Source organism: Astyanax mexicanus, chromosome 16 (assembly GCF_023375975.1).
Source record: "Astyanax mexicanus isolate ESR-SI-001 chromosome 16, AstMex3_surface, whole genome shotgun sequence".
In the NCBI taxonomy this organism is placed as follows: Eukaryota; Metazoa; Chordata; class Actinopteri; order Characiformes; family Acestrorhamphidae; genus Astyanax; species Astyanax mexicanus.
The window spans coordinates 1,571,299-1,715,477 of record NC_064423.1 but is presented as its reverse complement, the minus strand read 5'-3'; the positions used below and the strand labels follow the sequence as shown (position 1 = coordinate 1,715,477).

The window sequence follows — 144,179 nt, the reverse complement described above, 5'->3', positions numbered from 1 at the left end:
ATAAATGTTGAAATAAATAAATAAATATATAAATAAATGCACATATAAATGAATGAATGAATGAATGAATATTTGCATAGGTAAATAAATAAATTAATACATTTCTTATTTATTTATATATTTATTTATATATTTACTTATATGTGCATTTATTTATTTATTCATTCATTTATTTATTTCAACATTTATTCATTTATTTATTTCAACACTTATTTATTCATTCATTTATTTATTTCAACATTTCTACATTTATTTATTTATTTCCACATTTCTTCATTTATTTATTTATCTCCACCGTCCTGTACTTCCGGTATCAGTGAGACAGAACAAAAGGGACGGCACAGCAACATCGCGGCTATAACCCCTACTGCAGTAACAACTGCTGAAAATGAATGAGGGTCAACAGCTTAAAAATGTCGCCGCTGCAGGCCAAGGCAGGAGCAGTGTCACTACCCGATCTGTACCCCCTGCCCGATTTGTTCCGCGCATGCGCACGCATTGCAAACTGAGCAGGGGCACAGATCAGGTAGCCACGGCTGTTACACCAGCCGTTGTGCGCATGCGTCAACAGTTTTCGGCTCTGTGAGGTCGCTGCTCAAGCTTAACTTCCGTTTTCTGAATTATAGATAGACTGATAGGTGTTTAAACGAAATATTTCGAAAATCAAACAAAATAATCTATTAAAATGTATGTATGTGGTGTTTTTTTTTTACATATGCCAAGTCTGTAAACTACTTCACATTTTATTAACTTAATTACACCTTTAGCGATAAGATTAACATCTACATGCTCAAGTATCAATTTATAATGCTTACCATGAATTAATGAATGAATAAATTCATAAATAAATAGAGCCAGAACACAATAATTCGCATAGGCTAACTAGCAGTTTATCTTTCTGTAATCTAGATAGACTGGGAGATATAAATAAGTAAAATACAAACATCAACTAGAAAATAATGTTCTTTGTTCTTGAGCAGTTGATATATAAACTGTGCATTTTATGCTTTGTCAAATTTAGTATTACAGGGTGTATGAGGCATTTAAAAAATTTAATTTGTTTACCATTATAACAAACCTGTTTGGGTTATATCCATTATATGGGGTGGTGGTGTGGTCTTTGACCATTTGTAGTATTCCTCAAGCTAACAAAGAGTTTATTAATAAAAAACATTTATTTTTGCTTAAAATACACAGCAGAATGTTTAGAAATGGGAACCAAATACCATGTCTCTAAATGTGGTCCTGTATCAATATGCTACTAACCATTAAAAATAAGGTACAACACATTTATCAAAATACCAGTTTATTTTCTTCTCAGAGAAAGCATGAGAGCAAAAAGCAAAACAAAAGAAAAACACCTCACCCCGCCCCACTCCCACCTCACCCCGCCCCACTCCCACCTCACCTCACCCCAACACACCCCACCCCACCTCAACACACCCCACCTCACCCACTCCCACCCCACCTCACCCCAACACACCCAACCCCCTCGACACAAACACCCACCACAACACAAAAACCCACCCTCCCCAACTCAAAGTACCCCGACACAAACACGCAACCACCCACCCAATTAAAATGGTAGTCACAATAAATAAACATTCATACAGATATTTCAAACACAGGTAACTGTTTTTACCTTCTGCTGTAGTTAGGACCTGAAAGAAACAACTCTTCAGCCTCTTGTATAGTTATTCCCTGTAGTGTAGACATGGCTTGGGTGATGCACTAACAAAAGGGTTAAAAAAATTAAATATAAATTATAAAACTGCATTATAAAGATTCAGCACTGCAGTGCAGTGATTAGAAGTGATTAGCAATGGTGGTGGTGTATGAGGTGTTAGTGCATGTTGTGCTGGTACAGTGAGTGGATCAGATATATCAGTGCTGCTGGAGTTTTTAAACACTGTGTCCATTTATTGTCTCTCATTCTATTAGACACTCCTACCTATCTGCACCACAGTGTATATGTAAAGTCAGATAGAAGCTCTGAGTCTGTTGCTGCATAGTTGGTGCTGTCAATACTCTAGTCCTTCATCAATGCTCACTGGATGTCCACCGCCGGTGGACTATTCAGGTCAAGCAAGTGAAACTGAGGTGTTTAAAAACTCCAGCATTAGCGTTAGTGTCACTGCTGAAAATGACCCAATAACTGTCTGAGAAAATGTATTGTGGTTATCATGGTCTCACAGTACTACTCTATTGGATTTTAAAAAAAGATACATTTGATTAAAATTTTTATGTAACTTAAGTCACAACAGGCTATTTAACATTGTTAATAGATATTTACTGCATACCTAGTAACCTTACCTCTGGGAACAAAACATCCAAAATGAACTGCACTTGATCCTCAATGTGGAATTCTACTGGTGCAGATTTCAGGACATCCTGAAGATAGAAAAATAGGGAGTCCTGTTCTTCCTCCGAGTCCAGGTACACTGGCACCCGTAGAGATGATCCCTTCTGGATTCTGCTGAGCCACTTCGAAGGCTCTTTTCCACAGAGTACACCCTTAGGTCAAAAGGCAAAGTGCCAAAAGCACTTCATCAAAACATGAGCAAACATTTAACATTTCTAGTTGAATGTCAAAAGTAGTTTATGTTAAAAGTTTTGGACTGTAAATCCACATTAAAAAAAAAAAAAAAGTCCCCCAACACATGGTGACAACAAGCATGAATTATAAGGCCTTTTGCTTATTTGCTTATAACACTGTAATGGTAAAACAATGTGCAAATTGTAAATAACAAACATTGTTAATGTGTGACAAACATACCAACAAATGTTGCCGGACTCCATGGTCTTGTACAGCAAAGTCTACCAGCTTCTTTTCTTGGGCTGTGCGGTTGACCATGGTTTGCACATGAGGTGGAATGTCTGAAGTGATTGACCTAGATACCCTAAAAAGTGGCTGAAGGGTCCCTTGCAATAGCCTGCTAGCCCTGTCAGTCCAGAAAGCAAACCTCTGGCCATGTCTGTTGAATCAAAAAACTTAATCAGCAGGTAATCAAATGAAATAAAATGCAGAAAAGGCATGAATACTTTAGCAGAGTGGCCTTACCCTTCAATCTGAAATCTTTCCATCAGTAGGATGCACCACCACTGGCGGATTAATGGCACATCATTCTAAAACATATATAACAATGATCAGACAATTGGGGTGGGGTTTGAAATATTTTTTCTATATTAATAGATGCAACTGACCTCTGTGAAGATAAATGGGGTATTGGTGCAGATACAGAGGGCATGCTGTAAAAAAAAAAATCTCTCTATTATACCCAATAACTCAAAATGCTGCTTATCACAACTTAAAAGGATGCTTACAATGAGTATAAGGATGCCACAGTAGTTCCCAGAAGTTTGTTGAGGGAAGTGCTGGAAACAAAATATTAAATATTACTGTTAAGTAAAGGTGTTGAACCAATAGAAACAGATGTAGACAAGTGCTTCACTAAAGTAAGCTTAGGTTCCCCCTTACTGAGTTACTGCCAAAAGCCATTAATACATGAAGTAGATGTGCTGAAGATAGAGATTGTTTCAAATTGTGTAAAATAGACAGAAAGTCCCTAGGTCTGGACAAGAAAGAATGTATGGTGGAAAGAAGACGAATGAATATAGCAAAAAGTATCAACTGGTGGGCTAGTCATGGCTCAGTTTCCCAAAATCACAGTAGAAAATTCTCTTCAAAAGAAAATATCGTCTTACATTACATTTAAGCCAACTGATGTCCAGAGTTTTATATAACCCAGTAAGAAAATAAAGAAAAGGCTTTACATCAAAACTTCTGCCGGTCTTCTCTGTCCAGGGTCTTGGGTCAATCTGGCCTGCAATATGTCTGCACATAAAATGGAAAAAAAATTAATTATGGACACACACTTACTGAAACCTATAGTCATACAATTGTTCTCCATGGTCTTGTTTCATAAAATGAGACCTAATCCTACAGCCATCGAACAAGGCTTCTGCGTAAACATAAAACAAAAGAACAAAGCTATAAATAAGCAGCCATAGAACAAGGCTTTTTGTAAATCATCAGCCATAGAACAAGGCTTTTTGTAAATCATTAGCCATAGAACAAGGCTTTTTGTTAATTCTCAGCCATAGAACAAGGCTTTTTGTAAATCATCAGCCATAGAACAAGGCTTTTTGTTAATTTTCAGCCATAGAACAAGGCTTTTTGTAAATCATCAGCCATAGAACAAGGCTTTTTGTTAATTTTCAGCCATAGAACAAGGCTTTTTGTAAATCATCAGCCATAGAACAAGGCTTTTTGTAAATCATCAGCCATAGAACAAGGCTTTTGTGTAAATCAGCAGCCACAGAACATGGCTCTTGCGTAAAATATTATTGGTAAAAGCCACTGAACAAGGGCAACTTTTTCCTCTCTCTTAACCTAAATATCGTTTTGTACGAGTCATCTCCAAAACCACCAGGGAGTACAAAATCTAAAAAAATGATCTCTCTCTCCACAACCAGTAAAACCTGCAATGGACATATTTCAAAATGATAAGCTAATCAACAAACTTCATTCTAAAAATCTGAATATCTATTTTTTGAAACTGTAACTCAACACATAGCAAATAGTGATCCAGTTGATTCTGTTGCATACTCCATGCAGGGAACAAAATCGCATCCTTGGAACACAGATTGTTCTGGTGTAGAGAAAGAAAATGCAACCATTCAACTACTGTGCATTGTACAGAAATCATTGCATTAATGTGCAACTGTCTGTCTGTGTGTGTGTTTAACTTCACTTTACCGGTAAACTTGAGAGTGGGTCCACATTCATCGTTTTCCATGTGGGAACCACATACATGTCAGCAATGTAAACATCTTTCCCCTATTTACAACACAACAAGATTAGCAAATGTATACAAGTACCCATGAAGAAGTATACAAAATAACAATGTTTGAGCTTCTGTAATTAATTACATGTTTTTGAGCAGCTTCTCTGATGATCTTAAAACATGCATTCCCAATCTAGACGTAATAAAACAAAATAAAGGCATAAATTACACACAAAAAAAAACTATTTCTGTGCCTTTGAGCAAGCATGCTGCAACATGAATATACTTACAGTAGACTCCATGCACTGATTTAACCCAAGACTCCACAAGTCCTCACGTGTAAGACAGATATTGTCATCTTTAACAATCAATTCTGCTGCTGGAAGGCTTTTGTCCAGGACATATTTCAACTGCAATTAAAAGAGTTAGCAAGGGAGGGGGGTGAGAATGGTGTGAGAGTGTAAGTATGTGAGAGATGGTCTGAATATACGATTGCAAAAAATTATTGGTAGTGTCTAACAGTGTGTGAAGGAGAGTGACATTTGGAATGGGCTAGGTGGAATCATCCCCTACCAGTTTTTCCTGGAGAGGACCCAAGTCTTTTTCCCATTTCTCTCCAGAAAAAGCATAAGGATGGTCTGTTGCTTCATCAGGTGTACCATACTCATGGTCCTGAAGTGACACACATGGAACTGCTCCATGATCTGAAGAGACAATAAAAAAAATTAAGTCTAATATTAATAAAATAAACTTTACAATATACACCTTACATGTCAACCATTACAAAAAAAACACTACTTAGCTCTTACTTTCCAACCTGTAGAAAGGCCTTAGCCGTGAGACATTGATGCAACATCGAGTCCCATTATCTTTCACCACTGATGCCACACCCTTTTTAGAGATACTATCCACAGTGAAAGGACCTTTGTGGCGGTCAGCAAGGGTGCCAGGACTGATTGTGCTCATAAGCTTTCTCTTACGGTTCCTGTAAGACTTTTGTTGTCTTTTCTGCGCATTTTCAATGTTGCTAAGCACCTGAAAAAAAAAAATTACACTTTACTACATGCCATTGAATTAAAAAAAACTTCTGTGGTCAGACTACATGAATTTGGACCTAACCTTCTCATTTAAAATTTTCATTTCATTTACTCGGGTGTCAAGATCATCTTCTGGGTCAGCAATTTTAAAGTCTTCTCCCATGGGACAGGCGTTCATAACCTCTGGCAAATGAGGGTGCCGATGGAAGAATAAGAAATACGGGGTGTGCCTGGTTGAAGACTGGTTAAAAACAAATTAAGTTATCAGAAATAAAACATTATATATCGATTACATTATATATCGACCATAATGAATGTATAATGAATACCCACTTGCTTAGCAGTGTTAATACCATACACAACTGCAGGTAAATGGATGTCCCAATCATTATGGCTTTCATTTACATACTTCCGCAATACACGTTTGACATTTTGATTTGTTCGCTCATCCTATATATATATAAAAAACAACAACAATTAAAACATTTCCTAATTTTTTTTAACATTACAGGGAAATGTCAAATAAAATTATGTTGAAAATTACCTGCCCATTTGTCTGAGGGTGGTAGGCACTTGAGACAGCATGTTTGATTTTCAGAGTTGCAAAGATGTTTTCATTCAGCTGTGTGCAAATCATCAAAAAGGAAATACAGTGTGCATAGCAGAATGTCAGAAAAACATGTGTGCTAATTAAGATAAATATCAATGTTAAGAATTCACATTATACTAGACTTTTACCTCATTAACGAACTCTCTCCCTTGGTCAGTAATAATTTTCTTGACCATGCCGAACAAGTAGAGTGTCTTTATGATGGCTGCTGACACTTCAGTTGCAGTCTTATTTTGCAGTGGCTCAGCAACAACCCACTTTGTATATAAATCAGTCATGGTCAACACATACTTGTTTTTTTGACCAGTTTCTCGCAGTGGGCCAATTAAATCCAGGCCAATCACCTCCCATGCAGCCTTCACCTAAACACATATTTTCCATTACCTTTCAAAACATTTATTTTCTCTATTAAACAAAACAGAATTTGGAATACCTTAATAGAATGTAACACTGGTGTCCCCGTCTTCATGGGGTCATTTAGTTGGCAGCGGCGACAACACTTCACCTAAAAAAAAACAAAAAAAAGAAGAATTAAGTTGGGACAGTGTCTAAACATGTACAAAAAGTAAAATAAAATGCATATCATAAATACATATTAGAACAAGGGGTTCATTAATATTTGTCGTTACATTACTTTGTTTTTGTTACACTATTTTTATACAAAATCAGAATCTTGGTAACTATCTATGAAAGATTTCTTTTGTTTCTACTGAATAAATAATATGAGGCTGAAGTTGGTTTGATATTCGCAGCTGCCGCTTCACTGAACCACCGTGAACTAAAGGGAGCGTTCACAAACTGTTCCGCATATTATATTTAACACCTCACATATCAACACTGAAGGAGCTATAATGAAGAAAAGCAGTACAGCTGTTTATTAACTATGTAAATATACATTATGTTATAAAATGCAATTTTATATACACGACCTTCCACTTATTTTCTGTTCTAGTGTAATTCATTCATTTCCTAAGTAGAAAACATCTTACATAGAGAATTAGCCTCCTACCTTAAGGGAAAACCTGGCATTAGCCTGGCCAGAGCTAACTGTTAACTGTAAAATATTTATTTTAATTACTGAATATTAAATTAATAAATTTTATATATAATTTAAAAAATACAATAATATTTTAAAAGCCGTTGCGCTCAAAAAAAAAATCCAGTGTGATTTTAAGAATTTTTTCATCTTGGGCCAGACCAAATACTGATACTGATAAATGATATGAAATTCTAGTCTCCTATTTTAAGGAAAACCTAGAATTAGCCTGGCCCGAGCTGATTTTATACTGTAAAATGAATTAGCAACATAGCATACACAGCCATAATGCAGCAAAAATTTAATATAAGCTGATGGTCCAGTACGATTTTGAAGGATATTTAATCTTGGGCCATGCCAAATACACATGATATAATGAGTTTTAGTCTTCTACTTTAAGAAGAACCTGAAATACTTTATACTTTAAAACGAACTGGCAACATGGCATACAAGCTATAATGCACAAAAATTAATGAATATAAAGCCAGTGATTCCAGTGCGATTTTGTGAATACTAGAACTCTTCATCTCATGTTTATTTGTTCTGGTCCAAAATGAAAAAGTCCTTCAAAATCATACTGGAACGTCAGCTTAATATTCAATTTTTGGTGCATTATGGCTCGTATGTCATGTTGCTAATTCATTTTACAGTATAAAATCAGCTCGGGCCAGGCTAATTCTAGGTTTTCCTTAACATAGGAGACTTCAATTTCATATCATGTGTATTTGGTCAGGCCCAAGATGAAAAAATTATTTGAAATCACATTGGAACATTAGCTTTTTATTCATTTTTTGTGCAGTATGGCTCACAAAGGTTTTTAAAATATAATTTTATTAAATATTTTTTTCATTATATATTAAATTGTTAATTATATATTCAATAATTAAAATAAATATTATACAGTATACAATTAGCTCTGGCCAGGCTAATGCCAGGTTTTCTCTTAAAGTATGAGGCTAATTCTCTAGTTTAGATATTTTCTACTTAGTAAATGAATGAATTACACTAGAACAGCACGTTAAAGTAAAACTGGAGAAAGTAAGTGATGGAAGGTAGTGTACATACAACCAAACGAATCAGGAGCTGCGAATATCAAACCAACTTCAGCCTTGTATGAATAATACTGTAATATTTATACTAAATAAAACATTTATATGTACTGTGTTGCAGTTTTACGCTCTGGAAATAAATAAGAAATTGTGTTATAACTTCACAACATACCCACTCAGTTACATCTTTCATTAGGGTAGGCCAGAAGTATCCAGCAATCACCCTGTCTCTCGTGCCTCGTACACCGTTGTGGTTGCCGGTGCCGGAGTTATGGCACTCCATCAAAACAGACCTTTTTTCCTCCTCAGTACAAACAACTAGTCTCATATACGTTTTATTTGGTCCAGTGTAAAACAATCGGTTGTCTGCCGAAAAAAAAACACGTTTCATATTTAATTACTTATTGATATAATAAAATACTCCGAGCTAAATTAGCTAGCATAGTTAACCTAGCTATACTAACTAGTTCACATAACGGGACACTTCGCTTCCTCAGCTAACGCAAACCTTTCTAAAATATGATATGATTTTAACTTACCTTTTGCTATGAAGTTTTCAGACACACGCCGCATTTCCTTGCGCATTTTTTTGTTGCATGGTGGAGTAAATGTTCCACTTAAAATGTACTCTTTCAGAGCTCTGTAAAAACGTAAGTCCTTCATTTTGAAACCGCGTTTTACAAGCTGTTTGCGACAGTGTGAGCGGAACCACAACTTGGCATTGCCTACCTGATCTGTGCCCCTGCTCAGTTTGCAATGCGCATGCGTGCGCATGCGCGGAACAAATCGGGCAGGGGGTACAGATCGGGTAGTGACAAGCAGTAGAACCAAAACTTTTGCAGCTCAAAAACCAATCCTGCTTTAGAGCGAGGATAGGACCGCCTACCTAACTATCATACAAATGCAGAAATACAGAAATAAATAAATTAATAAATGTGGCAATAAATCAATAAATAAATGTAGAAATGTTGAAATAAATGAATGAATAAATAAATGAAAAAATAAATAAATGCACATATAAATGAATAAATAAAAATAAATAAAAAAAATTAGAAATGTATTTATTAATTTATTTATTTACCTATACAATTATTCATGCGTGTATTTATTTTTTATATATTTATTTATTTATTCATTTCTATGTGTATTTATATATGTATTTATTTATTTCAACATTTATTTATTTATTCATTTATTTATTTCAACATTTATTTATTTCTACATTTATATGTGCATTTATTTATTTATTTATTTATACGTATGTCATTTTTGGTCCTCCATACTGTAATACTTAAATATATAAATACATCTACATTAATTATAAGGAAAATGTGTTGATTATAAAGATTAAAATAATAAAGACAATTAAAATAAAGATAATTTAATAATTCATTGATGTCTCCTCCTCAGTAAATTTATATCTTACTCCCTGAGAGCATTACACACCCACCAGTATAGTTTTTCTTATTTATATTTTCTGAGTAGGCTCTAAAAGCAAGTTATACCTTCTCTACACATATTTAATTGTACGCTTGTTTCTATAGATACAACTATCAACTAATAGAATCAAAGTACAGTAATAGTTTAATGTTAAATATGTTTATTGCAGTCATATTTACAAATATAATGCTGTTATGTTTTTTCTTTTGTATGACATGACCATTTTAAATTCAGCATCACATTCTTGAAATAAGTACTTGGAAAATTGGGCACCAGCAGAAGCGAAAGTAGGGGCAGCAACATTAAAACATATTAATTTACTGACAATAATAAAATGTATCTATGATTTTCCTATTTCCTTTTTTGCCAATATAAAACATGAATAATTTAATTGCTCTGAAAAGCTCCACTATTTTACTTAATGTTGTTAAATTCTCCTGTTGTGTCTAACAGGATAACTGTGTGTGTGTAATTTAATTTTAAACTTTTTCAAGTAAAACATTTTTGTCTCTAGTATACTAATATACTGCATACACAAACAACTTCTAGTGTGATTTTACAAATTAGAGAAATGTTGACTAAAGCTTATTTGGTAGTAGTGAGTGTGTTTATATAAAAATGTGCTAGCTAAGTTAATAACATACACTTTTAACGAAGTAGCAGAGTGTGCAGGAACGTATTACTGAACTCTGGAATAAACAATACAAATAAAGATTTTTTTATATTAACTCACAGACACAGCACCATTTTATTTAACTAAAAAGCTAGCTAAAACAAACATTACACAGTGACTTGTAGAGACACACAACCACTAAGTTAACCTAGCTGACTAGCTAGCTAATGTACAACATCTAAACAAAAGTTCTGTGGAAGCATTTAGGTTAGCTAGTAAAGACCAATTCGCTAGCTAACTACCAAATTGGTTAACTAGCAAGCCTAAATGTGTTTACAGTATGTATGTTTGTAAAAGCATTTAAGCTAACGCTAGCAAACTGGCTGGTTTCTATCCTAGCTAGCTAACTGTTTATAGCTTAGCTAACGTAAATACCGAAACAGTACTTCTGTTCTGGCCTTGTACACTAGTTAACAATTTGAATTTCAAGTAAAAACATACTTTTTGGTTGTCTGTTAGTAACTGTTATAGCAACATTAACATTTACATTAACATGAAATGTGTTTAATGCTACATTCTGAGATAATTTAGCCTCAGATAATATCACCTTGATATGCTGCTAAGTTAGCTAGCTTAGCTAACTGAAGAGGCAACACAGATAGGGTTATAAATCATATTTGACGGCCAAAATATTTATTTATATATTTATTAATATTTATTTATTTAGTCAAAATAAATTATATTTCAAAAAAGGTACGTAATACTTAGTTAGGTTTGCTACCTACCTACAAACTTCAAAGGTTTCAGGATAGCTGACAGTTGAGGAAAGTTGTAATGTTTGAGGAATCCGCGCGCCAAGTGCAACGAGAAACCGCACGGGTTGAACTGGGCTGATGCGCAGGGGCACCAAGGTAAATATCATCTAGATTCATTTACACTCTAAACGTGATCACACGTTTGGGGTGTGCGCGACGGTTGGTTTTGGGGTCTAGGGATGCTGATCGTGTGTGTGCGTGTAGCAGTACTATAACAGGCTCTGTGTGTGTGTGTGTGTGTGTGTGTGTACTATAACAGGCTCTGTGTGTGTGTGTGTACTATAACAGGCTGTGTGTGTGTGTGTGTGTGTGTGTTTGTGTGTGTACTATAACAGGCTCTGTGTGTGTGTGTGTGTGTGTGTGTGTGTGTGTGTGTGTGTGTGTGTGTGTACTATAACAGGCTGTGTGTGTGTGTGTGTTTGTGTGTGTACTATAACAGGCTCTGTGTGTGTGTGTGTGTGTACTATAACAGGCTCTGTGTGTGTGTGTGTGTGTGTGTGTGTGTGTGTGTGTGTGTGTGTACTATAACAGGCTGTGTGTGTGTGTTTGTGTGCGTGTGTAACCGGTTTACTTCTGCGTTGTGTTGTCATTAAAGAGTGCGGACACCTCAGCTCTGTTTCCAGCATTTATTTATCCAATTCCTGTATTAGAATGCACAGGACAGACAGGATTGAGTTATCAGGCATGCTCTTGCTCTCTTTCAGCTGCGCCTTCTCTAAGGATGGCCATTTTCAGAGAGAGCTTATCAATACAATTCAATTGTATAGAGTAATATACATATATGAATATAAAAAAAATAGTACATTATATTTAAAACAAAAACAATAATAAAAACAATATATATATTTATATATAATAAACAGTATGCTAACCAGTATGATAATTACATATATATGACAATACAGCTCCCTTTAGCTCAACATACCTGTATTAGAATGCACAGGACAGACAGGATTGAGTTATCAGGCATGCTCTTGCTCTCTTTCAGCTGCGCCTGTTAAGCATCGTGTATTGGTTACGAAGCTAGCACATTACACAAACTTGTGCAGAAAAGTTACACTACTACTCTAAAATACACATATACGCTGCACCATCGGGATATCTTGTCATATTAACCAAAATAAGGATATAAAAGAACAAAAAAACTTGCAGTGACTGGTTAGCATCTAAATTCTCATTTCTAATTAGCATTCCACCTTAAAAATTCCACCTTAACACAATTCGCGCCAAATCGGAGAATAAAACAGCCCAAAATACACATAAAACTGTGCTTTAACTTAAATTAAACAACAGGAACATGTTATTAAACAATTCATTGATTAAATTAGCCACTTGTATGTCGAATCTAGAACAGATAATGTAGTTTATGAGCACAAAATTACGGAGCTGCACCATAACATACCTTCTCTAAGGATGGCCATTTTCAGAGAGGACGAGATTTGGGAGAGCAGCTTACTTTTTCCCTTCGCCCATGCAGGAGCTGCAGAGACTCCGCCCACATGGACATATTTTTAGTCAATTAAACTATATTTATTGGTTATATTTATGTATATAAATATTTTCCTATAAATAATTCGACCAAGAAAATAAATAAATTCAAAGAAATTTATAATAAAAAAATATTATGTAAAAAAAAATAAATCCCATCTCTCAGTCCTCTGTGAAGTGCTCCAGCAACTGACAACTCAGAACAACTTTCAAAATAAAATCCCATCAAAGCAAAATAATCTAGTGGAACAACATCACACTGCCACATTCTCCCCCACTGTTTTACGCTAGATTATGAACAACTATTCTGTAATATTCTTAATAAAATAATTTCAACTATATACAATTATAGAAACTGCTTGTTTTTTCTTTCTCTTGTTCCATAAACAAACAAAATAAATAAATAAAAATACTTGCACAATTCAACAAACCTAGGATGTAGACCCATTAAATGAAACCAAAAATGGTCATTCAGTTTTGAAACTATCCCATGAAGGATTAAGACAACCTGGAGGTAGCTAGGCTCCAAACTGACTATAGAGAACAATGCCGTGTACACAGTTTTAAACATAGGCTACAACACTAGGTTTCATTACGTGCCTAATATGTTAGACACTACAGTCTGAAAAAGACTTTTCCTCCCCAAAGATCACTCTAAGTAGGTTTCAGTATAAACCAAAATAAAACACTTAAATATCCTATCAGTGAGAATGTACTATTTGCCTAATGCGTTGTGCAGACATAGTTTGAATAAGCCTATTCACTGGTCTGACAATTCTTCCTAGTCTTGTGCGAAACCTATCTGCTTGGGTAATCTCAAGAGAATCTGCAATGGACTCTGGAACGTCTAAAGGCAAAGTATCTGAAAGTGGCACTGTGGTCACCACATTTTTACTGGGCAAGGTGCTCTGCGAAGTTGTTTCAGAATGGGCAGTGACACCAGGGTCTGGAGGCTGATCCTGAGAAGTGCTTTTAGGCGAGGTGGAGACTGTGTCATCTAGACCTGCAGCTTGATCATCTTGAACACTCTCTCGCTGTGTTCTCGTTCCATCATCACAGTCAGAACTGTCTCTCTCTCTCTCCTCACACCAGGTCTCTGCATCATCACTCATTCCTACCTCAGAGGTGTCATTCAAATCAGCAACCCACTGGGTTGTTCTGTCATCACACTGATCAGTTTTCTCATCATCCATTGATATGTCTTCACTGATAGTGTCTGTAGTACAAGAGATTTGACTTTCAGACTCACCCCAAGAAGGTACAGGTAGAAAATTGACAGGCAACAATAAATTTCGATGGACAGTTTTTATCCTCCCTGTAGCAGGACTACGGATTCTGTAAATGTTCAATGAGTCATTCTTGCCCACCACCACATAAACTGTGCTCTCCCACCGATCAGCTAGTTTCTTTTTGCCTCTCTCGCCTTTATTCGCCAGGAGAACTCGATCTCCTATCTCCAAAACCTGACCTTTACAATGGCGATTGTAATTTTCAGCCTGTTTACTCTGTTGTTGTTCTGCATGATGCTGTGCCAGTGACATTGCTTCCCGGAGATCTTTCCCCAAAGACTGGACATACTTATCCACGTCAACTGTGATATCATCCACAATGACACTCTCAAACATGACATCAACTGGTAGGCGAGGAGTGCGACCAAACATCAGAAAGAAGGGAGGGAAGCCAGTGGTTTCATGCACAGTGCAATTATATGCAAAAGTGAGAGTATTCAGCAACTGTGGCCATTTGACCTTGGACCTGGGTGGGAGCGTCCGAATCATAGTGCCCAACGTTCTGTTAAAACGTTCTGCCTGGCCATTACCACTGGGGTGGTACGGGGTGGTGTGGGATTTGCTGACTCCTGCAAGCTGTAATAATTCTGCAATGAGAGAGCTTTCAAAGTTTGCACCCCTGTCAGAGTGTAGGCGTCTTGGGAAGCCATATACGCAGAAAAAATTATTCCACAGTATTCGAGCCACTGTCTTTGCAGACTGATTCGGACAGGGATATGCACAAGAGAGCCTCGTGAAATGATCAGTTATCACAAGTACATCAATAGATTTGTTATGCGCATCCTCCGCAGTCCAAAAGTCAATACACACTAACTCTAAGGGGGCAGTAGTTGTCACAGACACGAGTGGTGCCCTAGCTTCTGGTTCTGGTCTCTTGCCAAGAATGCACCTCTTGCAGTGTGAAACATACTCTTTGACGTCTTTCTCAATGGAAGCCCAGTAAAATCTTTGTCTCCCAAGCCACAGAGTGCGTTGTTGCCCTTGATGACCAGCCTCGTCATGTATCCCTTTCATTACATGATTTCTCAGAGCTGCTGGGACCACATACTGAAACATTTTCTTCTTAGATGATGGGTGTTTCGACAGACGATACAAAATACCCAGGCGCAATGTAAGTTTTCCCCACTGCCTCAGAGTACACATAGTTTCCCTGGACTCATGAACCCTCTCTCTCCTGGATGGTCGCCTCCCTCTCTCAACATAGAACTTCACCCTGCTAATGACAGGATCTTGACTTTGCTTCTCAAGTAATTCCTCATGTGAAAAGACAGGAAGTGGAGATGGTTCTGATGCAACCAGTTCGGCCAGATGCTGTACGTGACACATAGCTCTAAGGTTAGCGCCTTCCTTCCACTGACAGTGAGAAAGTAATACTGCAGACACTTCTTCTTGTGACAGTCTTCCAGCAGTGTTGCCATTCACTAGCTTAGACTCTGGATCGTCTGTAATGCCGCAGGCAGAAGCTCTAGAAATTCTTTCGACTTCAGGGAGCTCGCAGGACAACCGAAACATGTCTTGAACCTCATCCTCCTTTAAGCTTTCTGCTTCATGTAGCAGCACGTCATAGGGAGTTCTGGTCAATCTGCTCATGATTCGTGGTTTCACAAATGGCTCTCTGCTTAGAGCGTCTGCAACAACATTCTTAGCTCCAGAAATGTACTGAATATCAAAATCAAAGGGAGCTAGTTTTGCCACCCATCTTTGCTCACAAGCATCAAGTCTTGGTTTGGTTAGTATGTACTTGAGTGGATTATTGTCTGTCCACACAGTAAATCGGTGTCCACGCAACCAGTGACTGAATTTGTCATGTATGGCCCACTTCATAGCCAGAAACTCCAGCCTGTGTGCTGGATACTTTGACTGTGCGTGATTCAGAGACTTGCTGGCATAAGCTATAGGTCTTGCTGTGTCACAACCTTCCTGAAGCTGAGAAAGTACAGCTCCAAGGCCACGAGTGGAAGCATCAACTGAAAGCAGAAATGGCTTTGAAAAGTCTGGATGTGCCAGCATGGCTTGGTTGATCAGAGCTTCTTTCAAGTTTTGTAGAGCTTGCTTACATTCAATGGTCCAGTCGGCTGGAGTGAGTTTGCGAGTCTGGGTACATTTCTTTGCACCTTTGCCTCTGCGAGGCTTTTTCTGACCAGTCGTCAGCTGAAACAGTGGCTTGGCTAGTGTGGAACAGTGCTCGATATAGTGCTGATAGTAGATAGCCATGCCTAAAAATGATCTTATCTTCTCAGCTGACGGGGTAACACCATCATTCTCCATGAGTTGTTGTTCTGTTATATTAACAATCGCTTCCACCTTAGCCGGGTCAGTAGCCACACCTTCTTTAGAAACTATGTGACCTAAAAATTTGACTTTTCTTCTCAGAAATTGACATTTAGATGGGGACAATTTTAAATTGTGTTCTCTGAGGCGTTGAAACACCATCTCAAGTCTCTGCAGGCTTTCCTCTTCAGACCTAGCGAACACTAGCAGATCATCTAGATAGCAGAGAAGACTCAAAAAATTCTGGTCACCAAATATGGTCAACATCATTCTCATGAAGGTGGCTGGACTGTTACATAAACCTTGAGCTAAACGATTATACTCATGTAACCCTAGTGGTGATGAGAACGCTGTGTATTTCTTGTCTTCTTCGTGTAATGGGACATTGTAGTACCCAGCTGTCAGATCCATAGTGCTAAAGAATGCATTACCCCCCAAGGCAGCAAGAACATCAGCTTGGTGTGGAAGAGGGTGTGCGTCCTTCACAGTACGTGCGTTTAACCACCTGAAGTCCGTACAAATCCTCAAATCCCCATTCTTTTTCCACACTAATACTAGCGGCGACGCAAACTCACTACTGGACTTCCTAATGATGTCTCTTTCCTCCATTTCATCCAAGGTTTGTCGAAGTTTATGATAGTGAGCTGGGGACAGCCTCCGATATGGGAGTCGAAATGGTCTATCATCAGTCAGGCGTATTCTATGACAAAATCCACGCACTTCTCCACAATCAAGACTATGCCTGGAAAAGACATCATCATACTTGGCAATCAGGTCAACGAGTTCACGTTTCCAGCATGGAGACACTTCACAGTCTTCAACATTTATGTCCTGAAGTCCAAGGCTGGTCAACTTACTGTCGTGACTGGTTCTCACATCTCTAACTGAGCTTTTAGCTGTCAGGCTTCCCTCTGAACTCTGACATCTCACAACTCCCACATTCTGATGAGTAGAGCCCACTTTGATGCTTTCAAAATCCTCCAGAGTAATACAAGGAAAAACATCAGCCACTTTTGCATTTCTTCTTAAAGTGACCTCAGCTGTTGTTGGATTCACTATTTTTACTGGGAGCCACCCATCTCCCCAAAGTGGTGAAATGACTCTCCCCACTAGTATGTTACGATGCACACAACGGGATGTGGTAGGTTCTATTACAACAGTGCTGCCAATGGAGAGTGTGGAGCTAGGCGGTAAACGTGCCCATACAAGGTGTTCACTCATGGGCTTCAGAGTCACAGCACTTTTCAGTTTTACGGTCCCAATCTTGTCTGGAATAGTGTCTCCCCTCCATCTCTCAAGGTTGGATAACAGGCGTAGGAACTGGGTGTTGGCAGACTGAGAAGAAGAGTCAGGTTGACTCATGACTCTCCAGTAACCATCATTTGTCTTGAATTGTTTGATCAGAGGTTTTAGGACATTAGTGCCTAGGATTAACTGGTCAACTTGTCCATCTACGATGAGAACGGGGACAACAAAGCTAAATCCGTAAAGCTCAAGCTGTAAGTTACAGATACCCTCAGGTTTAGTCTGTTTCCCCCCACAACCCACTAGGACAACATCTGAGGCAGATAAATACTCTTCATCCAGTAAACCTGCACTCCTTAGCTGAGGGATGACATCTGCACGTATTGTAGTTGCCATTGACCCACTGTCTAACATGCCTTGCATTTCAAATTCCCCTTGGACTAACACTGAGGTATAGAACAAATCGTCACTCTGTGCTGTTTTTAATGAGTTTTGAAAAATTACTGTCTTGTCTTTTGATACGGTTTCACAACAGTAAGAGTAAACAGATTCCATGTCATCAGTGGAGGTGTTGTTGATGGGCCCCATATTTACCTCCTCTAACACAGGGCTCTCTAGTTTTCCTGGGTCTGTCCAGCATGTTTTGAAGTGGCAGGCTTGCCGGCATCTGCTACACAGTTATAGCTGACATGTTCTGGAGAAAAGCATTTGAAACAGAGCTTGTACATTCGGCAGTGAACATTGGTGGTGTGTTCTGAACTGCTACATACTCTGCACTGTCGAGGTCTTTTGGTAGGAGTAGGAGTGTGGCGAGCTGACTGAGAATTACTCACAAGAGCTTTTTCCAACATATTCAGAACTTTGTCGAGGGTGGTCGTTTCTGCAACACAGGACACTTGCTCTATCTCACAGCTGTGACTGTTGTGAGATGAATTAGTCTGAATGTGGTCTCTGCTCACTTTAGAATCTTCTGATACTCCCATAACATTTAGCTTTAGGTGACACTTTTTAGTCTTTCGCTCCCTCAGGAACTCATCCAAGTGCTCTTGTACTTCGCTGGCAGTCCAAGAACGCAGAGCTTTGCTTTTGAACACCAGAGACAGGTCTTTGTCTGGACAGTTTTGAATGAACATAACTGCTAGTTCCATGCTTCGATTAAACATAGCTCTCCCTTCACTTCTGAGACTTTGTTCAGCCACTTCTGCTGCTTTGTTCAACCTTACCCAATAATCTAACGGGTTTTCACTAGTGTATGGTGTAACAGCATAAAAATCAGCTAGAGGTAATCCAGAACTGACAGACTCACTGAAGTGCTGCCTCAAAATTGTAAAAACTGCATTTGCATCAACTACTCCTGAGTTATTGCTTATCCAGACCTTTGTTATGTCTCTTGCACGCCCCATGAGCCTATTCAGTATCTCTCCCACCAATTCTGAATTGGGGAGGTCTCTTTTGCTAAGGTAAGCTCTCATTAACTCCTCCCATTCATATATGGTGCACTTATCTGAGCTATCACCACGGAAGTATGGTGGTGTACTGACATCTGACTTAAGCACCAAATTAAGTTTAGATGCATCAATGACTGTGGTATTCAACTGATCAGAGTCAGAGGATGATGTGGTTGGTTCATGATGAGCCTGTGAGACTGGCTCCACATCTGAGCTACGTGACAGACTCGCTCTAATAGATTCACCAATCTCAGAACCTATTTGTTGAATTAAGTCAGTAATATGACTACCTGAAAAAGTCAGGTCAGATGTGTCTTTTACATGTGTACTATCAGGGCTAGTGGTGTATCTCCCACTTCTTGTGAACTCTGGGCTAGCAAACATTACATTTCTCCCAGTGTGTGGTGTTGAAAATAAAAACCCTCTGCCCCTCCCAACACTCAAATGGCTGAGATCCTCACTTTCCCCATAACCTCTGATGCCTTCCATGCTAATTAAAATGCAATTTATTCTAGTCTCAAAAAAAAAAAATTACCACTAAAGAAACCACTTTTCAGATAATTATAAAATAAGAAATATATATATATATATATATTCTGCTCAGAAAAAAAATTAGTAACCCAAAATGTCCTTTTGATATATTTCAAACCGGCACTTCACGAGGTTTCTTGTGGAGCAGGGGTCCTCATCTGTTCGGCTCGAGTCATCTGCAGCGCAGTCATCACTCCGCAGCGCACACGGTGGTCTGCAACCAGCGAACCAATCATCGGCCACGGGCACGGCACCACTTTTTGTAACCGGTTTACTTCTGCGTTGTGTTGTCATTAAAGAGTGCGGACACCTCAGCTCTGTTTCCAGCATTTATTTATCCAATTCCTGTATTAGAATGCACAGGACAGACAGGATTGAGTTATCAGGCATGCTCTTGCTCTCTTTCAGCTGCGCCTTCTCTAAGGATGGCCATTTTCAGAGAGAGCTTATCAATACAATTCAATTGTATAGAGTAATATACATATATGAATATAAAAAAAATAGTACATTATATTTAAAACAAAAACAATAATAAAAACAATATATATATTTATATATAATAAACAGTATGCTAACCAGTATGATAATTACATATATATGACAATACAGCTCCCTTTAGCTCAACATACCTGTATTAGAATGCACAGGACAGACAGGATTGAGTTATCAGGCATGCTCTTGCTCTCTTTCAGCTGCGCCTGTTAAGCATCGTGTATTGGTTACGAAGCTAGCACATTACACAAACTTGTGCAGAAAAGTTACACTACTACTCTAAAATACACATATACGCTGCACCATCGGGATATCTTGTCATATTAACCAAAATAAGGATATAAAAGAACAAAAAAACTTGCAGTGACTGGTTAGCATCTAAATTCTCATTTCTAATTAGCATTCCACCTTAAAAATTCCACCTTAACACAATTCGCGCCAAATCGGAGAATAAAACAGCCCAAAATACACATAAAACTGTGCTTTAACTTAAATTAAACAACAGGAACATGTTATTAAACAATTCATTGATTAAATTAGCCACTTGTATGTCGAATCTAGAACAGATAATGTAGTTTATGAGCACAAAATTACGGAGCTGCACCATAACATACCTTCTCTAAGGATGGCCATTTTCAGAGAGGACGAGATTTGGGAGAGCAGCTTACTTTTTCCCTTCGCCCATGCAGGAGCTGCAGAGACTCCGCCCACATGGACATATTTTTAGTCAATTAAACTATATTTATTGGTTATATTTATGTATATAAATATTTTCCTATAAATAATTCGACCAAGAAAATAAATAAATTCAAAGAAATTTATAATAAAAAAATATTATGTAAAAAAAAATAAATCCCATCTCTCAGTCCTCTGTGAAGTGCTCCAGCAACTGACAACTCAGAACAACTTTCAAAATAAAATCCCATCAAAGCAAAATAATCTAGTGGAACAACATCACACTGCCACACGTGCGTGTGTGTGTGAGGAGCAGCATAACAGCAGGAGTAAGTATTCTTACTGACAGGAGTCATCTATAACTAAAATAAAAGAAAATATACAAGTCAGCTTTGTTAGAAAAGTGCTAACAGTAGGGAACAGTCAGTTTTCCACTTTGTTAGTGCAGTGCTGGTACAGGGTCGTCTGCCGTATTTGAGCCAGTACACACCTGTGTTCAGAGAATCAGCAGGTTAGGTGCGACAGTCGTTCACCAGCACCAAAACGACTGCTCAGTGACACTGATGTAGAACAGTCAGAAAGTGACACTGGGCCAGCTGTGGGCCAGAAGTATTTTTCTGCTTGCGACTCTAAACCAGCAGTGCCGACTTAGAAACGACTCCGGGCCAAAGTCGCTGGCTATCTGGGTGAAATTCATGAAATTACTATATATATTTGAAGCAGACATAGAATTATTATATTTATTTACAATGTTGATTAAAAATATATAATATTTAAATACATTAAAATAAATCATAGTTAAATTAAATAAATATATTGATTAAATAAATGATAAATTAACATTTATAAAGACAGTTCATTAAAAAAATCACAACAAATATTTATAACTCGTTTTTTCAACATCGCCACCTTCAGTAAAAGTACACAAAGTGAATGTTTCAATGGCAAAAACATAAACAATCTGATTACAAACAGAAAGATCAAGCTTTCTTATCAGAGCGACTATATACTTTTAAAACTGTTTATTTCGTAACAAAAAGCATAATTAGTTCTGTTTAACTGGATGAACACTTGTACTTAAACATAAATAAACAGTGTAGACAATATGGAATAGTATTTAAAATAAAAAAGGATCGGTTACTACTGCTGCATTTTGAATATTAAATATATTTATTTTAATATTTTGATAGATTTTTTTAAGTATTGCCCAATGTTATTATGTATATATCAGTGTTTAATTATTATTATTGTCATTATTATTATTATTATTATTATTATTATTATTATATAGTAAATTAATGCCAGAGCTGGTTAATCTCCAGTAAATGAGTGCACACCGCTAGAGGAAGCCTCAATGAATGGGTGAATGAATAGAGATAAATGTCTAAAAACTCAAATTAAAAGAAGTACCTATCATTTTGGATAGTATATCAGGAAATTTCTTTAATGTAGGAAAGTAGGATGTTGTATTTTGACTTTTAACACTTTTATATTTCCATTTTTATAGATCAAACGGGTTTTTGGCTGTAAAGGTAATGCTGGATTTTTAAAACTTTAAAAATCATGTCTTCAATGCGGAAGCATTTAATATTGTTCTGTGCTAAGAAATGAGGAAAATGTTCTGTATACATTTATTAAACATTTATAAACTATGATTTTACTAAATTGCTCCAGATGAACCCAGTCATTTTGTACTGACTCGGGAGCGCCCTCTGCTGAACCGACAAACCCGGAAGAAGTGGGTATTCTCCTCTTGATTTACCATATAGTTAGTATTGTTATCTTGAACAATATGTGTTGTCATTTGTAAAAGTAATTTTATTATCCTGTCTGCTTTTCAAGATGCATATAACTAATTAGGTTATGTACCATCTTCAATATAAAAGCTGCATGTATCTATCTAATATTTTGGTAAAATAAACATTAAAAAGTGTAAGTAGACAGCTGAATTGGTAATATTTGGATGAAATAAGCCTTTAAATCTGTAAGTAGTTAGCTGAATTGCTAATATTTGGATGAAATAAGCCTTTAAATCTGTATGTAGTTAGCTAAAGTTGTGATATTATTTAAGGTGTAGTAAGTTGTTCATTTCACTAGGTGGCAGTGTCGCGAAAACATAGGGTCCTAGAACTGCGGTCCTGAAACTGCAGGGTCCTAAAACTGCAGTCTCCAAGGCTGAAGCTATATACAGTCATATGAAAAAGTTTGGGCACCGCCTGAGGCTTTTGCATAACTCAGGTGAGTCTGTTTGTGGCGTACTTGAGAAATGGCTTCTTTCGCATCACTCTCCCATACAGCTTCTCCTTGTGCAAAGTGCGCTGTATTGTTGACCGATGCACAGTGACACCGTCTGCAGATGATGCTGCAGCTCTTTGGAGGTGGTCTGTGGATTGTCCTTGACTGTTTTCACCATTCTTCTTCTCTGCCTTTCTGATATTTTTCTTGGCCTGCCACTTCTGGGCTTAACAAGAACTGTCCCTGTGGTCTTTCATTTCCTTACTATGTTCCTCACAGTGGAAACTGACAGGTTAAATCTCTGAGACAACTTTTTGTATCCTTCCTCTGAACAACTATGTTGAACAATCTTTGTTTTTAGATCATTTGAGAGTTGTTTTGATGAGCCCATGATGCCACTCTTCAGAGCAGATTCAAATAGGAGAACAACTTGCAATTGGCCGCCTTAAAAACTTTTTCTCATGATTGGATACACCTGGCTATGAAGTTCAAAGCTCAGTGAGGATACCAAACCAATTTTGTGCTTCAGTAAGTCAGTAAAAAGTAGTTAGGAGTATTCAAATCAATAAAATGATAAGGGTGCCCATACTTTTACACCGGTCAAATTTTGGTTTAATGCATATTGCACATTTTCTGTACAATAAACCTCATTTCAATCCTGAAATATTACTGTGTCCATCAGTTATTAGATATATCAAACTGAAATGCACCCAAATATTTACACCCAAATATTTAGAACTAAAAATGATTAAGATTAATAGGGGTGAACAAACTTTTTCATACTGTACTATTGGGGTCTCTGGTTCTGCAGGTGAGCTGTGAGGTGAAGGGATCTACATTAAATGATGCTGTCAATAAACTACACAACTTTGAAAAGACTTTTAACAGACAGAACTCTGACTCTCTCACCTCTAAGGACTCGTCACAGACTTTTTACTCATTACATTACATTACATTACATTACATTTGGCAGACGCTTTTGTCCAAAGCGACTTACAATAGTCAAGAACAATGTAAAATAAGTTTATAGGAAAAACATCTTTGGATAGGGATAAAAGGAGGACAAAGGGGAATAATAGGATAGAGGAGTGAAGGAGAGGAAGAAGGAATGAGGTTAGAAGTAGTTAGTGTGTTAGAGGTGTTAAGAGAGTAAGTGCTCGTTGAAGAGCTCTGTCTTCAGGAGTTTCTTAAAGATAGTGAGAGATTCTCCTGATCTGGTAGTAGAAGGTAGTTTGTTCCACCATTGGGGAACTCTGTATGAGAACAGTCTGGATTGCTTTGTGTGAGTGTTTGGCAAAGCGAGGCGACGTTCATTGGAGGAGCGCAGCGGCCGGGAGGTAGCGTAAGCCTTCAGGAGTGAGTGCAGGTAGGAAGGAGCTGTTCTGTCATCACCTTGTAGGCGATTGTAAGAGCTTTGAATTTGATGCGAGCATCAACTGGTAGCCAATGGAGCTCAATGAGCAGCGGGGTGACATGTGCCCGTTTTGGCTGGTTGAAGACCAGACGTGCTGCTGCGTTCTGGATCATCTGGAGTGGTTTTACTACACAGGCCGGGAGGCCAGTTAGCAGGGCATTGCAGTAGTCGAGGCGTGAGATGACGACCGCTTGCACCAGGAGTTGGGTGGCCTGTTGCGTCAGGAACGGTCTAATTTTTCGGATGTTATAGAGCGCAAAGCGGCAGGACCGAGCAACTGAGGCCACATGGTGCGTGAAGGAGAGCTGGTCATCAACCATAACACCCAGGTTCCTAGCAACCTTTGTCGGTGAGAGAGAGAGAGAGTCGATACTTATAGAGAATTTGTGTTGAAAAGATGGTTTTGCTGGTATAACCAGAAGTTCAGTCTTTGAGAGATTTAATTGAAGGTGATGCTCCCTCATCCATGAGGATATGTCAGAGAGACACTGCGATATCCGTGCAGAGATTGAGTGATCTTCAGGTGAGAACGACAGGTATAGCTGGGTGTCATCAGCAAAGCAATGGTAGGAAAATCCGTGTGAGCGGATAACCTGACCAAGAGAGGTGGTGTATATGGAGAAGAGAAGGGGTCTCAGTACCGAACCTTGGGGAACCCCAGTGGATAAGGAGCGGGCTGAGGACAGCTGTCCTTGCCACGACACCTTGAACGAGCGCCCAGTGAGGTATGATCTGAACCATGACAGCACATTATGTGCGATCCCCATGTTTGAGAGTATAGTTAGGAGGAAGTCATGGTTGACTGTGTCAAATGCGGCCGAGAGGTCCAGCAGAATGAGCACTGAGGACTGACCTGCAGCTCTGGCAGTTTTCAACGCTTCAGTCACAGACAACAGAGCCGTCTTGGTAGAGTGTCCTTTTTTGAACCCAGATTGGTTCTGGTCCAGAAGGTCATTCTGGGAGAGGAGACCTGATTTAAAACTGCTCTTTCTAGTGTTTTAGAGAGAAAGGGTAGCAGTGAGACCGGTCTGTAGTTGTCAACCTGGGCGGGGTTGAGAGAAGGCTTTTTAAGCAGTGGTGTCACATGTGCTTGTTTGAAAGCAGTCGGGAATACACCAGAAGTTAAAGAGGCATTGATGGTGTGAGTGATAGCCGGAATGATTGCAGGTGCGATAGTTTGCAGTAGGTTTGAAGGAATTGGGTCAAGCGGACACGTAGTAGGACGGCTACGTGTTAGGAGAGCCAGTGTCTCGTTCTCAGTGAGAGGAGTGAACGAGGAGAAAGCAACGCCTTCGGTGGAGGGACACCGGGCAGTAGAGGATGCAGTAGGACTGCTACATTGTGCATCAGTAAACTGGTTGCTGATGGCCTCCACTTTGCCAGTAAAGAATGAGGCAAGTGTTTCAGCCGTAAGGCATGTAGCCGGAGGAGGAGGCGGAGGGTTGAGTAGTGATTTAAATGTAGCAAATAGTTTCCGGGAGTCTGTGAGAGAGCAGAATTTATTGTGATAAAATTCAGCTTTAGCAGTAGTGAGGTTGGCTGAGAAAGAAGCCAGGAGCAGTTGGTAATTTTTTAGGTCTGCTTGTTTTTTGTTTTTTTGCCATTTTCTTTCGGCAGCTCGGAGTTTGGAGCGTAGTTCCCTGAGTGTGTCATTTTTAAGCTATGGCTGCGGTTTGTTTGAGCTAATGGCTCGAGATGAAAGAGGACAGAGGTTGTCCAAACAGGAGCTTAGTGTGGAGCAGAGAGTGTCAGTGGCATCATTTACATTGAGTGATGAAAATGAGCCTGGTGGAGGCATATTGTCAGTCACCAGCGAGGAGAACTGGTCTGCTGAGAGATCTCGAAGATTTCGGCGGAACGAGACCATAGTAGGAGTAGCTGTGGGTTTATTTGAAATATGAACATTGAGTTTCATAAAGTAGTGATCTGAGACGTGCAAAGGAGTGACAGTTAGAGAGTCGGTGTCACAGTTACGAGTGAAGATCAGGTCTAGTTGTTTGCCAGCTTTATGTGTTGGAGGGCTGGGGACCTGCTCCAGTTCGAAAGACTGCATGAGGGATAGGAAGTCTGTGAAGCTGGTACTGTCATGGTGGATGTTCATATCCCCTAGAATGAGCATGGGACAATCTTGCTCAGGGATAGAAGACAGTAGCATGTCAAGTTCATGCGTGAATTCGCCCATTTGTCCAGGAGGACGGTAGAGAACAATAATGGCAAGTTTTGCTGGAGTATTAACCAGTGTGGCATGATACTCAAATGTATTGAATGTGTTTGCCGGTAATAGTGGAGTATGTTTTAAGCCATTAGCGATTAATAGGCCCGTTCCACCTCCTCGTCCAGAGAGACGAGAAGTGTGGGAGAAGGAATAATAATTGGAAAGAGCCGCCGGAGTAGCAGTATTTTCAGGTTTGATCCAAGTTTCAGTCAGTGCCAGCAGTTGTAATGACTGACTCACATGCTACACTCTAAAAACAGAGGTACGATATGAGTACTTTTTTGTACTCAAAGGTAAATTGTTTCCTCAAAGGTACAATATTGCTCTTTACAGGGTCAGATGTGTTCCCTGTGAAATTCAAAGTAATTTCTAACAGGAATAAGTACAGATTTGTACCATTTAACCTGCAGCCAAAGGGTACATTCAGTATTCCGTATCACTGTACTGATAAACAGTATATATTTTAATTACATATTTTTCATTTGAAAACCAGACAATTTTGGATTATTAAGTTTTTGACACATTTTCAGTTGATGAAAATGTTTATAATCTTTATAATCTTTACTGGCACCAAAAACACGGGTACAAAAAAGGACTTTCACTGAAAGATACTTTTTGGTACCTCAGTTTAAGGTACAGCCCCAGCGACAAGCTTTATACTCTTAGTAAGTACAAATCTGTACTTACTTTTCTTAGTGTGTAAGATTTTATGAAGACTGTGGATCTTGCAGGATCACTAACTGCAAGACTGCAACCAGATTCTTTCTGAAATTATTTCCCATCATGCTTCTGGTGGAGTTTACATACAATACATATTACATATTAAGTTACAAATAACGTGTATATTTTTAATACTGTGATTTATATCAGAGACTCACAACTTTTGTCCCCATCAACAGTTTATTTTTTCTGCTTTACTGTTAGTTCTTGATATTTTTTAATATAATACATTCCGTGTATAAACTCTGTTTATTAGCTAATTTTCCCCCCTTTTTGCTAAAACCTAAAGCAAAGAATCAGAGTTTCACTGCTGCACATTTACCTTTGTTTTAGATAGAATTAAAAATGCAATAAAGAACATAATTCTTGCACAATAAGACTATTAAAATGAATAAAATACCTGTGTTTAAAATACTCTACATATTGAAGTAAAATCCATATTAAGGCATATTAACTGCAAAATGTGTTTCATTTTGAAATCACTATACAGTAAAGTTAGTTTTATTTTTTATATTAAACTTTTTCTGCGCTAATAACTTTTAAATGGAGGATTAATTAAATGTATAATTAATGTATAATTAAATAAATAAAAGATTTTATGGTATGTTTTTATGCGCCACTTTAAAAATAGTTCCACACTGGAGACTCCAAATAAACTCTGTCTTTTACCTTCTGAGAACTCTGCTCTGTGCTGCCGGCTGGCCAATAACACCTGTGCCTTGCATCTTGAGGACACCAGATAACGCTCTGAACACTCAGACCTGGATTGTAATTTAGGTTCAATTCACATAGAATCTGCTTAGATCAGATTTGTCTATCTTGTCGGTTCACATTCACTGTATATGTAAGTGATCTGTATATGTGTGTAATGTGAACACAGAATCTGTTCCTTAATCGTCTCACATGCTGCACATTGATACCTGTTTAAACATCTCCTTCTTCACCAACAACAAAACTCGTAGCTTTATAAAGGGCCCAGATAGCCACCGAGTGCTGGCCCAGTACTGGGCCTTAGCTGGTTTCTGACTGTCCTCAAAGGTGGCCCAGAACCGGCCACCGGACTCGGCCCAGTGTATTTTTGAACGCAGGACCAAGTCTGGGCCTTATTCGGTTTCTGACTCCTCGAAGCTGGCTGAGAGTCGGTCACCGGACTCGGCCCAGTGTCTTTTTGAATGTAGGACCAAGTCTGGGCCTTATTCGGTTTCTGACTCCTCAAAGCTGGCTGAGATTCGGTCACCGGACTCGGCCCAGTGTCTTTTTGAACGTAGGACCAGGACTGGGCCTACACTGGTTTCTGACTGTTCTTGAAGCTGGCTGAGATCCTGCCACCGAACTTGGTCCAGTGCCCAACACAAGTTAAGCAAAACTTTTGTAACTGAAGGTACTTTGTCTTTTACTGTTGGTGAATTTGTTTTCTAAGAACTAGGAGGTTCAGGAACCTACAATGTTATTCCTACTACTACAAGCTACAAGCTATTTGTACATAAAATTTATGTAAATAACCACTTCGTACATCAGTACATCAATATGATTATTATATATTATTATAGGAAACACTAATAAGGAATTTACCATTGGTTTAAATAGAGTATTCTGTTTACTCAATTAGTGTTAATGAGAGAAAAACTTTGTCTGGAAGCTCAAAGAAAGACATAAAACAAAGATTTATATTAAATTTACGTTTAATTCATAAAGTTTACATATTTAAAAAATAAAGGGAAAAAAAGAAAACAGAAACAGATTACAATTTGCAAATTCTTTTTAACTCATTCAATTGAATACACTACAAAGACAAGAAATTTAATGTTGCAAATATTCACTCATTTTGAATTTGATGCCTGTAACATGTTCCAAAAGTTAAGACAGGGGTAACAACATTATGCATGCATTATGAAGACCAAATACGAGAACGGAGACCCCGGACTGTTTCTTTAACTAGCTGAGCTCCGCGGTACAGTTAAAAAGCTCCCCACGACAGTGCTCTTACTGCCTCTCCCTATTAGGCTACAGAGGGGCATGTAGTGTTGTGTTACAGTGTTTGTTGTTGCGCCGCTAAAGTATGGAGGATGAAGAAAAAGAAATCCAACCGATTTGAAAGAATCAGGAAAAAATTGAATTGTGACCCCAAGAATCAATTTTGAATCGAATTTTGGGATTCCCAAAGATTCACAGCCCTACTTTGTACTATGAAAAACATTGGTTTAATAGGTTCGCCCAAACAAAGGTTTGGCACCTGTGGACTTCTTGTTACTTTTTACCGTATTTATTTTTATTTGTATCTGTTTTAATACGTGGTACCTTTGCCAAGTAAAACTCAATATTAACTCAACTTAATATTGAGATGATTGGTTTTAAGAAATTTGCATCGGCCTAAAACATTTTCACAGTACTGTACATATACACACATACTGTATAGGTTTTTGTGTGTGTGTGTTTGAGCTGTACTATGGAGGACCAAAAATGACATAAGTATAAATAAATAAATGCAAATATAAATGTAGAAATAATAAATATATACATGAATAAATGAATAAATAAATAAATGTTGAAATAAATAAATATATAAATAAATGCATATATAAATGAATGAATGAATGAATATTTGCATAGGTAAATAAATAAATTAATACATTTCTTATTTATTTATATATTTATTTATATATTTACTTATATGTGCATTTATTTATTTATTCATTCATTTATTTATTTCAACATTTATTCATTTATTTATTTCAACACTTATTTATTCATTCATTTATTTATTTCAACATTTCTACATTTATTTATTTCCACATTTCTTCATTTATTTATTTATCTCCACCGTCCTGTACTTCCGGTATCAGTGAGACAGAACAAAAGGGACGGCACAGCAACATCGCGGCTATAACCCCTACTGCAGTAACAACTGCTGAAAATGAATGAGGGTCAACAGCTTAAAAATGTCGCCGCTGCAGGCCAAGGCAGGAGCAGTGTCACTACCCGATCTGTACCCCCTGCCCGATTTGTTCCGCGCATGCGCACGCATTGCAAACTGAGCAGGGGCACAGATCAGGTAGCCACGGCTGTTACACCAGCCGTTGTGCGCATGCGTCAACAGTTTTCGGCTCTGTGAGGTCGCTGCTCAAGCTTAACTTCCGTTTTCTGAATTATAGATAGACTGATAGGTGTTTAAACTAAATATTTCGAAAATCAAACAAAATAATCTATTAAAATGTATGTATGTGGTGTTTTTTTTTACATATGCCAAGTCTGTAAACTACTTCACATTTTATTAACTTAATTACACCTTTAGCGATAAGATTAACATCTACATGCTCAAGTATCAATTTATAATGCTTACCATGAATTAATGAATGAATAAATTCATAAATAAATAGAGCCAGAACACAATAATTCGCATAGGCTAACTAGCAGTTTATCTTTCTGTAATCTAGATAGACTGGGAGATATAAATAAGTAAAATACAAACATCAACTAGAAAATAATGTTCTTTGTTCTTGAGCAGTTGATATATAAACTGTGCATTTTATGCTTTGTCAAATTTAGTATTACAGGGTGTATGAGGCATTTAAAAAATTTAATTTGTTTACCATTATAACAAACCTGTTTGGGTTATATCCATTATATGGGGTGGTGGTGTGGTCTTTGACCATTTGTAGTATTCCTCAAGCTAACAAAGAGTTTATTAATAAAAAACATTTATTTTTGCTTAAAATACACAGCAGAATGTTTAGAAATGGGAACCAAATACCATGTCTCTAAATGTGGTCCTGTATCAATATGCTACTAACCATTAAAAATAAGGTACAACACATTTATCAAAATACCAGTTTATTTTCTTCTCAGAGAAAGCATGAGAGCAAAAAGCAAAACAAAAGAAAAACATCCCTCTCAACACACAACCACCCAGCCACTCCCACCCTACCTCACCCCACCTCACCCCGCCCCACTCCCACCTCACCCCGTCCCACTCCCACCTCACCTCACCCCAACACACCCCACCCCACCTCAACACACCCCACCCCACCTCAACACACCCCACCTCACCCCACTCCCACCCCACCTCACCCCAACACACCCAACCCCCCCGACACAAACACCCACCACAACACAAAAACCCACCCTCCCCAACTCAAAGTACCCCGACACAAACACGCAACCACCCACCCAATTAAAATGGTAGTCACAATAAATAAACATTCATACAGATATTTCAAACACAGGTAACTGTTTTTACCTTCTGCTGTAGTTAGGACCTGAAAGAAACAACTCTTCAGCCTCTTGTATAGTTATTCCCTGTAGTGTAGACATGGCTTGGGTGATGCACTAACAAAAGGGTTAAAAAATTAAATATAAATTATAAAACTGCATTATAAAGATTCAGCACTGCAGTGCAGTGATTAGAAGTGATTAGCAATGGTGGTGGTGTATGAGGTGTTAGTGCATGTTGTGCTGGTACAGTGAGTGGATCAGATATATCAGTGCTGCTGGAGTTTTTAAACACTGTGTCCATTTATTGTCTCTCATTCTATTAGACACTCCTACCTATCTGCACCACAGTGTATATGTAAAGTCAGATAGAAGCTCTGAGTCTGTTGCTGCATAGTTGGTGCTGTCAATACTCTAGTCCTTCATCAATGCTCACTGGATGTCCACCGCCGGTGGACTATTCAGGTCAAGCAAGTGAAACTGAGGTGTTTAAAAACTCCAGCATTAGCGTTAGTGTCAATGCTGAAAATGACCCAATAACTGTCTGAGAAAATGTATTGTGGTTATCATGGTCTCACAGTACTACTCTATTGGATTTAAAAAAAAAGATACATTTGATTAAAATTTTTATGTAACTTAAGTCACAACAGGCTATTTAACATTGTTAATAGATATTTACTGCATACCTAGTAACCTTACCTCTGGGAACAAAACATCCAAAATGAACTGCACTTGATCCTCAATGTGGAATTCTACTGGTGCAGATTTCAGGACATCCTGAAGATAGAAAAATAGGGAGTCCTGTTCTTCCTCCGAGTCCAGGTACACTGGCACCCGTAGAGATGATCCCTTCTGGATTCTGCTGAGCCACTTCGAAGGCTCTTTTCCACAGAGTACACCCTTAGGTCAAAAGGCAAAGTGCCAAAAGCACTTCATCAAAACATGAGCAAACATTTAACATTTCTAGTTGAATGTCAAAAGTAGTTTATGTTAAAAGTTTTGGACTGTAAATCCACATTAAAATAAATAAATAAATAAAAAAGTCCCCCAACACATGGTGACAACAAGCATGAATTATAAGGCCTTTTGCTTATTTGCTTATAACACTGTAATGGTAAAACAATGTGCAAATTGTAAATAACAAACATTGTTAATGTGTGACAAACATACCAACAAATGTTGCCGGCCTCCATGGTCTTGTACAGCAAAGTCTACCAGCTTCTTTTCTTGGGCTGTGCGGTTGACCATGGTTTGCACATGAGGTGGAATGTCTGAAGTGATTGACCTAGATACCCTAAAGAGTGGCTGAAGGGTCCCTTGCAATAGCCTGCTAGCCTTGTCAGTCCAGAAAGCAAACCTCTGGCCATGTCTGTTGAATCAAAAAACTTAATCAGCAGGTAATCAAATGAAATAAAATGCAGAAAAGGCATGAATACTTTAGCAGAGTGGCCTTACCCTTCAATCTGAAATCTTTCCATCAGTAGGATGCACCACCACTGGCGGATTAATGGCACATCATTCTAAAACATATATAACAATGATCAGACAATTGGGGTGGGGTTTGAAATATTTTTTCTATATTAATAGATGCAACTGACCTCTGTGAAGATAAATGGGGTATTGGTGCAGATACAGAGGGCATACTGTAAAAAAATAAATCTCTCTATTATACCCAATAACTCAAAATGCTGCTTATCACAACTTAAAAGGATGCTTACAATGAGTATAAGGATGCCACAGTAGTTCCCAGAAGTTTGTTGAGGGAAGTGCTGGAAACAAAATATTAAATATTACTGTTAAGTAAAGGTGTTGAACCAATAGAAACAGATGTAGACAAGTGCTTCACTAAAGTAAGCTTAGGTTCCCCCTTACTGAGTTACTGCCAAAAGCCATTAATACATGAAGTAGATGTGCTGAAGATAGAGATTGTTTCAAATTGTGTAAAATAGACAGAAAGTCCCTAGGTCTGGACAAGAAAGAATGTATGGTGGAAAGAAGACGAATGAATATAGCAAAAAGTATCAACTGGTGGGCTAGTCATGGCTCAGTTTCCCAAAATCACAGTAGAAAATTCTCTTCAAAAGAAAATATCTATAGTCTTACATTACATTTAAGCCAACTGATGTCCAGAGTTTTATATAACCCAGTAAGAAAATAAAGAAAAGGCTTTACATCAAAACTTCTGCCGGTCTTCTCTGTCCAGGGTCTTGGGTCACTCTGGCCTGCAATATGTCTGCACATAAAATGGAAAAAAAAAATTAATTATGTACACACACTTACTGAAACCTATAGTCATACAATTGTTCTCCATGGTCTAGTTTCATAAAATGAGACCTAATCCCACAGCCATCGAACAAGGCTTCTGCGTAAACATAAAACAAAAGAACAAAGCTATAAATAAGCAGCCATAGAACAAGGCTTTTTGTAAATCATCAGCCATAGAACAAGGCTTTTTGTAAATCATTAGCCATAGAACAAGGCTTTTTGTTAATTTTCAGCCATAGAACAAGGCTTTTTGTAAATCATCAGCCATAGAACAAGGCTTTTTGTTAATTTTCAGCCATAGAACAAGGCTTTTTGTAAATCATCAGCCATAGAACAAGGCTTTTTGTTAATTTTCAGCCATAGAACAAGGCTTTTTGTAAATCATCAGCCATAGAACAAGGCTTTTTGTAAATCATCAGCCATAGAACAAGGCTTTTGTGTAAATCAGCAGCCACAGAACATGGCTCTTGCGTAAAATATTATTGGTAAAAGCCACTGAACAAGGGCAACTTTTTCCTCTCTCTTAACCTAAATATCGTTTTGTACGAGTCATCTCCAAAACCACCAGGGAGTACAGAATCTAGAAAAATGATCTCTCTCTCCACAACCAGTAAAACCTGCAATGGACATATTTCAAAATGATAAGCTAATCAACAAACTTCATTCTAAAAATCTGAATATCTATTTTTTGAAACTGTAACTCAACACATAGCAAATAGTGATCCAGTTGATTCTGTTGCATACTCCATGCAGGGAACAAAATCGCATCCTTGGAACACAGATTGTTCTGGTGTAGAGAAAGAAAATGCAACCATTCAACTACTGTGCATTGTACAGAAATCATTGCATTAATGTGCAACTGTCTGTCTGTGTGTGTGTTTAACTTCACTTTACCGGTAAACTTGAGAGTGGGTCCACATTCATCGTTTTCCATGTGGGAACCACATACATGTCAGCAATGTAAACATCTTTCCCCTATTTACAACACAACAAGATTAGCAAATGTATACAAGTACCCATGAAGAAGTATACAAAATAACAATGTTTGAGCTTCTGTAATTAATTACATGTTTTTGAGCAGCTTCTCTGATGATCTTAACATGCATTCCCAGTCTAGACGTAATAAAACAAAATAAAGGCATAAATTACACACAAAAAAAACTATTTCTGTGCCTTTGAGCAAGCATGCTGCAACATGAATATACTTACAGTAGACTAGGGCTGGGGCGACGCGTCGACATAATCGACGTCATCGATTACAAAAATACATCGATTTGCATAACGTGCGTCGGCGCGTCGTAAACATGGCGGCGCCTGTGGAGAGCATTAGAGGTTAGATCGGGCCCAAAACTGGCTGTTTTCGGGCTGTTTTAATGAGTGAAATATGATCAGAATTATGTTAATTAACACGGTAACATAGAAGCATAGAACTATTATTTAATTAAAATGATTTTTAAGAACAGCTAAACACAGTTCTGCAAGTCAAACGCGGAGGAGTTCACGTGCGAGAGACACAGAGAGAGAGAGAGACAGAGAGAGAGAGACAGAGAGAGAGAGACAGAGAGAGAGAGAGAGAGAGAGAGAGAGACACAGAGAGAGAGAGGGAGAGAGAGAGATTTGCTTGTTCTGATGAAGTTTCTCTTTGATCTCCTTGTGCTCATATTCTAGTCCCATTCATAATTCTGTAGCTCCCTCAGTGTTTTCTGCCGTATTTTGCGGCTAGCGCGAGCGCTTACAACTGACACCGCGGACCGCGAGGTGCCGCCGCGTTTGTGCCGAATCCGACTCTCTGCTGAATCTGACTCCCGCTTCGCGGACAGAATCGGCACAACACCCCCGCTGTAGAACTGCGGTAGTGAAAACAGCGCTTATAAATAAATTAGTTTAGTTTCACTTTCAGTTTTCGTTATTTTTTTTTTTTTAATAAAAATATAATTAAAAAACAGACGCCTACATCTCGGACTATTTTCTGGAGCCCGGGTCGGATTTACGGGCGGGCCTCGGGTCATGTCGGGTTCGGGCAGAGAATCTAAGCTCTAGAGAGCTTGGACTCCGGAGAGCAATCTCCAGCTACAAAAAAACGCCAGCGGGCATCTAAAGTTTGGGAGCATTTCACGCAAAAGGGCAACAATGTGGTCCTCTGCCATACGTGCAAAAGGAGCACTTGAAGCGCAAACATCCAGGAGCACTATGTCAACAGGGTCACACAGTAAGTTACCGTTTACATCAGGGTCTCCGCGGGTGTCCTTAAAAAGACTTAAGGCTGTCTACCAAAGGTTTTAAACCTGCCACAGGCAGAAATTATACATTTTTGGTTTATATTTGTGCATGGCATTTCGCAGTTTCCAGAAACAGTAGCATTATTCATAAGTTCAGGTGTTTAGCTAAGCTAGCTGCCTTAAGTTATTTTAGCTAGCGCCGTCGGCGCTGCGGTGTCACACCGTTTTCTGTCACCGTCGGAATTTTGTGACCAGTGCTCACGGTTATGAGCGTTCATTGGCAAAACGGAAGCTTTCTATACCTACACCTTACCCTCAGCCCTAAACTGAACCGTTTTGGCCAGTCGGGGTAAACATTAGAAACGAACACGTTTCGAATCGGCCAGTGCACCGGTCTGCTGAGAACTACTTGCCAGTGGTCACAAAATCTAGCGGTCACAGAAAACAGTGCAACACACGGTTGTGGTGTATGGGAGCTTATCCATTTTTAGCGTTATAGATCTAAACAACGTGCTGTACATGTAAGTGATTATAAGTGTGGGGTTTGGTTTAGTAGGCTTGTGTTGTTGTTGTTGTTGTTGTTATTATATATAAATATAGTAATTTATCGTTTGCTTTAAAACGTAAAATAATTATTTAAATATGTTTCTCAATGAATAGATTAGTCGACTAATCGAAAAAAATAATCGTTAGAATAATCGTTTAAAAAATAATCGTTAGGGACAGCCCTACAGTAGACTCCATGCACTGATTTAACCCAAGACTCCACAAGTCCTCACGTGTAAGACAGATATTGTCATCTTTAACAATCAATTCTGCTGCTGGAAGGCTTTTGTCCAGGACATATTTCAACTGCAATTAAAAGAGTTAGCAAGGGAGGGGGGGTGAGAATGGTGTGAGAGTGTAAGTATGTGAGAGATGGTCTGAATATACGATTGCAAAAAATTATTGGTAGTGTCTAACAGTGTGTGAAGGAGAGTGAAATTTGGAATGGGCTAGGTGGAATCATCCCCTACCAGTTTTTCCTGGAGAGGACCCAAGTCTTTTTCCCATTTCTCTCCAGAAAAAGCATAAGGATGGTCTGTTGCTTCATCAGGTGTACCATACTCATGGTCCTGAAGTGACACACATGGAACTGCTCCATGATCTGAAGAGACAATAAAAAAAATTAAGTCTAATATTAATAAAATAAACTTTACAATATACACCTTACATGTCAACCATTACAAAAAAAACACTACTTAGCTCTTACTTTCCAACCTGTAGAAAGGCCTTAGCCGTGAGACATTGATGCAACATCGAGTCCCATTATCTTTCACCACTGATGCCACACCCTTTTTAGAGATACTATCCACAGTGAAAGGACCTTTGTGGCGGTCAGCAAGGGTGTCTTTTCTCTGTTTTGAAATTATTGAAATCTTGAGAAATCAAGACCTCATCGCCAGGACTGATTGTGCTCATTAGCTTTCTCTTACGGTTCCTGTAAGACTTTTGTTGTCTTTTCTGCGCATTTTCAATGTTGCTAAGCACCTGAAAAAAAAAAAATTACACTTTACTACATGCCATTGAATTAAAAAAAACTTCTGTGGTCAGACTACATGAATTTGGACCTAACCTTCTCATTTAAAATTTTCATTTCATTTACTCGGGTGTCAAGATCATCTTCTGGGTCAGCAATTTTAAAGTCTTCTCCCATGGGACAGGCGTTCATAACCTCTGGCAAATGAGGGTGCCGATGGAAGAATAAGAAATACGGGGTGTGCCTGGTTGAAGACTGGTTAAAAACAAATTAAGTTATCAGAAATAAAACATTATATATCGATTACATTATATATCGACCATAATGAATGTATAATGAATACCCACTTGCTTAGCAGTGTTAATACCATACACAACTGCAGGTAAATGGATGTCCCAATCATTATGGCTTTCATTTACATACTTCCGCAATACACGTTTGACATTTTGATTTGTTCGCTCATCCTATATATATATAAAAAACAACAACAATTAAAACATTTCCTAATTTTTTTTAACATTACAGGGAAATGTCAAATAAAATTATGTTGAAAATTACCTGCCCATTTGTCTGAGGGTGGTAGGCACTTGAGACAGCATGTTTGATTTTCAGAGTTGCAAAGATGTTTTCATTCAGCTGTGTGCAAATCATCAAAAAGGAAATACAGTGTGCAAAGCAGAATGTCAGAAAAACATGTGTGCTAATTAAGATAAATATCAATGTTAAGAATTCACATTATACTAGACTTTTACCTCATTAACGAACTCTCTCCCTTGGTCAGTAATAATTTTCTTGACCATGCCGAACAAGTAGAGTGTCTTTATGATGGCTGCTGACACTTCAGTTGCAGTCTTATTTTGCAGTGGCTCAGCAACAACCCACTTTGTATATAAATCAGTCATGGTCAACACATACTTGTTTTTTTGACCAGTTTCTCGCAGTGGGCCAATTAAATCCAGGCCAATCACCTCCCATGCAGCCTTCACCTAAACACATATTTTCCATTACCTTTCAAAACATTTATTTTCTCTATTAAACAAAACAGAATTTGGAATACCTTAATAGAATGTAACACTGGTGTCCCCGTCTTCATGGGGTCATTTAGTTGGCAGCGGCGACAACACTTCACCTAAAAAAAAACAAAAAAAAGAAGAATTAAGCTTAGACAGTGTCTAAACATGTACAAAAAGTAAAATAAAATGCATATCATAAATACATATTAGAACAAGGGGTGTGCTATATAATTTCGTGCACAATAATATTTGTCGTTACATTACTTTGTTTTTGTTACACTATTTTTATACAAAATCAGAATCTTGGTAACTATCTATGAAAGATTTCTTTTGTTTCTACTGAATAAATAATATGAGGCTGAAGTTGGTTTGATATTCGCAGCTGCCGCTTCACTGAACCACCGTGAACTAAAGGGAGCGTTCACAAACTGTTCCGCATATTATATTTAACACCTCACATATCAACACTGAAGGAGCTATAATGAAGAAAAGCAGTACAGCTGTTTATTAACTATGTAAATATACATTATGTTATAAAATGCAATTTTATATACACGACCTTCCACTTATTTTCTGTTCTAGTGTAATTCATTCATTTCCTAAGTAGAAAACATCTTACATAGAGAATTAGCCTCCTACCTTAAGGGAAAACCTGGCATTAGCCTGGCCAGAGCTAACTGTTAACTGTAAAATATTTATTTTAATTACTGAATATTAAATTAATAAATTTTATATATAATTTAAAAAATACAATAATATTTTAAAAGCCGTTGCGCTCAAAAAAAAAATCCAGTGTGATTTTAAGAATTTTTTCATCTTGGGCCAGACCAAATACTGATACTGATAAATGATATGAAATTCTAGTCTCCTATTTTAAGGAAAACCTAGAATTAGCCTGGCCCGAGCTGATTTTATACTGTAAAATGAATTAGCAACATAGCATACACAGCCATAATGCAGCAAAAATTTAATATAAGCTGATGGTCCAGTACGATTTTGAAGAATATTTAATCTTGGGCCATGCCAAATACACATGATATAATGAGTTTTAGTCTTCTACTTTAAGAAGAACCTGAAATACTTTATACTTTAAAACGAACTGGCAACATGGCATACAAGCTATAATGCACAAAAATTAATGAATATAAAGCCAGTGATTCCAGTGCGAATTTGTGAATACTAGAACTCTTCATCTCATGTTTATTTGTTCTGGTCCAAAATGAAAAAGTCCTTCAAAATCATACTGGAACGTCAGCTTAATATTCAATTTTTGGTGCATTATGGCTCGTATGTCATGTTGCTAATTCATTTTACAGTATAAAATCAGCTCGGGCCAGGCTAATTCTAGGTTTTCCTTAACATAGGAGACTTCAATTTCATATCATGTGTATTTGGTCAGGCCCAAGATGAAAAAATTATTTGAAATCACATTGGAACATTAGCTTTTTATTCATTTTTTGTGCAGTATGGCTCACAAAGGTTTTTAAAATATAATTTTATTAAATATTTTTTTCATTATATATTAAATTGTTAATTATATATTCAATAATTAAAATAAATATTATACAGTATACAATTAGCTCTGGCCAGGCTAATGCCAGGTTTTCTCTTAAAGTGTGAGGCTAATTCTCTAGTTTAGATATTTTCTACTTAGTAAATGAATGAATTACACTAGAACAGCACGTTAAAGTAAAACTGGAGAAAGTAAGTGATGGAAGGTAGTGTACATACAACCAAACGAATCAGGAGCTGCGAATATCAGCCTTGTATGAATAATACTGTAATATTTATACTAAATAAAACATTTATATGTACTGTGTTGCAGTTTTACGCTCTGGAAATAAATAAGAAATTGTGTTATAACTTCACAACATACCCACTCAGTTACATCTTTCATTAGGGTAGGCCAGAAGTATCCAGCAATCACCCTGTCTCTCGTGCCTCGTACACCGTTGTGGTTGCCGGTGCCGGAGTTATGGCACTCCATCAAAACAGACCTTTTTTCCTCCTCAGTACAAACAACTAGTCTCATATACGTTTTATTTGGTCCAGTGTAAAACAATCGGTTGTCTGCCGAAAAAAAAACACGTTTCATATTTAATTACTTATTGATATAATAAAATACTCCGAGCTAAATTAGCTAGCATAGTTAACCTAGCTATACTAACTAGTTCACATAACGGGACACTTCGCTTCCTCAGCTAACGCAAACCTTTCTAAAATATGATATGATTTTAACTCACCTTTTGCTATGAAGTTTTCAGACACACGCCGCATTTCCTTGCGCATTTTTTTGTTGCATGGTGGGGTAAATGTTCCACTTAAATGTACTCTTTCAGAGCTCTGTAAAAACGTAAGTCCTTCATTTTGAAACCGTGTTTTACAAGCTGTTTGCGACAGTGTGAGCGGAACCACAACTTGGCATTGCCTACCTGATCTGTGCCCCTGCTCAGTTTGCAATGCGCATGCGTGCGCATGCGCGGAACAAATCGGGCAGGGGGTACAGATCGGGTAGTGACAAGCAGTAGAACCAAAACTTTTGCAGCTCAAAAACCAATCCTGCTTTAGAGCGAGGATAGGACTGCCTACCTAACTATCATACAAATGCAGAAATACAGAAATAAATAAATTAATAATTGTGGCAATAAATCAATAAATAAATGTAGAAATGTTGAAATAAATGAATGAATAAATAAATGAAAAAATAAATAAATGCACATATAAATGAATAAATAAAAATAAATATAAAAAATTAGAAATGTATTTATTAATTTATTTATTTACCTACACAATTATTCATGCGTGTATTTATTTTTTATATATTTATTTATTTATTCATTTCTATGTGTATTTATATATGTATTTATTTATTTCAACATTTATTTATTTATTCATTTATTTATTTCAACATTTATTTATTTCTACATTTATATGTGCATTTATTTATTTATTTATTTATACGTATGTCATTTTTGGTCCTCCATACTGTAATACTTAAATATATAAATACATCTACATTAATTATAAGGAAAATGTGTTGATTATAAAGATTAAAATAATATAAAGACAATTAAAATAAAGATAATTTAATAATTCATTGATGTCTCCTCCTCAGTAAATTTATATCTTACTCCCTGAGAGCATTACACACCCACCAGTATAGTTTTTCTTATTTATATTTTCTGAGTAGGCTCTAAAAGCAAGTTATACCTTCTCTACACATATTTAATTGTACGCTTGTTTCTATAGATACAACTATCAACTAATAGAATCAAAGTACAGTAATAGTTTAATGTTAAATATGTTTATTGCAGTCATATTTACAAATATAATGCTGTTATGTTTTTTCTTTTGTATGACATGACCATTTTAAATTCAGCATCACATTCTTGAAATAAGTACTTGGAAAATTGGGCACCAGCAGAAGCGAAAGTAGGGGCAGCAACATTAAAACATATTAATTTACTGACAATAATAAAATGTATCTATGATTTTCCTATTTCCTTTTTTTGCCAATATAAAACATGAATAATTTAATTGCTCTGAAAAGCTCCACTATTTTACTTAATGTTGTTAAATTCTCCTGTTGTGTCTAACAGGATAACTGTGTGTGTGTAATTTAATTTTAAACTTTTTCAAGTAAAACATTTTTGTCTCTAGTATACTAATATACTGCATACACAAACAACTTCTAGTGTGATTTTACAAATTAGAGAAATGTTGACTAAAGCTTATTTGGTAGTAGTGAGTGTGTTTATATAAAAATGTGCTAGCTAAGTTAATAACATACACTTTTAACGAAGTAGCAGAGTGTGCAGGAACGTATTACTGAACTCTGGAATAAACAATACAAATAAAGATTTTTTTATATTAACTCACAGACACAGCACCATTTTATTTAACTAAAAAGCTAGCTAAAACAAACATTACACAGTGACTTGTAGAGACACACAACCACTAAGTTAACCTAGCTGACTAGCTAGCTAATGTACAACATCTAAACAAAAGTTCTGTGGAAGCATTTAGGTTAGCTAGTAAAGACCAATTCGCTAGCTAACTACCAAATTGGTTAACTAGCAAGCCTAAATGCTTTTACAGTATGTATGTTTGTAAAAGCATTTAAGCTAACGCTAGCAAACTGGCTGGTTTCTATCCTAGCTAGCTAACTGTTTATAGCTTAGCTAACGTAAATACCGAAACAGTACTTCTGTTCTGGCCTTGTACACTAGTTAACAATTTGAATTTCAAGTAAAAACATACTTTTTGGTTGTCTGGTAGTAACTGTTATAGCAACATTAACATTTACATTAACATGAAATGTGTTTAATGCTACATTCTGAGATAATTTAGCTTCAGATAATATCACCTTGATATGCTGCTAAGTTAGCTAGCTTAGCTAACTGAAGAGGCAACACAGATAGGGTTATAAATCATATTTGACGGCCAAAATATTTATTAAGTCAAAATAAATTATATTTCAAAAAAGGTACGTAATACTTAGTTAGGTTTGCTACCTACCTACAAACTTCAAAGGTTTCAGGATAGCTGACAGTTGAGGAAAGTTGTAATGTTTGAGGAATCCGCGCGCCAAGTGCTACGAGAAACCGCACGGGTTGAACTGGGCTGATGCGCAGGGGCACCAAGGTAAATATCATCTAGATTCATTTACACTCTAAACGTGATCACACGTTTGGGGTGTGCGCGACGGTTGGTTTTGGGGTCTAGGGATGCTGATCGTGTGTGTGTGTGTGTGCGTGTAGCAGTACTATAACAGGCTCTGTGTGTGTGTGTGTGTGTGCTATAACAGGCTCTGTGTGTGGGTGTGTGTGTGTACTATAACAGGCTGTGTGTGTGTGTGTGTACTATAACAGGCTGTGTGTGTGTGTGCGTGTAGCAGTACTATAACAGGCTCTGTGTGTGTGTGTGTGTGTGTGTGTGTGTGTGTGTGTGTGTACTATAACAGGCTCTGTGTGTGTGTGTGTGTGTTTGTGTGTGTGTACTATAACAGGCTCTGTGTGTGGGTGTGTGTGTGTACTATAACAGGCTGTGTGTGTGTGTGTGCGTGTAGCAGTACTATAACAGGCTCTGTGTGCGTGCGTGTGTGTGTGAGGAGCAGCATAACAGCGGGAGTAAGTATTCTTACTGACAGGAGTCATCTATAACTGTAAATAAAAAGAAAATATACAAGTCAGCTTTGGTAGAAAAGTGCTAACAGTAGGGAACAGTCAGTTTTCCACTTTGTTAGTGCAGTGCTGGTACAGGGTCGTCTGCCGTATTTGAGCCAGGACACACCTGTGTTCAGAGAATCAGCAGGTTAGGTGCGACAGTCGTTCACCAGCACCAAAACGACTGCTCAGTGACACTGATGTAGAACAGTCAGAAAGTGACACTGGGCCAGCTGTGGGCCAGAAGTATTTTTCTGCTTGCGACTCTAAACCAGCAGTGCCGACTTAGAAACGACTCCGGGCCAAAGTCGCTGGCTATCTGGGGGAAATAGATGCAGAGTTAGCAGCTCATATGTGGAGCATCTTTTGCTGGAGTGGAGAGTAAACAGCTGCTCTGAAGTTCATGCTCAGGTCCAGGAGGAGAAAAAAGGAAGGGTGGCTTGCTTTTGCTGTTTTTTTTTTTTTTTTGCATCAATAGCTGCACAGCTGCAGTGAGAGATACAGTGTGGGTACAAGAGAGAAGCACGTAGCGCTAATGCTAATGCGTAAATGCAAAAAGACATGCATTCAGATTTGACCATTCACATTTGTGTTGCATGTCCATGGACCGGATACGTGTCTGATTTAGAACCACATATGAAAGTGATTCAAATCTGATTTGAAAAATGAAAAAATCAGATCTGAGTCACGTTAGCTTGGTAATGTGAATGCAGCCTAAAACAGCTGATGCCTGATTTATTTAAATAATCCTGGATAAGATTGGGACATCCCTATTTCTCTGTTTGTATTGGTCATTTGGGGACCCTACGGCAGACTCACTGCTTCATTAATCACATTAATAAGAGTCTCATCTGATCTGCCACATGAGGCTTTAAGGCTTTATCTGGAATTGTATATGGTTGCTGAGGAGTCGAGTGCTAACTAAACTTAATTATTTCTAAATAGGATCCAGGCTGTAATGCTCATAACATCCAGCCTGCCTCATAATATATATAATTACCATATAAGGGACATTCCAGGATTTTGGTACATTTCCTGTCCCACCACTTAAATTTCAAATGTACATATCCAAAATATCTAAATGACTATTTTTTGTGAAAAATGTACTTTTATAAGACAAACTGTAAAATATGGGGTAAAAATAAGCTCCTTAGATATTATTCAAAAGACCGAATACCTTTGGACCACCTCAAAAAATGGCCGTTTTCTCTTGTCCCACACATTGGGTGACCAACTCCTTTGGCAAATTTAACAATTAAAATAATCTCTAAATAAATGACTTCCTCTTGTATATTGTTGATCTGCATCTCCTTTACTTATGAAAACAACTTCTTTGGTCTACATTGTTTTGCATGTTACAGTTTTTATGCTATTAAGTTGTGTCCCACAACATGCGCTCAACCCTGTTACCATAAGGAATTTTACCTGCAGAGAAAGAGTTAAAAATATTACTGTCTACTGGCACAAAGGAAGTGACATCACAAGGACATTTTCTGCCCACATGGCGAGACCAAGAGTAAGTGCTCTAACAATTTTCAAGTTTTTTTTCCAAATATTTTTGTCCAAGTTGTGTGAGTCACTCAGTGAACTCAACCCTGTTACTCATATTGTAAGACTAATAATGAGTAGAGTCAAAATTTACTTTATATACTTATATAACCATGTTTGTCCTTGATCTTGTGTACATAGCTAAATTTTACAGTTAGCATCTGTTCCTGGGGTAAACCACAACTTAGCCTAGATTTACAACCAAATATATTACATAGTCTAATTTTAAAAACTGCTTTGATACCTGAGCTTGACGAATCAAACTTTTTGATAGTCTATTACCTGTATTTAATAAATATATGACTAAAAATGATCAAATTGAAGATCAAATTTTCAGTAGTGACCACCCCTGAAATGTACCAAAATCCTGGAATGTCCCATAAGAGAAATAATTCTCACAGTACAACATTTTAAAAAACAAACAACAATGGGCTAAGGGGAAGTGCAGACAGGCCTGAGGGGCAAATTTGCAGGTTCTGCTCGGTGCAGTTTCTGTGAACACCAGCAGATGATGCTCACGCAGCTTTGGTGTCAGCAGAGTGAACCTTTACAACCACCCAGAGACGCCAACGATGGGCTTGTTGGGTGTTTCAGGCATCAGAATGTGTGCAGTAATCCATAAACCAGGGTACTCCAGTTCACAATCCCCTCAGCCCAATGCAGGAGTGTACCGTTCACAAGCTCAGAGCATTTCAAAATAACTTTAAATAGCTGAATTATTCATTGTGACATAGTTCTACCTCCACTCGTCTGCCTTTTGTCCGTCCGCTCAGACCACACGGCAAGGTTTAGCATTTTCTACCATTGATTCGGCTTCATGGTTGAGATGAAGTGCCATGTTCGGTACTTGGACATGCTTCATTCATCTTCAGCGCTGAAAGCATTTTGTCATGCATACTATAGACGCTCCTCTGCAGGAATCAGCATCAGAAGTGCCTCATGAATGATTAAAGCATACGTCAAGCAACCCTAACGCAGAAGTATAGAACAAAGTGCAGCGTCTCCGCCTCACGCCGAGGAAAAAGCAGAGCCCAGATCTGCAAACATGAAAATATAAAAAATATGACCACAGTCACAGCAAAGAGGGTGTTTTTTATTTTCTTTATTCACATCCTAAACTTTATTTTACAAAGCAAAACTTCTATCCCTTTTAAAACAGATATGCAAAGAAATAAAAACATATGTAAAGATCATATAAAACAACATGTCTAGCAGCATACACAGTTTGAACTTCTCAGGAATAATCCTTTGTAAGTACACATTTATATTTCAGAGAAGCTATGGAGTGCTACCACAACAGAGCTATTACTCATTTAGTGCAGAAAAGGAAATCTCGTATTAAAATAACAATTTCGGGTTAAACAAGCTTAAATAAAGAGTGCTTTTCTGAGGTACTTCACAGGAACAAATTGATTTGCCTTTAGTTGTTGGCCTTGTATTGTGGGCTGACCGTGACAGAACACGTCTTCTCTTTTGAGTTTGAATTGTTGAGTTAAAACAGTGTTACGACTCGACAGTGGTTATAAGAAGAATGTAGGATCAACAGAAAACTTAAATCATCAATGAATAACACCAGGCACCTTCAACATGACACACAGAGCTAATACGTTTTGTGACTACATATTTACCATCGTTTTTTTTACAACTTTGTAACAATCAATTACTTAAAATGTATGAAACAGCACTACACCCAGTCATTGGGGGAACCTGGCTTGGCTGGTTTACATCAGAACAAATGACTTGGGTGGTGGACAGGTAAAAAAGCCAGATTTGAAATGAAGAACTTTTGCTGGAGAATGAAAAACCAGAGTCTATTTATTGCATTACATTCATTTTCAGATTTCCCCAAGTTAATACCTCTTCTGGTTCATACAGACTGCGCCTTTTCCCCTTTCATTTTTTATTAATGTTCTTCTATTGTTTTGCATTTATTCCCACTCGCACCAACCTCACCTGAACCTCCTCCTTGTCTTCCTCCGATAAAGCCTACGTTTATATTTGGCTACACAAGTGCAGGTATCCTTGGCTGTGCTTAGGTTCTAAGCTAAAGAAGGAAAAAAAAATGCCCTCAGAATAGAGAGAAAAAGGATCAAACTTTCTTATCGATTGAGCTCAGGAACCACTCGGTGAAATGCCGCAGCTGAGCGGCAGCTGATTGGCTCTCCTCGTGCAGCCGAAGGTTATCCTGCCGGAGATGCTGCACTTGCTCCTGCAGCATAGCCTTGTCTTGTTGTTCCTGTGGAGATAAAAAAATAACATCTATATAGTGACTTTTTAACACTGATTTAATAATAATAATATCATTAAAGTAGTCTGATTAGAGGATGATGTTTATGTGAGTTTTAAAGTTTTTACTGCCGCTGTAGCTCACTGAGGGTTCATTATTCTGTGTTTTATAATGTTTTGCTTAATTTTCTGTTCTTCTACCAGATTTCTGTAAAGCTGCCTTTTTTACATTAGTTTTAAAAAAAACGCTATATAAACACATTTGTTTTGATTTGATTGATCAGGCCTTGCACTGATGACAGCAGTCCAAATACAGTATATAAGACAAGCATCAAGCAAACAAATAGTAGCAAGATTCTGAGCTTCAGTGTATTGTTTTATTTGTATTGTTTTATCATCATCACTGGACAAAAAAAAACATTTTTATATGATGTGAATCTGGCAATTGTTCTTTAGATTTTGTCAGAATTTGATCCTGCTGAATTAATTTTTTTTTCTTGCAAATTATGAACGATCATGCACTATATGCACCATTAACATGTGGTCAGATATCATCATATCATATATATATATAGATATATGTGGTTTATTGGTGCGCATTTTGGTGCGTTTAGATTTGTGCCTGTGTGAAACCAAACCAAACAGAGTAAACAAACTCATCAACTGATCCGGATCATAGAAACCTTTTCAACTACAGGTGTGAAAACGCTCTTTTATACTCAGCTAATTAAGTTCTAATTTAGAATTCCTTACAAACCAAGCTGAGATGTCCTCTATACAATTTATCATGCATTCTTTATTCCAGCACGCCACGTTTGCTTTATCTCCCCTCAAACATACTAGTATAAACTAGTATTTTAATTTACACCACTAATATAAATATAACTGCATTTTACATTTCTTACATTCATTCTTATATTTACATTTAAATACCTAATTTAAAAACTTGTGTCTTAAGTAGAATAATTACAGTTAATCACAGAACATTTTTGCGATTATTAGGATTAATGTTTTTTAATCGATTGACACCAATAATATATATATATATATATATATATATATATATATATTATTATTTTTTTTTTTTAAGTCTTTGGTCAGTCATTGGTTTGATTCATCAAATTTACAATATCTTATTTCAAAAGGTGGGCTTGATATAAGTGATGCAAAGTGATACAAGTGATCTGTAATACACCACATTAGGCACTAATGGTCAAATTTAAATAATTTAATTAAGATATATATGTAGTGCCATCTACTGGCTTTTTTTAGTAGCTGCAGTGTGCACTATTAAAACAGCAATGTGCAACATAATAAAATAAATAATAAAAAAATACAGGAACAGTCATGTACAAAATAATAGAACAATTAGAGCCTTAACAAACTGAACTCTATCCTACTATAACAGATAAACATGAAAAATAAGACTTTAAGACTTTTTCGGTCCCTGAGAATGAGAAGTTTTTTTTCTTTAATAAAGATATATTATTAACTTTATCTGAGAGAAAGATGCTCCTTAAGGTACCAAAACTATTAACATATTTGAGGCTAGACAAAACAACTGTAATCTATATTTTCAAAATCTATATTTAGAAGTTTTTCTTTAAGAAGATGAGAATGTTCACATTCTCTGGAGAAAGAGCTGCTCTTTCAGCAGTCACAATGTCCGCGGCGTCGCTACAGTGTGCTGCACCATTTACGTAGCTTAGAGGGAGGAATCGTCCATCCTCTTTTTTGACTTCGAGGCTCGAGACCATGACATAATTTAGATCGATTTCGGTTAAATATCGAAATCGTGACACCCCTAATATATATATATACATATATATGTATATATGTATATATATATATATATATAACAGAGATATTTACCTTCCGCAGGTCGTGTTGGAGCTGTCTGAGAATGAGCTCTAACTGATTCACTTTTCCAGTAAGTAAAGCAGGCGACTCATTCCTGTAGGGAGAAACAAGATCATCATTTAATATTCTCTTCTCCTGTCTGTTTCCATCAACATTAACAAGATGTTTCCCCTCTATTCTCTATTACACAAACAATCGTTGGGCCCATCCTAATAATGAAGTCCAGTCTCACCCTGCGTCCAGGGAAGAATCATCAGCTGCTCGTCTGCTCTGCACCGCTGAGATCTCTACAAAAAACAAACAAATTCAATTAAACAAAGAAACAAAAGAGACCAATCAGAGCTCAGATGGACTGGCTGAGAGCACAGACTTTTGTTATCAGTTTATCATAAAATACACACGATCAGTGATCTGAGCTGGGAATAAAATGAACTACAGTTACCACCACAATCAACTCTTTAAAAACATCCTTTAAAATGAAATATTGTAAAATCAGATAATCCGTCTTGGTTACAAAGAGGTGTTATGGTATGTAAAGGTGTTTCATGTAAATCAGCTCACTGTAAGCTGCTAAGAGAAGCTCACTATTTATCATTTCTGGTGCTAAAGCTATCTGCATTTTCAGCAGAAAGATCTGCTAATTGGTTGGAGCGAACACAGTGGAGGGTTAATAAGAGTGAGAGTTTTCACACATTTTCACGTGAGTTTATCAGAATACTGTCAGTTACACAGGCGAGGATAGTGCAGAACACAGTCACGCCAGCATATGTGCACTGCTAGTTATACATCTGCGTACCTGTACTGTTTTTATGGCTGACATCAGGGGTATTTTTGTGTTTGCACTGTAAACTGACTGTAATCTCCATTACATACACACTAAAAGAGTTTTATACTGTTTTTTAGCTTATACCCATTTAGATGCTACTCAGTGGTATATCCTTCTTTCACCACTGATGCCACAACACAAAGAGGATGAAGACTAGCACACGCCTTCTCCAATACATGTGAAGTCAGACTCTGCCTCTTTTTAAACTGCTGCTGATGCTGTAGCATTACCGAGTAGCATCACAGCGCTAACGCTCGAAGGAAATCGCAGCGACTCGGTTCTGATACATCAGCTCACAGACGCAGCCTTGTGCTGATCCACATCACCCTAGGAGTGATGAGAGGAAAGAGAGAGCGCCATCTACTGTACTGTATCCACCCAGAAAGAGCAAGACTAATTGTGCTCTCTCAGGGCTCTGGCAGTCGATGTATGACCAGGATTCAAACCTATCCTTCTATCTTTAACCTTCTACTGTAACATACCTCTTCTGAGATCAATAAAGTATCTATCTATGTATATAGCCAAAATGTTGATACATAAAATAAAAATAACTACAGTCGTATATAAATTATATGAACATTTTAATATATTGTAGATGAATTAAATTAAAAATATTGAAAAAAATAAATGTTTTTGGCGCAACGCCTGCAATATAAAAAGTCACTAAAAATGGTCCAGGGCTGTTTTACACAGACAGCTGAATAAAAGCGCTCATCTCCGGCTCTTTCAGGAAGTAAGAGGATGTCTCACCCATTCTAACACCTATTACTGCTGTTCCCCTCCCCTCATTTCAGTTCATTAACAGACTCTCACAGATCAGGGGCTGCTGTGGAGACAGAACTGTAGTACCAATTATCAGGCCTGCAGCACATGTGAGGACTTTGTTCACACACAAAGCAGACATGGTAATTAGTATGAGAACACGCTGAATTTTAAAGGCTCCTGTTAGTTTCTGCATCCCGAGCGTTCTCCCAGCTTTCCCCTGATGTTCTGATAGAGGTTTAGATCAGTATCTGTTCTGGAGAACAGCAGCTTAAATCAATGGGTTTTGTGTTTCTGTAGCTCAGTAAAAAAAAACAAGCACAGTCAAGACGCTGAAGACAACGGCCTGTAAAAAAATCACTCCCAGATAAAATGCAATGTCCATTTTCTTATACACACACACACACACACAGCAAACCCTCACTGTATTACTGAGTCCAGTAAACATCTGCTGCTGACTCCACTGCTTAAACATGAGAGAACCACCATAACTGCACAATTAAAAAAACCCAAATATGTAATTAAAGCCAGCAGCGGCTCGAGTCATTCCCATAAGTGGTGTCTTGCTGTGATAATGGCTTTAATTCTTCGTGCTTAAAATACAGTCTCCACTTCTAATTAGCACCTTTAAGAACAAAAGGGGGCTCAAGGCAGAAGCAGGGAATGAAAGAGAGGAAAAACTGTAGCTGTACGGCGAGAGAGGCAGTATAGAGAAATCATTAGATCTGTTAGAGCTGTTAAAGTATCAGAATAAAAGCTCTGAGAAGGTGATATTCCCACCCAAGTCACATACCTACCAAATCAAATTTAAATAAGCCTCAAAACCCTGCAGTTTTACCACGATTTCCCTCATGATGGTCTAAAAAATGCAGTTTGACGTAATTTGCATGATGATAAACACAGCCAAGTGCAGATTAGATAAAACCCAAGGTTAACTGTAAATTATTATAACCATGTGGTGTGGGGTAGGGGTGGGCAATATTATATCGTATACAATATATCGTGACACAGTAATATCGTGATATTAAAAATCCATATCGTGATAATAGGGATGGTTTGTCTTAAAAGTAGTCTATTATTTACTGTGAAGCTTTAAGTGTATTTATTGTATAATTGTTTTAGTTTGCAGTTTATATGCATGCTATAAATATTCTGCAATATTTTTTGCTGCATTATATTACTTTATACTCTTATACAATATTCCTGAAATTAATTAATTAATAAATTCTCTTTTCCTATATCGGCAAGTATATCGTTATCGCAAAATACCCTGAAATATCGTGATATTATTTTAGAGCCATATCGTCCACCCCTAATGTGGGGTGATACGTAGAGCAATTTAAAACATAGATGCAGGGCGCCGAGTGGTCCAGCGGTCTAAAGCGCTGCCACTATGAGCGGGAGGTCGCCGGTTCGAACCCCAGCTCATGCAGCTTTACCATCAAGCTGCCGGCGTTAGAGGGAGCAAAATTGGCCCTGCTCCCTCTGGGTGGGTAGATGGCGCTCTTTCCCCACATCACTCCTATGGTGATGTCTGCAGCACAGGGCGTCTGTGAGCTGATGTACCGGAGCCGAGCCGCTGTGCTTTCCTCCAAGCGCGCTGGCTGCTCGGCAATGCTGCATCAGCAGCAGCTCGAAAAGAAGCGGTGGCTGACTTCACATGTTAGTGTGTGTTAGTCTTCACCCTCCTGGTGTGTTGGAGCATCACTAGTGATAGGGGGTAATAGTAGACTATAGTAATAGTCCTAATTAATGGGTTGGAAAGAGTGATAGAAGTCGGAAAGAACGATAGAATCAATGGAAAGAGTGATAGAAGTCGGAAAGAGCAATAGAAGTCAGAAAGAGCGATAGAAGTCGGAAAGAGCAATAGAAGTCAGAAAGAGCGATAGAAGTCAGAAAGAGCGATAGAAGTCAGAAAGTTAGGGACTAGAAAACTAGGGACTACCTAACCCTAGCGATAGAAGTCGGAAGGAGTGATAGAAGTCGGAAAGAACGACAGAAGTCGGAAAGAGTAATAGAAGTCAGAAAGAGTGATATAACTTAGAAAGAGTGATAGAAGTCGGAAAGAGTGATAGAAGTCAGAGATAGTGGTAGAAATCGGAAAGAGTGATAGAAGTCGGAAAGAGCGATAGAAGTCGGAAAGAGCAATAGAAGTCGGAAAGAGTGATATAACTTAGAAAGAGTGATAGAAGTCGGAAAGAACGATAGAAGTCGGAAAGAGTAATAGAAGTCAGAAAGAGCGATAGAAGTCGGAAAGAGCAATAGAAGTCGGAAAGAGTGATAGAAATCGGAAAGAGTGATAGAAGTCGGAAAGAACGATAGAAGTCAGAAAGAGCGATAGAAGTCAGAAAGAGCGATAGAAGTCGGAAAGAGAGATAGAAATCAGAAAGAGCGATAGAAGTCGGAAAGAGCAATAGAAATCAGAAAGAGTGATAGAAGTCAGAAAGAGCGATAGAAGTCAGAAAGAGTGATAGAAGTCAGAAAGAGTGATAGAAATCAGAAAGAGTGATAGAAGTCAGAAAGAGTGATAGAAGTCGGAAAGAGTGATAGAAGTCGGAAAGAGCAATAGAAATCAGAAAGAGTGATAGAAGTCAGAAAGAGTGATAGAAGTCAGAAAGAACAATAGAAGTCAGAAAGAACAATAGAAGTCAGAAAGAGTGATAGAAGTCAGAAAGAACAATAGAAGTCAGAAAGAACAATAGAAGTCAGAAAGAGTGATAGAAGTCAGTCTCCAAACACAAGCAGCTACAGAAAAACAGCAGTAATAGAAGCTGGATTTGTCGCTGGTCGTTTTTAATAAAGAAAATGCCTCTAAGAGGATTAGGAAATCTCCGGTTCAACTCAGAACAGAATGAAAAGACATGCTCCCAGCGCGCATGTTTACACTAAAAGATCGCTGATTCGCTCATTTCGCTGTCAATCAAAAAGGGATTCAGCCTCAGACAGATCATCCAGTCATCACGCAGAAGCTGAGCGTCCGGGCCGGCCGAGGCCACCCCCACTGCCCCATAGACCCCCAGAGACACTGAGCGTCTGATGGGCGGGACAAAGCCCAGCATTTATCCAATGACTCGTCTCGTTTCACTGCACTCTTTGCTTCGCTATATCTCAGAACCTATAGGTAGCTCCTGTTGATGTGTATTTGAGGAAATCATCATACCCATCAGGGCAGGAATTGATCATGTGTTGAGTTGTATTATTCTGATGTTTGCTGGGGTTTTCTCTGGCCTTTACACTTCCTCCACCAGCCTGGACTGTTAACACGAGGCAGGTTGGGTCCCTGGATTCATGCTGTGCGTGACAAATTCTGACCCCACCATCTGTGTCCCTCAGCAACAATCTGAATTCTTTAGATCAGCTTCATTTCCAGCCCTGAACTGTCCTCTTCTGGTGAGCCTGAGCCAACAGGAGCCTCAGCTTTCTGCTCTCAAATACACCACCCACCTCTGTCTCTTATAAAGAAAATTCGGCTGCAACTCATTTAGTGATTAAGAGAATAAAACAAATACTGTACTAATGAACATCCTTCAATATTAATTTTCCTGCTGTGATGTAAAATACACATTATAAATAACAGCAAAAAAAAAAAAATCATAACGTACCAGCAACTCATCTGAACCTAAATATGGGAAGAGTCAGATAAACTGATAAACTAACTCAGACCTCTCAGTCATCCCACCATTTTAAAATTCCTTTTACTATTTAATGGTAAAACTCAAATTTTACCCTCGAATGCCTGAGCAGCGTCCACTAGATGGGACCAGTCCAGGCCAGAGGTGGCCGGCAGGGGCATGAAGTCCGTCTCTGCCAGTTTGTTTTTTTCTGCGAGTGAATTTTCAGAAAAGCACATCTCATCTGTACGAACAGCCAAAGACAGAGAACAGTTAGTGTTTTAACCCCCTTAGTGTTTCTATATAAACTGTGCTTATATTGTAATTTGTGTCTGTGGCATTTCTAACACATTTTTTTTTCTTTCTTCTTCCTTTCTTTCTTTATCTAAAAGTCTTCCAGATATCCGATCTGATAAAATGTTAACTGGTCCAGTTCAACACCATGCGTTTACAGTAGGGGTGTCACGATTTCGATATTTCATCGGAATCAATCGAAATTTTGTCATGGTCTCGAGCCTCGAAGTCAAAAAGACTCGCTACGCAAATGGTGCAGCACACTGTAGCGACGCCGCGGACATTGTGACTGCTGAAAGAGCAGCTCTTTCTCCAGAGAATGTGAACATTCTCATCTTCTTAAAGAAAAACTTACAAATATAAAAATAACAGTTGTTTTGTCTAGCCTCAAATATGTTAATAGTTTTGGTACCTTAAGGAGCATCTTTCTCTCAGATAAAGTTAATAATATATCTTTATTAAAGAAAAAAACTTCTCATTCTCAGAGACCGAAAAAGTCTTAAAGTCTTATTTTTCATGTTTAACTGTTATAGTAGGATAGAGTTCAGTTTGTTAAGGCTCTAATTGTTCTATTATTTTGTACATGACTGTTCCTGTATTTTTTTTATTATTTATTTTATGTTGCACATTGCTGTTTTAATAGTGCACACTGCTGCTACCAAAAAAAGCCACTAGATGGCATTACATATATATCTTAATTAAATTATTTAAATTTGACCATTAGTGCCTAATGTGGTGTATTACAGATCACTTGTATCACTTTGCCTCACTTATATCAAGCCCACCTTTTGAAATAAGATATTGTAAATTTGATGAATCAAACCAATGACTGACCTTAGACTAATCTAAAACTGGCATAGGCCTCTCTGCTGTAAAAAAAAAAGAAAAAAGAAAATCGAGAATCAAATCGAATCGTGACCCTAAAATCAGAATAAAATCGAATTGAGGATTTAGAGAATCGTGACACCCCTAGTTTACAGTGCTAACGCTCACAGATGGGTAGAAGTGAAAGTGATGAATCTCACTCTTTAGCTGGCGAGCTGTATGGTCTCGGCTCAGTCGGGGGGGCAGGGTGCTGTGGTACGGCAGGACGCTGCTAAACAGGATGTCGTTGGGCAGAGCCTGCTCCAGAATAAAGCTTCTCAGGCTGTCTAAAGACAAAACCCTGCGGTTACTGCTGCACAAACTCTCATCTGAGAGCGTCCGGTACAGAGAGCGATGTGGAGACTGAGTCGCTGAGGAGACCTGGAGAAGAAAGAGAGAAAACACAATTTTACACAAAATATTCCTACATTGCTTGCTAGTATCCAATCATGAGAAAAGGTATTTAAAGTGGCCAATTGCAAGTTGTTCTCCTATTTGAATCTCCTCTGAAGAGTGGCATCATGGGCTCATCAAAACAACTCTCAAATGATCTAAAAACAAAGATTGTTGTATGGGAGAGTGATGCGAAAGAAGCCATTTCTGCAAGCACGCCAAAAACAGAGTCGCCTGAGGTATGCAAAAGCACCTTAAATACCTTTTCTCATGATTGGATACACCTGGCTATGAAGTTCAAAGCTCAGTGAGGTTACCAAACCAATTTTGTGCTTCAGTAAGTCAGTAAAAAGTAGTTAGGAGTATCAAATCAATAAAATGATAAGGGTGCCCATAGTTTTGCACCGGTCAAATTTTGGTTTAATGCATATTGCACATTTTCTGTTAGTACAATAAACCTCATTTCAATCCTGAAATATTACTGTGTCCATCAGTTATTAGATATATCAAACTGAAATGGCTGTTGCAAACACCCAAATATTTACAACTAAAAATGATTAAGATTAATAGGGGTGCCCAAACTTTTTCATGATTGTAAATAGCAAAATCAGAGAAACTGATTCAGAAACTGAAGTGCTCTCTTTATTTTTTCCAGAGCTGTATATATTCTAATCCGTGACGTGATGCAATACGTGAGATTTCTGATCTCTTACACCTCTATCTACTCCTACAGGTTGAGCTGATTGCTCACCTTTTCCTGCCCAAGCTGGTCTGTGGTGTTGTCAGGCAGCTGCATCTTAAACCCCTCCTCAGAGAGCGTCCGGAGCTTCATGTCCCGACCAACCAGACGAGAGGAGTCCGTCGTATAAAACCTCCTGAGAGAGAGAGAGAGATCCTAACAGTGTAAGCTTAAATCAAAATACATCAGGTGTTCACATTTCAGCGCCATTTATACATTATACAATATAACCCAGTCTTTTTTTTTTATTATTCTATGGTGAAACATTTAACATGATATGAATCATTTGAGCTTTTAAACATTCTCTAGTTGTCATTTTTTTACTACAGGGTTAAAAGGGTTACATTAAACAACATGTACTCCGTTTAGGGGTGTCACGATTCTCTAAATCCTCGATTAGATTTTATTTCAGATTTTAGGGTCACGATTCGATTCGATTCTCGATTTTCTGTTTTCTTTTTTTTTTTTTACAGCAGAGAGGCCTATGCCAGTTTTAGATTAGTCTAAGGTCAGTCATTGGTTTGATTCATCAAATTTACAATATCTTATTTCAAAAGGTGGGCTTGATATAAGTGATGCAAAGTGATACAAGTGATCTGTAATACACCACATTAGACACTAATGGTCCAATTTAAATAAATTAATTAAGATATATATGTAATGCAATCTAGTGGCTTTTTTGGTAGCAGCAGTGTGCACTATTAAAACAGCAATGTGCAACATAACAAAATAAATAATAAAAAAAATACAGGAACAGTCATATACAAAATAATAGAACAATTAGAGCCTTAACAAACTGATCTCTATCCTACTATAACAGTTAAACATGAAAAAAAAAGACTTTAAGACTTTTTCGGTCCCTGAGAATGAGAAGTTTTTTCTCTTTAATAAAGATATATTATTAACTTTATCTGAGAGAAAGATGCTCCTTAAGGTACCAAAACTATTAACATATTTGAGGCTAGACAAAACAACTGTTATTTTTATATTTTGAAGTGTTTCTTTAAGAAGATGAGAATGTTCACATTCTCTGGAGAAAGAGCTGCTCTTTCAGCAGTCACAATGTCCGCGGCGTCGCTACAGTGTGCTGCTCCATTTGTGTAGATTAGAGGGAGGGATCGTCCATCCTCTTTTTGACTTCGAGGCTCGAGACCATGACATAATTTCGATCGATTTCGATAAAATATCGAAATCGTGACACCCCTAACTCTGTTAAACATTACTGATACCCTGTTAAAATAGAATTGTAACATGTTCTATAGTTTCAGTACACTTAAGCAACTCTTTGCTCTATGTAGATTTTTTTTTACCCTAAAATATCAGCTTTAATATCATGATGACGCTCCACTAGCCTGTAACTGGAGAGTACAGTAATGCTGCTAGTGTTGCTGCTACAAGAATACACACTTTGGTAAAGTAGGGCTGGGTAATGCTTTGTGAACTGTGAACGCTGCATAACATTCAAATGGTCATATTTGTGTGAAATCCTGTTTGTATTACTCCACCGCATCAGTGAGCATGATTCTTTGATGTCTGATGACAGTTCTGTATTTCTCTGTGTGTAAAATGCACATGATATGTGTGACATTTCGTGGTGGATCACTCCTGACTGTAGGTAAAGCCCATGAGCAAGAAATTCTGCTTTATGGTAACAGAATTGCATTACTTTCCTTTACATTTGGATTTTTAAAAAAATATAATAGTCAAATTTAAAAGGACAAAAAATGCAAAAACATATTTAAGATTATTTATGTAACAAGACGTCATTTGACTTTATTTGGTTTATATCGGCCCTTTAATCTGGAACGTTCAAAACATCAAACTTAATCCAGTAAAAAAAGAAATTATAATTTTTACACAAACACATTACTTCTCTCTCAATTTGGGGTGTCCTAATTTTTCACATGACTGTATGTATTCTGAGTAGGGGTGGGCGATATGGCCCTAAAATAATATCACGATATGTCATGGTATTTTCGCAATAACGATACTCTTGGCGATATGACAAAACATAAAAATATATTTCAAAAATACACTATAGACTGCAAGAAAAATATATATATTTTATCATTACATACAATATAATACTGCACACCCCTAAGTAAGATATTAAAAATACAAGAATTGTATCAGATTTGTAACAGAAGTCAATGATCCAAAATGTCATGATACTAATAATAATGCACTCCAAATATCTCCATATATCCAGGATTAAAGTAAATTGAATGATACTGGACAGATATAATCTGTAGTCTCTAGTAGATATATAATGAAAAATGGGATGGGTGGTATGGCACGATATTTTAGGGTATAATATCGTTCACGATATTTAAAAAAATTGACGATATTATCGTGTACGATACAATATGGCACACCCCTAATTCTGAGTGGAAAAACAGATACTGTATTTTTCACACAGTAAGACACACTTAAAATCCTTTAATGTTCCCAAAAATCTTCACTGCGCCTTATGTGTGAATTTTACCAGTCAGGTATTAAGGAGCAGTAAAACCTCTCCACTTAAGTACAGAGTTATACAGGAGTTTCAGTTAGGTTCTCCAGCACCGAGGCTGCAGCAGTATTAGCACTAGCAGCTAACCATGCTACATGCTAGCTCTTTCACCATTCAGAGGTGAGTATTATTGGACTGTTGTCTGCATGTTACGTTAAGGTAACAAGCTAGGTATAAAGCTGTTGGGCGGCATTAGAAGCTAACCGCTAGCGCTAGCTGCTGCAACCAGCCTTAGTGGAAAACTAAGCGTACTGTGAATAAACGGAAGCACTTTACTCACCCAAACAAACGGTTGTCAGGAGAGAAATCTGTGTAGATTAACATCCAGCGCTCTTTTGACTAAGAATTACAGTTTCGTTTACTGAACTTAGCTTAGATTTACACGTCTTGATGCCCAGTAGCGAGATCTGCTGAATTAGATGTAAAAAATGGCGACACCCCTGTTTCTTACTAGTGTCGCATAGTGTGCCTTAAAATGCAGTGTGCTTTATAGTGCAAAAAATACAGGTACATCTTTCAGGATCTCGAGTATTTTCAGATATTTATTTCCAGAATTCTTTTTTTCTAACTGTTCCAAGAGAAAAAAAGTAGTGTAAACTTATTAATCATCTGAGTATTCAGGTTTGCCAGATTTCAGAGTGGCACGTTATTCATATTAGGTGGAACAACTTGGAACTTTGTGTATTAATAATGTAACATTAATATTTTTGACTACACAACTCCTCCTTTAATCTTTAATTACATTACTGCACCCGAGTCCTACCTGCAGTCTCTATGCTGCTCTGGCACCGTCAGCGAGCATCCATCCTCCTCCTTCTTCCAGTTGGTCAGATACTTCTTGCTTTGTGCTGCGCAGCCAAAAGCATACTTATCCAGCCCTGCGCTCTGAGACGAGCTGGTGGGAGAAACGGCGTAGACTTTGGAATCCATGGAATTTCTACTCTTTGAGACTCTGTTGTGTTCAGACGGGCTTCCAGAGTGACGGGAACCACTATGAAGAAAAATTAGGCATCTAATGAATTATTAGAAGGAGTGAGGAAGAGAAGGAGAGAGAAGTATATGGAGGAGAACAGGCTGGAGGCAGTTAAACACTTTAGTTGTTTTATCCTGAGTGCTAAGTTGCTTTAGTGAGAACAGGGATAATGGCTGCTTTCTGCCTGCCAGTAGTGACTGCTTACAGTGACTTCAGAGGCGCTGCTCTCCCAAGTGGGCTTTTTTAATGTCACACTTAAACCATTAAGCTGTAGAAGCTGCAGACCTGAAACTGGAGCTGCAGCGATATATAAAATTAAACCACTGCTGTACTCCCTCCTCCACCGCACAAACAAACTCAGCAATTCTACTGAGTAGACCTGTCACAGTTAGGTTGCACAATATAAAGTGGCTTTCAAAAGCATTCACTGAGATGCTCAAGGCTTGGGATATGTTTTTATAACCTAACCCTGCTTTAAACGTTTCCACAACTTTCTTATTTTTTTTTATAATTTTATTTAAATTTTTTCCCATTTCCCCCCCAATTTACACGGCCAATTACCCAACCCACTCACTAGGACCCCCCTATCACTAGTGATGCCCCAACACACCAGGAGGGTGAAGACTAACACATGCTCCTCCGATACATGTGAAGTCAGACACCGCTTCTTTTCGAGCTGCTGCTGGTGCAGCATTACCGAGCAGCATCACAGTGCTAACACTCTAGGAGTGATGTTGGGAGAGAGCGCCATCTACCCACCCGGAGGGAGCAGGGCTAATTGTGCTCCCTCTGAGCGCCGGCAGCTTGATGGTAAAGCTGCATGAGCGGGGGTTCAAACCTGCGACCTCCTGCTCATAGTGGCAGCGCTTTAGACCACTGGACCACTCTGAGCACGTCTGCTGTTTGTTCACTAGTGACTTCTAACAAATCACTGAGGCCTTCACAGAGCAGCTGTATTTATACTGAGACTAAATTACACAGTAACGAATTAAGTGACTTCTCAAGGCAACTGACTGCACAGGATTTTATTTAGAAGTTTTAGAGTAAAGGGAACTGAATACTTTAGCACATTATACTTCAGATTTAATTTTATTTGATTAATTAAAAAAAAAAAACATGTATCATTTTCGTTCCACTTTACAATTATGTGCTACTTTGTGTTGATCTACCTCAATAAAATATATTTAAGCTGTAAGGTGACTTTTGTAAATGCAGTGTGTACAGTGTATTCTGTGCGAATGCCCTATGCCTCTGTGCACATTTATACTTGTGTGTTTGTGTGTCTGCGTCACTTTACAGTATAAACTATGAAGGAATGAAGAATTTGCACTGTTCTCATTTTAATAAATATAATTATTTTACTCCTTTCTCCAATCTAAAAGGGCAGTCATTTTTTAATAACTATAATAATAATAATAATAATAATAATAATAATAATAATAAGTTATTTATTATTATACAGGATTTGATGAGCCGGGGACTGTCCTCTCTTTACTGTACCTGGATAATGAGGAGATTTCGCTCAGGTCTCCGGTGCTGCCGTCAGTGGCGTGACCTCCCGCTGTGGCAGCGACGTAGTTCTGCATGTATAAGGCCTTCTCTGTGTCTTCCTCCCTCTCCTCCTCCTCTTCTTCTTCTTCCTCTTCTTCTGGATACTCCACTGCCCAAGGAAGCCCCATCTGCTCTCTCGCTGTCCTCTGCACCATTCCCACAGGGTCTCCCTCTGGAAAGGTCAGTGGAGGAGCAGCAGTGGGGATACAGGAGGTGGTATCAATGCCGCTGTCTGTGGAGGCACCTTTAATATAGGTGAGACCCAGTGACTCGGGGTCCATGGGGTCTCCGGAGCCGAAGCGCTTGTCATCGCTGCTGCCTGAGGTGTTACTGGAGAGAGTGTTGCTGCTGGAGTGACTGGAACAGTGACTGTGACAGCTCTTCTCCTGGGTCTACAAAAACACAACAACAACAGCAGCAGCATTTATTCATCCTGTTATTGACACAATTATCCATGCATTTCACCCAACTGTCCTGGCTCTGTCTTTACATTCATATGTTTATAACAAATATATAAACATATGAATAAAAATATAGATCTTTATATATTATATAGGTATTTTTTCACAGTACCAGCTTTGGTGTATGGTTTGGAGACAGTGGCATTGACAAAAAGACAGGAGAAAGAACTGGAAGTTTACATTACATCACATTTGGCAGACGCTTTTGTCCAAAGCAGCTTACAATAGTGAAGTACAAAAATAATAGAAGTTTAAAGGTAAAAACATCTTTAGACAGGGCCTAAAGGAGGTCAAAGGGAGATAATGGGATAGAGGAGTGAAGGAGGGGAAGAAGGAAATGGGGTTAGAAGTAGTTAGTTAGTTAGAGGTGTTAGGAGAGTAAGAGATCTTTGAAGAGCTCAGTCTTCAGGAGTTTATTAAAGATAGTGAGAGATTCTCCTGATCTGGTAGTAGAAGGTAGTTAGTTAGAGGTGTTAGGAGAGTAAGTGCTCTTTGAAGAGCTCAGTCTTCAGGAGTTTATTAAAGATAGTGAGAGATTCTCCTGATCTGGTAGTAGAAGGTAGTTAGTTAGAGGTGTTAGGAGAGTAAGTGCTCTTTGAAGAGCTCAGTCTTCAGGAGTTTATTAAAGATAGTGAGAGATTCTCCTGATCTGGTAGTAGAAGGTAGTTAGTTAGAGGTGTTAGGAGAGTAAGTGCTCTTTGAAGAGCTCTGTCTTCAGGAGTTTATTAAAGATAGTGAGAGATTCTCCTGATCTGGTAGTAGAAGGTAGTTAGTTAGAGGTGTTAGGAGAGTAAGTGCTCTTTGAAGAGCTCTGTCTTCAGGAGTTTATTAAAGATAGTGAGAGATTCTCCTGATCTGGTAGTAGAAGGTAGTTAGTTAGAGGTGTTAGGAGAGTAAGTGCTCTTTGAAGAGCTCTGTCTTCAGGAGTTTATTAAAGATAGTGAGAGATTCTCCTGATCTGGTAGTGGAAGGTAGTTAGTTAGAGGTGTTAGGAGAGTAAGTGCTCTTTGAAGAGCTCTGTCTTCAGGAGTTTATTAAAGATAGTGAGAGATTCTCCTGATCTGGTAGTAGAAGGTAGTTTGTTCCACCATTCCACAGGTATTTTTCGCAGTATAAGCCACACTTAAAATCCTTTTATTTTCCCAAAAATTTACAGTGCATCTTATAATCCAGTGTGCCTTGTGTATGAATTTTATCAGTCAGGTATTAAGGAGCAGTAAAACCACTCTGCTGAAGTACAGAATTATACAGGAGTTTCAGTGAAGCATCATTAGCATTAGCCGCTAACCACACTGCTAGCCCTTTCGCTGTTCAGAGGAGAGAATACCAAACTGTAGTCCGCGTGTTTTCTGTGTTAAAACAAGCTATGTGAAACGAACCGTTAGCTAATGGCTTATTGGAATACTCAGGGTTCCTAAGTGTAGCACTGCATTTACTACATTTACTGCATTTACAACGCTAAGCGCTGCTAATTGCAGCTAACACTGCTGCTAACCGCACTGTTAAAAATATTGGAAATCTAACCTTACTGTATGCACCTTATAGTCCGTAAAAGATAACAAGCAAGTACTAAATGGAATCAAATAAAGACATTCCATGTGCAAATAGTCAACAATAAATTGCACAACCTTAAGTAGCAGCAGCAGCAGAAGTCTAGAAGTCATAAATGTGTGTTTTATAGTTTATCACAGATAAAGCTCTGCCTATGGCTTTCATCATTACAGTTTAACTATTAGTTGCCAATACATAATTGAGTTGACAATGTAATTATTGAAGCCCCAATCTCAAACACAGCTCAGTTGTCAAAGACTTGAACTCTTATACTAAAAAAAAAAATCCATAATTTTATCAAAAACTGTAGATGTGATGTAAAGAAATGGATTTTTACATGGATTTGACTCACTCTGAAAAAGGAATTATGATTACAATTACTATGAAATGACACGGTAAACATGCAGACTACAAACTACAAATACTAGGGGTGTCACGATTTCGATATTAAATCGAAATTGATCGAAACGATGTCATGGTCTCGAGCCTCGAAGTCAAAAAGAGGATGGACGATCCCTCCCTCTAATCTACACAAATGGTGCAGCACACTGTAGCGACGCCGCGGACATTGTGACTGCTGAAAGAGCAGCTCTTTCTCCAGAGAATGTGGACATTCTCATCTTCTTAAAGAAAAACTTCAAAATATAAAAATAACAGTTGTTTTGTCTAGCCTCAAATATGTTAATAGTTTTGGTACCTTAAGGAGCATCTTTCTCTCAGATAAAGTTAATAATATATCTTTATTAAAGAATAAACTTCTCATTCTCAGAGACCGAAAAAGTCTTAAAGTCTTATTTTTCATGTTTAACTGTTATAGTAGGATAGAGTTCAGTTTGTTAAGGCTCTAATTGTTCTATTATTTTGTACATGACTGTTCCTGTATTTTTTATTATTTATTTTGTTATGTTGCACATTGCTGTTTTAATAGTGCACACTGCTGCTACCAAAAAAAGCCACTAGATGGCACTACATATATATCTTAATTAAATTATTTAAATTTGACCATTAGTGCCTAATGTGGTGTATTACAGATCACTTGTATCACTTTGCATCACTTATATCAAGCCCACCTTTTGAAATAAGATATTGTAAATTTGATGAATCAAACCAATGACTGACCATAGACTAATCTAAAACTGGCATAGGCCTCACTGCTGTAAAAAAAATAAAATAAATAAAATCGAGAATCAAATCGAATCGTGACCCTAAAATCAGAATAAAATCGAATTGAGGATTTAGAGAATCGTGACACCCCTTACAAATACACAAATATACTCGCCTCTGAATGGAGAAGGAGCTAGAGCTGTGGTTAACGGCTAATGCTAATACTGCTACAGCCTTCACTGAAACTCCTGTATAACTCTGTACTTCAGCAGAGTGGCTTTACTGCTACTTAATACCTGACTGATAAAATTCATAAATGAATCGCACCGGATTATAAAACGCACTGCCGGTTTTTAGGAAAATGTAAGGATTATATCGCCTTAAAGTGCGAAAAATACACTAATATAAATATTTGCTTACGTTTTAAACATAAAACAATGTCCAGCTCCTCCTTCTGGCTAAATCCGGTGTACAGTGGGGGCAGTACTGTACCAAATACAAAGTGTTTTCCACTGAAAAGAAGCTAAAAGCATCTAAAACAAGTACTTCAGACTAGGTCTGTGTGTGTGTGTGTGTGTAGAGGGAGGAGGGTTATCCAGAAAGAAAGCAGTAGAGTAAGCTTTGACCTTTTTAAAGCATTATGGTTGAATTTGTAATCAGCCGGCTGCTCACTGGTTCTCTGTGTAATGCTTTTACAGAACAGAGCTCACATCTTTAAACCGGGTTCACGTTTACACCCGACCCCACGACCTCCAACTACACCCAGAGATAATATAACGTATATTTAATCGCAGTCCTGTCAACAACATAACTCACACTAATGAGGTCACGAGCCCAAACCGCTACATAAACACACACAGTAAATGCACAACAGGAAATAAAAAAGCAGGGCTATATGTTTGAACATAGGAAAAACGTGCATTTAAAACAAATTTCTATTTCAATGTAATGTGTAGTGCTGTCAGTGTTAACATGTTAACATATGTGATTAATCTGAAAACATTTTTTAGATGCAAATTTATCTTATGACTAAGTTTACAGAACCTGGTGGTGCATTAACAGTTTTATTTAGAGACGCAACACAGCGCCACTGACTGTTGAGGTTAAAAGGTGGATTACTTTTTATTTATGCTAAAAAAATGTAGGATCTTGCGCACGCACGTTTTCTCTTTCCTGGTTGTTGACTGTGGAATATTCTTCTATAGCTGCTCACCTCTCAAAATGTTTTCTATGTTATGAAAGAGAGAAAAGCATCTGCTATATATATATATATATATACTGTATATATATATATATATATATATATATATATATATATATATATATATAGAGAGAGAGAGAGAGAGAGAGAGTTTATGTTTTACCATTTAGCCCTATTATTTTTTTTTATTCATTTAATCTTTTTATTTGTTTTGTTACTGCTTTTACTTTTGACCTATATATATATATATATATATATATATATATAAAAAATTTTTTACTTATTATTAATATTTTTTTTAGTTCCATCATTTACATTTTTATAATTGTGGTTATTTTAGTCCGTTATTTTATTTTTTCTTATGTTTTCTGTGTAAATGTTATTATTCTACGTTTTTATCTCTTTGTTTTTTTGCTCTACATTTTAGCCTATTTGCATATTTTTTATTTTGAATTATTATATTTTTTCTTAATTAAATCTTACATTGTTTTCTTGTTTTTATAATTTAAACTTAATTTTCAATCCCTGTAACTTTATGTAAATTCGGCTACATTGAAAATGAGGGTTACTTCCTATGTATTTACCGAGTGAAAATAAATGTTGATTGATTGATTGATTGATTGATTAGATACAGAAGCTGTGATAAATACTACTGAATAAAAAAAAAAAAAAAACTGTTCACCTGTGGGAATTTCCTGGACGAGTCTTTTCCTTCCTGCCTCTGCACAGGTTTGTTCAGTATTTTAGTGGACGGGATGTGCCACTTAGCTTCTGAAACACAAGATGATCACAAACCATTAGTTTAATGTTTAAACGACCAGTCCAGTATATTACTGTACGTTATATTAATTTATAATATTGTCAGTTGAGTAAATGAGTAAATCTTACCTGCAGATCTGGTTCTCTCCAGTCTGTGTTCTTGTTCTCTGCAGGTCTCGGCCTCCTTCCCCTCAGTCTGCTCCTGAAAAGCAGGGGACTGACGTCTACACAGCAGGAGAAAACCATATCACATATCAGTTACAGAATGAGATAAATACTTAGAAACAAAGTAAATATAAAATAAATATACATTTCTTCAGAAAAACAGCACTACACATTATTCACACAATTTGCTCTGTCCTGTATTAAATGAATTGTAAATAAAACACTTTTAATTTCTCACATTTGATTACAACATTTTTCTCAGATTTAACTTGCAAGATGTTACAGTTAAATTAGTTTTGTTTTAATAATTCTTGTCTGTTGGTTAAAAATGTTAAATATTTTGCACAGAACCTTCAGCTTTATCAATATGAGCACAATCACAAACATGTGAACAGAGAAGTCACAGAGATGCAGGTTTCATTATTATTTTGGACTATTATATTATGATTATTGTTGTTTATACATCATTATTATTTATACAATACTCATTATTATTAATATATATATTTTTTTCCAAGGCATTATTATTTGCCTTGAACTTCTATGTCCTCTATTGCTAATGTACCATTATCATTATTTGTATAGTCAAGTGGGATAAAAGTGTCTGCTAAATGTGATGTAATGTAATTATTATTATTCCAGCACCAAACGTTCAGCTCATTATGGTATTTAATGTTAATTTTTGAGAGGTTGTCCAAACGCATATAAAGCAGCATGAAAAGGGAAAAAGCAGTAATCTAGTTAACCTGCAGTGTTTTTTAATTACATGCAACATTTGTCTAATTATATAGGTCTGATGTTTCAGCTATATTACCCAAAGTTTCACTGCAAACAGGCTAGTTTTCTATTGTAAAGCATTAATAACAAATGTTAGAAGATTAAACATTTTGACAGTAAAGTTAACAACAATACTAAGATGGGATGTAGTAGGACTGGGCGATATGGATCAAAAAATATATCTCGATATTTTTTTCTGAATTATGATATACAATATATATGTCGATTTTTTTCATCCCATAGGGTAATATCAAAAAGATACTTCTGAGACAAAGCCACATGTTCCAAATTTTATATTGGTACTTTTATAATTCAGTGCCGTACCCTGTATATTAGAGTAGCCTAGCAGTTCTAGCAGAATTTATATAATCAACAACTGAAACCCAGTCTCCTACTGTTGTAGCCTGTCTGCTTTAAGCCCTTAACAGCCAGCATTTTTGTCAAATTTCTGCCTGATATTAAATATTTCTATTCAAGCATTCAATAATAAGGTTTAATGTTTGATATTAAATGTTACTACAAATTCTAATTGTAATTGTAATATAAATTATTTTAAAAATGTTAGTAAATCTGCAACTTTAAAAATATAATAAATAACAAGCATAACATTTACAAAATTGGGGGCGCCGAGTGGTCCAGTGGTCTAAAGCGCTGCCACTATGAGCGGGAGATCTCAGGTTCGAACCCCCGCTCATGCAGCTTTACCATCAAGCTGCCGGCGCTCAGAGGGAGCACAATTGGCCATGCTCCCTCCGGGTGGGTAGATGGAGCTCTCTCCCCACATCACTTCTAGGGTGATGTCGCAGCACAGGGCGTCTGTGAGCTGATGTATCAGAACCGAGTCGCTGCGCTTTCCTCCGAGCACACTGTAATGCTACATCAGCAGCAGCTCGAAAAGAAGCGGTGGCTGAATTTACATGAATCGGAGGAAGCGTGTGTTAGTCTTCCCCCCTCCTGGTGTGTTGGGGCATTACTAGTGATAGGAGGAATCCTAATGAGTGGGTTGGGTTATTGGCCGTGTAAATAAAATTATAAAAAATAATAAAATAAAATAAAAATTTCAGAATTTGGGTTGATTCCCGTTACTGATATAGGTATACGTTCCAATGCTTGTAAAGGGGTTAAGGTTTACAGTCTTAAAATGTTTTTTTCTGCTTAACATGAATGCAGAGAACTGTTATCAGAGACATTATTCCATATTTAGAACTGCAGTGCACTGAAGAGTGTTTTTAATAAACTCTAGAGAGCCACACTGTGATGAATGAAATTATCTTTACCTGAAGATGCTGCGTGATTTTATTCACTGTTCTACTGCATGAATGCTGGGTGTGGAGTTGTTTCTAATGGTGCTCAGTGAGTGTAAGAAATACATGAAGACACCTGATCTCTTGGGAGTGCAGGAAGGAGGAAGGGCTGGGGCGCTCTGTTGTCTTCATGTGTTCTATTTTACTCTGTGCTCTCCATAACTATCACTACAGCTCCCAGTGCTCTGCAGATCTAGAGAATGTAATATTTCTGGTAGTGTTACCCATCATATGCAGGCTTCTGGTTCCATGTTCCACAGGGCCCCGGGTCACTAGAGGTGGACTGGTTACTGGGAGAGCTACAGTAGGGATGGCCAGGGATTCCAGTTGGGCTCTGGATTAGATCAAAGTCTTGAAGTATCCTGCAGAGACAGAAACAAAAAAAAAATAGGAGAACACATCAAAGCAGGCAGACTGTGGGTTTAGGACTTTAGCTTTAGGTTCTGTAAAGCACTTTAGAAGTTTATAGTTCCAGTACAAAAAAAGTTTGAAAATACCTTATATTCAATGTTTTTCCATTATTTTAAAAGATGTACTAAGTTGTAGATTAATTATATTAACAAATGGCATTATTTAGTAAACAAACCAAAATATGTTTTATATTTTAGATTCTTAAAATTAGCATCTCTTGCTAATATATATATATATATATATATATATATATATATATATATATATTAAAAACAAAATTATGAGAAGTGTGCCCACACTTTTGACGTGTATTGTATGTTATTACATGTGTTCATACATTTTAAAACAATCCATTATAAAATCATATTTTTCATTCACAAGTTGATCGATTTAGAGAGTTATTACACTAAAATATATTTTCACAAACAGGTTTTTAATTCTGTAGGTTGATCCTCATCACTGGCGCTGTACTTCTGACAGAGACAGTGAGGTATAATAGCGTCTTCCCACTGAATCATCCACTCCACTCTGTCTCATTACTATGTTGTGCTGAATAGTGGCATTGTCTATAGTACAGTAATCCTGTACAGACTGTGATAGTGTTTTGTGCCTCTTTATTTTGCGATGGATGGATGGATGGATGGATGGATGGATGGATGGATGGATGGATGGATGGATGGATGGATGGATGGATGGATGGATGGATGGATGGATGGATGGATGGATGGATGGATGGATGGATGGATGGATGGATGGATGGATGGATGGATGGATGGATGGATGGATGCTTTATTGATCTCCGACATAAATTCTATGTCGACATAAATAAGTAATAAAGCAATGCATCCTTTTTTCTATCCTCCCTCACTCAATACTTAAGATCATTTTATTTATTAGGGGGAAAAACTATCCAAACCCACCTGGTCCTTTATGAAAAAAAGTTTTTTTTTTCTTTTTGCAGAATTGTTGTAATTCAGCTATATTGGGGGGTTTTCCAGCATAAACTACCTGTTTAAGATCATCCACAGCATCTCAATCAGACTTTGACTAGACCCTCCAAAACCTTCATTTAGTTCCGTTTTTCAGAGATGGACTCATTTGTGTGATTTGGATCATTGTCCTGCTGCAGAACCCAAGTTTGCCTGAGCTTGAGGTCATGAACAGATAGTCGGATATTCTCCTTCAGGATTTTCTGGTAAACAGCAAAATTCCTGCTTACATCTATTACAGCAAGTTTTCCAGGTCCCGAAGCAGCTCCAGACCATCACACTACAAACACCATGTAACGGGACACACACCTTTCAAAAAGTCCTTAAGATCAACAATATATATATGTTTATTGCCTTGGAACACTCCCCTTTTTACCAAGTCTCTTCCTTATTATTGAATCATTAACACTGACCTTAACTGTGGAGATTGAGGCCTGTAGTTCATTTAATGTTGTTTTGTTTGATTTTTTTGGCTTTTTGCTCCTGATTTTTATATTTACTCAGAAAAACTGTAAGAGGGGCGAATACCTTTTTTTTCACAGCACTGAACATACAACATATCACCCATCCCTACCAGAGAGCTTCAGTGAGTTTTTTTTTTTAAATATCCACTTATAACTATTTACTATGGCTGTTCATAAAAAAAAAAAAAAACATGAAGCAATTCCTAAAGCCCACAAAAAGCCACCCAACTGATTCAACATGTTTATGCTCTGCTTTTCAGCTTCCTGCTCCTCCAGCCTACATTAACAACCCCGGTCTGTTTCTCTATTTCCCCAAACTACTTCCCAATAAACATCAAGAGCCTGATAAACCTGGATCAGACCAGCAGCTGCTGAGGGACTGCAGCATTCCCAGCTTAAAACTGGGCTAATGAGAAACATCTGGTGAATTAGTTACCAGCATGAACTTCAGTGAGGGGAAAAAATACAGCTACACATCACTAACCATCTGTACGAGCAGCCCTGCAGGCATCTGATCTGCAGTCAGCTCTTAAAAATGTTTAAAAACAGTTTATAATGTTGGAAACCACTTAGATTTAGAGGAGAGGATAACATTTATGGTCATTACAGTAAATAATAGAGCATAAGCAATAGTGCAATAGGGGCGGGACAAAATATTGATATTGTGATATACATTATGTGATATGCGGCCTCAAATATGATTTTTTTTTTCATTGAAACAACAATAATGCACTAAAAAAAAAAACATACTGAAGTTACTGCTTCATTATGCTCTGAATGGGGACAATATAATTTAATTAATAGGGCAGGGTGAAATTCTGTGAAATCTCTTTAGAAACACAGATACTGTAAAGTATCGTGGATAATTGTCTTGTGATATATACTCTTTGATTATAAACTCTGATAAACTCTTAATATACATTCTGATCATATTACAAAGCAAACATCATGTCTACAATATTTAAAAATCAGGAGCCACAGTTTAACAAAGCTAAAAAATACAAAAGCGTTATTCTAATATTATATTTAATTATATTTAAATATTTCATGTTTTTGTTTTGCTTCTTTGAAAAACTTTAAATGTAAATTAATGTGTGCTACGTTTATCCCGCTCTCTGTATCTTTTCCCTGCAAGGCAAATTTTGTTTTCTCTCTTTTTCTTTTTCTCTTTCTCATTTCTGTCCTCCTCAGTATCAAGATCTCCCTCCCCCCCCTCACAGAAGTAAGGCAAATCATTTGTAAGCTACTGTAGAAAAATGAAATGAATAAAAAGGTGGATCTACCAGGTACAATCCTGGTACTTCTTGTCGAATGAGGTGCTGCGGGAGATGGCTGCCTGGGCATACTGGAACATTTGCTGTCCAGGGGAGGGCCTATCAGGGCCCAGTGTGGGAGACATTCGAGAGAGCGTTAGGCCTTGGGGCGGGTGACTCATGCAGTTCCAGCCGGCTCCAGCACCAACCGTCTTATACTCCAAAACAGGGAAGCGGCACAGCTCCGAGCAAGCCCTGGCAGAGAGCAGGACGGAAAACAGAAGCAGAAGCACAGTGTGACACACAGACAACCGGCCTGAAAACAGGAGCTCTACTCACAGCCCAGCTCCTCTTCATGCTCAGCACAACATTACATTCTTCATTACAGTACAACAGTGCCCACATGTAGTACAATAAACAAATTCTATTACAACATCCACCTATGAAAAATCATCATCATCATTATCATTGTTGAGATGTTTAGTTATTTTTTTTATTGCCTCATTTGCTCTTTATATAACCAAAAAACAAATACCCTTCTGTGTGTGTGTTTACACAACGTAAGTTCATTAAGAGTTCAACTGCTTTTTACTCTACATCAGGGGTATTTAATTAGAATTCAGTACGGTCCAGTTAGAGAACATTTCCTCAGGCCAAAGTCTAGACCAATTTTTAACTTGTGTTATGATTTAGTGCGATATATCCTGTAAGATTGTTTAAACTATGATGAAAAAATATATATTAATAATAAAAAATGTCTCTCTGGCCAGATTTTGTTTACATTCCTCCCCTGTCTCTCTCTCTCTCTGATTGGTCTGTGAGTTTACTGCGCCGTAAAGCACGTATACAACTAAATCCTTCTCAGTAGTTTATCGGTTTGGTCCGCATTGAACAACGTTTGGGTCCTGACCCGGACCACGGTCCGCCTATTACGGTGCGCATCCACTGGCACTTTTCTTCAACGCAGGTCACCGTGCCAGATCTCTTGGCTCGCCGCGTGTGGGCGTGTCCGTGACGTTTTTGAATTCAAATAAAGCAACAGATGTAGTCAATCATAAGTTTAAGATTTTACATTTTCAGTAAACCTTCCTGTGGTCTATAAAAGGCACCTGTGCTGTGTGTGTGAGGCTCGTCTGTGTGTGACGTGTCAGCCTGCTGTTCCCCCATTGGCTGGACGCAGCGCGGCGGCCGAATTCATTTGAATAAAGTTGAGATCTGTTGCGCTACGCAACGCAACCCAGCATGCACCGCGGCATGCGGTGGCTCTCTCTGGCTTAAGTGGCAGTAGACGTGCACCGTTAGTGACTAGATCATGACACTAATGCTATCCATACACTAGACGATTATAGATTATTTTTTGTATTATTTATCTAATGGGAAGACACATCAAAGAGATACTCTTTTTTCACTCCACAGCCCCGCCAGTTTCTCCTCCTTTTCTACCCTCCAGGATTCGGTGATTTTTGAGCCAGCACTGGTGTCTAATTCATGTCCAGTTCCGCAAACGTTCCCGTTCTTTCCATGCGGCTTCCTGTAGTTTTCCTATTGGTTGTTGACATTGTTCACGTCACTATTTGCGTGAGCCAAGTCTCAAGATCTGCGCTAATATTAAACACATTTGATTTTATCTGAACGCAGGACGAGAAAAAGACCTTATTCCAATCAAGCAAGAGTTTAATGATTTTATCCCCACACTGGAAGTTTGTCTGTGAAAGTGAAATCGATTAAAAATGGTTTGGTTTAAGGTCAGCACACCTCAATTAGGGCTGCAACTAATGATTACGAATCTGATTTTTTTTTTTTCAGATTTGTCGATTAGCCTATGATTATAATGATTACGAATCTGATTTTCCGTTTCCTGTAGGTTCAGCTTCTGTTCCTAGCTTTATCCATCACTTCAAAACAATAGAAACAGTTGAGTGTGGGATTTAGATGCTGTTTAAACAGATGTTTTTTTTTTTAATATGAAATGTTCTGATATTTATTGAGTAAATATGTATTCTGTTTTGTTTGGTCACTTTTAGTGACGGAGCTGAGTGTGAACTGAGAGTGAGCAGCCCTTAAACCCCCTGCGTCTGCGTTTCTGTCCCCAGCACTGTGTGTAGTGCTGTGTTGTTACAGTAAATAACCATTGCAGCCCCAACAGCAAGTAAAGTGCAATCAGATTCTCTCACCTTTTTAATGTGACCTATATTCTACACTCGTCTGAACTGTTCACGCTGCTAAGCTGAGGGGAATGTGTAAAATCACAATGCATTAGGTTTCAGTTTCATCTAGCTCCAATCAAGCTCCAGTGTCTGTAGTGTCTGGGCTGTAAAAAGGGCATGTTAATAGACCATGCCTGTTAATTTAAAATATCAAACTTTTTATTTAGCTTTGGCCCTGCAGCTCACGACCTCCTGTGGCAGTGTTCAGCCAGTTCAGCTCAGTTCCTAATTTGGTTTGTTTAAAGACATTAATCCAAATATTTATAAGGTGTCCTGTTACTGAAAACCTACATTTTTCCTTCTCCCCGCGTCTATTTTCCCTTTTTCTTTGCATGTCAATCCCAATCTCGCTGTTCAGACTAATTCACATTGTTGTGCGTTAGATAAATTTCAGATTTTAGTACTACACTGCAAACAATCCACTGGCAAAAACTAGACAAAATATGTGTACACTGAGACGTATCTGCTTATATAAGGCAAACAAATCTGCCAAAGTAAGATTTCTTAAAATAAGTGTATAAATGAGTAATGTAAATGTTAATCAAGCAAACATCACTGATTTTGTTAGGCTTTCATTTGGACACAAGAATCAGAATGACCTGACTGACGAATTTTTGTGCTTATTTTGAGTTACCTAAAAATGAAGTGAAAATTTTAAAAGCAACTAATTAAGATCATTATTCATAAAATGAGCAAAACAATATTACAATTACAATGCTTCTTCTTAAAGAAAAACAATAAGGTTAATTGCCTTAAATTAGATCATTTGAAAGTGGCCCAAATTGCCACTAAAAATGTCAGATTTTATGGGGGTTTTTTTTCGTTCACACTGACACACAAATTATTACAAATTATGGAAAAATCAGATTGTTTACATTGTTAGAGTAAACTACCACAAAATGCACACGCTCACTTCTTGGTAGATAAAATCTTATAAAATCCTTACATCACCTATTAGAGCACTTTAAAACTGAGCATATCAGTTATATAAGGGAGGAATTGCTGAAAAAATATAAATATAGCTTTCTGTTTAATTATAAAATTACATTACAAGATGATTCTGTATAGGACAGGTACATCTTAAAAAAATAGAACATCATTGAAAAGTCATTTCAGTAATTCAGTTTAAAATGTGAAACTCTCATATATATATATATATATATTATACATATATTATATGTAGATGTATTAAACACAGAGTTATCTATTTTAAGCTTTTATTTCTTTTATTGTTGATGATTATGCCAATGAAAACACAAAAATCAGTTGTTGTAGCATTCTGCAACATATATATTTTATATAATGTATATAATATAATGTGAGTGGGAAGATGCAGGCAGTACCTCCTGGGCGTCCCGTCCTTGTGAGGCTGAACGACCAGCACAGAGACGCTGGTTGAAGTCCGGAGCAGGTCGATCATCTGCTCGTGAGACAGGGTGGAAACGGCTACGTTGCAGATCTCCACCAGGCGGCTACCGGGACGCAGCCCGGCCTGCCAAGCAAATCCAAACGGCTCCACGTCGGCCACCACGCCCTCAAAGTTCACATGGAAGCCAAGCTGGCCCAAAGCATTCCTACGCAAAGACATTTCTATTGTCTCACAGCCTCCAGTCACCATCTGCAGAGAGTGGAGAGGAGCCAGCAGTGTCAGTAATGAACGGCGGGTCACATGAGTGACAGTACTAATTAATACAATTAGGAATGGGATGTTTGTGCTTCTTTTTACTCTTTTTTACTCCCAGTTATCCAGAACAATTGGTCTTATCTGTGCTCACGTCATCTATAAAGCTGTGTTGTAGATGGTTTGTTGATTTGTCCTTGTTTTAATGAAATATATCAATGAGAATATATTTATCAGCTGGTGCTTCTCACAGCAGTTCATTGTGGAGTTTGATGTATGTTTTTTTAGAACAGGGGTGTGTAATTTTATCCACAATGCACTGGCATGGCTGCAGGTTTTCATTCCAGCCCAGCTGAAGAATATGTGATCAGTTGTTTAAAGGGGACATGAAACATTTCAGTTAGTACAAGTTTTCTAAGGGATAAAATATAATGGAATTTATTTGGGGGGGGGATTTTTTTATATTAAATGTTTACACACTAATTTCTAATATATTTATGTTTGTTACATTTGCGCTAGGGCGCCGCCATGTTGCCCGTGCAGCACTGGTGACGTCACGAGGTTGGTTGGTAGAAGAGTCCAGGTACATAACTAGCGTAAAAGAGCTCGTTGTTTGTGGAGATTATGGATGAAGATGAAGCTGAACTAGGCTAACGTGGAGCATCCGTGCGGCTCACAGCTGCTCCTGTTACAGTACCACCAGTCGGACGGTCTATACATCCCAGCTGATCAGAGGAAGAATAAAATCGGAGGAAAAAAGCCTCAGACTTCAGCTTATTTGTCCGGCGCTAATGCTAACCCCTAGCATTGCAGCTAACCGGAGGATTCTCGCGCTTCAGCGCCGCTAGCCACCGCCGAAGAACAGCTGTCCGCTTAAGAGGCGAGGTACGAAAGTAAAAGTGATTTTTTTTTCTCATTCTTCACCCTTTAAAAAGTATACAAAAGTGCCCCCTGCTTTGCATTGATTTTTGGTTTGGATTTTATTATCTATTGAGGAACTAAGTTACTGTAGACTAATTGTTTATGTTAGTGAGGCGTCCGAGAACCAACCTCGTGACGTCAATTTAAGCACTGGGACAAGATGAAGCTGCGCTTACATAAGAAAATGTAACATGACATTAAGATTGCTTATTATTTTAATTCAGCTTCACTGACAACTGTTAAACTTATAAAATAAATAATTAAACATGTGTTTACTGACCTCAAGTCGCTGCGTGACTTCAAACACCTCCTCAGCACAGCCATCCTGCACCGAGAACACTATAAAGTCTCCATGCTCGTAGAACAGCTTCACTCGTCCCACTGCTGGAGATGAGCTCCATCCAATCACGTCTCTACAGTAACAGTTGAACACTACTTCCTTTGAAGCCTCTTCAATTAGCACCACAAACTCACTGGAAATGGCCAAGAGACAACCAATGTCCATGGAGATGCTGAAGTCCTGGGCAACCACTGGCCAGGTGATGGCGCCCGAGCTGTGGAGGTGTGCGTTGACTCTCGGCCGGCTGCGTTCCTTCCTCTTCGTGCCCAGCGAGATGAAGCTGAACTTGGCTGCTGAAGAGTCCACCGGCGTGGCGCTGGCAAAGTTCTTGGCCAGGTCGTTCAGGTACTCTTGGCGCGTTCGTGTGGCCATGGCGCGAAACTTTTCAGATTTGTGGGCGGCGTTTTCACCGTTGATCATCTTGGCTAGCAGGAAGTCTCGGAATACGACTGATTTGGGAAACATCGCCCCCTTGGGGATCGGAGGACCAAACACTGGTACATCTTTTGACCTAGCAACTGCTACACTGTTGAAGAAAAAGAAAATAGAAACTAAATTATTCACTCATCCTATAAATAAACAATAACTGTATTCTGGATTATTAATGTATGTTTAAACTATAGGACGAGAGGTAAACACCAGTAACTAGACAAGACATTTTGTAGTATTTTAAAACCTGTCCACTAAACACAGTCCCAGATGTGCCCTAAAAATTTATATTTCCATAATTTCAATAATAATTTCCAAAAATACCGCACTCAAATAGATCTGCGCAGGTGGTTTAAGATGTGGATGTGTGTGTGTGTGTGCTAGCTTTCTCTCTCACCTGTAAGAAACATGCTCTGTACAGGGATTGTGTACTTTGACGATGATGAAGATGTGTTGGAAGTGGGAGCAGATGTTTTTGGGAGTGAAGGGTAGTGCTCCTGGCTCCTGGAATATGATGGTGACAATGTCGTTTCCAATGTGCCTCTTCTTCAGAAGCTGGACAGCGGGTGAGATGAGAATGTATGGTAAGTACAAACAACATACTCCACAACATTCCAAGCCTTTAACATTAGCTTCATTACGGCAGCAGAAAAAGAAAGAATTAAACTTGCGGCAAATGAATAATAGAACATTAAAATAATAATAAAAAAAAAACTTTGGGCTTTAAAAATTTGTAAACATTAGGGGTGTGACGAGACACTAATATCACAAGACGAGACACGATATTGGGTTCATGAGAACGAGACGAGACGAGATTTAAAACTAAATATTAAAGAAAACGTAAAAAATGAAAAAATGTCAAATTTTATTTGACAAAATCATAAAACACAAACTTAACAGACTGGATTCTCTCACACATTGATTCTATAAGAAATAGAAATAAGAATAAAAAATTATATAGTGCAAACAATAAGTGCAAACCACAACCAGTCATATTAAGACTAGGGTTTGTGTTTTTCTCTCCTAAATCTCTTGTAATTTAACTATGCAGAACCATAACCAGTCATATTAAGACTATGCTTGAAGTGAAACAGAGACAGAACATGTTTTTAAATACAGTACAGAGCTAAGGGATTAGTACAGCTGTCTATGAAACAGTCAGGTGTAGGATTTACTTACAGTATTTATATATGGTTTGTGTCTTGTTGGTCACTCTGTTACCGTTTATTGTTTCCATTGGAGACAAAATGCAGCCAGACATACAACTTAAAAGTAGCAGAAGCATCTTCTATACAAATACCTGAATTTTCCTCTTCTGCTGAGAGCTGCTCTCACTGCTCAGACACCACACTCACTGCTATCACTACTGTGTTGCCAGATCCCGCTTTAAAAGTCCACACTAAACTGTTTTTTTGCCCCGCGACACAGATTTAAGCTTGAGGAGAAATATAGTCACGTTTTAATCTTGCGAGATCTCATCACACCCCTAGTAAAAATGTAACACAAAACATTTGATGCATTCTTTAAAAAAAAAAACACCTTAACATAACAAATTGTGCTTTAATGATGTTTAACTTTAAATGAAACCATAATTTGTAATTTTTGTCTACATTATGTAATATACATCATTTTTAGATAAAATAAATAAGCAGCAAGTCTCTGTCCAACTGCTTTATAGACAAATAAGCTGGTGATGATGCTTTTTTTAGTATATGCAAGCAAGAAAAAGCAGACACGTGCAAAAACTGTAGAATACATGAAACTCCAACAGTATCCCTGAGCAATCATGCAGAAAAATGATCGCTACTTCCTACAAAACAATGACTATGAATGGCATATGAACATTTACAAGTTTTTTTATTAAATTTTGCTGTTCAACTAAAAACAATCCATATGAAAACAGAGGCTGGATGCATTAAATGTAACTGATGAATATTCTGATTGGTAATGAGCTGCATGATTCCGCAGAAATTACTTGTTTAGTCTAAGCTGATTGGTGGAAGTAGAAAGCTGCAGCTAAAAAAATTGAAAGAATTCATAACTTAATTAAAAACAATATTTTTAAAACTAATAACAATCTGTTTCTGAAGGCTTGTCTGCATCACTGGCCTCCCGCTGAACTGAAGCAGTGTGGGTCTGGATGCTGTATTCGCTCTCGCGCACAGACTTCATGTTTTATACAAGGTTGTGCTGATATTAGTGCTGGGCGATATGGGAAAAATCATATATCACGATATGGATTTTTTTTTATATCACAATACACCACATTTGAGTATGTTTTCAGTTATTCTTTAAATAATATGACAAAATAATATCATTGCTTACTTAATTATCATATTTATTTATAAATAAATTAACAAACACGAAAATCAGGGTATTCAATTTGTAATTTTAGTTTGTTTTAGTTTTTATTAGTTTCAGTTAAGGAGAACTTTCACTTTCAGTTTTTGTTATTTTGTTTGTTTTCTTTAACAATAATACTTGGTTACTTAGCTATATGGTGATTATCATGCCATAGCTTTATATAAAATAAAATAGTATTAAAAAACAGATGACTACATCACAGACTATTTCCTGGGGCCTGGGGAAAGTGGTTGGGGTCGGCTCCGAGCAGAGAAATAAAAGTCAAAGTATCCTGCTATTTAAGAATGGAAAATTAATAACAATAATAATGTAGTTCTGCATACTAGAGTGTATATGTGTGTATATATATAATATATATATACAGTGCAGAATATATGCAGAATATATACAGAATATTAAGCTTTACCTGCGCTATGAGACGCAACACCTATAGAACAGAAGGAGCAGCGGCAGAGTGACTGTTCTAGTGAAATAATTAAAATAATAAATGTAAATTATTATATGGCGATAATACCATACAACGCCTTATAATCTGACGACGTGTGACGGTGTAAAAAACTTCAATACCGCCCAACCCTATTATGCATGAATAATTGATAAAATTACTGTAGAAACGATAGGGACGATAGAAGATACAGTGCCTTGCAAAAGTATTCACCCCCTTGGATTATTTCCCTATTTTACTACATTACAACCTGTATGTATTTTTTTTTTTATCTGAATTGAATGTGATGCATCTGCACAAAATAGTCTACGTTTTAGAAGTGAAATGAGAAAAAAAAATATATGTATATAAAGAAAACATGAAAATAAAAACATGAAAATTGGCATGTGCATATGTATTCACCCCCTTTGTTATGAAGCCCCTAAAAAGTTCAGGGGCAACCAATTACCTTCAGAAGTCACATGCTTAGTGAAATGAAGGCCATCTGTGTGCAATCTAAGTGTCACATGATCTGTCAGTATATACACACCTTTTCTGAAAGGCCCCAGAGGCTGCAACACCATTACGCTAACCAAACAACACCATGAAGACCAAGGAGCTCTCCAAGCAAGTCAGGGATAAAGTTGTAGAGAAGTATAAGTCAGGGTTGGGTTATAAAAATATATCCAAATCTCTGATGATCCCCCGGAGCACCATCAAATCCATCATCATCAAATGAAAAGAACATGGTACCACAACAAACCTGCCAAGAGAGGGCCGCCCACCAAAACTCTCAGCCCGGTCAAGGAGGGCATTAATCAGAGAGGCAGCACAGAGACCAAAGGTAACCCTGAAGGAGCTGCAGAGTTCCCAAGCAGAGACTGGAGTATCTGTTCACATGACCACAATAAGCCGTACACTCCATAGAGTTGGGCTTTATGGAAGAGTGGCCAGACAAAAACCTTTACTTACAGGCAAAAATAGGAAGGCTCGTTTCGAGTTTGCAAAAAGGCATGTGGGAGACTCCCAAACTGTATGGAGGAAGGTACTGTGGTCAGATGAGACCAAAATTGAACTTTTTGGCCACCAAGGAAAACGCTATGTCTGGCGCAAACCCAACACATCTCATCACCCCAAGAACACCATCCCCACAGTGAAACATGGTGGTGGAAGCATCATGTTGTGGGGATGTTTTTCAGCAGCAGGGACTGGAAAATTGGTCCGAGTCGAGGGGAAGATGGATGGTGCTAAATACAGGGATATTCTTGAGCAAAACCTGTTTACGTCTGTCAGTGATTTGAGACTAGAGCGGAGATTTACCTTCCAACAGGACAATGACCCAAAGCATACTGCGAAGGCAACACTTGAGTGGTTCAAGAGGAAACGTGTAAACATATTGGAATGGCCTAGTCAAAGCCCAGACCTTAATCCAATTGAGAATCTGTGGTCAGACTTGAAGATTGCTGTTCACTAACGGAAACCATCTAACTTGAAGGAGCTGGAGCAGTTTTGCCATGAGGAATGGGCAAAAATTCCAGTGGCAAGATGTGGCAAGCTCATAGAGACTTATCCAAAGCGACTTGCAGCTGTAATTGCTGCAAAAGGTGGCTCTACAAAGTACTGACTTACGGGGGTGATTAGTTATGCACACTGATATTTTCAGTTATTTTGTCCTATTTGTTGTTTGCTTCACAATAAAAAAAAAAAGTTAAATGTTGAAAGTTGTATGTATGGTCTGTAAATTAAATGATGCAGACCCTCAAATATTCCCTTTGAATTCCAGGTTGTGAGGTAACAAAATGTGAAAAATGTAAAGGGGGGTGAATACTTTCGCAAAGGCACTGTATTTATCCTTATATCACACAGCACCAGCGGATATCATACAGTACATCTTAATTAATTATCTCTTCAATCTCAAACACCATTGTCACAGTATTATTCCTGCAGGCCCTCATCCTTCAAAACAAGGACCAATCTCTCATCCCTCTGTTTTAAACTGCTGTACATTCACTTTACTGGTCCTTCTACAAACAAAACTACACTACTTACCTCCACCCCTGCCACTGCACCTTTAACTGCACTTCACACATATATCTATAAAATATGTGTAGTATATATTTATTTATATATATATTTTACACTGTTAATGCTTTTACTCTCTTAGGGCCCCATTTCACACCCTGTGCAAGACGTGTTGTGATGCTTATTGCTATCTTACACCCCGCCAACAGTCTATTATTAAAATATCATTTTTTTTTAAATCAGTGTTTTGTCATATCGCTGTTCTCGCAAAAATACCCTGAAATATTGTGATATTATTTTATGGCCATATTGCCCACCCCTAATTTCTATGATCTTCTATTGCACAGAATGTTACCTCCAGTCTTGCTGTGCACCGACTCTATTTTATTCTATTTTAATTTTACATTTATACGAGTCATATATATTTTTAAAACTATATCTATTTATATTTTGACTTTAATTACTTGTACATCTGGTTGATTTGGTAAATAAAGATTGTAATCGTGACACGTTTGGACTGACTGATGCCCCACTGCTGGAGTGAAAGCAGGAGATTCTTCATTCCTGTGTTTTATGAAACCGAACAGCAGGTTTGATTGGATTTACACGGCATGTAGTTCACATTACTGCTAATCCACCAGCGCCACAGGAGGGACACTGAGAGAAGCTGCAGAAGAGCTGCACGGCTGTAACCCATGCGTCACCCACATTTCAAGCAATTCAATACCGGTGTGGGCGAGAATCATATGGTTGAAGACTGTAATCCTAGTGCAACATGCCAAAATCCCACAGGAGGAATAACAACATTCCACAGAGGCCAAATGTGTTCATCTTATAAAAGCCAGAGATACAGGAAATACAGGTATTTAAATTTAAGGTTTTTAAAGCCCATCACTGACGACTCTTACAAAAATAATTATTAAACACTCATTTAATTCACGTTCGAAGTGCCTGTAAACAAGTGAAACCATCACTGCTTCAGACTAATACTGGGTATAACTATATTTAGCTACAATAACAATGCACTCTGATCTAGAAATTAAATAAATAGATGTCCATGAAGATGTAAAGTATTTTTCACATCCAAAAAAACGTGCTTAAAAATGCGGTATACAGGAGTTTCAGATTAGTTCTCCAGCACTGAGACTGGAGCAGTATTAGCATTAGCCGCTAACTGCGCTAAGTGATCGTGCTCTTTCACCATTGAGAGGTGAGTATTATCGGACTCTAGTCTGTGGGTTTACTATGTTAAAAAAAACAAAAAAACAACGTGAAACAAATCGCTAGCTAATATCACCCTGACTCACTGAAGCACTCAGGGTTCCTCAGAGTATTAGCTGCTAACCACAGCTAGCGATTACCCGCTAAGCTTACTGTAAATAAATTGAAGCTCTTTACTCTTTAACAAATAAACCATTTTAGGAAAAGAAAGTCGCTTGACTTTAAAAGAAAATGTTTTTTTTTTTTTTAGAATTACAGTTTTGTTTACTTAAATTAGCTTAGCTTCACAGTTTTCACCACCCAGCTTTGAGACCTGCTGAATTAGAAGGAAAACATGGCGAAGCACCTGTTCCTTCTAGTGTTGCATAAGGCACTGCACCTCACATATAAAATATACACCAGAAAATAGATGTTTATTGATAGTGTGCCTTATAGTCTGGTGTGCCCTACAGTGCAAAACATACGATAGCAATAATAATAGTAATAGTAATAAATTATTTACAAATACCTTCTATTAAATAATTAATGTAAAATGATTAAAATAAAAATTAAATACAATTTCAATAATAGATTTTTAATAAAATAATGAAAAGTAAAATTAAACACTTGATTATTACAGTAGTATTCTGTAATGCTAAAACCTATTCTTTGCTTATAAATTCTTTACTTTACCAAAACAAAGCTTTGTCATGAGAACAAGCAGAACCCTTGCCCACTGGCATCATTTTAATAATCAGCCCCAGATTCAGAAAAAGACTAGAAAACAATGTTCTTTTACAGAGGCAAATCTTTCTGAGCAGAATTTCCACTCAGGACTACATTACATAACAGGATTAGTTATAAAACAGTGTATTAAACTGGGGTTCAGTGTGGAACAGTGGAGTAAATCTCACCTGCTGCTTGTTGTTGGGTGTGTAGGGGAGCATTGTAGAAACATGGAACATTATCTCATGATCCTTATAGACTGTGTAGAGAGAATGACTGCCTGTAGAGTCCGCTACAGAAACAAAACACAGAGAGCAACAACTCAGTGAAGAATATAGAAGCATGCGGCAATTTCAGGGGTCTGAACACTTACGAGCCCAAGGAGCCCCAATACATAAAAAACATAATTCTGATACAGAATTCATTAAGTGTAGTTTATGAACATGCAGCGTTAAACACCTGGTCCCTGATTCTATCCATCAGTGTGGAGATAGATAGAGAGGGAGGAGGGGGGAGATGCCAATTGTGTGTGTGTGTGTGTGTGTGTGTGTGTGTGTGTGTTGCTTGTGTATTTAAGTATGGGTGTCTGTTAGTGCTGGGCGATCTGGGAAAAATCATATATTACGATATGGAATTTTTTTATATCACGATAACGATATATATCATGATATACCAAATTTATATAAATAAATTATAAATTAACAAACACAAAAAATGAGGGTAGTCAATCTGTAATTTCAGTTCCTTTTAGTTTTGTCTTTTCATTTCCGTTTTTATTAGTTTCAGTTAAGGAGAACTTTTAGTTTTAGTTTTCGCTATTTCGTTTGTTTTTTTAGTTAACAATAAAACTTGGTTACTTAGCTATATGGTAATTATCATCGGCTGAAGAAAAATGATCTGTGATGTGATGTAGAACTATGTTCAGTATAAAAAATCCCACTGTGATTTTTGTGCTGATTCAAAAGCTACAGCTGATCCACGCGTTTAAACCTCTGCAGGTGGATTAATGGGTGCGCGGCAGTCTCTCAGCCTGCCAGTCAGACTACAGTATCAGCATATAAATCACCTGCGTTTTCCTACAGGACAAACCATTTAAACATGCAGATGAGCTCTCCACACCCGATTAAAAAATCACACAGTGTCTGTCTGGCTTAAAATAGTTAGAAACAGCTATTAAATAAATAAATCAACATTAATTTAAAAGACCAGTGAGAAGTTCTGTATGCTACATAACAGAAAACAAGCTAGAAGCTAATTAGCTAATAACAACATTTAATAAAAACAGAAAAATAGACATAAAATATGAAAATAACCAACTAAACTAAACTCAAAATGCTAAAATAAATATAATCTAACGAATTCTAAAAGATCCAAACAAAATAGTGATTACACAGGTACAAAAATTTGTATTTTTGTATTACATCTGGGCAACGAAACCAAACAAAGAAATAACAAAAAAAAAGAAATGAACAAAAACAACAATTTAAGAGCCACTAAAATTAAGCAGCAGCTTAAAGACAGAATATAAAGCTTTACCAGCGCTATGAGACACAGCACCTATCGAACAGAAGGATCAGCGGCAGCGTGACGGTTCTAGTGAAATAATTAAAATGTAAAAATACACAACAGAGCGCCGTGCAAAAAATAGAAAACCATGATAGAAACCCAACCCTAACACCAATACATTTTTTTTATCATAGCCTACTTTATATATTTGCATGAATAATTGATGAAATTACTGTAAAAACGATAGAGAAGATAGAAGGTAAGTAGCACAATAAACACTTTTCTATCATCCCCACAATATTTATCATCATATCCCACAGCACTAGTGTTTGTGTTTGTGTACCTGGGCATTCACATCTCTGTATGTGTGTATTACTTGCGTTATTTTTGTGATAAAAGCTTTACTTATTCATTGGATTTTTTTTAATGCCAAATTAGCGTATGTGACATTTATGTATGAAAACCCAGGGACTAGTTCGTGTTTAAAGATGTATGTGGTTAAGCACACCATGCAAATTAGCGGTATGTTTCTTGAGGCTTTTTGTTTGACAAGTAATCAGGGTAAATATATATTTTTAGAGTATGTCATACAAATGTGAACATATGAACCCTAAAGTTTGACGATTTGCTGTTGCGCCACAATCAGGCCAAATCAGGCTGAGCTGTAGCGGAAGGGGCTTCGATCTTTTGGTGCTTGTAGCCCTAAATATAAAACAATATATGTTTTTATGTCGCTCATCAGAATAACAGACATTTAACCAACACTAGAGAAAGTGAATTTAACATGCATTGATTGTGTTTGATCTAACAGTACTTACTTTTATTGTCCAGCTCAGCTCTGTACTTTGTGAAGCCCTTCAGAAGAACTCTTTGGCCGAGCAGATCCAGAAACTCCTCAAAAGCAGGACTGCCACTTTTATTATTGTACATCTCCTCCTCTGTGCTCTGACCAGCCTGGCAGTACATTATCCCCACCTTGTGCTGATAGCTCAACTGCAGAGAGAGAGAAAGAGAGAGAGAGCAGAGAAATGACCAGAGTTTAACTGAGAACATCACAGGAGGAATAACAGATCTGCTACACTACACTCTATACTCAGACTAAAGTACTGGGAGAGTTTAGTAACTAATTTAAATATATATAGAGAGAGTATAATCGATTACAATTATCACTGGATGTGCTGTAGTATAATTTAAAATACTGTAAAATCCATCATTCCATCTCAAAACTAAATCACTACTGTGTCTCAAAAGATAAAAGGACTTTGTAATTGAACAAATTAAACTACAAAATAATAAATATCATTAAAAATTGATGGTAAATCATCAGAAGCCCTTCACAAACACACCAGGATGCATTTGAACTGCATTCAATCAATATGCATTTATCACCACATGCAGTGACTCAACCCTGTAAGAGCTACTGCTCTGAACTGAGAGCTGAAACATAAAAGGACAGTACACACACACACACACACACATAAACACAGAGACACAAACACAGAGACACACAGTCACACACACACACACACACACAAACACAGAGACACAAACACACACACACACACAAACACAGAGACACAAACACACACACACACACAAACACAGAGACACAAACACAGAGAAACACAGTCACACACACACACACACACACACACACACACACACACACACACACACACACACACACACACACACACACATACACACACAGACACACACACACACAGAGAAACACAGTCACACACACACACACACACACAAACACAGAGACACAAACACACACACACACACAAACACAGAGACACAAACACACACACACACACACACACACACAAACACAGAGACACAAACACAGAGAAACACAGTCACACACACACACACACACACACACACACACACAAACACAGAGACACAAACACACACACACACACAAACACAGAGACACAAACACACACACACACACAAACACAGAGACACAAACACAGAGAAACACAGTCACACACACACACACACACACACACACACACACACACACACACACAGACACACACACACACAGAGAAACACAGTCACACACACACACACACACACACACACACAAACACAGAGACACAAACACACACACACACACAAACACAGAGACACAAACACACACACACACACACACACAAACACAGAGACACAAACACAGAGAAACACAGTCACACACACACACACACACACAGAGACACACACACACACACACACACAAACACACACACACACACACACACAAACACAGAGACACAAACACAGAGAAACAGTCACACACACACACACACACACACACAGAGACACACACACACACACACACACACACAGACAAAGAGACACACACAGAGAAACACAAACACACACACAGTCACATGCATACAGTCACACACACACACACACACACACACACACACAGACAAAGCGACACAGATATACACACACAGAAACACACAGACAGACAGAGAGACACAGACAGAGACACAGACACAGAGACAAAGACACAAAGACACAGAGACACAGAGACACAGAGACACAAACACACACACACACACACACACACACACAAACACAGAGACACACACACACACACAAACACAGAGACACAAACACACACACACACACACACAAACACAGAGACACACAGTCACACACACAGTCACACACACACACACAGACAAAGCGACACAAAGAGATACACACACAGAAACACACACACAGACAGAGAGACACAGACAGAGACACATACACAGAGACACAGACACAGAGACACAGAGACAGAGTCACACACACAGACAAAGAGACAGACAGAGAAACACACACACAGACAGAGAGACACAGACAGAGACACATACACAGAGACACAGACACAGAGACAAAGACACAGAGACACAGAGACAGAGTCACACACACAGACAAAGAGACAGACAGAGAAACACACACAAACAGAGAGACACAGACAGAGAGACACAGACAGAGAGACACAGACAGAGTCACACACACAGGAGCTCCTCAAATAAATACAGCCAAACCACCTTTTTTATAATATAAGCTTAATTAATTAATTGTAAATCTACCCCAAATACTACCAGCAATTTTATTGCCAAACTAAATCTGATATCTTTCCATAGAGATTAAATTAAACTCTTTCAGAAAAAATAAAAAAAATATACTAAATGTTTTTTTGTTGAGATAAATAAAAGAGTAAAGTTAAAATATTAAAAAGAGAAGAAATTATTTTAATTTCTGGAGTTAGGACTGATGCTCTGGTAGTTTCTCGTACACACGTATAGAGGCTGTGTTACGCTGCCAGGCAGTTGTCATGGTTACACTATCTATAATGATTCTAGCAGGCTGCTTTGATCCTGCTTATCTCTAGAGTAACCTGTCGCTCTTCCCTTTTTCCTTTTTTTCGCCCAGAGATAAAAATACAATAGTGATGAGAGTCCAGCCGGACCGGTCAGTGTCATCACCAGGTCACACACTCATCCACAACTGTGATATTAACCATATAACAACATTTCAGAGAACACTTTAAAATTATTTAACTATTTATAGGTAGATATTTGAGTAAGATTAAATGTGGTGTTTTATTTAAGAAAATTATTACAACATTATTATAACATTTCTCTTAAAATCCAAATATTAATATTGTCATTTCGAGCATTTTTTTTTTACAGAAAAAGAGAAAATGGTCAAAATATTGAAATTTACTATAATTATAAATAGAAAAATCAGAGACTGATCATTTTGAGGTGGTCTCTTAATTTTATATTTAATAAATATATGTTACATATATTCACCCTAACTCACTCTACCTCACCTTAATTCACCCTAACTCACTCTACCTCACCTTAATTCACCCTAACTGACTCTACCTCACCTTAATTCACCCTAACTCACCCTACCTAACCTTAATTCACCCTAACTCACCCTACCTCACCTTAATTCACCCTAACTCACTCTACCTCACCTTAATTCACCCTAACTCACCTTAATTCACCCTAACACACTCTACCTCACCTTAATTCACCCTAACTCACTCTACCTCACCTTAATTCACCCTAACTCAATCTACCTCACCTTAATTCACCCTAACTCACCCTACCTCACCTTAATTCACCCTAACTCAATCTACCTCACCTTAATTCACCCTAACTGACTCTACCTCACCTTAATTCACCCTAACTGACTCTACCTCACCTTAATTCACCCTAACTCACCCTACCACACCTTAATTCACCCTAACTCACTCTACCTCACCTTAATTCACCCTAACTCATTCTACCTCACCTTAATTCACCCTAACTCACTCTACCTCACCTTAATTCACCCTAACTCACTCTACCTCACCTTAATTCACCCTAACTCAATCTACCTCACCTTAATTCACCCTAACTCAATCTACCTCACCTTAATTCACCCTAACTCACTCTACCTCACCTTAATTCACCCTAACTGACTCTACCACACCTTAATTCACCCTAACTCACCCTACCACACCTTAATTCACCCTAACTCACTCTACCTCACCTTAATTCACCCTAACTCACTCTACCTCACCTTAATTCACCCTAACTCACTCTACCTCACCTTAATTCACCCTACCACACCTTAATTCACCCTAACTCACTCTACCACACCTTAATTCACCCTAACTCACCCTACCACACCTTAATTCACCCTAACACACTCTACCTCACCTTAATTCACCCTAACTCACTCTACCTCACCTTAATTCACCCTAACTCACCCTACCACACCTTAATTCACCCTAACTCACCCTACCACACCTTAATTCACCCTAACTCACTCTACCTCACCTTAATTCACCCTAACACACTCTACCTCACCTTAATTCACCCTAACTCACTCTACCTCACCTTAATTCACCCTAACTCAATCTACCTCACCTTAATTCACCCTAACTCACTCTACCTCACCTTAATTCACCCTAACTCACCCTACCACACCTTAATTCACCCTAACTCACCCTACCTCACCTTAATTCACCCTAACTCACCCTACCACACCTTAATTCACCCTAACTCACCCTACCACACCTTAATTCACCCTACCACACCTTAATTCACCCTAACTCACTCTACCACACCTTAATTCACCCTAACTCACTCTACCTCACCTTAATTCACCCTAACTCACTCTACCTCACCTTAATTCACCCTAACTCACTCTACCTCACCTTAATTCACCCTAACTCACTCTACCTCACCTTAATTCACCCTAACTCACTCTACCTCACCTTAATTCACCCTAACTCATTCTACCTCACCTTAATTCACCCTAACTCACTCTACCTCACCTTAATTCACCCTAACTCACTCTACCACACCTTAATTCACCCTAACTCACCCTACCACACCTTAATTCACCCTAACACACTCTACCTCACCTTAATTCACCCTACCACACCTTAATTCACCCTAACTCACTCTACCACACCTTAATTCACCCTAACTCACCCTACCACACCTTAATTCACCCTAACACACTCTACCTCACCTTAATTCACCCTAACTCACTCTACCTCACCTTAATTCACCCTAACTCACCCTACCACACCTTAATTCACCCTAACACACTCTACCTCACCTTAATTCACCCTACCACACCTTAATTCACCCTAACTCACTCTACCACACCTTAATTCACCCTAACTCACCCTACCACACCTTAATTCACCCTAACACACTCTACCTCACCTTAATTCACCCTAACTCACTCTACCTCACCTTAATTCACCCTAACGCACTCTACCTCACCTTAATTCACCCTAACTCACTCTACCTCACCTTAATTCACCCTAACTCACTCTACCTCACCTTAATTCACCCTAACTCACTCTACCTCACCTTAATTCACCCTAACTCATTCTACCTCACCTTAATTCACCCTAACTCACTCTACCTCACCTTAATTCACCCTAACTCACTCTACCACACCTTAATTCACCCTAACTCACCCTACCACACCTTAATTCACCCTAACACACTCTACCTCACCTTAATTCACCCTAACTCACTCTACCTCACCTTAATTCACCCTAACTCACTCTACCTCACCTTAATTCACCCTAACTCAATCCACCTCACCTTAATTCACCCTAACTGACTCTACCTCACCTTAATTCACCCTAACTCACTCTACCTCACCTTAATTCACCCTACCTCACCTTAATTCACCCTAACTCACCCTACCTCACCTTAATTCACCCTAACTCACCCTACCTCACCTTAATTCACCCTACCTCACCTTAGTTCACCCTAACTCACTCTACCTCACCTTAATTCACCCTAACGCACTCTACCTCACCTTAATTCACCCTAACGCACTCTACCTCACCTTAATTCAACCTAACTCACTCTAGCTCACCTTAATTCACCCTAACTCACTCTACCTCACCTTAATTCACCCTACCTCACCTTAATTCACCCTACCTCACCTTAATTCACCCTAACTCACTCTACCTCACCTTAATTCACCCTAACTCAATCTACCTCACCTTAATTCACCCTAACTCACTCTACCTCACCTTAATTCACCCTAACTCACCCTACCACACCTTAATTCACCCTAACTCACCCTACCACACCTTAATTCACCCTAACTCACCCTACCACACCTTAATTCACCCTAACTCACTCTACCACACCTTAATTCACCCTAACTCACTCTACCTCACCTTAATTCACCCTAACTCACTCTACCTCACCTTAATTCACCCTAACTCACTCTACCTCACCTTAATTCACCCTAACTCACTCTACCTCACCTTAATTCACCCTAACTCATTCTACCTCACCTTAATTCACCCTAACTCACTCTACCTCACCTTAATTCACCCTAACTCACTCTACCACACCTTAATTCACCCTAACTCACCCTACCACACCTTAATTCACCCTAACACACTCTACCTCACCTTAATTCACCCTACCACACCTTAATTCACCCTAACTCACTCTACCACACCTTAATTCACCCTAACTCACCCTACCACACCTTAATTCACCCTAACACACTCTACCTCACCTTAATTCACCCTACCTCACCTTAATTCACCCTAACTCACTCTACCTCACCTTAATTCACCCTAACTCACTCTACCTCACCTTAATTCACCCTAACTCACTCTACCTCACCTTAATTCACCCTAACTCATTCTACCTCACCTTAATTCACCCTAACTCACTCTACCTCACCTTAATTCACCTTAACTCACTCTACCTCACCTTAATTCACCTTAACTCACTCTACCTCACCTTAATTCACCCTAACTCACTCTACCTCACCTTAATTCACCCTACCACACCTTAATTCACCCTAACTCACCCTACCACACCTTAATTCACCCTAACACACTCTACCTCACCTTAATTCACCCTAACACACTCTACCTCACCTTAATTCACCCTAACTCACTCTACCTCACCTTAATTCACCCTAACTCACTCTACCTCACCTTAATTCACCCTAACTCAATCCACCTCACCTTAATTCACCCTAACTGACTCTACCTCACCTTAATTCACCCTAACTCACTCTACCACACCTTAATTCACCCTAACACACTCTACCTCACCTTAATTCACCCTAACACACTCTACCTCACCTTAATTCACCCTAACTCACTCTACCTCACCTTAATTCACCCTAACTCACTCTACCTCACCTTAATTCACCCTAACTCAATCCACCTCACCTTAATTCACCCTAACTGACTCTACCTCACCTTAATTCACCCTAACTCACCCTACCTCACCTTAATTCACCCTAATTCACCCTACCTCACCTTAGTTCACCCTAACTCACTCTACCTCACCTTAATTCACCCTAACGCACTCTACCTCACCTTAATTCACCCTAACGCACTCTACCTCACCTTAATTCAACCTAACTCACTCTAGCTCACCTTAATTCACCCTAACTCACTCTACCTCACCTTAATTCACCCTACCTCACCTTAATTCACCCTACCTCACCTTAATTCACCCTACCTCACCTTAATACACCCTAACTCACTCTACCTCACCTTAATTCACCCTAACTCAATCTACCTCACCTTAATTCACCCTAACTCACTCTACCTCACCTTAATTCACCCTAACTCACTCTACCTCACCTTAATTCACCCCAACACACTCTACCTCACCTTAATTCACCCCAACACACTCTACCTCACCTTAATTCACCCCAACACACTCTACCTCACCTTAATTCACCCTGTATTTCTTGTATTACTGTAAATGTTAATGTACTGAAGCTTGATGGAGTTGAATGTGGAAATCAGGGGCGTCGCCTTGCCTGGGCTTCCGGGGTTAGAGCCCCGAATGATTATGCAGTAGCCCCGATTCTTTTCACTCAGCTCAGCTCTACTATTAATAAGGAGACAGGCCACAGATCCGCTGCCTCAACAGCTAAAAACTATTACATTTTCAAATAATGTTTATTAATTAAGGATTGCAGGACTTGCTGTAAACTATAATAAAGGGAACATGTATTTAGTTAACTAGTTATCTAAAAGCCGGATGTAGAGGACAGCTAGAATTTAGTACAGTATTTTATGGTAGTTTAAAGCAGTTTCTTAACCCTGATCACTGAACTAAAATTGTGTTTTCCCACCAGATTCAACTGATAAACTAACAGCTAATAAACAATCCTTTACTGAGTTTACCTGTTAAAATCCCTTATCCAGCAGTGTATTAGACACATCATACCATCCCTTTTTTATTATTAAAGTGCCTTTAAATCAGAGAAAGCTCTAGAATATGCAGAACAGTGTTAATATGCAGTAGAATATGCAGAAACAGGGTTGAGAAACACTGATCTAACGACTCTTGTTCATTTGTAGTTTACAGCAGGACCACAGTAAGATCATGGTGTGCCATAAAAGGTAAAATAACTTGAATTATTTGAATTGAATTGTTTCTAAAGTCTAAATTGACGGCATTACCCGAGCAATTAGCCGAGTGATTTTCCTTCCCTTTTTACCACAAAAGATGAGCCTGCGCTGCGGGCGAGCGTGCCGTGGTTGAGCGTTAGCCTGTGCTAAGCTAATGCTGCTGCTGGTGCTGCTGGAGGTGATTATATAAAGCTGTACTGTGTGTATACGCCGTTACTCTGCAACGCGACAGCGGAGTGATACAGGTTTAGTGTGAGAAGGCCGTGATGTTATCATATATCATCGTGGCTAGAACACTTCTCAACCAGATTATGAGGTCGGAAGTAACTGTTGTATAATTAGTCCATATACTTTAGTAAAAGCTCATAATACTATTTTTAGGTCACCCACAGTTATTTTGCAGAATTAGTGCACCCTTTGCTCAATTTCAAATTTATTACTAGTATAGTGGTAGAAAAAATGTATCAGGATACTTATTGGGGAAAAAAATATATATAATAATAATAATAATAATAAATATATATATATATATATATATATATATATATATATATATATATATATATATATATATATATATATATATATATATATATATAATAAATAAATAAATATGCTAAGCCCTGAATCTGTACATACCCAGGCATACCCCCCTGGTGGAAATGATGATGTAGTAGAGGGTAACCTGACTGCAGTTCATTATTACTCCCGTGTGCTATGCGAGGGGTACAGATCTGAGCGGGGTTTAATACTCACCCCCTGCTGATCCAGTTTCAGCAGCTGTTCCGACACTTTGGGCGAGCCGACGGCCAGACGAAGGCACTGGATATTGAGCTCAGGCACTACATACTCCAGCACTTCCTTCAGAGGCAGACCACGAGCTGTGCCATGCTTCGCAGTGGAGGGCACAGCATCCTCCAGGATAGACCCCCTCAGGGTAGTGAGCTAGTTATCAAGAGAGAGAGAGAGACAAAGACCGAGAGGAACAGAGAGATAAAGACACAGAGGAGGTGGGAGGTCTGAAAAAAAAAAAAAAGATCTGTGCTGCGTTGTCATTCTCAGTGGTGATGATATAATAAGGTGATATATGGTATATTGCTACCATTTCTTTGTAGATATTGCTGTACACTTCAAGGTCATTGTCTTGCTGTAAAATAAATCTTCTCTTCCGACTGTCCCCCGGGGGTTTCTTGTTTTTTTCCACTGCATTCATTTCACCCTCTATCTTCACAAGCCTTCCAGGGCCAGCTGCTGAGAAGCATCCCCACAGCGTGATGCTCCCACCACCATGCTTCACAGAGGGGAGTGTGGGTTTGTGATGATATGCAGTGTGGGTGTTAATGGTTAGGGATATCACAATAGTTATGGAAGTCACAGTTTAGTACACACTAAACCGTGGATCAGCTGGTAACAAAAAAAACTAAATACAAAAACATATAAAAATAAATTGTTACGTAAAGTTATATATATTTAATCCTCAATACAGAGCAGCAGTAGGAAGGTAGAAGGTGCTGTGTGTCGTGAAGAGAGCATGTTCTGAGCACTTAGCAGCAACATAACTGGTGGATTATGGGGAAAAACTTAAAAAGCTTCCTGTATTGTGAAAATATAAATGTAAAGCTGCGTGACTGACTGCTCATCATTGCATCACAGCAATGTGAGAGAGGGAGCAGGGTTCTACAAAAAGAGAAGTTACTAAGTGGAAGCTCAGAAACCCAACACAAATATTCCAGTCACTACAAACGTCTTTGTTTTAATAAACAGAAGATTAGGTTAAGTTTGTCTTGTTTTGGTGGGACATAGAGCTTTTAAAGTCAATTAGGCAGTTGGACATATGTGCAAAACTCCACACTTCCAAAGCAGGAGATCTCTGCTTACAGGACTAGTGCTTCTGGTAACAATCTACAGTAATTAGAGAGACGAGCTAATTGCATCACTTATGTCTAAGCATGTGTATCAATGTGTAATTCAGTAGAAATATGGTGTGTGTATATGGAGACAGGTGGTGCATGACGTAGCGATTTGGCCTACCTCGCTGGTTCTGAAGATAACTCTGTAGTTATATTGCACTCCGTCTTTGCTCTCCTCCTGTCTCTCTCTGCGTACACTTAACGCCACGGGGCCCAGGTTGTCATCAACACCAAAATAGTTCTGGTGTTCTAAAATAAAATAAATATGGGTATTTTTAAGGTTGTGTTTAGGTAGTTAGATAATTCATGCATTGTTCAAAGCCACTGTAATTCCACAATCTTACCTTTATTGTAGAAAAACTTGTGGTAATAGTACGCCCCCATATCAATGTGTTCAATGATGTAGCGCTTGATACAGTCTCTGGGAACAGCATAATTCTCGTGAGGTGAGTAACTATCGCACGGCGACTCCAGTACGGATACTCCGGCATTCGTACAGTGAGAAGTGAGAGCTGACTCGACGGAATGGTTTTCACCTCCACTGCTGTAGGGGGCACTGCCGGTTTTCGCGAGTCCTAGCTTCCGTTCTCCTTCCCCACCTACCTCATTGCGGAAGTAAGGGCAGCTAAGCACCATCCCACTGCTCTTCCCATCCCCTTTATCTGGATCAGTACAAGATTTTTGTCCGAGATCCTCGAAGCTACCTAGAGGAGAGCCGCCGCACGCGGGTAAAGGTTCTGCTACAGCCGCGTGGTGCTGAGACGCAGCAGAAGCTCCAGTTGTTATGTTCTTCCTGCGGGCAAGGTTACTCCGATTAGTAACTGCCTCGCTTATGTTAAAGAGGACGCTCTGTACATCATAATGTGCAAAACACCTCTGGAAACCCAAAGTACAGCCATGCCTGCTACAACTGTCCTGCTCAATTAAATGCTTGGCTTCGCTCTTTACGGTCTTCAGCCTACGAAATATCGAAGTCTCGCCGCGGTCCGATTTCTGCCTCTGTAGGAAAGTCCTTTCTCGATTCCGGCTGTAAAAGAGTGAGCTGTCCACATAATCAGAATAGTTCTGAATGCAGATGATGTCCCCTCGTGCAATCTGAGCTGCGGTCTGGAGACTCGGAGAGATGGTCTCATGCTGTAGGTATTCGGGGAAGCCGTGCGGAGGTGGCGCACTGGGCTGCTTGGAGTGTTCGGCTGGGTAGGACCTTGGTGTAGTGAACAGACCCTCACCAGTTATACCCTGTCGATCGATAGAGGAGGTGCTGCCGTACTCGCGGTGCAGAGAGGTACCCGTGTTTGGGTTCACAGCGGTCTGATCCACATCCTCCGCACCGATATCGCTGAGGGTGATGTCACTGTTGCTTCGCTTCTGCATTGGACGAAAGTCTTTACCTGGAGAGTGACTGAGCAGCCCGTATTTGGTTTCAATAAAACTGGGCTTATTCAGAGCCTCCTGGTTCTGATTAATGACCTCATCCGTGCTCTGGCTGGGTATTCTGCTCTGGAAGTTTGTCATCAGGCTGTCGAATCTAGGTGGAGGTCCGTGACCACCGTCCTGCCTCTGGGGCCAATCTGATACTCGGGCTCGAATGCCCATCTTGGGCACGGCTGGTGTTCCCTGTAGGTTTGAAATGGGAGGGCCCATGTTCCCGTTCAAGGCCTGGAGCTTCTTAGTAAATGGGTTCTCAGCCTGCATTTCTTATGCGCAGCACTTCACTTCTCAATCAACTCCGGCCCAAGCAGCAAGGATTTCACCCTTAATGTGAGGGAGTCTCATATCTAACAGACAGCCCTTCCAGAAAGCATGAGTGACTCACAGCAGGTCTGGACAGTCAGCTGAGTAATGAGTGTGAATACTGATGTACAGTATATCCTACAGCTCTGTGATCCATAGGAAAAGGACAGGCTCTTTTATCTCTGCTTCAGTGCCAAGGACTGCCAATACTGCAGCAACACCAGCCAGGGATATAGTCATGCCATTGGTCTCTGCCAAGAGTGACTCCTCTGGTGCTCTGTGGAGAGTGGGGGAGGAGAGAGAGAGAGAGAGAGAGAGAGAGAGAGAGAGAGAGAGAGAGAGAGAGAGAGAGAAAGAGAGAGAAAGAGAGGGAGTAGCAGGGAAAGGAGGGGGAGACACAAAACAGGGAGCATTAACAAATCACTAGGAATGTAAAAATAACAGTGTGACCTTGAAAAGATAATAAGCGCTAAATTTTTCTATCTCTAGAGTCAGCACAAAATACTCATTCATCAGCTTAATGAGCATCTGAGAGATCATCTCTCTCAGCCAGACAATACACACACAAAAACATTATTTTAGCAGGGATTGCACTTGATTTAGATGCAATTAAGTGCCCAATATAGCGTTGTTTTAGAAATCTGAATGTTTTTATTTATTGGGGAAGCACAGCATTGCCACTGATGAGATTACTTTTTATTTATGCAGAAATAAGATTCAGATTGTCTCTGAAACAATAGAGTATACAGCTCTGAAAAGAAATAACAAACCACTTGAAAATTATGAGTTTCTTTGATTTTAATCAACTTAAAAAAAAAAAAAAAACTGAACTGCTTAAAATTTTGCACCAGGATTAAAAGGCACAAAGTTATCCAAAAGCAGTGTGTAAGACTGGTGGAGGAAAACATCATCAAGCAAAGATGCATGAATGCTGTGATTAAAAACCAGGATTATTCTACCCAATATTGATTTCTGAACTTTATAAATATGAAATCTCTGCATCTTTTTTGTGTATTTCAGCCATTTCTCATTTTCTGCAATTAAATGCTCTAAATGACCATATGTTTATTTGGAATTTGGGAGAAATGTTGTCTGTAGTTTATAGAATAAAACAACAATGTTCATTTTACTCAAACATAAACCTACAAATATCAAAATCAGAGAAACTGATTCAGCCTCTTCATTTTTTACAGAGATGTAGCTACACAAAAGCAACACCGACCTAACTGCCCAACTTGTAGCAGTTTGTTACAATAATCATTTAAATTGATGCCATATTGTCCCAGAATTAACTGAAAAAAGTGAGTTATTTTAAGATCATATCATACATAATAATGCATTTACACAATACTTTTAAAGAATGAATTTTTAATTATTAAGAATACTTAGACATTGTAATTGAAATATAAATAAAATAAACATAATAATATAAACATAAAACTTAAAACTTTTTAAAATCAACATAATGGCATGAATTGTCTCTTCCAGCAAACTAAACACTGAGATCAGCAAAACTGTTTAGTGGTCCATTAACTGTATGAAAAGGTGAGAATGTAATTAGTATAACAGGCCTACAGTCAGTCGTTTATTAGCTGTAATATTGATTGAGATCATATTGGCCACCACCACACTGCAATATACATATACAGTTTTCTACAACCCCTGGCAAAAAGTATGGAATCACCAGTCTTGGATGAGCACTCCTTCAGACATTTCATTCTGTAAAACAAACTCTGATCAAAAACATGATACAATAATAAGGTCATTCCAAAGTGCAACTTGTTGGCTTTCAGGAACACTCAAAGAAATGAAGAAAAAACATTGTGGAAGTCAGTGAATGTTACTTTTATTGACCAACCACAGGGAAAAAAATATGGAATCACTCAATTCTGAGGAAAAAAGTATGGAATCATGGAAAACAGATAAACAAAAGATGATTCAAAATACATCACTAGTATTTAGTTGCACCACCTTTGGCTTTTATAACGGCTTTCAGTCTCTGAGGCATGGACTTGATGAGTGACAAACAGTATTCTGCATCAATTTGGTGCCAACTCTCTTTGATAGCAGTTGCCAGATCAGCTTTGCAGGTCGGAGCCTTCTTGTGGACCATTTTTTTCAATTTCCACCACAGGTTTTCAATTGGGTTGAGATCTGGACTATTTGCAGGCCATGACATCGACTGAATGTGTCTTTCTCCAAGGAATGCCTTCACTGTTTTTGCCCTATGGCACGATGCATTGTCATCTTGGAAAATTATTTCATTATCTCCAAACATCTGTTCAATTGAAGGGATGAGAAAACTGTCCAAAATGTCAATGTAAACTTGTGCATTGATAGAAGAATTAACCACAGTCATCTCCCCAGTGCCTTTGCCTGACATGCAGCCCCATATCATCAAGGACTGTGGAAATTTGGTTGTTTTCTTCAGACAGGCCTCTTCATAAATCTCACTGGAACGGCACCAAACAAAAGTTCCAGCATCATCACCTTGTCCAATGCAGATTCTTGACTCATCACTGAAGATAACTTTCATCCAGTCATCCACAGTCCATGATTGCCTCTCCTTAGCCCACTGCAGTCTTGTTCTTTTATGTTTAGGTGTCAATGATGGTTTTCTTTTAGCTTTCCTGTATTGAAATCCCATTTCCTTTAGGCGATTTCTTACGGTTCGGTCACATACATTGGCTCCAGCTTCTTCCCATTTATGCTTCATCTGTTTAGTTGTACTTTTTCGGTTTTCAAGACAAATGGCCTTAAGTTGCTTGTCTTGACGCTTTGATGTCTTTCTCGGTCTACCAGTACACTTGGCTTTAACAACCATTCCATGCTGTTTGTATTTGGTCCATATCTTGGATACAGCTGACTGTGAACAGCCCACATCTTTAGCAACCATGCGTGAAGAGTTACCTTCTTCAAGAAGTTTCAAAATCCTCTCTTTTGTTTCAAGAGACATTTCTCTTGTTGGAGCCATGGTTCTTGCCACTCTAATTCGTCCAGCAGCCCTCCAAGGTGTCATGACTGCAGGTGTTTTTAACTGCAGACTAACGAGCAGATCTAATCTGAGGCAGGTGTCCATTTAGGGAAAGGAAATTGACTGGGTGTGTCCTTATTTTCTACCTTCAATTTGAGTGATTCCATACTTTTTTCCTCAGAATTGAGTGATTCCATATTTTTTTCCCTGTGGTTGGTCAATAAAAGTAACATTCACTGACTTCCACAATGTTTTTTCTTCATTTCTTTGAGTGTTCCTGAAAGCCAACAAGTTGCACTTTGGAATGACCTTATTATTGTATCATGTTTTTGATCAGAGTTTGTTTTACAGAATGAAATGTCTGAAGGAGTGCTCATCCAAGACTGGTGATTCCATACTTTTTGCCAGGGGTTGTATACAGACATATTAATATAGGTAAAAGAGAGCCACAGCTGTGATCACAGCAATTTTTACAGCATTCATAATAAAATTGCAATGATACTGTTTATCATAAAGATTCTACAGATAATGATCTTTAAATGTTGGGTAAATTCACATTACAGCACAGTTTTAAAAGACCTATATAAAACCTAAATAAAAAAATGTGAACGTCAAATCATTTTGCAGATCCTAGCGTTGCATGTGACCTGTGCCTAAGCTTAACCCCACCCCCTGCTGTTTTCAATCCAGCCAAGATTACAGTTAATCTAGCAAAGGCTTGATATAGACCGCATATTATACATCTAATAAACCTCCCATCCCTACCAGATTAAGTTTCCAAACAGGGCAAACGGCTAATTCACACCATTAGATGTCTAGGTTCCAGCTGCTGCTGTTCCTCTGCTCCTCAGTGATAACCATTAGAACAGTGTTATACTATATTTCACAGTGTATCTGCATACAGGAGCCCACCTTACAAGAAAGCAACTCGTTAGAGTCATCCTCATTATCTCTGTAGACACACAGACACGACCGACCGGGAGCGTGTACCGCACACTCCGCCAAGAAAAATTCTGCACTCTGGAATCACTCCAACTCTACCTATTCTACTAAACCCCAACACCCGACACAGCCAACGCCCCCTCCAAAAATAGACCTGCAGGTACACTTTAGATAAATATGCCAGAAAAGGAGGTCAACAAGCACATGGACCTACTTTGTGCTGCCTCTCTTACTTTCAGCCCCAATACATAATGTTCCAGCACTGAAAACCCAATCCACTCTCCTCTCCGAGAGCTTCTGTTTGGAGTCTCAGAGATTCACTGTATTAAATATCACACTCCACACTTGTGAATACTAGGGGTGGGACAATATATATCGTTATTGTATTGTTTTACCTGTATCGTATTGCATTGAAGAATATTGTTAGTTAAATTGTGTGAAACTGACACCAATAAATTAGGGGTGTCACGTTTCTCTAAATCTTCGATTTGATTTTATTTCCGATTTTAAGGTCACGATTCGATTCGATTCTCAATTTTCTTTTCTTTTTTCTTTTTTTGGTAGCAGCAGCGTGCACTATTAAAACAGCAATGTGCAACATAAAATAAATAATAAAAAATACAGGAACAGTCATGCACAAAATAATAGAACAATTAGAGCCTTAACAAACTGAACTCTATCCTACTATAACAGATAAACATGAAAAATAAGACTTTAAAACTTTTTCGGTCTCTGAGAATGAGAAGTTTTTTTCTTTAATAAAGATATATTATTAACTTTATCTGAGAGAAAGATGCTCCTTAAGGTACCAAAACTATTAACATATTTGAGGCTAGACAAAACAACTGTTATTTTTATATTTTGAAGTTTTTCTTTAAGAAGATGAGAATGTTCACATTCTCTGGAGAAAGAGCTGCTCTTTCAGCAGTCACAATGTCCGCGGCGTCGCTACAGTGTGCTGCACCATTTACGTAGAGGGAGGGATCGTCCATCCTCTTTTTGACTTCGAGGCTCGAGACCATGACATAATTTAGATCGATTTCGATGAAATATCGAAATTGTAACACCCCAAATTTTATCTATCTATAGTAAGTAAATAAACTTGATTCAAAGGTAAAATTGGAGGAGAATGTTTACCTGGCCCATGTTTCTGTCTAAACTGGCTGTAGAAACCTGTGTCTGGGATTCCCACCATTTTATTTTTAATCAATTATCCATTTTTGTAATGTTGTCAGGCGACCACCTGATGGTAGAGGCAGTGTCTCCATATAAGTACAAAGGGTTAACGTTTTAAAAAATGTAGAATCATGATGCAGAAATGTAAAATATTACATTTCTTAAAGGTTCAAAAACTTTTAAGAACTGCTAAAGATTTTGATTCAATCTTTATCTTTAATAAATGGAAAGATCATTATAAAGATGTACTTTCTGTTTTTTATATATTAAGATGAGTTTAACATTTAAAGGTTACAAATATACAACAACAGGAAGAAAGAGCCGGAACTGGGAATGGGGCAGATAGATTTTGTCACAGTGCTGTACGTGGGCAACTATCCAAAGCTGGGGCTAAAGACATCCAGTTCCAACATATCCAGCTCCTAATATGGGTACACCCTGCCAGCGCCTCAGCTCCTATCCCAGCATTCCTCATTCCTTCAACACTTGTGTACTTTTCTCTCGCCTTGTTCGGTGCAGACTCTCCACAGATGGACATTCCAGCTCCTGGAGGTCGACAGCACGAGCCAGCCACCCTCCAGCCCCACAGACCAGATTCAACGAGAACAACAGATTCTTTATACATTAATTATTATTAAAGATATGCAGTGAGATCTACAGGATCACTACAGGCACACACTTGAGTCTCACAACTACAGGCACACACTTGAGTCTCACAACATACCTCACCATTAGGCCCTAAAATAATGTAAAGAATAAAAAGAGTGCATGAGAAATTGCATAGAGGATTTTTTGTTTACTTTATTATAAACATCTCAGTTTGGTTGTAAGGATTTCTGAATTAGAACTTATTAATTAGCTGAGTATAAAAAAACGCTTTTACACCTGTAGTTGTAATGGTTTCTATAATCCGGATCAGTTGATGAGTTCATTTATTTGAAGCGTTTTTTTCTCCGTCTGTTTGGTTTGGTTTCACACAGACATAAATAAACCTAAACACACCAAAATGCGCACCAATAAACCACGTGATCACATCGTCTCCTCTGATTGGTCAGAGCTGTCTGGCGCGGGAACAAGAAAGTAAATATAGTGAGAAGTAGGGGTGGGCAATATTATATAGTATACAATATATCGTGACAGAAATATCATGATATTAAAAATCCATATAGTGATAATAGAGATGGTCTGTCTTAAAAGTAGTCTATTATTTACTGTCAAGCTTTAATTGTATTTATTGTATAAATGTTTTAGTTTGCAGTTTGCTGTTATACTATTATACTATATTCCTGAAATTAATTAATTATTTTTCTTTTTTCCTATATCGCCAAGTATATCGTTATCGCAAAAATACCCTGAAATATCGTGATATTATTTTAGAGCCATATCGCCCACCCCTAGTGAGACAATTCCGTGTTCCAGCTTGTATATCTGTGCAGTGTGAAGCTGATTTAACACAGAAAGCTAAAATTTAGCTAAAATTAAAGTGTTTTCAACGGGGCATGCGGCGCAAATGTGGGATCACGAAATGAAGGTTTTTTTTTTTTTAGGGTCAGAATTATTGACATTATTATTGCATATGATTTGCTATGGCACACGATGACCCAAATCAGGACATGGACATGACACGGTGCTCACAATGGTAACAATGTTATCCCGATGCTGTGATTCTGCGATACTCGATATTTTACAAGACAATTCTCTATGATACTTCACAGCGTCTGTGTTACTGAAGAGGATAAATTACTCCTAAATAATCAAATATACCAGAGTTCAGACCACCTTTGTTTCAATAAAAAAAATTATATATGATGCCACATATCGATAATGTCTTACAAACAAAACCCTACGGTATATCGCAAAATCAATACTTTGTCCCATCCTTACGCAACACTGTAATAGGGGTGGGTGATATGGCCCTAAAATAATATCACAATATTTCATGGTTTTGGATTTCCCGCGATAGCGATACTCTTGGCGATAAGACAAAACACTGTTGGTAAATTCATTTTTTTATTTTTTTTATTTCAATACACTACTGCAACTAAATGAAAAGAAAATTCTTCTATTGCATATATAGACATACAGAAATACAAGAATTTTATCAGACTTATAACAGAATTCAATGATCCAGAATGTCATGATACTAATTATCCTGAAAATAATACATTTCAGATATCTTCTTATATCCAGGATTAAAGTAAAATAAATGATTCTGGACAGAAATAGTCTCTAGGTATATAATGGGAAATGAGAACAGTTTGAAAAATAGGGGTAGGTAATATGACGATATTTCAGGGTATAAAATCGTTCACGATATTAAAAAATGTTTGATATTCTTGCGTTCGATATGATATTGCACACCCCTACACTGTAACATGTATGAGGTCAGATCACTCCTGCAGACGAGTTAATCCCACACTGTGTGGTAAAAGTTGAAAGCGTGTGGTGTGTGCAGAGACAGCGGGGGGGCAGAACAGGAACAGTAAAGAACCAAATGACAAAGACTTACAGAAAAAACAAACAAACAAACGGAACAGACTTGAGGATTTTCACAGACACGGCCGAGCCGCCTGCGGACAGCAGATGAAAGAAGAGCCCCAGGAGGGAGACAGAAACAGACCTTTACCATTTGGGTTATTATCATTCCTGAGAGTTTACTAAACAAACAGCCCACTGCAGACAGTCCCGGGGGGTCAAGGGGAACGGACCCTGCAGGACAGTGGAAGTGTTTAGTGTATATGGAGTAAAGTCAAGTTGTAGACGGAAGTTTATGTTTAGTCTTCAGGGATGTGATCTATTTTTCAGAGGTATTAATAGAAAAAAAAGAGTTTATTGCCAAAAACAATAAACTTTTTTTTTGTTCAGGATTTAAAGTAGCGTGAAAAATATATATACATCCACTTAGGTCATTTATTACGGGAAACTAAAAGTTCCAAAATACTTTTTAACTTAACAAAGCGTCTAAACTTCCTGTAAAGAGATCATGACAGACCACAGCTGGAAGCTCTCTGTAGGCCTGAAACAATAACTGTGTACAATCACCCACTTACATTATTTTAAAGAGCAGTGAACATTTATTCATATTTTAAATTCAGCGTTAGAATTACTGTATTGGAATTATTTGAATATTGTTTTGTATTGGACTACGTACGTATTGTCACAAAATGATAATCGTGAAAAGTGATTGTAATTTTTAGACTTATTTTAGGCCACTGATAATGAAATATAAATAAAGCAGTAGCATAATGATATGTTTTTAGAATATTTAACATATTTTCTCCTCAGTTTAAAAGGCCAATTAGCCCACCCAATCACTAGTCCTTCCCACCTGTAGAAATTTTCTTAAAACTTGGAGAATTAAGACCAGAATAGGCCTCATCCAGCACATGTGAAGTTAGACTCCGCCTCTTTTCCAATTGCCGCTAATGCAGCATCACTGGGTATATGCACTCAGAGGAACTCAGAGGAAAGCACAGCAACCCAGCTCTAATACATCAGCTAACAGATGCCTGTGCTAACCAACATTAACTAAGCAGTGATGAGGGGAGAGAGCACAACCTACTGTTCTCTGTTCTACCAGCTGTACTCGCTCAGACTCTGGCTGCTGATGGCAATGCAGCATCACCCAGGATTCAACCTGGTGATCCTCAGATCACAGTGGCAGCGCTTTATTCAGCTTAGTCCCCTAAGTCTAATGCTATTAACATTGCGCAGTTACTTTATATAAGAAAACATATTTTTTGGAAGAGACAGAGAAAGAATAGAGCATAAACAAAAGACATAAGAGGGAGTTAACAGACCAAAGACTGAGGACATTACTGTAGCTCAAATGGAAAGCAAATTTTAGAAGAGAAGAACAAATAAAACAAAACAACAGCACAGTTAAGAGAATCCCTTAAAGCTTAAACAGTTTTTAAGGTTGTGTCAGAGACAGAGTATATCTCACTTTAATAAATATGTCAGCAAATATCAGTTTGAAATTCCAGCCATCTATATACCAGTATTATTGTGCATCCCTACCCAAAGCAGGCTGACTGATAACGAAAGAAAGATAAGCTTTGGTCGAGGTCAAAGGTGACAAAACAAAGTCACACAGAGGTCCATAGGGGCTACGCTACATGCTAGGCAGAAATTTCACCAGTTTCACTAGTATGAAACCAAAATCTGTGTCAAATTCCAGCTTTCACCAAGATAACAGCCTTAACTCAAAGTCCCTCGTGAGTCCCTGTTCGTGCGCTGGATGAAGTGCGCTCTGCTAAAACCAGAATTATTCCCCCAGTTGTGTAGACTGTACCGACTGCAAATAAATAAGACATGTAGCTACAGCTTTTAATGAAAACAGATCTGCTTTTAGTGAATTTGCTACTGGTGGAAATGAGTGCTAATGTGTCAGATAGATAGCTGGGTACTTCTGTCTATTTGTGTTGCTTTGTCAGTAAGTTCAGACTGTATTAATGCACCAGAGAAAAACAGAATTATTATCAAAAACACATGAAAACATTAAAAACTGCGCATGTGTGAATGCAGACTCTAGCAGCACAAATTGATTAGCAGAACTCAACAGAACACCACAGCTACGCTAAGCTAACCTATGCTGGCTATAATGTGGTTCATGCTACATAGCTAATCAGAGCTATTATTTGAGATATCTATTAACATAAGACTTTATCGACTTTGTTGGGGTACCTAAGCTTTTCTTTAAGTTTGATGCTAATTGTAGGTAAATTAAATGAATTTGATTTTTTTTTGTGTGTTCCCCCCCCCCCCCCCCCCCCCCAAATAGGATAAGGGAGATTATATATATTTACATATAGAAGCTGCAGAGGAAATTTCAGTAGATAGAAATGTGTTCGTCAGAAACCTGTCAAGAACAGGTTATACAGTGATTTACATATTTCACTTATTTCCTTATATTTGACTGTTTTATTTTTTTACAATATCACTCAGCTGTACTTTCACTACTGACGTTACTACTAACCAGGATTAGGTCCCAAATACGGCAGCACAAAAAATAATCATGTGATTGAAAGCCTGGGAAAAAGGGGAGTCACACTAAGAAAGCTCCCTCTCCAGCAGCTCCCTCGACTCCCACTGATAATGCAGGAGGTCTGCTGCTCTGTTCTCTCAGTGTAAGCAAATTACTGAAGTGCCGCTCCCCTCCTCCTCCTCACAGCCGGAGAGCGTGAGAGCGAGCGAGGGAACAGCTGCAGTCGGAGCGGAGGTGTGAGGACTTAATGACAGACCGCCTCTCCAACCCTCTACTCCATACCACAGCCCCACATCTGATCTGCATGCCTGGCATTAGAGCCGCCGGCCACTCCTCCCACTGCTCCACTGTATTTACACTGTTTACACTGCAGCCCGGCCGCCTCCAGAGTACAGCTGCTCAAATATGATATTTTAACCTCATCGTGATCCAGGTTTTTATTGTATCGAGAATATTAAAAATAATGTTCAGCACTTATAAAACCAGGGGTCATTTTATTTCTGATTTTAGGGTCATGATTCGATTCGATTCTCTTCTCTTCTTTTTTTTTTTTTTTTACAGCAGAGAGGCCTATGCCAGTTTTAGATTAGTCTATGGTCATTCATTGGTTTGATTCATCAAATTTACAATATCTTATTTCAAAAGGTGGGCTTGATATAAGTGATGCAAAGTGATACAAGTGATCTGTAATATACCACATTAGGCACTAATGGTCAAATTTAAATAATTTAATTAGGATATATATGTAATGCCATCTAGTGGCTTTTTTGGTAGCAGCAGTGTGCACTATTAAAACAGCAATGTGCAACATAACAAAATAAATAATAAAAAAATACAGGAACAGTCATGTACAAAATAATAGAACAATTAGAGCCTTAACAAACTGAACTCTATCCTACTATAACAGTTAAACATGAAAAATAAGACTAAGACTTTTTCGCTCCCTGAGAATGAGAATTTTTTTTCTGTAATAAAGATATATTATTAACTTTATCTGAGAGAAAGATGCTCCTTAAGGTACCAAAACTATTAACATATTTGAGGCTAGACAAAACAACTGCTTTTTTTTATATTTCAAGTTTTTCATTAAGAAGATGAGAATGTTCACATTCTCTGAAGAAAGAGCTGCTCTTTGAGCTACAGTGTGCTGCTCCATTAGCTTAGAGGGAGGGATCGTCTATCGTCGATCCTCGAGACCATGACATAATTTTGATCGATTTCGATAAAATATCGAAATAATGACACCCCTAGTTCATACACTTTTTAACCAACATTTCCATGATTATTTTATGACTTTTTGATGCCTTTTGCATTTAGCTCCACTATTTAGGGCTAAATTACTGAATTACTGAACTCTGAGCTGATGAATTTGCTAGCTTAAAATAGATTTTCTCCATGGATAAACGGAAACGCAAAGATTTGTAGACCAAATTTCCAAAACAGTCTGAGTATTTTTATTTTTCCAAAAACTTACCCAGGCCTGGAAATTACTACTTTCAAATTCAATGACTTTGACCAGGTTTTTCATGACGGTATAAACCCTGTAAAACACTGACTCAACTGCTTTTTATTACAGAGAGTGTAAAACTAGAGGATGTGCAGCAAACTAAATAATAATCACTGTACTATGGTTAACACATTTTGCTTTCCAGCACTGGGGTCTTGGGTTCAAGTCCCTATCTGGGTGGTTTCTCCATATTCTCCCCATGTCTGTGTGGGTTTCCTCTGGGGACACCAGTTTACTCCCACAGTTCAGAAACTTGATGATCAGGTAAAATGAATACTCTAAAATGATCTGGTGTGTATGTGTGTGATGTGTGTTTAAGTTTGTGTTTGTGTAAATGTATGGCTGTGCGCCCAAATGTGGATTGGCCTGTGTAAATGCTGTAGTGCCCAATGCAGTCCTCCAGGTAGACGGTCGTTTCTGGTTGAGAGTACGCTGTGCGCTATTGGCTGCCGCTTCTCACCGATGTGCGGATGAGTGACGAGTATGAATTTTTGTGTGTAAAATGTGATTGTAAAGTTTCATTTGGTTTCAAGAAAGGCGCTATATAAATGTCATTTAAATTAATTCATTTGAATATCAGTTTTTAAGAATCTGCCACTGCTGATGGATTTTGTCTGCGTGTCAGTCTCTGTGATAAAGCTGGTAAAAATATGATATCACAATATGTGGAATTGTTTTTTTATGATACACAGTATTTATCATTGCAGGTTGACATAAACCACAGTCGGTGGCTTTTATACCGTTCATATCAATATCAATATTACATCAAAGTAAATTAAATCTGATATATCGTGATATATAAATTTAGTGTCACATCAGCAGAATCAGAAGACTGAAGCTCCTGAAGAAACACTGAGCAGTCATGCAGCTAAACTGGTTCACACCTCCAGGGAGTTAGGAGGTAGGTCACTGCTACACTGAAACCCTGGTTGCTATGGTATCCCAGGTGGTTCCTAGGGGGGTTGCCATGGCATTTCCAGGGTGTTGCTACAGAACTACGTATAAAAAATACGACCTTAACCTTAATTTCTTTATTTCTTCTCCTCTGGAGGTGAACAGACGCCCTCTGAGGTCTTCTGAGGATCCTTCTGAGCAGTTCTCAGAGCGTTCCTGTAGATCTGTGGCCAGCTGCTCAGACTAACAGACACAAGCGGTGGGGGTTGAGGAGGTGGGCAGGACAGGCCAGAGATTTAAGCAGCTGTTTTTCGTTTACGCAGGACACTTAACTCTGCTTCCAAAAACACGTTCTTCTCCCCTCTCGCCAGAAGAACACGCTCTTCTCTTTAAGTTTAGAACAAGCTAATATAATATTCTGGCTGGAGATTTTAGAAAATCCTCTCTTAAAGAGTAAAAACATGTGCAGCAAATCCTTGACTTTGTTAAAGCTGTATATTGTACACTCATTCTGTCCCAAACTAAACCAGCAAGAAATATACGGTTACACGGCAACAAGGGTACAGTACTAGGGGTGTGACAAGATCTCGTGGCACGAGATTAAAATGTGACGATATTTCTCGTCAAGCTTGAATCTGTCTCGTGGGAAAAAAACAGTTTAGTGTGGACTTTTTAAGAGGGATCTGGCAACCCAGTAGTGATAGCAGTGAGTGTGGTGTCTGAGCAGTGAGAGCAGCTCTCAGCAGAAGAGGAAAATTCAGGTATTTGTATAGAAGATGCTTCTGCTACTTTTAAGTTGTATGTCTGGCTGCATTTTGGCTCCAGTGGAAACAATAAACGGTAACAGAGTGACCAACAAGATACAAACCATATATAAATACTGTAAGTAAATATTGTAAGTTATTCACTGGAGGTACCTCCCTCTAATATATCTGGTGAGGTTACCATAAGGTTTTTTTGAACAATATATTGTTCCAGAATTCATTGCAATAAACATTAAATATTATCGCCATTTTAGATCCAAATTAAGTCACTGATATATAATTTAATAGCAAAGGGATTACACCCTTTAAAGGAGCAATAAACTTTTGAACACTAATTGGATCATTGCAAATAGTATAGAAATATTTAAATATCCTACATAAATAAATGATATAAAATTGCAAAAAATGTCCCAGATAATTCACATTAATGGGATCTCCACAAAACATAAAACTATCTGCAGAATGGATGGAGGTTTTGAGGTCAGGGATCGGATTGGTTTTCTGAAAAATGGGGGAGACACCAATACACATATTCTTTGTTTTTTAGAACATTGCTATTTTTAGGTTTTGTGCCAAATCTCTAGGAATTCAATCTTAATGGGCATGCACATTTTTTGTAGTGACCCATGAGGTATTTTAGAAATAGAATGAAAGTTGGCCCGCTGTTAAGCAGGTTTTTATAATGTGAGATTCAAAGTTTGAACGCTAGGTGTCAGAAACGGGCCAAAGAGTCTAAAAGCGGAGAGGGTGCGCAGTTGTAGCACAGAAAAACGGGCCAAAGAGTCTAAAAGTTGCTGTAATTAAGGAGTTTAATATTAAGAGACATCTAGAAACACAACACTGTCAAAGATAGATAAAGATAGTAAGTCAAGTAAAATGGTGTGTAAATGAAAATAATCAGGAAAAAGTATTATTTAAAGTGGTATATTTCATTATGTGTTTTATTACAGAGTCTGTGGCCCGTGACTTCAAATATATTTCTCCTTCTGGCCCCCAACAAAAAAGGTTTGGACACCCCTGCTGTAGAATAATAAAATTTAATAGATTCCTCTCTGATTCCTTTGATTCTTTGCTTATAACTGAGGATTAATCTACAGTTACAGTAGATACAGAATCACCAGTATAATCTACTGTACCCACACTGCTGTGTGATGTGCCTGCACACCAAGGGGAGAGGATTTTTTCCTCTGGTCAGTTTTAAAGCTGAGGACAGCCTGCTTCACCTTCCTGTAATTGATCTGAAACATCTTCCCCCCTGCAGACAAACCGGATCATGGTTCAGTAGATCCACACTGAGAACACCTCTTCTAACTCACTGTGCTTCACAGCCCCTTTCACAGCCATCTTGTTTGTTTCAGACCAAAATGAAAAATCAAAAATTCCATACCAAACAAGACAGGTGGGAAAGCCCTGTTTTCCTACATGATGAATGGTTGTGTCTGCTCACAGACTCGTCCACATCTCCGACAGAGAGCAGACAGGCTAAAATCAACATCTCCACTGACTGTAAGTGCTGTATGTCCGTACAGTAGGGGTGTCACATATCGATATTTCATCGAAATCTATCGAAATGATGTCATGGTCTCGCGCCTCGAAGTCAAAAAGAGGATCGACGATCCCTCCCTCTAAGCTACGTAAATGGTGCAGCACACTGTAGCGACGCCGCAGACATTGTGACTGCTGAAAGAGCAGCTCTTTCTCCAGAGAATGTGAACATTCTCATCTTCTTAAAGAAAAACTTCAAAATATAAAAATAACAGTTGTTTTGTCTAGCCTCAAATATGTTAATAGTTTTGGTACCTTAAGGAGCATCTTTCTCTCAGATAAAGTTAATAATATATCTTTATTAAAGAAAAAAACTTCTCATTCTCAGAGACCGAAAAAGTCTTAAAGTCATATTTTTCATGTTTATCTGTTATAGTAGGATAGAGTTCAGTTTGTTAAGGCTCTAATTGTTCTATTATTTTGTACATGACTGTTCCTGTATTTGTTTATTAATTTTTTTGTTATGTTGCACATTGCTGTTTTAATAGTGCACACTGCTGCTACCAAAAAAAGCCACTAGATGGCCATTAGTGTCTAATGTGTTGTATTACAGATCACTTGTATCACTTTGCATCACTTATATCAAGCCCACCCTTTGAAATAAGATATTGTAAATTTGATGAATCAAACCAATGACTGACCATAGACTAATCTAAAACTGGCATAGGCCTCTGTGCTGTAAAAAAAAAAAAAGAGAAAAAAAAAAATCGAGAATCGAATTGTGACCCTACAATCGGAAATAAAATCAAACCGAGGATTTAAAGAATCGTGACACCCCTACCGTACAGTATGAGAGTGTCAATTGTGTCCTATATCTGAATTCTAGTTAATTAGCAACCCTACAGCTAACAGTAAGCTAACTGTAGGCAGTACCATGTTTTAATGCATATGTGCAAAATGATTGCATATGCTTGCAGCCAAAACAATTCATTTTATAAAGTGTGTGTGCATCTTATCGTGAGATGTGTGTGTATGTGCTCCAGTGAGCAGAAATATCACTGTGTCTCCGGAGACCTTTACCACATACCCCCCTCCACACAGACACACACACACACACACACACACACACACACACACACACACACACACACACACACAGACCACCACAACAAATGGCATGAACATGCTCTGACTCTGTTCCTCTCATTTTAAACTGGGGCTGTGTGTAGTCACAGCCTATTAATTAAAAGTGCTCATCCAGCTCTACCTCTCTCTCTACATAATTTACAACAATATCCCAAAGCAGAGCAGAGCAAGTCCCCTATGAGCTAATAATACCTCCAAAAGCTAGCACATACATTCACACATACACACACACAGGCACACACATGTGCTCATTAATACTGCATTAAAATTAATTAATAAACAAGCATTTCCGATGAATAACCTTATAGCAGCTATTTATTCCTTTATTTACTTAAAGTGCCTTTATGAAGGAAGAAATATTATTCTAAAAAAGCACATTAGATTTGAACAAATTTTTTTTAAAAATTAATAAATGATTCCTCTTAAGAGTGAGAATTGTTTGATATATGGTTATTATATGGTTGTTTGTTGGAAGGGCCCAAATTTCAAATCTGGTTTGAACGGAGGCACGTAAATGTAGCTGCTGAGACTTTTTTTAGATCTAAAATCAGCTTAGTGTTTTTATATTTCAAAGAAAAAGCACTGTGCATCTGGAGCAATGATTTGTTTACATGGGGGATTAAGCTCAGCAAATACTTCTCAGACAAGCAACAATGACGCATGAGAATATAATTCAATGTGTGTTTGGTAATATGAGAGAGACATGCTGTATTACAAGTGTAACGTTACACAAAATCACGGTTAGGTAGAAGCCATAATCCACACCAGGGGTGGGCGATATGGCTCTAAAATAATATCACGATATTTCAGGGTATTTTTGTGATACCGATATACTTGGCGATATAGGAAAACAGAAAAATAATTCATTCATTTCAGGAATGTAGTATAATAGTATAACAGTATAATCATAATGTGGCACAAATAAATCATATAGCATAAAATAATATAATGCAGCAAAAATATTGCAGAATATTTTCATGCATATAACCTGCAAACAAAAACTATAAACTAAAACAATTATGCAATAAATACACTTAAAGCTTCACAGTAAATAATGGACTACTTTTAAGACAGAACATCTCTATTATCACGATATGGATTTTTAATATCATGATATTTCTGTGTCACGATATATTGTAAACGATATAATATTGCCCGCCTCTAATCCACACCTCATGGTTCAGTATGATTTGGTACAGCGGGGGGGGGGGCGGGGGGTGGTTGAGAAGCTGGGCAGTAAGGTTGTAGAGAATAATTGTTGAACTAAGCTAAGTGCATTGCTAACAGCTCTCAAACACCGTCATTAGAACAGCCACTGTTGACTGTATCCCATTTTACTGAGTATTCCCATCCATAATTTTATTATTACGTTTCCTAAATATAAAGATAAATGATGACGTTTGTTAATCTGTAGTCTGGGCACACTGATACACTTCAGTAATGTTCAGGCCTGTCTAAACTGATCTGTGTTTCCAGCTACAAGACTGGGTTTCCATTTCAGCTCACATTAAATATTCATATTGTTAAATGGTGGAGGAAGCCTCAGCCAAACACTCTCTCTACCATTTGAGAGGATCTTAATACCCTGAAGCTGTAGAGAAACTGAGCCGGTCAGATAACCATTATCATCAGTACTGGTTTCACTGGAGCTTTAAAGTCTATTAGACAGCCTTCCATGGACAGTGGAAACTAGTGTTGACCAAAATGACCAAAATACCTAAATCATTTTTGACTTTCTAAATATCTTAATACTGAAATTTAAACGATCCACAGCACAAACCTAAAACATCAGAAATAATAATAAAAAAAAAAAATTACATAAAAACTAAAAATTCTTAGTTTTAAATAACTAATACAAATAAAAATCAGAAATAGGCCTGTCACAATAATTGCAATATCGATTTATCGTAGAATAAATTAACATGACCTCAATCATTTTTGATAATCGTGATATTTTTTGTCTATTGTGTTTATGTGTATGTTTGTTCACATATATAACAGTGAACAGTATTTTATTCAGTCATGCTTCAATAATTGTGACTCCTTTCCTACAGTGTGGAATAAAGTAGGTGAAAAAATAAGCATAACATTTTCAAACTAATTATAATAAATGATTAACTCAAATTTTGTTGTCTTTAAAAAGTGTATAATAGCTTTTTTATGCTATTCTTTCATCATTATTTCAGTGGCATTTAATAGTCTTAAAATTACAGAAATATCGTGTATCGCAATAATTTCTGGGACAATATATCGTCTATAGAGACCGACCGATATGGGTTTTTCTCAGGCCGATGCCGATACCGATCATTAGTGGTCAGAGTCAGCCGATGGCCGATGTGACCTGCCGATTTTTAGGGCCGATATGCTATCGTATTATACTTATTTGGCATGCTTAAAATCATACTAGTAAGAGGAGGATTACTTAGAAGCCTTTACACAATTCATTTAAGGCATTTTAATTATTCAATTGAACATGTAATGGCCAAAATATGGTAAAAACCAGGAAAATTTTTAGGCGCTTTTCAGATTTTCTATTATTTTTTTTTATTTTCAGACACATAAAATGAACTATTTATATGGATGAAGTGTTTTGACAGCTCTATATTTTACTATAATGTGTTTACAATCATCATATAAAATTTTTAACTGCTACCTATTACTGGTTAGAAGTTATAGTGATTTGAACCAGTAATGATCTTTTCTTTCTCCAAAGGACTGGAAACTTTATAAGAATAAAAACTACCACTTGTATAACTCATTTTGCAGTAAACTCTGGGTTTTTGTGTGGTCTACTCATATACAAACAGAAATCCGCAGTGTCCCTTTAAGAGCGGTTGTTCTGCTGAGTGGAAAGTCTTTAGAGAAAGTTTCTATGGCCAAGCATCTCACTTCCTTAGCCTTTCAGCTGGCCGAGCTCGCCACCTGATTGGCTGAGAGACCTCATTCTCATACCGTCATGTCCAGTAGGCTCCGCCCTGTCTGGCTGTGGGCCAGATTCGGCGTAGCGTCGAATAAAATGCTTTTAATTCGGAATTAGAGTTAAGATTCCGTCTCACATTATTCCTCGCGCGGGGTGGATATAACTGTGGATTATAGGAGACTGGATTGATGGATTTTCTTGAGTCTGGGCTCTTTTTGAAGGTAAGAGAGTGGGGGACGCGCTGGTGGGTGTTGGGGGGTGGGGGGTGGGGGGAGTGACTTTAGGTAACTACAGGACCAAACCTGTGCATTTTTCAGCTCTAATTCATACATCCTACACTAAAACGGAGCACAGTTTCGGAATCCGGAGAGCCAGGCGGTTCGAATGGTGTATAACATGTCCGCATTCGATCAAATATGGACGTCCGACGGAAATATGAAAATTATGATTTAATATTTTCATAACCAAGGCATATTTCGCCCTAAATGTTTATTGTCTGAAAGGAGATACAGCTAAATAGGCTATATAACTGAAAAGCAGAGATTCTAAGCTTTAAAATGGTATATTGGGTGTCTATATTGAACCTATAACTATTCATAAACACAGCCAGATATTAAATATCATATTTTTCTGGCCCGCCGGCGGGCCAGGGCGTGTTAAGAGGTTAAATACTGAAAATATCAAGTGTTAATTTGATTTTATTTACTTAGATTTTCGTTTCTGAAGAAGAGACGTCAGTTATTTTATACTAGAGCTTATAGATAGGGCTTGCCTTGCATAGTCAGGGCGCATTCCAAATGCACTCCTGCCATCAACGCTAAGCATAGTTTCGTTTGGAGAGAAATGCTACAACACTGATGCAGTTGAAATTCTATTCTTTTTCAGTAAATGAAGCAACATCACAGATTACTAATCATGAGAGAAAATATAGACTTTGGGACACTGGATTGTAAAAATGGATGCCTTACCCGTTGAAAGTCTTGCTCACTCTTGAAACCTTGCGCTGCGTTCCAAGTAGCTGCCCGCAGATGTGCCGGATTAAAATCGGCGCGGCCAAATAAGAAAATCGGCCGATGCCGATTGATAAAAAAATAACAAAAATCGGCCGATTAAATCGGCTGGCCGATCGATCGGTCGGCCTCTAATCGTCTACCAAAAAATCTTATCGTGACAGGGCTAATCAGAAAAGATTAATCATGTGATGATGTTTATTCTTCATTTCATGTAAGAACATACATTTATGGAATTAATTTATTAACACTTAATACACATCTAGGGTAATAGCAATTTCTAGCAATAGAGAGGATTATTGACAAAAATGTACATGCCATGATTACAATTACCACAACAGTTGAATTTAAAATGTTTTATAACTAGTGCTGCTAAACTTACTTGTAAATGTATGATTTTTAATTAAATTTATTTTAAATTTAAAGATTTTTTGGTAGCGTCTCTAAAAAGATAAAACCAGTTAAATTAAACAAATTTCACTGCCCTAAACTGCCTTCTGAAAAAGACTGACACATTAACACTTCCACTTCTCTAAGAATATTCTTAATCATTTGTCATTTGGTGGAACAAACTCTTCAAAGAGCTCTTACTCTCCTAACACCTCTAACTAACTACCTTCTACTACCAGATCAGGAGAATCTCTCACTATCTTTAATAAACTCCTGAAGACAGAGCTCTTCAAAGAGCTCTTACTCTCCTAACACCTCTAACTAACTACCTTCTACTACCAGATCAGGAGAATCTCTCACTATCTTTAATAAACTCCTGAAGACTGAGCTCTTCAAAGAGCTCTTACTCTCCTAACACCTCTAACTAACTACCTTCTACTACCAGATCAGGAGAATCTCTCACTATCTTAAACAAACTCCTGAAGACTGAGCTCTTCAAAGAGCTCTTACTCTCCTAACACCTCTAACTAACTACCTTCCACTACCAGATCAGGAGAATCTCTCACTATCTTTAATAAACTCCTGAAGACAGAGCTCTTCAAAGAGCTCTTACTCTCCTAACACCTCTAACTAACTACCTTCTACTACCAGATCAGGAGAATCTCTCACTATCTTAAACAAACTCCTGAAGACTGAGCTCTTCAAAGAGCTCTTACTCTCCTAACACCTCTAACTAACTACCTTCCACTACCAGATCAGGAGAATCTCTCACTATCTTTAATAAACTCCTGAAGACAGAGCTCTTCAAAGAGCTCTTACTCTCCTAACACCTCTAACTAACTACCTTCCACTACCAGATCAGGAGAATCTCTCACTATCTTAAACAAACTCCTGAAGACTGAGCTCTTCAAAGAGCTCTTACTCTCCTAACACCTCTAACTAACTACCTTCCACTACCAGATCAGGAGCATCTCTCACTGTCTTTAATAAACTCCTGAAGACAGAGCTCTTCAAAGAGCTCTTACTCTCCTAACACCTCTAACTAACTACCTTCCACTACCAGATCAGGAGCATCTCTCACTGTCTTTAACAAACTCCTGAAGACAGAGCTCTTCAAAGAGCTCTTACTCTCCTAACACCTCTAACTAACTACCTTCCACTACCAGATCAGGAGAATCTCTCCCTATCTTTAATAAACTCCTGAAGACAGAGCTCTTCAAAGAGCACTTACTCTCCTAACACCTCTAACACACTAACTACTTCTAACCTCATTTCCTTCTTCCTCTTCTTCACTCCTCTATCCCATTATTTCCCTTTGACCTCCTTTAAGCCCTGTCTAAAGATGTTTTTATCATTAACTTCTATTATTTTTGTACTTCACTATTGTAAGTTGCTTTGGTCAAAAGCGTCTGCCAAATGTAATGTAATTTGTTTTTTTTTGTTTTTTTCATTAAAGCATTTTTTTCTTAATAGGGAGTGTTGCATACAATGGTCAGAAAATGTATCATTTATTTCAGCTATTTCTGGTTTAATATATCGTCATAACAAAGAGTGTTCTCATGACTAACTGTGCAGACTGTGAAATCCACCAGTTATATAAGAGAGCAGGAGTTAGTTACGTTACTGTGGAAGCCGAGCCCTGTGCCAAATGGCCCCACAGTTCAGCCCTGGCATGTCTGTGTTGCTACATCTGCATTCCGCTTCTTACCCCCAGCAACACAAACACAGAGGCGTCACTAACGGGGTTGGATTGTTTCACACATCATGTTTTACAAGTTCCAACCAATCGTTACTGTTCAGTGTGGGACAATGCCACGGGCCGCTAAAGGGGAGGGGGCGGGGCTGTTTAATTTTAGAGTGGCAGGTGCTGTTTGTTCATTCTCAATGCCACATACACTGAACTGACCACTCACCAACTGCTGCTGCTGCTGCGATTAAAAACACAAAGTTCACTCCTCTTCACTTAAAACAAAACTCCTAAATTATTCACAATAGTGCTGAGCGATATGGGAAAAATCATAAATCAAGATTTGGAATTTTTTTATATCACGATAGTGTTATATATCATGATATATTACATTTACATATGTTTTCAGTTATTCTTCGAAAAATATGACAAAATAAACTTTATTTCAAAGTGACATTAAACCAAACTTTCACAAATGAGAATTACTACCTTTTAGTGCAGCAATGTATGTATATATATATATATATATATATATATATATATATATATATATATATATATATATATATATATATACATACAGTGCCCTCCATAATTATTGGCACCCCTGGTTAAGATGTGTTCTTTAGCTTCTCATAAATTGAGTTTTGTTCAAAATAATATAGGACCACGATGGGAAAAAAAAAGAGTAAAATACAACCTTTAACTCAAGTGAATTTATTCAGTAGGAAAAAAATCCCACATTAAGAAATAATTATTTAACATCAAATCATGTGTGCCACAATTATTAGCACCCCTGATGTTAATACTTTGTACAACCCCCTTTTGCCAACAAAACAGCACCTAATCTTCTCCTGTAATGTTTCACAAGATGGGAGAATACAGAAAGAGGGATCTTTGACCATTCCTCTTTGCACATTCTCTCTAAATCATCCAACGACCTGGGTCCTCTCCTCTGCACTCTCCTCTTCAGCTCACCCCACAGGTTTTCAATGGGGTTGAGGTCTGGGGACTGAGATGGCCATGGGAGGAGCTTGATTATGTGTGCGGTGAACCATTTCTGTGTAGATTTGGCCACATGTTTAGGGTCATTATCTTGCTGAAAGACCCAGTGACGACCCATCTTCAGCTTTCGGGCAGAAGCCACCAGATTTTGTTTTAAAATGTCCTGGTATTTTAGAGCATTCATGATGCCATGCACCCTAACAAGGTTCCCAGGGCCTTTAGAAGAGAAACAGGCCCACAGCATCACTGATCCCCCGCCGTATTTCACAGTGGGCATGAGGTGCTTTTCTGCATACTCAGCTCTTGTGTTACGCCAGACCCACTTAGAGCATTTGTTGCCAAAAAGCTCTATCTTTGTTTCATCTGACCAAAGCACACGGTCCCAGTTGAAGTCCCAGTACCGCTTAGCAAACTCCAAACGTTTGCGTTTATGATTGTGAGTGAGAAATGGTTTCTTCCGTGCATGCCTCCCAAACAGCTTGTTGGCATGTAGATAGCGCCTGATGGTTGTTTTGGAGACTTTGTGACCCCAAGAAGCTACCATTTATTGCAATTCTGTAACAGTGAGCTTTGGAGAACTTCTCTTATCATCCTCCTCACTGTGCGTGGTGGCAAAATAAACTTGCGTCCTCGTCCAGGCTTGTTTACCACTGTTCCAGTTGTTTTAAACTTCTTAATAATTCCTCTGACAGTAGATATGGACAGGTGTAGGCGAGTAGCGATTTTCTTGTAGCCATTGCCTGACTTGTGAAGGTCAACACACATCTGCCTCACTTGAATGGTATGTTCCTTTGTCTTTCCCATGTTGAAGATAAATGGCCTCTGTGTCACGTCATATTTATACCCCAGGTAAACAGGAAGTTGTGAATTACTAATTAAATGTTCCTACATACTCTGATCAACTTCGTAAACTACTGTAGAAGTGACAGAAATACTTTTATTACATTTATTTCCTAAGAATTGTTAGGGGTGCCAATAATTGTGGAACAGGTGATTTTATGAAGAATAATTATTTCTTAGTCAGGGATTTAATTTCCCCCTTAAAATTTACTTGAGTTAAAGGTTGGACTTTACTTTTTTTTCCCATCGTGGTCCTATATTATTTTGAACAAAACTCAATTTATGAGAAGCTAAAGAACACATCTTAACCAGGGGTGCCAATAATTATGGAGGGCACTGTATATATATATATATATATATATATATATATGTATCAAATGAAAACAGATGAGGTAGATGCAGTAGCTATTTTTTTTTTTTGTTCAAAATTATAAAAAGGTATTTGAATTGAGTTATCAAAATAAACACAACTAAAAATTTGTAAGTCTTCAAATAACGAAAAGCAGTCACGTCGCAAAACCACATTATGAAGCTTTTTTTTGCGAAGTTTATGCAAAGTGACCACGCCAATACATTTCATCGTAGCCTACTTTATATATTTGCATGAATAATTGATGATGAAATTACTGTAGAAACGATAGAGGTTACCTGATAGAAGGTAAGTAGCACAATAGACACTTTTCTATCGCCCCCCAAGATATTTATCATCATATCGCACAGCACTAATTCACAATACTGTACACGTCTCCCACAGACTATTTTATAAATCTTGTTTTATAAAGCTTGTTTTAACACGATAAACACACTGGATACTGGCTAATATACTCACCCTTAAACAGCGAAAACAAGCGCTTAGTGCGATTAGCAGCAACCGCTAATGCTGCTCCAGCAGTGCTAGCCATGTTTAGCAGCAAGCTAAAAGCTAATAATACTCACCTCTGAACAACGGAAGACCTAGCGCTGCAGTTAGCGGCTAATGCTAATACTGCTCCAGTTTTGAGTCTCGGTGCATGACTGGCACATACTGTACACGTCTCCCACAGACTTGTTTATAAATCCATTATTATTATTATCAATATTTGTATGGCTAGCAATAGATTATTCTATATAATACTATATTGACAATATATAATGACAAAAAATGTTGTGCCACGTATTAAGATTTTTATTTGAGATTTTTATTTGAGATATTTGTATTTGAGATTGTGTTTTGTATCAGGATATTGCTAGTAGCACAGATCAAGAACTCAAAAGTCATGTTTGTCATTTATGTACCGTATTTTACAGACAAAAAATCTTAAATTCTTAATTTTTTTAGAAAAGCTTAGATTTCCAGTATTTTAGTGGAGTTAGCAGCAGTGCTAACCGCGATTTGCAGCAGAGGTTAGCAGCAGTGCCCAGATAGCAGAGCTTAGCACTAGTAAATGCCGCCCGACAGTGCTATACTGAGAAACACATCAATATCAATGTCAATATCAGCTATCAGTTCATCCCACATAGCCTGTTTTAACACGGTAAACACGCAGAATACAGTTCAATATACTCACCTCTGAGCTGCGAAAGAGGTAGCGCTGCGGTTAGCAGCTAATGCTAATACTGCTCCAGTCTAGGTGCTAAAGAGAACTTCACTGAAACGCCTGTATAACTCTGTACTTCAGCAGAGTGGATTTACTGCTCCTTAATACCTGACTGATAGAATTCATACATAAGGTGCACTGGTTTATAAGGCACACTGTCGATTTTGGGAACAATTAAAGGAATTTACATGCTTATAGTGCTTATAGTGTTTGTGTGTTCACCTTAAGAATTAATGCAAAAAGGTTCAGAGAAAATATTGGAGGAAATGTTTACATTTCGTTAACCAACTTGATTATTCTGGAAACCTTACTGTGTTTATTTTGTTAACAATTATTAATAGTTTAACAACAGTTTCCTCTCATAATTCATGCTTAGTGACGTTTTATACAGCCTAGTAAAGTACTAGGTGTTATATTTGCGAATACACTGTCGCTGATTCTGGATAGGTAACACACTTTTTATACTATATATTCTGTCTTCCTCTAAAAAATACAGGAAAGCAAGAGCATTTAAATATATCTGGACTAATACCACTAATATATAATATATAATTATACACTCCTATCTCTATCTAATAAACTACCCATAAATTATTTTCTGTTTTTTGTTTATTTAAATATCCACTTTTAAATGTTCAAGTATTCGGAAGAACATTTTTATCAATCATGAGTAATCACACTGCAAAAAACTAAATCTTAGCAAGTGAAATATTCTAAATTTATGGCAATAAATCTTATTTTCTTCTCTGATAAGACTTTTTGTCTTACTAAGCATTGTGTAAGTGTTAGATTATTTTGCTTATTTTAGGGAAAATTATCTTAATCATTCTTACTTCGAATTTGTACCTTATTTTAAGTAGTTTAAACTCAAAATAAACACAATCAAGCAGAAATCGAGTTATTCTTATGTCCAAAAACAGTGACTTTTTTTTTGCTTGATTTAGGTGTTACTTCACTCATTTTGAGACTTTGCCATTGCTTTTTGTAAGAAATCTTGATAAGAAAAAAATGCTTACCCCATTGGCAGATTTTTTGGCTTAATATACATTTATTTGTTCTAATTTGCATATATTTTGTCTGGATTTTTTGCAGTGCACAGAATGCTGCTGTTGTCAAATCCATTATTATTATTTTTAATTAATTGTCATCACTAGTTTAAATCTTAACTTTGACGAGTGATCAAAAGTGTCTCTCTCACTTTATTGTGAGGAAACACTCTAACCTGCTGGACACATCTCCTCCCCAGTCCTCACAACAGTGACACAACAGTAAACGTCACTCCACAGCGCTGCTGTTACACAAGCCAAAGACCTTCAGAGCAGATCCTCCGGCTTCCTCCCAAACGGCCGGGGAATTACACATTTGAACTTGCCATGGAGAACACTCTACACAGAGGACATCATCCTCAGTCAGGCTCAGGACCAGAGGCCTGTGCTGATGTAAAAGGGCAGTAAACACTCAGAGTGTACACAGCCCTGTCGTGTTGTGTCAGGCCTGCGACACCATGATACGTATCTGTTTTGGTAAATATTGCAAAACAATGAGTTCACACAGTCTGACTGCTCCGTTTTTGTGTGGTCTCAGGAAGACCACACCCACACATTTACATAGAGAAATATGCACAAAGAAAGGATGCTTCAGCAGGACGTATTAAAACTGAACAGTCCCTGAACCCCTGCTGTGCTGCAGCACCACCAAGTAAACTGCTGTCAGATGGTTCGTCTGATACAGCGCAGCGGACGCAGATGATCTGAGAGAATAAAGGGACTGGAATGAGTGTCACTTCAGAATTAAACCCATTCTCAGATTTGAGCACCACCATAATCCCTTAATCCTCCTTTCATATCAGCATTCCAGGCAGGACATACAGTACAGGTGAGCTCAGGATACCCATCACACTCACTAAAATCAACATTCAGACATTTTTTCAGCACAAAACAAACATTCAGACAGCAGTTGTGATGTTTTAATAAAACACCAATCCCTTATTTAACTTAATTTACAATAATAATTTATATAAAATAAAAAATATATATATTCAAAAGCAAAGCAAAGTCTGGATGTTGTTTATTAATTTTTTTTACCCCCATTACAAATAAAACGCTTACAGGAATATATCTGGTTAAAAATGGTTGAATACAATAGCATACAGTATTAAGAAATGCAACAAAGCCATTGAAATAGACTTATTTAAAAATTGCTTTGACTAGATAGTAGGGGTGGGCAATACGGCCCTAAAATAGTCTCATGATATTTCAATGGTATTATCGCGATAACGATACTCTTGGCGATATGACAAAAAAAAAAAAAGAAAAAACTACTGCAACAGAACAAAACTTACATTTTATTATTATATACAATATGATATGGCACACCCCTTACTGAGATATAAAATATAGAAAATACAAGAATTTTAGCAGATTTGTAACAGAAGTCAATTATTCAGAATGTGATGATACTAATAATAATGCACTCCAAATATCTCCATATATTCAGGATTAAAGTAAAATAAATGATACTGAACAGATATAATCTCTAAAGTCTCTAGTAGATATTTATTAGGAAATGAGAACAATGTGAATTTTTCTTTTGCTTAAAACAGCAAAAAAGTAGCACCCTACTGTGATAATTAGGGGTGGGTGATATGGCACAATATTTCAGGGTAAAATATTGTTTATCAAAAATGTTGGAGATATTATCGCGTACAACACTATATGGGACACCCCTACTAGATAGATAATCTATGGATATTTAAGGTGATGTCTGTTCTGAGTTTGGATGGACAGCACTTTTATTATTTTACAATAAAACATCAAGTGATTTGTGAAGTTACAACTGCATTCAACTGTTTCAATTATGTGATTTATTTTCTTTACTGTACTTAATTGTATTATATGTAAGATGAATTTTAATGCCTTTAGCACATTGTCCTCACTGTGTTGTAAGATAATTACATACTCCATTATAAAACTGATTTATTTATAGTGTCCTAGATTCGTAAGAATAGGGCTTAATTAATGTTTAAAGATTAATTTACAATAACATCTCTCAGTGAAAGTCTGGTTTAAATGTATTTATTTCATATTACAAAGATTTTAATGTAACTACAGCAGCAGCAAATTTTCTTTAATATATTGTTTTAAGTACAATATTTTGATCTAATATGACATATATATAAGTTCTGAGCATTCATTTTGCATTTTAAAAGATAATCCAGTAACACCTGTGGTGTAATATACTGGTGTAGCACACAACTGTTATCAGGAGTGAAACAAAATATTGATATTGCAATACACCTTAGCAATACAAGGCATCAAACATGGATTTTTTTGTAAACATAGGCTCTAGAAATGACATTCTAGATCAGGGGTCACCAACATGGTGCCCGCGGGCACCAGGTAGCCCGCAAGGACCTTATGAGTAGCCCGCAGGCCTGGTCTAAAAATAGCATTTTTGTTGCTATTCTTTTTTTTTTTAAATCACAGTTGCATTGATGTAATTTTAGATTATATTACATTAATATTAGCTTAGAGATAGCCTATAGTTTATATATTATTATACAATATAATGTAATATAATATGTAATATTATATTAAAATATAATATAAAATGTAAACACTTGCAGAGATTTATAATAATAGTGTTGCCTATTGATATCTGTGTCTTCACATAGATGAATGTCATTAATTATTAATAATAACATATAATTAAAGGTAAATTGAGAAAATTTGTAATTTCACGAGTGTGTATCAAACTGGTAGCCCTTCGCATTAATTGGTACCCAAGAAGTAGCTCTCAGGTTCAAAAAGGTTGGTGACCCCTGTTCTAGATCAATGACTTATTTTACAAATCTGATACAATTCTTGTATTTTTTTATATCTCACTTAGGGGTGTGCAATATTATATTGTATCTAATAATAAAATATATTTTTTAATTTTCTTGCAGTATGTATTGTATTTTTGAATTTTTGTTGAAAGTGTTTTGTCATATCGCCAAGAGTATCGTTATCGTAAAAAATACCATGAAATATTGTGATATTATTTTAGGTCCATATCACCCAGCCCTAACAAGCATACATCTCTGGAAGAACTAAAGAGAGCACTTCAGTTTCTGAATCAATTTCTCTGATTTTGCTATTTAAAAGGTTTATGTTTGAGTAAAATGAACATTGTTGTTTTAAAAGAAACTCTTCATATTTAAATGATCTTGTATTTTTGTTCAGAGATGGATGTGGCCACGTGGACAGCTAGATCTTAGTATGTATAATTCAACGATACTGTTAAAGGTTTTGATGTTAAAATGATTTTTTTTCTTTAGGTAATTTGAGCACAAAGGCGGCAGTGTGCTGAACGGATGTGAGAGATTAATAGGTACGTAATCCTCACCATTTGTGGTTATCTGCTAAAACCTCAAGACAGCTTCAAGTCATTTACTAAAAAGAAAATTCAGGCTTAACCTGTCTGTGTAATTAAGCATGAGACGGCTGGCCTGACTCGCCGTGAGCAGTGTGGGGTGTGGGGTGAGCGGTGTGGGGTGTGGGGTGTTTTCTTTTCCTCGGGGCACACCTCCACAGCAACCAACACAATATCATGCAGGACAAGTCCACGTTTGTTAAAGGTTGCTTATCTTATTAATAAATCAATTAAAAATGTCCTGATCTGACCTGAGTACAAATCTAAATCAGAAATATTTGGAGCAGTATCGAAAAAAAGATAATAAAAAATAATTGCTTTGACTTGATTGAATTTATCTGCTCAACTTCATTTAATTTATTAAGAAACATCCATTCCTACATTTCAGCACTGCAACATGACACATTTTTCGTACTATAAGGCGCATCAGATTATAAGGTATACCATCAATAAACCTTGGTTTTCTGGTAAATTTTCGTACACAAGACGCAGTGAATTATAAATTATAAAGGTGCATTATGTGACACTAGTGAGGAACAAGGGTGTTGCCATGTTTTCCTTCAAATTCATTGTAAAGCTAAGCTAAGTAAACAAAACTTAAAAAATTCTTAATTCTTAAAAAAAACCTCATTTTCTTCTAAAATCAAATAAGCGCTGAATGTTCATCTACTCAGATTTCTCTCCTGAAACTGTTCATTTGGGTGAGATTTGCAAATTTTTACTAAGGCTAGCCATGGTTAGTGGATAGTGGCTAATGGCGGCCAACAGCGCTACACTGAGGAATCTTGAGTGTTCCGGTTAACCAGGGCGATATTAGCTAGAGGTTTGTCCCATGTAACTTGTTTTAACATGATAAACACACTCGATACGGGCTGATATACTCACCCTTAAACAACGAAAACAAACGCTTTGTGCAGTTAGCAAGTGCTGTTCCAGCAGTGCTAGCAGCAGGCTACAAGCCAAGAACACTCACTCCTGAACAACGAAAGACGTAGAATCGACTTAAGCAAGGACTATCGGACTCTGTTATATTCTGTTGTGTTGTAGCATAACATCCTTCACAAATAAAATATGACAGAGAATAGTATGATAACAGAAGGTACACAATAGTGACATAAGGATCTGGGAAATCTACACAAAGCATGGAAAGGGCAGTGATGCCCTCGCTGAAATATCCTGTAGTGCCAGCACCACTGGCAGATGGCTGCATGGCATTGGACTACATACCATTACTATTATGACAACTACCCTTAACACCATGTCACAATCGCCAAAGATGCAGTGCGAATGGTGTCATGCCAGATGGTCATGGAGAAAATCAAAATGTCATTTGGTCGTCTTGTCTGGTGACTAGTCCCTAATCCCTATTACCTCAAAACTAGCCCTAAATGATTACTTAAAATCCTTTAATTTTCCTTTAATAATCATCAGTGTGCCTTATAATCTGGTGCGCCTTATGTATGAATTTAACCAGACAGGACGTTAGGAGCAGTAGAGCCATGCCGAAAAGAGGTTTCTCCAGCTCAGAGGCTGGAGTAGTATTAGCATTAGCCGCTAAACGCTAGCTCTTTTGCAGTACAGCGTTGAGTATTATCGTCCTGTAGCCTGCTGCTAACTGTGGCTAGCACTATTCAAGCTGTGTTAGCATTAGCTGCTAATCTCACTAAGCACTAGCTCTTTCGGCGCTCAGAGGTGAGTATTATTGTCCTGTAGTCTACATGTTTACCATGTTAAAACAAGCTACGCTGGACAAACTAACTAGCTGATATCGCTTACTGGAGTACTCAGGGTTCCTTAGTGTATCGCTGTCGGTCAGCATTTACTAGCGCTAGCAGTTAGCCACTAATGCTAAATGCTACTGTAGCCAGCTTAGTGTAAATCTAAGCTTAGTGTAAATAAACAGAAGCGCTTTACTCACCCAAATAAACAGTTTTCAAGAGAGAAATCTGTGTAGATTAACATCCAGTAATTTGATTTTTAAGGAAAATGTTTCTTTATGTTTAAAAATTACAGTTTTGTTTACCTAGTTTAGCTTAAGTAGCTTTGCGATACCTACTTAATTAGAAGGAAAACATGGCGACACCCCTGTTCCTTACTAGTATCGCTTGATGGGCTTTATAATATGGTGCACCTTATGTATAAAAAAAAAAATAGACCAGAAAATAGACGTTTACTTATTTTTCTTTTTTTTTTTGCAGTGTGATTTTTTTACAGAGTTAACAAAATACATTAAGTAAAAACTTGTGTTCATACTGTGATTGTAGGTAACAAGTATTTTCTGTCCCCAGGACTTTTTGAAGGACGGTGCAATTACAAATAAACAATTAGTCGACACTGAAATATATAGTCGACTGTCGATTATGTGGACGAATTGTTGCAGACGTAATAGATTTGTTAAATAATGGGAAGATAAATGTTTTTTTTTTTTTACAGACTTTTTCTAAATTATGTTAAAAGCTAATACAACCTAAAAGGAAGCACCACTAAAGCCACTTCCATTCTTCCATCCCCGCTCCTCCACCGCTCTTCTACTGAAGCAGCTACTTAAAAAGGAACCCTCCAATTAGTAAATGTGACAGACGTGTTATTACTTCCATGCAAATCATGATGCACCTCAAACACAAAAGAGAAAAGGGGGAGGGACAGCTCTCTCCACACTCAGGAAGACCACACCCACACATTTACATAGAGAAATATGCACAAAGAAAGGATGCTTCAGCAGGACGTATTAAAACTGAACAGTCCCTGAACCCCTGCTGCGCTGCAGCACCACCAAGTAAACTGCTGTCAGATGGTTCGTCTGATACAGCGCAGCGGACGCAGATGATCTGAGAGAATAAAGGGACTGGAATGAGTGTCACTTCAGAATTAAACCCATTCTTGTGGGGTGTGGGGTGAGCGGTGTGGGTGTGGGGTAAAGTGCTGTGGGGTTAAGGAGTGTGGGGTGCCTGGGCTTTGTGTGAGGAGTTGCTGAGCTGGAGGTTTAGGTAACTCTTTTAGGTTAAATACAATAAATACAGATGCCCTCACTCTAAACCAACATAAATATCGTCCTTTACTCCACTATATCAGCACTACTCATGAACACTGGGGTATTCTAGGGTTTCACATTAGGGGGTGGCACGAGATCTCACGAGATTAAAACGTGACGATATTTCTCATCAAGCTTAAATCTGTCTCGTGGGAAAAAAACAGTTTAGTGTGGACTTTTTAAGAGGGATCTGGCAACACAGTAGTGATAGCAGTGAGTGTGGTAGCTGAGCAGTGAGAGCAGCTCTCAGCAGAAGAGGAAAATTCAGGTATTTGTATAGAAGATGCTTCTGCTACTTTTAAGTTGTATGTCTGGCTGCATTTTGGCTCCAGTGGAAACAATAAACGGTAACAGAGTGACCAACAAGACACAAACCATATATAAATACTGTAAGTAAATCCTACACGTGACTGTTTCATAGACAGCTGTACTAATCCCTTAACTCTGTACTGTATTTAAAAACATGTTCTGTCTCTGTTTCACTTCAAGCATAGTCTTAATATGACTGGTTATGGTTCTGAATAGTTAAATTACAAGAGATTTAGGAGAAAAAAAACACAAACCATAGTCTTAATATGACTGGTTATGGTTCTGAATAGTTAAATTACAAGAGATTTAGGAGAAAAAAAACACAAACCATAGTCTTAATATTGTTTGCACTTATTGTTTGCACTATATAAGACCTATAAAAGTTTTATTTTTATTTTTTATTCTTATTTCTATTTCTTATAGAATCAATGTGTGAGAGAAACCAGTCTGTTAAGTTTGAGTTATATGATTTTGTCAAATAAAACTCTCGTTTTTAAGACATTTTTATTTTTAACATTTTCTTTAAAATTTTATTTTTAAATCTCGTCTCGTCTCGTTCTTGTGAACCCAATATCGTGTCTCGTCTCGTCTCGTGATATTAGTAGGTACCTAAGCTAAGCTACCTAAGAAAGTACCCATGCAACTGGTTTACCTGTTTAAATCAAAAGCTGTGTTAGCTAGGTAACTAGATTCTTCTATTGATCTGTGTTGCCTTGTAAGTGAGCTCAGATTGTATAATGCACCAGAGTAAAACAGACTAAAATCACAAAAAAAAACTTGAAAACATAAAAAGAAATTAACAAAGCAGCAAAGTAGCACATATAGATGAGCAGAACCCAAAAGAACAGAAGATGAACTAAAGCCAAGATGGTTAGGATGTGGATTGTGCTGCATAAATCTGATGCTTTTTGACCAGTCAGAATGATTAATCAAATACACCTATTCTATAGGCCTCAGAAGAAAAACACCACAATCTTGACCAAGTAGGATACTAATTCTAGCCACCCTTTACCATTCACCACTGATAAAGCCAGACACTAGGTCCAAAATATGGTGGGCACAACAACAAAACAAATAACGTGACCAAAACCCTAAAATAAGATAGAAGAATTGAAACTCATACCTATGTAAAGAATGTAAAGAAGGTGCACTACAAGGAATTCACCATCAGTAATAATATCTTTACAGGCTGCTAACCTACCCTATATATATATTACTATATGAGTATAATCAATCAGAGGTGCTATAAATAAGGAGGCTGGTTGGAATAATGCTCCCATAAAGTCCTGCCCTTTAATAAACAAAGATAAATCAGCTTGCTAGTTACGCCCAAATACACCGCAAGCAGAGGGAGGTACACCTCGTGCTGCTTGTGTGAGAAGCCTGCCTTAATGTGAAACTTGTACTTGTTGTTGCCACAACAAGCTGACCATGTGTGATATAAACATACATTCAATCGATAATAAAACCTAATAAAATGAGAATTTAAGAATTTCAACCCAGTCTAGATTAGTGGACATAACAGCCTGGCTGCACTGCAATGATGTCCACTGATTTTCCTCTTTGGGATAGGGCTGCAACAATTAGTCAATATAATCGACCATGTCAGTACTTTCCACGTTTAAACAACATCTAGTCATTTAAATGACTTTTAAATCTCTTGATCAGCTTTCTTTTTAATAATTTTTAGCGATGGAGGACATGGCAGAAATAATCGTTGACTAATCGACTAAATAAAAAAATAATCAGCAGATCAGTCAAATACCAAAATGATCATTAGTTGCAGCCCTACTTTAAAATCAATAGTTATTGCCAATTGTCTTGCTAATTTGAGCTAAAATCTCCCCTGACCCAGTGGGACTTTCCCCATCACATAAAATGCTCCCAACACTATGAGAGTGAGGGCAAGCTCATGCCTCCTCAGATACAGTCATATGAAAAAGTTTGGGCACCCCTATTAAATCTTAATCATTTTTAGTTGTAAATATTTGGGTGTTTGCAGCAGCCATTTCAGTTTGATATATCTAATAACTGATGGACACAGTAATATTTCAGGATTGAAATGAGGTTTATTGTACTAACAGAAAATGTGCAATATGCATTAAACCAAAATCTGACCGGTGCAAAAGTATGGGCAGCCTTATCATTTTATTGATTTGATACTCCTAACTACTTTTTACTGACTTACTGAAGCACATCATTGGTTCGAAGTGATGTGAAAGAAGCCATTTCCGCAAGCACGCCACAAACAGAGTCGCCTGAGGTATGCAAAAGCACAAAAGCACACCTCTGGCGACTCTGTTTGTGGCGTGCTTGCGGAAATGGCTTCTTTCACATCACTCTCCCATACAGCTTCTCCTTGTGCAAAGTGCGCTGTATTGTTGACCGATGCAAAGTGACACCATCTGCAGCAAGATGATGCTGCAGCTCTTTGGAGGTGGTCTGTGGATTGTCCTTGACTGTTCTCACCATTCTTTTTCGAACTTTTTCATATGAATGTACATTCTCTTATACAAGTCAGACACAAACTCTTTTCCAACTTCCGTCATCTGGCAGTCAGCGTGTTAGGAGGAAAGTGCCAGATCCTCAGCTCTGATACATCAGCTAACAGACGCCTGTGCTGAGCAGTATCACAACAGTAGTGATGAGGAGAGAGAAAGACTACCCATCTACTCACTCAGAGAGAGAGCATGGACTCTGCCTGCTGATCGCAATGAAGAATGACCCGGGATGCAATCCCACAATCCTCGGGCCACAGTGTCAGCGTCTTAGTGTGATGAGCCACGCGAAGCCCCTGCGCTTGGCGACTGTTGAGGCATGTCAGGGAATCTACTTAGCACTAACTATTTACACATTAGCGTTTAATTCTTTTAAGTACATTACAGACTACCATAAACCTATTAAAGCTATTAAAGCTATTAAAGCGCTTCTCTGTAGATGAGATAGTAAGAAGCTCCTAGCATAAGACAGCATGATGTACACACCAGTCAGTCACTGTGGTACAGTAATATATATTTGATATTTTTTTAAATAATGTTTATGCTCATAACTTGCTATAACATCTAAATGTACTGAGGCTACCAGCCAACACTTATATAATTACAACATTACAACATTACCACAGAGTTTGATGCACGCTTTTTCTTTTGCAATGAAAAACTGCAATCTGATTTTATATACTTTAAGTAATAATAGTATACAAACCTAGCTGCCCCATATAGAGATACATTTGAAATTCTAAAGGCAGAAAGACAGACAGACAGACAGACACTTTATTGATTCTAAAGTAAATTTAGATAGGGTGGTGTGCAGTAGTGCTGTGCGATATGAGGATAAATATCGTGGGGATGATAGAAAAGTGTCTATCGTGCTGCTTACCTTCTATCGTCTCTATCGTTTCTACAGTAATTTCATCAATTATTCATGCAAATATATAAAGTAGGCGTGGTCATTTTGCATAAACTCAGTTTATATAAGTGATAATAAAGTAATCTTCGGAAAAAAAAAAGCTTCATAATGTGGTTTTGCGACGTGACGCTGCTTTACGTTATTAAACTCATGATAGCTGAACAATTGTTACGCATTGATATTTTTAAAAAATAGCTACTGCATGCATATATATATATATATGTATATATATATATATATATTGCTGCACTAAAAGGTAGTAAGTCTCATTTGTAAAAAAGTTCGGTTTAATGTCACTTTAAAATAAAGTTGGAAAAAGTAAGCAGTGATATTATTTTGTCATATTTTTTTGAAGAATAACTGAAAACATACATAAATGTGGTATATCATGATATATATCGTTATCGTGATATAAAAATTCCATATCGCGATATATGATTTTTCCCATATCGCCCAGCACTATGGTGTGCTATTGTCCCCATAGCTCAAAGTACGCAACACAATACAGTACAGAAACAGTGGTTCCTAATCTATTGCCTTTTTTCCATTAATGCCTTTAATCTGTTGTTAAAAGGGACAAAAATATGTATTTACATGCACAAAGTATCTGTAGGAAAACAATTGCATGTGAGCAGACCTACATGCATGATCTACTTGATTACATACATTTTATTTATATGAACAGAAAAATGGATGCGTAAAATCTCCTCAAACAGCAAAATAAAAGGCTTACGTCGCTTCGTGTGGTTGCACTGTTGTAAATATAAATATTTAACTCTTTACCCAGAACTACTTTACGGTTTATAAGCTCCAAAACATCAAAAATAAAAGGAAGTTTACTGTGATCTGTAAGGAGGGGAGCAGAGAAAGGCCTGGCTGTCCACAGGCAGCAGATGGTCCGGCTAATCCCCGCCCGTCTCTATTTCACTTCACTGTCACAGGTCATCAGGAAAACTACCTCCCCCTCTGTACATGCTTTAACTTAACCTTTGTGTATTTAGTGTATATTTAGAGCAAAAACATGAGTTCATTCAAGCGTGAGAGAATATGTCTACTGGCATAATTTCCATATTCTCTAAAGCGCAATTTCTATTTATAGTGCTGGAGTAAAACTGAATGCCATGCCACAATTGTAAAGGCAACCCTGAAGCAAAAAAAAAAAAAAAAATGTATATATACACACATACATAATCTTGCATATTGTTGCTGCAAACCGCAATAAAAAACTGCATAATATGCTGAAAAAGATATTAAAATAGCAATAAATCCTACAAGCAAGCACATTTTGCGTGATATAAAAAGAATGACACAGAACTGCAGTGTTTATTGATCTTCTTATCCAGCAAAAATGAATTAAACTCTTTTTCTACTCCACCAGTTTCAGAGATAACCGTCTTGTCTTGTGATCTTGTGATCGGAAATCTGTAAGTGGTTGTGGTTTGCACTAATGAGGGACACAGGGTCACAAATTACAAGATCTTTCACCAGGAAGAACACACAGTGAGTCTGTGCTCAAAAACTCTAAACTGATGTGCTTCTATGAATGGGCTTTTCTTCAGAATGAATGTCCAGCTTTCCTTTTTTTTTTTGTTGCAAAAACACAGAAAACATGACTAAGCATGACAAACAACTTTTGCAACCATTTATAGGCTGTGTTTCAATTGTATACCACACACCAATACACTAGTAGCTCCTCCTTTTCCTTTACATTGTGGGCTAATAGTGTCCATCTTAGCAATTTGCCTTTGAACACTGACCTGATCAGAGTATATACGCTGGAGATTTGAGCTTTGAGATTTGATACTTTTATCTATACTAAATAATTAATCCTCTAAAAACTAGTTAGTATTTCAGCAGTTCACATACAGGAACCTAACCGGTGCCAACTGCCCACTGATTCACCTCTGACCTCAGACGCAAAAACAGTCCGCCATTCAAAAATCAGGACTAAAACCGTGTTATGTAAATCTGGCATTAGGGGTATTTATCTCTTAAGCTTTGCTTCCAAAAGCTTTTCTGAGACAACAAATGTAGCACAAGGGCAAACACATACATACATACATACATACACATATACATACACATATATATACATACAAAAAAAGATATCCTAAGATATATTTTCATTGCTTAAAGAACACCAACCCAACTATACAATTCATTACAGAGTGTATAAAATCCTGTAAAAATACATAATGTGCAGCAAATCGAAATTAAAATGACTAGGCTCTGTATGAGAAAATTTGAATAGCAGTTTTTACAAATCTGCCACTGCTGATGCTTTTTGTCGGCATACAGAAAAATAGTGTGAAAATATCTTTAAAGAGGGCGCCGAGTGGTCCAGCGGTCAAAAGCGCTGCCAATATGAGCGGGAGGTCGAAGGTTCGAACCCCCACTCATACAGCTTTGCCATCAAGCTGCCGGCGCTCAGAGGGAGCAGAAAATTGGCCCTGCTCCCTCCGGGTGGGTAGATGGCGCTCTCTCCCCACATCACTCCTAGGGTGATGTCTGCAGCACAGGGCGTCTGTGAGCTGATGTATCAGAACCGAGTCGCTGTGCTTTCCTCCAGCAGTTCGGAAAAAACGGTGGCTGACTTCACATGTATCGGAGGAAGCGTGTGTTAGTCTTCACCCTCCTGTGTTGGGGCATCACTAGTGACAGTCGTAATGAGTGGGTTGGGTAATTGGCCGTGTAAATTGTGGAGAAAATGGGGAAAATTATAAATAAATTAAAAAAAAGAAAATATCTTTAAAGATTTTGATACGATAATGTTTTTACCACGTTGCCCAACACCATGGGAAACAGCTTTAGTATTGTTCATATAGAAACTGGAATTATATCACATCAACCCTAATTAAGTTGATATGAAATATTATCATATAAAACAACACATGCTTTTGCTGTTTAATTCAAAGGGACAGTTTGCACTGCTCTCATTTTCCATCATAAATGTGTACAAGTGTATAAATCAACTCAATGAAACAATGCTGATCTCTATGTAAGAATTGATTTATACATGCACATCAAATTAACGTTTATTCAACCTTTAACGTTATGGTTTTGTATGTTTTGTCTGTATTAAACTTTACTTACATATGTATATCTTGTTTGTATTCTATTCTTATAGCTTGTGCTGTGTTCTTACAGTGTATAAAGGGCCATTAAAATAATAATCATTAGCATTAATTTTAGTGTAGACTGTATAAGAGCCCCAACTATTCGATTCCCTCAGATGAACGTTGATTTAAACGCCACGATTTCAAAGCTAAACAAAGCCTATTAGACAACGTTAAACTGTAAAGGTTGTTTTCCTTTATGTTTGAATCAACAATAGATTTGGTGTTGATTTAGAAAAGTGAATTAACATTGATTAAGGGCATGTTGTTTCAACGTCGTACGTTCAACCTTTAATAAACCATAGCTCACATTCAGGATGCTCAAAACTGTATGGAAGAGGAAAAAAAAACTGTATTCCCTGATGAAAAATAAACAATTTAATTTGTATTCTCTCTCTTTCTGAATGATCATCTCTGAGAAGTAAAAACTGTACAACTACAAACAAAAAGCTTTTATTGCTACTTTAAGTAGCTAAAACTAGTAAGTCCTATTTTAAAAGTGTTAACAATAAACTTACATCACTGTAGTAAAGCTGAGTATAAAGAAAGTTATCCACCACTACCAATCTAATCTAATTCAACATTTAATCTCAGAAGCACAACAGTAAAACTAATAGAACATGAACAATTCCCCCAGGTATGGTAAATAATTGGTACCAAATTAAAAAGCAGTTACTGCAAATGAAATAAAACCACTTTTTCATCCCTCCATCCAAGCATTTTTTGAAATTGTATGGTGATGAAATGTAAAATGATAATTCAAAAGGCAGAAGGTTGAGGGCATTATGTTGACTCAACGTTAAAATTGTAATGTTTGCACAACAATTTAATATTAATTGTTGTTTCAACAACAGACATTACTTCAACTGTGAATGCAACCAAAACTAAAAACAACCAAATAACCTTTATCTGCGGCAAATTTTTTTTATTTTTATTTTTTTATTCAGAACAACAAAATATCACAGGGTCAGTTTTATGTACCGAACAGCTCTACTTTAACTACTCTATAAAGAGTAAAGATCTGATGATTCTACTTGTTTTATGGCAGACAATCAACCTTCAACATTAAATGTGGTTGAAATATGATTGAAGTAATATCTGCTGTTGTTTCAAAGCTGAAACAATGTCAAAATAACATTTAATGTTAAATGGTTGTGTAAACATTCAGATTTTATCGTTGAATCAACATAATGTCACATTTCATCACCATACAGTTTCTAAAAACGGTTGGATGGAGGGATGAAAAAGTGGTTTTATTCCATTTGCAGTAACTGCTTTTTAATTTGGCACCAATTCTTTTACCATATCTGAGGGAATGTTTATGTTCTATTAGTTTTACTGTTTTAGTGTTTTTGAGATCAGATATTAAATCAGATTAGTGGTAGTGTGGGTAACTTTTTTTAATACTCTTTAATACTCAGATTTACTGCAGTGATGTAAGTTTATTATTTCCACTCAATCATATGTTAACCATATGATTTTCTAGTTTTAGTAAGCTATGGTTTATTAAAAGGTTGAACGTACAATGTTGCAACAACGTTGTCACCATCAACGTTGATTCTCTTTTCAAAATTAACACCAAAATTAACGCTGATTCAAACATAACATCAACGTTGATTCAATGTTGTAATGCCAGTTGGGTAAATGAAAACACGTATTGGTCTCTGATGAGGTTTTAGCGGCACTGATTCATAATCGAGCCTGTTCGGATTTCCTCCAGATGACCAGACGCAAGAATATGGCAACGATCCATTATTTTCACAAAGGTTCCTCGTGTAGCTTTTAAAGCAGGAACAGTTTCAGAACAATCGTCCCCACCGCGGTGAGGTAGCTTAATGAGGTAATGATAAACACAGGATTTCCTATCTGTATACAGTAGGCTACGCAATAACCACAAATAATAGCGCGCTACACAACAAAGGAGGAGAAGTACATTTAAAAGCTACAACAACTGAAAATAATCACAAGAGCGGCGAAAAAAACACAAACTTAAACGGATTATTTAGCGATAGATGCAGCAGCCGGCTGTCAACGTTTATTAGCTAACGTTAGCACTAATAACAAAGAAAGAACATTATCTATCCTCAAAGCGTCCAGATACAAACTGACCACGATACATCCGTTTCAGACCACAGCCAGGTTTCTTCATTGTTCTTGAGAAGGTTAATGTGTAAACTGGTTAATATTGAAATAATACATTAAACGATCCGAAAATTAACTTAATCGATTTTTCGTTACAGGGATGTAGTTGCGTTTTTAACACTATTGTCTGTCTAGACTGATTTCATTTACCTGCCCGACACAGTAACCTTATACTATAAAGCTCGGGTTAGCAGCCTAGCAGTTTCCAGTGGGCTAATTTTTGGTTTGGCTTTGGTAAAAAAAATTACCAGCTCCGAAAAAAAGACTAAAAAGCCATTTAAATACAAAACATCGCTTTAAACATCTACCGCCTTTTATTTTGGATTTAAATGGGCCTCAGGTTTCAATTTGCTTTTGTCTTCTAAAGCAACAAAAAAATCAGAAGCGAAGGTGATTCGTTGTTTCCCAGCCGCGTGAAATTGCTGCCGCTTGGATATGGATACAATTGTATCTGGTAATCTGACACTATCCGATAATCTAACCTAAACCTCCGTGTGCTGAATGCTGGATTATACACGTTTCACTGAATCAACATCTACAGTATTACACTGTTTAAAATGGGTTACATTTAAACATCTGTAAATGCGAGTCATGTCTAGGTAGGTCAGCCGCTTTTTCCGACAAAGTTCTGCTGAGTTCAGAGCTGAGAGAGAACACAGCTAAGTTATTATTAGAGGTGGGTAATCCAGGTCTAGGAAGTAGAAATCCATCCCAGGATTTTGTTCCGACCTTCTGAAGTAGCTCAGACGCAGCTCAGCCGTCCAGGCAGTCGGATCACAACCCTGGGATGGATTTTTAATTCCAGGATCTGGCTCTCTCACCTGGAGATGGATTGTTTTAAATGAACGCATCCACTTACCTTTTAATAACTGCACAGGTAAAATCCAATTAATCCCGTCAGAAACGAGCATGCGTAATCCAAGGTCTAATTTCAAGGTGATAACCTGGTTTAATTTCCCAAACAGACTGAAAAAAGCCACAAAGGCAGCGGCAGTGCTTCCACTCAACCGATCCCAGCACTCAGTGGCCTGCTGCCAGAAACAGCCCGACACCGCCCCGCCCCCGGCACGCTACTGGCCCGCCCCCGCTGGACGCTGATTGGTCCTTTTGTGAGCAACGTCCCCTTGTGGTGCTTTGTAGGAATTGCTGCGTAGGATGTCAATCATCTACTCTACTAATTACGCACTGATCCATATTAGCACGTAACACAATCAACTAACTGCGTTTACGCGTTACACTGAATCGAGTTTACGCTGCTTGTAACCCGTTTTCTATGTTAGTTACATATTTCCAAACACGCACGTATGGTTTACACTAGTCTGCAGACAGGAGTCTTTCAGAGGTCATGTTAAATTGCCGGTGTAACCGGGTTTCTGGTTCATCCACTCAGCCTGACTGCGCTCTTGTAAAATGTCATGTTATTTTTGGCTCGGCTGAAAGCAAAACAGAGCGCAGGGGTGAATGGTAGCCTGTAGCACCAGCGTGATTTTATGCTGAATATTTAATAAAAGGATTGTTCTGCATGTTAAGTCAAGTTTATTTGTACAACACTGTTTAGAGTCAGATGGCACAAAGCAGCTTTAACAGAAATTCAGAAGTAGGTAAGAAAAGGAAGAAAAATAGATTAGAATTTCTCATTCCAAATCAAAGGTAACAGTGCCAGGAGTATGTTTGTAATGATCAGAGGTGGAAAGTAACTACATTACATTACATTACATTACATTACATTTGGCAGACGCTTTTGTCCAAAGCGACTTACAATATTGAAGTGCAAATAATAGAAGAGGTTAAGTACAAAAATAATAGAGGTTAAAAATAAAGCATCTATAGATAGGGCCTTAAGGAGGTCAGAGGGAAATAATGGGATAGAGGAGTAGAGAAGAGGAAGAAGGAGAACTAATTACATTTACTCACATTACTGTAATTGAATAGATTTTATGAGTAATTTGTAATTTTTAAAGTAGTTTTTAAAATAGGTAATTTTACTTTTACTCAAGTACATTTTGAAACATGTAATTTACTACATGTTCGCTACTTTGGAAAACTCCCCGTTACTGAGTAAAAAATGAAATGCTGGGGGGAAAAACAAATCGTCTGAATTTAAAAAAAATTATTTTTTTTTTCTCCATGGCAGCGCAGCTGAACTTCTCCATGCAGTGTTTATTACGGTTAGCGGAAGACGTGCTGTGTGAATCAACTGTGCTCGGGGGAACTGTTGAGTTATGCTACCCATCGATACATGCTTCTTTACGGCACTGCGCATGCACCGACCAACGTTTTTTTTTTTTGTATGTTTTCATGTTTTTTAATGATAATTCCTTACGTTTTTATTGGGAACATTAAACAATCTGCTTTGGATGTTAAAATAACATGTAGCATGTTTTAGCAGTTAAAGCAGAGCAATGGCAAATTTAAAAATAATAATAAAATGTAAAACTGTGAAAAATGGATTGTAGAAACCAATGCCACTTGTTCTTAAAAATGTTTTATGGGTTGGTCTGAACAAATACTGCCTGAAAAGTCCAAATTATTTAATTTAATCATTTTTAATTTATGATTTGTACTTTTTTACATCAAATAATTAAAAATAACTATGTAACTCAAAGTACATTTTAAATTAAGTACTTTTTTACTTTTACTTGAGTAGATGTTTAGATGAGTACTTTTACATTTACTTGAGTAGAATTTTAGCAAAGTAAAGTTACTTTTACTTAATTACAATTTTTTTGTACTTTTTCCACCTCTGGTAATAACACACTGAGGTATTTACTATTGGCTAGAGAAATTATTTTAAAGTCAATACTATTTTTCGCTCACTGATTTGTTGGGTATAAAACATAGTAGAAATTAAGCCTAAGTAACAATTTTCAACTAAAATACTACAAGTAGCTGGTTACACAGTTACACAAGAAAGGGCTTCCTGCTGGCTACTTGCTATGGTGTTGCAAAGTGGTTTTAACCTTGTTGCTAGGTGGTTACAATGGTATCTAAAATAGTTGCTGTGGTGTTGCTATGTGGTTTCTGGGTGGTTGCTAATGTGTTTCCAGGTGGTTTATAAGATGTTGTTATGGTATAGCTGTTGGTTACTTATGTATTGCCATGTGGTTTCTGTAGTAATTAGTGTAATGAGGCATAGTAAAGAAAAATGACAGATAAACTTGTTACCCTGTCCTGAATATATATTCAAAACAACATATATCAATTGAGCAAAACTACAGTAGATGTAAAAGTAGGTGTTAAAAAGAATGGCATCATTATAGGGGGGAGGGTGGGGGGGGGGAATTAAATATAAATGAAATGAAGACTTAAGGGTGAACATATGCTCATATTCAAAAGATGGATACAAGCCAACATTATAAAATCAGAAAACTAGATAGATAAACAAAAAAAATCAAATAAAATGGAAGAAGATGAAAAAGAATAAGAATAAGAAGAATATAAATTGGATAACAAAATAAGTACATTATTTAGGGATGTTCCGATCCAATCCAGCCATTTAAGACTGGGGACATTTCAGGCATATGTTGATAGATTGAGTACTACCTATTTTATTCCCAATCCATTCCTGAGTTGTGTTTTAAACACTTGTCTTTGCTCACAGTGCCACCTGGTGTCCTCAAGGTACCTTTACTGAACACTACTGAGCAGCTAGCAGCAGTTAGGAGAGTTTTCAGAAGGTAAATAAAATATACCAAATAAAA

General features: G+C 37.7%; 3 protein-coding genes across 7 annotated transcripts; all 3 read right to left on the bottom strand.

Moving 5' to 3' along the window:
- Window positions 1-1,512: 1,512 nt before the first annotated feature.
- On the bottom strand, window positions 1,513-4,927 carry LOC125782248 (PWWP domain-containing DNA repair factor 3B-like). Its single transcript, XM_049465771.1, has 7 exons — window positions 3,775-4,927; window positions 3,325-3,375; window positions 3,205-3,249; window positions 3,062-3,126; window positions 2,777-2,975; window positions 2,314-2,514; window positions 1,513-1,731 (listed from the first exon to the last, which is right to left on the bottom strand). The coding sequence occupies exons 1-7, from the start codon at window positions 3,841-3,843 to the stop codon at window positions 1,639-1,641; spliced, it is 723 nt and encodes a 240-aa protein (XP_049321728.1). The 5' UTR covers window positions 3,844-4,927; the 3' UTR covers window positions 1,513-1,638.
- A 26,591-nt stretch (window positions 4,928-31,518) lies between these two features.
- Window positions 31,519-34,888, bottom strand: LOC111194172 (PWWP domain-containing DNA repair factor 3B-like). Of its 2 annotated transcripts, XM_049465770.1 has the most exons (8): window positions 34,779-34,882; window positions 33,792-34,671; window positions 33,338-33,388; window positions 33,218-33,262; window positions 33,075-33,139; window positions 32,790-32,988; window positions 32,319-32,519; window positions 31,519-31,736 (listed from the first exon to the last, which is right to left on the bottom strand). In XM_049465770.1, the coding sequence occupies exons 2-8, from the start codon at window positions 33,858-33,860 to the stop codon at window positions 31,644-31,646; spliced, it is 723 nt and encodes a 240-aa protein (XP_049321727.1). In that variant the 5' UTR covers window positions 33,861-34,671; window positions 34,779-34,882; the 3' UTR covers window positions 31,519-31,643. The 2 variants fall into 2 exon arrangements, with proteins under 2 accessions (XP_049321727.1, XP_049321726.1); XM_049465769.1 differs by having other exon boundaries at window positions 33,792-34,888.
- An 11,532-nt stretch (window positions 34,889-46,420) lies between these two features.
- sipa1l2 (signal-induced proliferation-associated 1 like 2) lies at window positions 46,421-141,528 on the bottom strand. 4 transcript variants are annotated; one of them, XM_049465728.1, is made up of 21 exons: window positions 141,338-141,527; window positions 97,366-99,032; window positions 97,143-97,270; window positions 95,868-96,056; window positions 86,977-87,151; window positions 84,841-84,944; window positions 78,314-78,471; window positions 77,428-78,013; window positions 75,949-76,223; window positions 72,429-72,653; window positions 69,506-69,643; window positions 67,165-67,259; window positions 66,959-67,047; window positions 61,909-62,351; window positions 60,199-60,426; window positions 56,936-57,059; window positions 55,953-56,172; window positions 54,749-54,877; window positions 49,667-49,721; window positions 49,447-49,528; window positions 46,421-47,584 (listed from the first exon to the last, which is right to left on the bottom strand). In XM_049465728.1, exons 2-21 carry the CDS (start codon window positions 98,714-98,716, stop codon window positions 47,438-47,440), a joined length of 4,941 nt encoding a protein of 1,646 aa, XP_049321685.1. In that variant the 5' UTR covers window positions 98,717-99,032; window positions 141,338-141,527; the 3' UTR covers window positions 46,421-47,437. The 4 variants fall into 4 exon arrangements, with proteins under 4 accessions (XP_049321685.1, XP_049321686.1, XP_049321687.1 ...); XM_049465729.1 differs by having other exon boundaries at window positions 60,304-60,426; XM_049465730.1 differs by lacking the exon at window positions 54,749-54,877 and having other exon boundaries at window positions 141,338-141,528.
- Between the last annotated feature and the right edge of the window lie 2,651 nt (window positions 141,529-144,179).

Excerpts from the sequence above, each read along its gene's own strand:
- sipa1l2 (XM_049465728.1), bottom strand. The coding sequence starts at position 98,716 with ATGCAGGCTGAGAACCCATTTACTAAGAAGCTCCAGGCCTTGAACGGG. Across the intron at positions 60,427-61,908 it reads GAAATCTCCTCATTATCCAG|TGGTTCCCGTCACTCTGGAA; the intron begins GTACAGTAAAGA and ends TTTTCTTCATAG. Across the intron at positions 57,060-60,198 it reads GAGCAGCATAGAGACTGCAG|GAGGTTTTATACGACGGACT; the intron begins GTAGGACTCGGG and ends TCTCTCTCTCAG.
- LOC125782248 (XM_049465771.1), bottom strand. The coding sequence starts at position 3,843 with ATGTGCAGACATATTGCAGGCCAGATTGACCCAAGACCCTGGACAGAG. Across the intron at positions 3,250-3,324 it reads GTGGCATCCTTATACTCATT|CATGCCCTCTGTATCTGCAC; the intron begins GTAAGCATCCTT and ends TTTTTTTTACAG. Across the intron at positions 2,976-3,061 it reads GAAAGATTTCAGATTGAAGG|ACATGGCCAGAGGTTTGCTT; the intron begins GTAAGGCCACTC and ends TTGATTCAACAG.
- LOC111194172 (XM_049465769.1), bottom strand. The coding sequence starts at position 33,860 with ATGTGCAGACATATTGCAGGCCAGAGTGACCCAAGACCCTGGACAGAG. Across the intron at positions 33,389-33,791 it reads AGACCGGCAGAAGTTTTGAT|CACTTCCCTCAACAAACTTC; the intron begins GTAAAGCCTTTT and ends TTTTGTTTCCAG. Across the intron at positions 31,737-32,318 it reads TGGATGTTTTGTTCCCAGAG|TGCATCACCCAAGCCATGTC; the intron begins GTAAGGTTACTA and ends CCCTTTTGTTAG.